We start from the raw sequence: 136,784 nt of genomic DNA, 5'->3' as shown, positions 1-136,784 counted from the left end.
ACTGAGGCAGGAAGCAGGGATTCGGCAATTGGCAGGTGTGGGAAGGTGACGGGAGAGGAAGGAGACAGGCCAGTCATGGGTCTTAAAGCCCTCCCTCGGGGCCTCGGACTTCTTGTGGACAACGGGAGGTTTTGAGCAGAGCAGGGTTTTGACCCCTTTTTGTGTAGGCTTGGAGAGGAGGACCCTGAGGACAGTGACCAAGCTGCTGACCCTGGTCCATGACAGTGATGGAATGGCTAGACCCCTCCTGGAGCTGAGGGACTTTGGTTCCAGATGGCTGAGAGGAAGCCTGCCCTTGGCTCTAAGCATCCTGAGTGGACTTAGCACCCCATGGACACAAGGGGCCTGCCCAGCATGGGTGGTTATGGCTAGAACTGCCTTCTCTCACCCAAGGGTGTGGGTGTGGGTGGTCCCCAGGAGGGAGCCTGTAGAGAGACCCAGAGTGTTTGAGGCAGAAGATCTGGACATGGGGACACGGTGGGGCTGGGCCCCTAGGAGGTCACACAGGTGGACTCCAGGGTGAAAGGCACTGGTTGAGAAGGGAGGGGATGAGTCCAGAAAGAAGAGACCTTGGTCAGGACAGGGCCCATTTTCTCAGCCAGAGAGGGGTAAGCCTGGGGTCTCCATCCACTCAGGGAGGCCACTGAGTCGGGGTTGGGGTAAGGACAGCCCCTGAGCCTGAAGTGGGCACCAAAGAGCATTCTTGAAGGTGGGGGAGGGCAGAGCAGGAGGTGGAGGAGGAGGGACCTGGGGAGGGTTGGGCCATGTATCCCAGACAGGGGACACCCAAGGACAAAGACACTGGCAGTGCCCTGCAGTGAGGGCTTCCAGAAGACTTAAGTTAGAGACTAGTTGCAAAGGTCCTAGGTTGCGAATGTCCTAGAATGCCAGGTTAAGAAGTTGAAGCCTTGTCCTGTGGGCAGTGGGAGCCCCTGAGGGTTGTTGAACAAGGGAGGACGCTGCTCTGTGGCTAGGAGACCCTGAGGAGCAGAGGAGGCCTGAGCTGGAGGAGTGGACTGGGGACGAGGGGACAGTCAGCAGGGCCCAGTCTGGAGAGGCCCCTGCTCAGCTTCCCAGTGGCTCTAGAGAAGTTCCTGCTCTGCCGGGAGAGGGGGTGCGGCCTTCAGGCCGTCTTCTAGGAACCCCCTTGCTGGCTGGAGTTGTGGGAAGGCGACTTGGGGCAGCATGGGACCAGCCTGGGGGTGGAGGGTGACACAAGGCAGCCCTTCTCAACCGTCTGTGGAGTCCGGGACCTCGTTTCTTGGCTGGGCGCAACGCCAGGGGTAATGGAGAGGTGGGATGTGCAGACCTCGAAGCCCTCAAGGGGTGGTGGCCCCAGTGACCCGGCCCCGCCTCGCAGGCGCTTCGCGCTTCTGCGCATTGTGAACGTGGAGAAGCGCCGCGACTCCGCGCGCGGGAGTCGCTTCCTGCTGGAGTTGGAGCTGCAGGAACGCGGAGGCAGCCGCTTGCGCCTGTCTGAGTACGTCTTCCTGCGGCTGCCCGGGGCCCATGCCGGGGACTCGGACGGGGATGCAGGGAGCCCCGAGCCCGTGCCCGCCTCCCCGCGTCTCGACAGCCGCCCGGAGCTCTGCCGGCCGCTGCGTCTGGCCTGGCGCCAGGACGTGATGGTGCACTTCATCGTACCAGGTGTGTGGAGAGTGTCCCAGCGGGGCCGGGGGGGGGGTCCAGGGATCCTGTGGGAAGAAGAGGGGGGAGGCCTGTCACCGCTGGCCCAGGACCCTGAACACCAAGGACAAGGTGTTGCTGCGGGGACCAGAGCCTGTGGCAATTGCGTTCACCGGCCCCGCCTCCCCCAGTGAAGAACCAGGCACGCTGGGTGGTGCAGTTCCTGGCGGACATGGCCGCGCTGCACGCCCGCACCGGGGACTCGCGCTTCAGCGTCGTCCTGGTGGACTTCGAGAGCAAGGACATGGACGTGGAGCAGGCCCTGCGCACAGCGCGGCTGCCCCGGTAATGGACCTCTCCAGGCGGTGGGGACCGAGCGCATCTCCCTCTCGCGGGAAGTCGGTTCTCCTGTCCCAGGAATCCCTACCTGTGGCTCTCCCCCCAGGTACCAGTACCTGAGGCGAACTGGGAACTTCGAGCGCTCGGCAGGGCTGCAGGCCGGAGTGGACGCTGTGGAGGTTCGTGGGCTGGGCGACAGAGGTGGGGCTCCAGGAGGAGAGGGTGGGGCTCAGACCTCACGCCCCTCCAGGACGCCAGCAGCATCGTCTTCCTCTGTGACCTGCACATCCACTTCCCCCCTAACATCCTGGACAGCATCCGCAAGCACTGCGTGGAGGGCAAGCTGGCCTTTGCACCAGTGGTCATGCGCCTGCGCTGCGGAAGCTCACCGGGGGACCCCCACGGTAAACCGCGATCCCCCTCCCAGTAATGCCAGCCGCCTCCCTCCACCAGGGTACAGTCGAGGCGCCCCCTGTAGTGCCCAAGATCCTGTAAAGGCTAGGACCCCACAACACCAACCCTCCCCCCAACACCAGGATCCCCTATAATGCCCAGGATCTCCCTGTAAAGCCAAGAGTCTCCTGTAATACCAGGACCCCAGAGTAATACCAGTGCTAGGGGCCTTCTCCAGTACCCCAGCTGTGACCCTAATACAGGAGGGTGACCCCCTAGGGCCCCCAGTGATGAGACCCTGCCAGATCCTCTCCTCAGCTGTTCCTGAGGCTTTCGAGGACCTTGCGGGAGGGAGCCTCCCAGGACCTGGAGTCTGAAGGGTACCCCCACCCCAGGCTACTGGGAGGTGAATGGCTTTGGCCTCTTTGGGATCTACAAGACCGACTTTGAGCGCGTCGGGGGCATGAACACTGAGGAGTTCCGTGACCAGTGGGGGGGCGAGGACTGGGAGCTGCTGGACAGGTGACTGCCTCCCCACCCCTTGTGAAGCCAAAGGAAGCCCCTCAAGTCTTCCTCCTCCAATGTGGAGGGTGGTTACAGGCCCCAGGGGTCCTCTGTCCCTCCTCTCCCCACGTCCCCAGAACCCTGTAGGCCCAAAGAGACCCTTGGGCCCTACTCCGTTCCCCAAAACCCCATCCCCAACACCAGTTCTGCCACTGGATCCTATAGACTTAGGGGTGGCCCCGAACCCCCATCTCCACATGAGGGTCCTTCATGTCCACTGAGCCCTGACCCCGCCTGTCCCCCCTGCCCTGAGATCTGACAGTAATGGCAGCCCTGACACTCTACTCCTGAACGAAGGTCCTGTCCTTAACACCCCCCTAGGGCCTTGCAGGCTCAGCCCTGACACCCCAACCCTCCACCCCCAGGGTCCTGCAGGCAGGGCTGGAGGTGGAGCGGCTCCGTCTTCGGAACTTTTTCCACCACTACCACTCCAAGCGGGGGATGTGGGACACACGGAGTCGGAAGGGCTCCCGAACAGAGTGACCTTGAAGACTGGCTGAGGGACCCTCCCAGCTCCCTGCCAGTCCTCCTGCCCTGGGACGCCTGGCGGGGGCTGGTGTGTGAGGACAGCCACTACCGTGTGCCTGCTCCTCTCTGGCCCCTCCCTAGAGAGGCAGCCTTCGCAGCAGGCCGGCCGGGCTTGGCCCCACACGTGTGATGATTTCTGTGAAATTCTGTAGTGATGACATTGTTTTCAGGATTTCCAAGAGTTCTGTCTGTTCCTTTTTTTATTCAGAATGAAATGAAATATTTTTTTTAGTTCCGACTGGTCCTCTGTGCCTGATTCTCTTGGGGAGGGCAGGGATTGGTCCTTGGCAGTGGCCAGAGAGCCCTGGGCCCACATGTGGCCCTGGACATGCTCCACGTGCTCCTAACATCCCTTCCTGAGCCCCAGCTATGGCAGCCCCCACATGACCCCAGCCCTTCCGCCCACGAGTGACTCACCATCCACCCCCAAGACCACTTGCCCACTCCTGCCCTGAGCCCCTTTTCTGTCACCTTCCGCATGGGGCCCATGCAGTAACTATAGGGTCCATGTGGCCACTGATAATGGGGTCTTCCCATGGCAAGCAGAGAGAGGATGGGGTGTCTCCTCACGTCCCCTGTATTTTTAAAAGAGAATTTGGTGTCAGTCCTACCCATCTTTCCTCTAAGGTGATGGAGCACTCTGCACCCCGGGAGGGGGAAAGGACATATCTGAGGACTGGGATTGTGGGGGTAGTGAATTAGGACTCTGGGTTACCAGCAACAGAAAACCCAACTCAAACTGGTTTAAACTGACCTGGGGAGGTTTGCTTGTTTTTCGTTTTTGCTCAGGTATCTGAAGCTCAGAGTTAGGAGGGCACCAGGGCTGGACAATGCCACCCAGGACCCAGCTCTCCCCAGATCTCCTCTCTGCCTTTGGGGTCTCAGCTGCAGCCTCAGCGAGTCCCTGGTCATGCAGAGAGTCCAGTGCTCTGCCTATCGCTGGGGCCTGTGTGAGTTTCTTATTGCTGCTACGACAAATTGCCACAAACTTCGTGGCTTAAGATTATTGTCTTACAGGGTGGAGAGGAGGAGTGTGCTGACTCATTAGGGAGAAAGTAACTAGGAGTACATAAAAAAAAAAAACATAGCAGGGTGTATATAAGTTTTTGTATGAAAGAACGACTTGGTTTGTAAACTTTCACTTAAAGCACAAAAAAAGATTATTATCCTACAGTTACAAGGGTCAGAAGTCCTAAAGTCAAGGCTTCAGCAGGGCTGGTTCCCTCTGGAGGCTCCAGGGGAGAATCTGTTTTCTTGCCTTTTCCAGCTGCTAAAGGCCACCTGCATCCCTTGGCTCATGGCCCCTTCCCATCTTTTAAAACCAGCATCATAGCGTCTTCATCTCTCTCACCGCTCTTGTTGCATCTCCTTCTCGGACTAGCCCTCTGCCTCTCTTATAAGCGCATGAAATGGAAAAGAACAAGAGGTGCAAGTGATCAGTGAGGGGATGGTAGACAATGGCACAGACAAGAGAGCAGAAAAGGAATGAAAGTTTGGTTTAACATCAAAACTCAATTGTTGTTGTTGTTAGGTGCCGTCGAGTCGGTTCCGACTCATAGCGACCCTGGGCACAACAGAACAAAATGCTACCCGGTCCTGTGCCATCCTTACAATCTTTGTTATGCTTGAGCTCATTGTTGCAGCCACTGTGTCAATCCATCTCGTTGAGGGTCTTCCTCTTTTCCGCTGACCCTGTAGTCTGCCAAGCATGATGTCCTTCTCCATATTAGTGACATTAATAAGGAAGATGGAAAGAATTGATGACTTTGAATCATGGTGTTGGCGAAGAATGATGAGTATACCATGGACTACCAGGATGAACAAGTCTGTCTCGGAAAAATACAGCCTTAGAAGCTAGGATGGTGAGACTTTGTTTCACATACTTGGACACGTTATCAGGAGGGATCAGTCCCTAGAGAAGGTCATCATGCTTGGTAAAGTAGTTGGTCAACGAAAAAGAGGAAGACCCTCACCAGGATGGACTGACACAGTGACTGCGACAATAGGCTCAAACATAGTAATGATTGTGAGGATGGTGCAGGACCAGGTTGTATTTCCTTCTGTTGTACATGGGATCGCTGTGAGTCAGAACTGACTCAATGGTACCTAACAATAACAAGTGACATGTTGTTGGGTGCCGTCGAGTGGATTCCGACTCATAGCGACCCTATAGGACAGAGTAGAACTGCCCCATAGGGTTTCCAAGACTATAATCTTTTTCCCACTTAATTTTTTTGCTGAGTACTTTGTCTTTATATATTATCTTTTCCTATTATTCATTGTTGTTGGTTTTGTTTCTGCTGAGTCTCTATTTTTTTTCTTGTATTTTATTTTGATGAGTAGGATTGTTAATCTCCTTTGTGGTTACCTTAATATTTACCCCTGTTTTTCTAAGTTTAAACCTAACTTTTATTTCTTTATATCACTTTGTCTTCCTCTTCATATAAAAGATCTACGACTACATTTCTTAGTCCCTCTGTATTGTATTAATGTTGTCTTACATAACGACATCACTGTTTCCCTGTTTTGAGCATTTTTTTATCTTGATTTATTTTTGTGATTTCCTTATCTGGGTTGACATCTGATTGCTCTGTCCAGTGTTCTAGTCTTGGGTTGATATCTGATATTATTGATTCTCTAACCAGTGAACTCTCCCTTTAGTATTTCTTGTAGTTTTGGTTTGGTTTTAACAAATTCCCTCAACTTGTGTTTATCTGGAAATGTCCTAATTTCACCTTCCTATTTGAGTGACATATAGGATATATGATTCTTGGCTGGCCATTTTTTTCCTTCAATGTTTTATATAAGTCATCCCATTCCCTTCTTGCCTGCATGGTTTCTGCTGAGTAGTCCGAGCTTATTTTTATTGATTCTCCTTTGTAGGTGACTTTTCGTTTATCCCAAGCTGCTCTTAAAATTCTCTCTTTATCTATGGTTTTGGCAAGTTTGATTATAACATAACTTGGTGACTTTCTTTTGGGATCTACCTTGTGTGGGGTTCGATAAGCATCTTGAACACATATCTTGTCATGTTTCCTGATATTGGGGAAGTTTTCTGCCAACAAGTCTTCAACAATTCTCTCTGTATTTTCTGTTATCCCTCCCTGTTCCGGTACTCCAATCACTGGTAGGTTATTTCCCTTGATAGAGTCCCACATTATTCTTAGAGTCTCTTCATTTTTTCTTTTTAATTCTTTTATCTGCTTTTTCTTCAAACATATTGGTGCCAAGTGCTTTATCTTCAATCTCACCAATTCTTTCTTCCACTTGCTCAATTCTACTCCTCTGACTTTCTATTAAGGTGTCTAATTCTGTAATTTTATTGTTAATCTCCTGGATTTCTGATTGCTGTCTCTCTATGGATTCCTGCAGCTTATTAAATTTTTCATTATGTCCTTGAATAACCTTTTTAATTTCTTCAACTGCTTTTATATGTGTGTTCCTTGGCTTGTTCTGCATATTGCCTGATCTCTTAACTGATCTCATTCCTGATGTCTTGAAGAGTTCTGTATATTAATCTTTTCTATTCTGCCTCTGGTAATTTCAGGAAGGCACCTTCATCCAGAAGATCCCTTGATTCTTTGTTCTGAGAGTTTGTTGAAGAGATTATGGTCTGCTTCTTTGCGTGATTTGATACTGACTGTTCTGTCTGAGCCATCTATAAGTTATTGTATTAGTTTATTTTATGTTTGCTTAGTATATCCTAGCTTCTTGCTTTGTTTTGTTTTGATATGTCCAAATAGGTTGCTTGAGTGAGCTAGCTTGATTATTTTTGCCTTTGAAGCTCTAACGTCCTGTTACCAGATGGCTAGAGCTATTATCAGAAATATGAGCGTAGGAGTCCATTCACTTTTCTTGTATGGATTCAGCTCAGGTGTCCAGGTAGTTGGTCATCAAGTGTGTAGTACAGGCTCTGTCCTACAGTCTTAGAAGGGCAGGAGTGATTGGTGTAGGTATCTGTATCTGGTTGCAGCAGGGGGTCATGCTCTGAACAAGGCAGGGGGCTGACAACCATCCTCTGAGTGTCTGTGAGGAAAGTGCACCCCTATTCCCTGGAGCACACAGGTAGGTTGGTGGGTTCTGCAGACGGACCATGGGCACCCAGTGTTTTGGGTTGTAAGGACTAGGAGGTACCAGCTATCCTTGAACCCCTGTCACAGGTGGCTAGGTGACCTGAGTGGAGCTACCAGTCCTTAGGCCCCTGATGGGGGTAGGTAAAGACCCCGTTTAATAGGCAAAGTGGTGTCAAACGTCAAACACCCCCCTCTCCACCACACAGCTGAAATAGTTGCAATCTGCCTACAAGGGCCTATTCTCCTGAAATAGGCCCACATAGGTCCATGCAGGGGGAAAGGTACTCAAAGTCCACGGACTGTTTATGCCTGGACAGGAGCGGCTTCTGTCCTGACCTCCCCAGGTTAGTGGAGCTGGCAGATTATCTTTTCCCCAATTATGAATTTATTCCTTCTCCAAGGCCGGGAGAATGTCTCAGAACATGCAGCAGAACCTTTCTCAGGCCCAGGGAAATCGACAGCTGAAGCCAGCTTGGGGGCAGGGGACACAGTAAAATATATGCAAGTACTTAGCGTTTGCCAAGACTGCCATTCTTCTCTGGTTCCAGAGGTGTGAGTAGGCTGTGCGGCTGGCTGTTACTTCCTGAGGAAACTGCAGCAGAATGCTACCACCAGCCCACTGCAGCCTAAGGGATCCCAGCGATTCAGGTCTGGCAACTCCGTTCTGCTTCTGAACCATCTCTCCCTCCCCCTGTCACTCAGACCGTTTTCTAACTTTGCATTTGATGTTCAAGGCTCCTAGCTTGTTATAAATATAGTCATTTCACTTGATTTTTTGGGTCTTTGTTTTAAAAGGGTTCACTGGAAGCATCTGACTACTCTGCCATCTTCACCCTGCCTCCTCCTCCAAGACTATTATCTTTACGAAAACAGATTGTCACATCTTTCTCTCTTGGAGAACTGGTGGGTTTGAACTGCCGACATGTAGGTTAGCAGCTGAGCACTTAACCACTATTCCACAACGGCTCCTCATAAATGGCATAGCAGAAAAACATTTTCCTGAACTTTAAACACAGGACAGAAACTAAAGTCTGAAAAATTGATATAAAAAAATTAGCCTGAGGCAGAGCCAAGAGGGCTGAATAGACAGACGTTTCCGTCAAGCCCTCTTTACAACAAAGACCCGAAAAAACAAGTGAAATGAGCATATTTGTGACAAGCTGGGAGCCCTGAGCATCAAAGGCAAGCTTAGACAATGAACTGAGGGGCAGGGGAAAGAAGAGACTGTTCAGAAGCGGAGAGGAGTTACTGGACCTGAATCCCGGGCAGCCTTCAGGCACCATTCCCGGAGCAGCAGCGGAGGCGGTGGGCTGGTCCTAGCGTTCAGCAGCAGTTTCCTCAGGGAGAAGCAGCCAGCCACACAGCCCACTCACACCTCCGGAACCTGACGAGAAGGGCGCTGTCGGCAAAAGCTAAGTACTTGTGTATATTTTACCGTGCCCCCCCCCCCGCCACCCCCAAGCCAGCTTCAGCGGCTGAATCCCTGGGCCTGAGATAGACCCTGGTGAGCACGTGGAGCTGTTCTCCTGGCCTTGGGGAAGGAAAAAATTTGCAAATGGGGGAAAAGAAAATTTGCTAGCTCCATTAACTGGGGGAACTCAGGACACAAGCAGCTCCTGTCCAGGCATAAACCATCCGTGGACTTTGAGCACCTTTCCCTTCTGCATAGACCTGTGTGGGCCTGTTTCTGGAGAATAGGCCCTTGTTGGCAAACTCCAACCATTTCAGTGGTGTGGTGGAGAGGTGGGTGTTTGATGTTTGACATTGCTTTGCCTATTAAACAAGGTCCTCACCTACCCATGTCAGGGACCTATGGACAGGTGGCTCCACTTGGATCATTGCCCAGCCACCCACGACAGGGGTCCAGGGATAACTGGTACCTCCCAGTCCTTACAACAAAAACTTTAGGTGCCCATGGTCCCTCTGCAGAGCCCACCCACCAGCACACTCTAGGGAACAGAGATGCGTTTTCCTCAGAGACCCTTGGGGGTCGGTTTTCAGCCCCCTGCCTTGTTCAGAGCGTGAGCCTCTGCTGCAATCAGATACCGGTATATACGCCAATCACCCCTGCCCTCTAAGACTGTAGGACAGAGCCTGTACCACACACTTGGTATCAGCTACCTGGAAACCTGAGCTGAATTCATACAAGAAAACTGAATGGACTCCTAGACTGATATACCTGAGAACAGCTCTAGCCATCTGGAGACAGGACACCAGAGCTCCAAAGGTGAAAATAATCAAGCTAGCTCAAGCAACCCATAGGGGTATACCAAAACAAAACAAAGCAAGCAGCTATGATACAGTAAACAAGCATAAACTAATACAATAACTTATAGATGGCTCAGAGACAGCAGTCAATATCAAGTCACATAAAGAAACAGGCCATGATCACCTCAACAGGCTCTCAAAACAAAGAATCCAGGGATCTTCTAGATGAAAGTGCATTCCTGGAATTACCAGATGCAGAATACAAAAGTTTAATATACAGAACCCTTCAAGACATCAGGAAGGAAATAAGGCAATATGCAGAACAAGCCAAGGAACACACAGATAAAGCAACTGAAGAAATTAGAAAGATTACTCAGGAACATAATGAAAAGTTTAATAAGCTGGAAAAATCCATAGACAGACAGCAATCAGAAATTCAGAAGATTAACAATAAAATTACAGAATTGGATAACTCAATAGAAAGTCAGGAGCAGAATTGAGCAAGTAGAAGCTAGAATTTCTGAACTTGAAGATAAATCACTTGGCACTAATATATTTGAAGAAAAATCAGATAAAAGAATTAAAAAAAAAAATGAAGAAATCTTAAGAATCATGTGGGACTCTATCAAGAGAAATAACCTATGAGTGATTGGAGTCCAAGAACAGGGAGGGATAACAGAAAATACAGAGAAAACTGTTGAGGATTTGTTGGCAGAAAACTTCCCTGAGGTTGAGCTTAAAAGAAAGTCACCAAGACATATTATAATCAAACTTGCCAAAACCAAAGATAAAGAGACAATTATAAGAGCAGCAAGGGATAAACGAAAAGTCACCTACAAAGGAGAGCCAATAAGAATAAACTCGGACTACTCGGTAGAAACCATGCAGGCAAGAAGGCAATGGGATGACATATTTAAAAAATTGAAGGAAAAAAATTGCCTGCCAAGAATCATATATTCATCAAAACTGTCTCTTAAATATGAAGGTGAAATTAGGACATTTCCAGATAAACACAAGTTGAGGGAATTCATAAAAACCAAACCAAAACTACAAGAAATACTAAAGGGAGTTCTTTGGTTAAAAAATCAATAATGTCAGGTGTCAACCCCAGACTAGAACACTGTGCAGAGCAGCCAGAAGTCAACCCAGACAGGGAAATCCCAAAAAAAAAAAAAAAAAAAAGCCCAACACAGGGTAACAGCTATGTCACTATATAAAATAAGACAATATTAAAATAATAAAAAGGGACTAAGAAATGTAATCATACACCTTCCATATGGAGAGGAAGATACAGTGACACAAAGAAATAAAAGTTAGTTATAAATTTAGAAAAATAGGGATAAATAATAAGGTAACCACAAAGGAGACAAACTATCCTACTCATCAAAATAAAGTACACGGGGAAAATAGAGACTCGGCAGAAACAAAATCAACAACAACAAATATGAGGAAAGGACAATAGATAAAGAAAATCTACTCAGCACATAAAATCAAGTGGGAAAAAGAAGCTGTCAATGCACAAAAAAAGACATCAAAATGATAGCACTAAATTCATACCTATCCATAATTACCTTGAATGTAAATGGACTAAATGCACCAATAAAGAGACAGAGAGTGGCAGAATGGATTAAAAAACAAGATCCGTCTATATGCTGCCTGCAATAGACACACCTTAGACTTAGAGGCACAAACAAACTAACACTCAAAGGATGGAAAAAAATTAATCAAGCAAACAACAATCAAAAAAGAGCAGGAGTGGCGATATTAATTTCTGACAAAATAGACTTTAAAGTTAAATCCATCATAAAGGATAAGGAAGGACACTATATAATGATTAAAGGGACAATACACCAAGAAGATATAACCATATTAAATATTTATGCACCCAGTGACAGGGCTGCAAGATACATAAAACAAACTCTATCAGCATTGATAAGTGAGATAGACAACTCCACAGTAATAGTAGGAGACTTCAACACACCACTTTTGGTGAAGGACAGGACATCCAGAAAGAAGCTCAATAAAGACACGGAAGATCTAAATGCCACAATCAACCAACTTGACCTTGTAGACGTATACAGAACACTCCACCCAACAGCAAGCAACTATACTTTCTTTTCTACTGCGCACGGAACATTCTCTAGAATAGATCACATATTAGGTCATAAAGCAAGCCTTAGCAGAATCCAAAACATTGAAATATTACAAAGCATCTTCTCTGACCATAAGGCCATAAAAGTGGAAATCAATAATGGAAAAAGAAAGCAAACACTTGGAAACTGAACAATACCCTGCTCAAAAAAAACTGGATTATAGAAGACATTAAGGATGGAATAAAGAAATTCAGAGAATCCAATGAGAATGAAAACACTTCCTATCAGAACCTTTGGGACACAGCAAAAGCGATGCTCAGAGGCCAATTCATATCAATAAATGCACACATCCAAAAAGAAGAAAGGGCCGAAATCAAAGAATTATCCCTACAACTTGCACAAACAGACAGAGAGTGACGAAGGAAACCCACAGGCACCAGAAGAAAACGAATAATAACAGTTAGAGCTGAACTAAATGAAATAGAAAACAGAAAAACAATTGAAAGAATTAACAAGACCAAAAGCTGTTTTTTTGAAAAAATCAACAGAACTGATAAACCATTGGCCAAACTGACAAAAGAAAAACAGGAGAGGAAGCAAATAACCTGAATAAGAAATGAGATGGGCGATATTACAACAGACCCAACTGAAATTAAAAGAATCATATCAGATTACTATGAAAAACTATACTCCAACAAATTTGGAAACCTGGAAGAAATGGATGAATTCCTAGAAACACACTACCTACCTAAACTAACACAAACAGAGGTAGAACAACTAAATAGACCCATAACAAAAAAGGAGATTGAAAAGGTAACCAAAACGCTCCCAACAAAAAAAAGCCCTGGCCTGGAGGGATACACTGCAGAGTTCTACCAAACTTTCAGAGAAGAATTAACACCACTACTACTAAAGGTATTTCAGAGCATAGAAAAGGATGGAATCCTACCAAAGTCATTCTATGAAGCCACCATATCCCCAATACCAAAACCAGGTAAAGACGCCACAAAAAAAGAAAATTATAGACCTATATCCTTCATGAACGAGATGCAAAAATCCCCAACAAAATTCTAGCCAGTAGAATGCAACAACATACAAAAAAAAATAATTCACCATGACCAAGTAGAATTCATACCAGGCATGCAGGGACGGTTCAACATTAGAAAAACAATTAATGTAATCCATCATATGAATGAAACAAGAGACAAGAATCACATGATTTTATCAATTGATACAGAAAAGCCATTTGACAAAGTTCAACACCTATTCATGATAAAAACTCTCAGCAAAATAGGAATAGAAGGAAAATTCCTCAATATAATTAAGAGCATTTATACAAAGCCAACGGCCAACATGATTCTAAATGAAGAGAGTCTGAAAGCATCCCCCTTGAGATCGGGGACCAGACAAGGATGCCCTTTATCACCAGTCTTATTCAACATTGTGTTGGAGGTCCTAGCCAGAGCAATTAGGCTAGATAAAGAAATAAAGGGCATCCAGATTGGTAAGGAAGAAGTAAAAGTATCTCTATTTGCAGATGACATGATCTTATACACAGAAAACCCTAAAGAATCCTCCAGAAAACTACTGAAACTAATAGAAGAGTTCAGCAGAGCATCAGGATATAAGATAAACACAAAAATCAGTTGGATTCCTCTACACCAACAAAAAGAACATCGAAGAGGAAATCACCAAATCAATACCATTTACAGTAGCCCCCAAGAAGATAAAACACTTAGGAATAAATCTTACCAGAGACATAAAAGATCTATACAAAGAAAACTATAAGACACTACTGCAAGAAACCAAAAGAGACCTATATAAGTGGAAAAACATACCTTGCTCATGGATAGGAAAATTTAACATTGTAAAAATGTCTATTCTACCAAAAGCCATCTATACATTTAATACAATTCTGATCCAAATCCCAAGGACATTCTTTAATGAGATGGAGAAACAAATCACCAATTTCATATGGAAGGGAAAGAGGCCCCTTATAAATAAGGCATTACTGAAAAAGAAGAACAAAGTGGGAGGTCTTACTTTACCTGACTTTAGAACCTATTATACCGCCACAGTAGTCAACAGCCTGGTACTGGTACAACAACAGATACATGGACCAATGGAATAGAATTGAGAATCCAGACATAAATCCATCCACATATGAGCAGTTGATATTTGACAAAGGCCCCAAAACAGTTAAATGGAGAAAAGACAGTCTTTTTAACAAATGGTGCTGGCCGAACTGGATATCCATCTGCAAAAAAATGAAACAAGACCCATACCTCACTCCACGCACAAAAACTAACTCAAAATGGATCAAAGACCTAAATATAAAATCTAAAACAATAAAGATCATGGAAGAAAAAATAGGGACAACATTAGGAGCCCTAATTCGTGGCATAAACAGTATAGAAAACATTATAAAGAACACAGAAGAAAAACTAGATAACTGGGAAAAAACTGGGAGCTCCTAAAAATCAAACACTTATGCTCATCCAAAGACTTTACCAAAAGAGTAAAAAGATGACCTACAGACTGGGAAAAAGTTTTTAGCTATGACGTTTCTGATCAGCGCCTGATCTCTAAAATCTACACGATACTGCAAAAACTCAACTGCAAAAAGACAAGTAACCCAATTAAAAAATGGGCAAAAGATATGAACAGACACTTCACTAAAGAAGACATTCACGTAGCTAACAGATAGATGAGGAAATGTTCACGATCATTAGCCATTAGAGAAATGCAGATCAAAACTACAATGAGATTTCATCTCACTCCAACAAGGCTGGCATTAATCCAAAAAACACAAAGTAATAAATGTTGGAGAGGCTGTGGAGAGATTGGAACACTTATACACTTCTGGTGGGAATGTCAAATGGTACAAGCACTTTGGCAATCGATTTGGCACTTCCTTAAAAAAAAAAAAAATTTTTTTTTTTTTTTTTAAAAAGCTAGAAATAGAACTACCATACGATCCAGCAATCCCACTCCTTGGAATATATCCTAGAGAAATAAGAGCCTTTACACGAACAGATATATGCACACCCATGTTTATTGCAGCACTGTTTACAATAGTAAAAAGATGGAAGCAACCAAGGTGCCCATCGATGGATGAACAGATAAATAATTCACACAATGGAATACTAAAATACTCATCGATAAAGAACAGTGATGACTCTGTGAAACATTTCATAACATGGAGGAACCTGGAAGGCATTATGCTGAGTGAGATTAGTCAGTTGCAAAAGGACAAATATTGTATAAGACCACTATTATAAGAACTTGAGAAATAGTTTAAACTGAGAAGAAAACATTCTTTTATGATTATGGGGGGGGAGGTAGGGAGGGTGGGAGAGGGGCATTCACTAATTAGATAGTAGGTAAGAACTACTTTAGGTGAAGGGAAAGATGGCACACAATACAGGGGAGGTCAGCACAACTGGACTAAACCAAAAGCAGTTTCCTGAATAAACTGAATGCTTCGAAGGCCAGCGTAGCAGGGGCAGGGGTCTTGGGACCATGGTTTCAGCGGACATCTAAGTCAATTGGCATAATAAAATCTATTAACAAAACATTCTGCATCACACTTTGAAGAGTGGCGTCTGGGGTCTTAAACGCTAGCAAACAGCCATCTAAGATGTATCAATTGGTCTCAACCCACCTAGATTAAAGGAGAATGAAGAACACCAAGGACACAAGGTGATTACGAGGCCAAGAGACAGAAAGAGCCACATGAACCAGTGACTACATCATCCTGAGACCAGAAGAACTAGATGGTGCCCGGCTACACCCAACGACTGCCCTGACACGGAACACAACAGAGAACCCCTGAGGGAGCAGGAGAGCAGTGGGATGCAGACCCCAAATTCTCATAAAAAGTCCAGACTTAATGGTCTGACTGAGACTGGAAGGACCCCAATGGTCATGGCCCCCAGACCTTCTGTTGGCCCAGGACAGGAACCATTCCCAAAGCAAACTCTTCAGACATGGATTGGACTGGACAATGGGTTGGAGAGAGATGCTGGTGAGGAGTGAGCTTCTTGGATCAGGTGGACACTTGAGACTATGTTGGCATCTCCTGCCTGGAGGGTAGATGAGAGGGTGGAGCGGGTTAGAAGATGGCAAAAAGGACATGAAAAGAGAGAGTGGAGGGAGAGAGCAGACTGTCTCATCAGGGGGAGAGTAATTGGGAGTGTGTAGCAAGGTGTATAAGGGTTTTGTGTGAGAGACTAACTTGATTTGTAAACTTTCACTTAAAGCACAATAAAAATTATTTTTAAAAAAAATTAGCCTATGCTCACGGAGTCCCCTGGGCTTCAGAGATAAGGATCTGGGGCAGAGGGGCAGTGTGAGTGAGTGACCCTTCTCCAGGGGACTCACCCTTCTAATGGCGAGTCAGCCAGCTCTGACCTCCCCCACGGTGTACCGTGGAAGTCCGGGAAACAATGTGCCAAGTCACAAGGGAAAGTTAGCACCCAGCTGTGATGTCATCCAAGGAAAAAGGCAGCTGACATTCTCAAAACACTCAAGAACTTGAAGCCTACCTACAGTGTCCAGGAGCCAACCATGAGATGGATAAAAGCAAATGTAGGAAAAGGTTTGCAGAAGCAGGAAATTCATCCTAAAACAAGAAAGCTAGGCAGCAGGGAATAGGTCACGGCATAAATCACCCCCCTCCCCAGGCCTCTGGCCGGATGTGTGGATGCACGGGTGGGTGGTGGATGGAAGGATGGGGTGTCCCAGACCCAGCTAGTGGCCTTTCCAAGACCCTCATCCCACTAGGGCTGGCCCCCAGAGTCCTCCTGTCCTGTTGTCCCACGAGGTAAGGAATTTCTCTACATAACTGGCTTGTTTGTAACTTGTGGAAACTTGTTTGGGCTTACGGGCATCAGTTTCCTATATGTAAGATGGCGGTCGCCGCAGCGCCACCCCCTGGGGTTCCCATGAACAACCATGCCTCATTCCTGCTCAGCCCTCAGCAAAGGGTACCTGTGAATCTGTTTTATTGTTTCTCCCCAGGACCCCAGCGCAGGCTCGCATTCCTCCAGTGACAGGGTGCTCACTGCCAGGAAGGCGGCAGCCTGTTCTCTCCACACGCCGCCAGCCAAGGCCTCCCACCTTTCTCTCTGCCTCCACTGCCGGGTGGATGGAGAGAAGGTAGGTAGATGGATGGATGGTGGGTGAGGGGGTGAACGGATGGGTGGATAAACAGTGCCACTCCACTCTCTGGCACTGACTGGGGTTATCCCTCAGCTGTCTGCTGCACCAAAGGCCCAAGGCAGGAGGTGGGGGCCCAGAGGACACCCAGACTCCCATCTCTACCTCACGTCCCAACCGTGGATCCCTGGGGGGGCGAAGCGGCGCCCATGGGTCAATCTAGCTTGGCTCTGTGCTGGAGGCAGCCAGCCCTTGAGCTGGATCGGCAGGTTTGCAAGCGTGGGTGCCACGTCTGGCTGGTTTGCTGACAGGAAGTGCCCGAGGACCTGTGGGGCTGCAGCAAAATGACAACAGGATGGCGCCTCCTGGGGCACCCAAGTCTGGGGGGTCCATCAATGCCCCCACTTGGTGTGAGGGTGGCACTGAGACCACCCCTCCCCCCCCCCGCAGGCTATGACTGCAGGCAACCAAGCTCCTCGATGTCACAGTTGTTTTGATGTTACCATGACAGACCCTTGGTACTTCCCTCCCTTAGTGTCTACCTCCCCACACCCCCACAAGCTCAGAAACCCTGGGGGTTTGCTCTCTGTGCCCTGCCCCTCCCCCAGCCACACACACACCCACACTCACACACACACAGGCACCCTGCCCCCAATGCTCAGCATCCCACCTCTTCACTGAGATTCCCCCTCACCAGGTCACCAAATACAGACCAGCTGTCCTCCTCCCATCCCTTGCCCCTCCACTCCGAGCTCACTGCCCACTGCGCCCCCTGAAGGCTGTCCCATCCCCAACCTCCTCCTTATCTCCAACACCCCTCAGGAGACTTACAAGAGCTGCCAGAGGTCCGCACCTCCATTAGGGTCACCCGAGCCACAGGGAGGCTGTAAACGCTGACCTGATCTCTCCCCTCCCCGACAAAGCCTTTCTCCTGGGCTCCCCAGGCAGAGTTCTCCTCAACAGTGGCACCCCTCCCCCATCCCATAAGAGCAACCCTCACTCACCCCTGCGAGGCTCCCCCCCCAGTCCAGGCCCTCAAACCTGATCCTGCACTAAAGCCGCCTGCAAAGTGTTGAATGCAGATCCCTAGGCCTGCCCAATCAGGCCTGCCCTACCCCCTTTGCCAAGAAATCACACAGACTTTGTCTCCCATGGTCCCTGCTCCCCACTCCCCAGTGAAGCCTTAACCCTTGCCTCTGACTCGCCTCCTCCAGGAAGCTACCATCAATCCTGGGCTGTGTCCCCCTCCTCAGAGCATCCGGGGAAGAAATACGCAGGAGCTGTCTTGGGGGGCCTAGGTGGAGAGTGTGAAGACACGTCTCCCCACCCCAGGAGTCTCTCATCACTGGTCCAAGACCCCAGGATGCAGCGGCCACAGAGGCGGGCCTAGAGTGGCTGGGGGGGTACATTGCCCTCAGTGGGCTCCTCACGGGCCTGGGGACCACGAAGACTGCAGGGCACTGGGCCATGTGTATCCCCCACCACACCACCCTGCCCAGTGCCCCTCCCTCCCTGTGCTGATCTGCACACCCCCCCCAGCCCCCTGGCCTTCAGGGCCAGTTCCCCTTCAAGCTGCCAGCAGCCTCCGCAGGCCCTGAGGACCCAGGGGACCCAGGAGGGGGGGTGGCCGGGGAGGGCAGGCCCAGGCCCAGCCAGGTACTTGGCTCCGCAGGAACTTGTCTCCCAGGGTTTTTCCACACGAAACACATCTCCAAGGAAAGCAACCGGTCTGATGAGCTGGGGCGGGCGTTCCCAACCCGCCTGCTGGTCCCCCACAGCCTGTCCTGCAGCCAGAAGCCAACCCGAATGCGCTGGCCCAAATGGAGCCCAACATACCTCGGCCGGTGGGCTTCGGGATGGGCCAGGGGCCTGGCGGGATCCAGACCACTCGCGGGGTAAGTCTCCCACCTCCACCCCACCCAGCAGCCCCCACCCCAAACCTCACCCCACCCCCCCAGGGCTCCTCCCAGCCTAACCTCCACACTGACCTTGACCCCCACCCCTTCTTCTCAGCAATGACCCTGATCCCCTGGCTCACCCCTAGTCCTCTGCTCCCTAGCTGCTACCCCAGCAGCAACCTGCCCCCCCATCCCTGACTCTTGTCCCATCACGTCACTGGAGATTGCAGATTGGGGCAGACATTTTCAGGGCACCAAGGGCCAGAGTGCGGCCTCCCAAGGAGCAGACCCGAGTCTCAAGAGGGAGCTATTGGGGTTGGTGCCCCATGTTGAGCTTGTTTGGGGGGCCCAGGACATGTGTTTGAGGCCGCTCAGGTCAGCCTCCCCCACCTTGGGCTAACACCCCCCACCCCAGTCCTGGACACTGGGCCTAACCTAGAGGGTCTCGGAAGGAACACACTGGTCTAACTAGCTGAGGCGGTGCAAGCCCTGGGGTGTAAGCCCTGCGGGGCCCCTCCCTCTCTCCACCTCTCCGTTCCTCCTTCCCACTCCCAGACTCAATCTTCCCAGGCTCCCTAACCCAGTAGCTACAGCTCCCAGACTTCCAGGTTCTTCCCTGGCAGACCCCTACTCCTGCCCCCCCAAGCCGGGCCAGCACTGACATGAGGCCCCTGAGTCAGCCCCCCGGGGCGGCCCCGCCTGCCCTGCATAACACAGCCTTGTGCGTCCTGACTCATGTGCTGGGAACAGCCTCCCACCCCTACAGCCTGCTGGCTGGAGGCCAGGAGGGGTGCCAGGGTCCCCGACCCAGTGCGGGCAGCCACCCTGACGAGGCCTCTGCAGAGGAGAGGGCTAGGGGCCTGATCTACAAAATGGAGGCCTAGAGGGGTGTGAGCCAGGGGAGGGGCAGTCCATTCACATGTTTCTGGGGTCTCTCTGGGGCCAAGGGCCAGCAAGAGCCTCCTTTATGGGGCCCCCAGCCCCTAATACTCAGCCCTGACCTGGAGCATTGACCCCAGACCCCTAACAATGTGATGTGACCCTTGACGTGATCCCTGCCTAAGCCTCACCCCAGCCTCACAGTGGGCTGTTGTGGAGGCAGCCCCATCCTCAGAGCTACCTAGAGACCCGTTGGCCCCCAGGGGGCAGGAAGCACCTGCTCAGGCTCAGGGGCAGGGGCAGGGCAGGTTCGAGGGGTCTAGCTTGGAGACAGGTGCTGTCTGTGTCTCCAGTGCCCTGACCTGGCCATGGGCTCCGCCCCACCTCCCCAGGCCCTTGCCTAGCACTTAGGACATGCAGGAGCTGATAAGCCCCCCACACCCTCCTGGGCCCTATTCCCAGTCTGGCCCTTACAGGATGGGAATGAGAAGGGCCCAAACCCCTGTCCCTTGTCCTGGGATGAGCTGAGAGGAGTGCCAGGACCTGGAGCCATCCAGGGCCGGTTCTTCCGCCCAAATTCCACCTTAAGCAGCAGGCGGCCTCTCCCTCCCACCTGGCCCAGGTGTCCCCGCCCCCAGCTGAGCTCAGGGCTGGGCGGGAGTCTATCTCCAGGCCGGCTCTGGGCGCGGCCAGCAGGGAGGGGACTTCGGGGACAGGGCTGCGCCGGACGAGACGTTGGAGACAGTTTGGGTTGGAGGCGGCCGCCGAGGCCCAGGCCAGGCGGACCCAGCCCCCTACCACCATGCAGGACGGTAACTTCCTGCTGTCGGCCCTGCAGCCTGAGGCCGGCGTGTGCTCCCTGGCCCTGCCCTCGGACATGCAGCTGGACCGCCGCGGCGCTGAGGGGCCGGAGGCCGAGCGGCTTCGGGCGGCCCGCGTCCAGGAGCAGGTCCGCGCCCGCCTCCTACAGCTAGGCCAGCAGCCGAGGCACAATGGGGCAGCTGAGCCTGAGAGGACCACTGAGGCCACGAGAGGTAGGCAGTGGGTGGGGGTGGTGGGTGGTGGGCAGAGAGAGGGTGGCCCCTTGGCCATGGGGTGTGTGAGGGCCTCGGCGGGCTCCCGAGTTCACTCCCTGACTCATGGAGGCCTCCACTGAGTCACTCGTCTCCGCCCGCCCCGCCCAGGCATGGGGAGAAGCCATGGGTGGGGCCACACTGCCACCCTGGCCTGGACCCCGAGTCCTCCTGGGCTGGGCCCTACCTGCTCCCTCGCCCTGAGCAGCAGCCCTCCCTGGGGAATGATGGCAGGGAGGACCCAGTACCTGGCAGCCAGGCCAGGCCCAGGAACATGTTTGTCCTCTGTCAGCAAACCTGGAACACACACTCATCCAGGCCCATGCCACAGACTCACGCCCAGTCCCAGGGACACTCTTAGACACATACAGGCATACACACAGACACATGTATGCAGACACACAGAGCCACACAGACACACACATACATACACTCATGGACATGCACACACAGATATACACACACACACAGACATATGTATGCAAACACATGGGCACACATACATACAGCACATGGACACTCAGACACACAGATGCACACAGACACATGGACACAGACTAATAGATACATTCACATTACAGACACACACACACACGAACATGTATGTATAGTCACACGCCTCCACAGACACACTCAACGCAGACTCCCAGGCTCCAGCGTCCCTTCAACATCACCCCCCATGCCCCATGGGAATAAAAGGAACAGAAATGTGGGGACAGGGGGTCTGGGAAATCCTGGACAAGAGCCACTGCCTGTCTGGACCAGGGGCTCCTGCGGGAATTGCAGGGGGAAGGCCAGCTGGAGTGACCCAGATATTCTCCGTGAGAACAGCAGGTGGGGGAGTGCCACTCGGTGCCAGCCAGACCCACCAGTGCAGGAATCTGAGCTCCTTTGCTCTGTGTGTGTAAGCACAGGTGTATGTGTGCGCACACATGTGCCTGTCGGTGCTTGTGTGTACACTTGCATGTGTGGCATACATGTGTGTGCGTTGTGAGAGCATGAGTGCATATGGGTGCAAGTATGTGAGTGTATGTGTGTATACTGTGCCTGTGTGCACATGTATGAGTGTATGTACGTGTGTGTACTGTGCCTGTGTGTGCACGTGTGTGTGTGCATGTATGTGTACTTTGCCTGTGTGTGTACGTGTGTATGTGTATGTGGACGTGTGTGTACTGTGCCTGTGTGTGCACATGTGTGTATGTGCATGTCTGTGTACTGTGCCTGTGTGTATACGTGTGTGTATGTGTATGTGGACGCGTGTGTACTGTGCCTGTGAGCATGTGTATGTGCATGTCCCACAAATGCAACGAGCTCAGGGAAGTAGCTCTAAAAAAGTCCGTTTTCCTCCTTTGTCAGGCTACAGCAACAAGGGTTAAGGTTAGACAGTAAGCAAACCTCCCAGAATGTCGATCCACAGCGGGTCCCTCCCAGTACTACCACTTCCAGCGGCAGGGGGAAGAGGGCCCGACAGAAAGCATTGGGCAGCCTGGATTCCTGAGCTCATCCTTGCTGGATGCCAAGTAGGGTGCCCAGGGGTCACAGGGTGGAGGAGGGAGTGGGGAGGGTTAATTACCATCCTGGCTATTCTGACAATTAGGGGAAGGAGGATTATAATTTGGGGTTGGGGGCGTGCCCACCCAGGCTGAGCCTCACTGGCGTCAAAGGGTTAATAGCCCCTGTACAGAAGCCTCATTAACCAGGGTGGGTCTGGGGGAGCACACTGGGTGTAGGGGAGTCTTCCAGACCACCAGTTGGGGAGGTCCAAGAGCCCCCATTCCCCTGTGCTCCTACCCTGAGCCCGTTTAGCCCTAGTCACTCTGCCCAGGGAGGTTTTCCGCACAGCAAGGACCCTGGAAGAGGTCAACCCCCTAGTCACCCCTGCCCCATCCGGAGGCCCTGCCCTGGTATCAACTCCAGTCCCCCACCCCGTTTTCCCCCCTTCCCCTGCTCTGGTCTCAGTTTTGGCTTTTTCCCAGTTGCTTCTTTGGATGATCTGTTTTCTAGCTCTTCCTACACACCTATCCATCTGTCCATCCACCCATCCATGTACCCCTCCGTCCGTCTGTCCACTTTGCCATCCACCCAGGTGTTGGTCCATCTCTCCTTCCATCCACCCACTCACCCCTCCACTCATTCACCTCCCAGCCCCCCTTCTCTATCCATCCATCCTCCCATCCTTCCAAATGTCCAGCCATCCCTCCCTCCTTTCATCCAACAGACTCCCCACCCACTCACCCACCCACCCCTCTGGCCCTTCCTCCACCCACCCACCCACTGGACTAGAAGCCCCTACTCAGCCAACTGTCTGTTTGTCTACCCACACTGTGTCAGCTGACACCTCTGTCCTCAGCTGGTAGGTGGCTGTACAGGAGAGATGTGGTCCAGGCCTCAGGCTATGCAGGTGGGAGAGGGGACTACCGATCAGGGCAGACTGGTCCAGGGAGTTGGGTGCCCTTGGTGAGCGTGAGTCACTTGCAGGTGTACCATGGCACAGATGGGGTCTGGGCAGCGGAGGAGCCTAGTGTGGACAGGAGGTCAGTGTGGGCTGGGGTAGGCAGTGCAGTTCCCCGTACGGGCAGGAGGGCTGGTAGAACGCTGAGGCCAGGCTGTGGCAGGGTGGAGGTGGTCCAGCCAAGCTTCCACTGTCCCTGTGCCCAGGCGTGTCCAGGGGTCAGTACCACACCCTGCAGACTGGCTTCAGCTCCCGCTCCCAGGGCCTGAGTGCAGATAAGACTTTGGTGAGTGATGCCGTCTCGAGCCCCAGCCCAGAGCGAGGGAGGGTCTGGGCCCATGGTCATTTGGGGACTCCACGGGTCATCTGGGAGGTTCTGGGGTAGGAGAACAGACAGCTGCACCAGGTGACTGCCCTCTCCGCCCCCCCTCCCCAGACCTCCCGACCGGTCGCCAAGCCCATCTACAGTCCTGCATCCTGGTCTTCCCGCTCGGCTGTGGACCTAAGCTCCAGCCAGAGGCTTAGCTCTGCCCACAATGGGGGCAGCGCCTTTGGGGCTGTGGGGTACAGGGCAATGCCACCCGCAGCACCCATGCCCACCCGGCCTGTGTCCTTCCATGAGCGCAGCATGCTGGGTGGCCGGGCTGACTATGACACGCTGTCCCTGCGCTCCCTTCGGCTGGGGTCTGGAGGCCTGGATGACCGATACAGTGTGGTATCAGAGCAGCTGGACCCCGCAGCCACCTCCGCCTACAGGGCCTTCGCCTACGAGCGCCAGGCCAGCTCCAGTTCAAGCCGGGCAGGGGCACTGGACTGGCCGGAGGCTGCCGAGGGCCCCCCAAGCCGGACCATCCGTGCCCCTGCCATGAGGACCCTGCAGCGGTTCCAGAGTGGCCACCGCAGCCGCGGGGGAACTGGGGGGACACCAGGGGCCATGCTGGAGCCCATGGCCCGGGCACCCTCTGTGCGCAGCCTCAGCCTCAGCCTGGCTGATTCCGGCCACCTGCCAGACGTGCGCGGGCTGGACAGCTATGGGGGCCACCGCACCCTGCAGAGGCTCAGCAGCGGGTGAGTGAGTGGCCAGCTGGTATGGGAGCAGGCGGGCTCCCGTCGTGGACCCTGAGGTCTGGCTGAAACCTGACCCCTGGCCTGCAGCTTTGACGACATTGATCTGCACTCAGCTGTCAAGTACCTCATGGCTTCAGACCCCAACCTGCAGGTGCTGGGAGCTGCCTACATCCAGCACAGGTGCTACAGCGATGCAGCTGCCAAGAAGCAGGTAACCACCCCACAGCCCAGTCCACTGCCCCTTGCTGGTCCTGAGCCACCTGCTGACCACCCTCTTTGACCCACTCCTTGTTGACCTCTGTTCCCTGACCACCTCTCATTGCTCTCTAAGCTGACTGGAGAGGTCCGATCCTGCCCAGGGCTTCCACAGTGGAAGAGGGACAGGAAGGTGCAATTTGCACATCTGTGTATTTGTGTACCTTTGCATACAACTGCATATATCCGTACACATCTCCATACACCTGGTTATGTCTGCACCCATCTGCACATACCTGCATACACCTGTACACATCTCCATACACCCGGTTATGTCTGTACACATCTGCACATACCTGCGTACACCTGTACACATCTCCATACACCCGGTTATGTCTGTACACATCTGCACATACCTGCGTACACCTGTACACATCTCCATACACCCGGTTATGTCTGTACACATCTGCACATACCCGCACACACCTGTATACATCTCCATACACCCGGTTATGTCTGCGCCCATCTGCACATACCCGCATACACCTGTACACATCTCCATACACCTGGTTATGTCTGCACCCATTCGCACATACCTGCATACACCTGTGCACATCTCCATACACCTGGTTATGTCTGCACACATCCGCACATACCCACATACACCTGTACACATCTCCATGCACCTGGTTATGTCTGTACACATCTGCACACACCTGCATACACCTGTACACATCTCTGTGCACCTGGTTATGTCTGCACCCATCCGCACATACCCACATACACCTGTACACATCTCCATACACCCGGTTATGTCTGTACACATCTGCATATACCCGCACACACCTGTATACATCTCCATACACCTGGTTATGTCTGCACCCATCCGCACATACCTGCATACACCTGTACACACCTCCATACACCCAGTTATGTCTGCGCACATCTGCACATACCTGCATACACCTGTACACATCTCCATGCACCTGAGTGTATTTGCATACATCTGCACTGTTTGCATAAACCTGCACATCTCCATACTCTGGGATATCTACATATACCTGGATATGTCTGCACTCATCTGCACACATCTGCATACACCTGGGCACACCTGCACACACTGGCATGCCTGTGCCCACAGGCCCGCAGCCTTCAGGCTGTGCCGAGGCTGGTGAAGCTCTTCAACCATGCCAACCAGGAGGTGCAGCGCCACGCCACGGGCGCCATGCGCAACCTCATCTACGACAACGCCGATAACAAGCTTGCGCTGGTGGAGGAGAATGGCATCTTTGAGCTGTTGCGGACTCTGCGCGAGCAGGATGATGAGCTTCGCAAGAACGTCACAGGTGCCCCTGCCCTGTTGTCCTCCGCCTGTCCCCCACTCTGCCCCCTTGTCCTCCACCTGTCCCCTACACTGTCCCCACCTGTCCCCATCTGACCCCCACAATGTCCCTGCCTGTACCACCTGTCCTCTACTCTGTCCCCATCTGTCCCCCACGCTGTCCCCACCTGTCCCCCACACTGTCCCCATGCTGTCCCCATCTGACCCCACAATGTCCCTGCCTGTACCACCTGTCCTCTACTCTGTCCCCATCTGTCCCCCACACTGTCCCCATGCTGTCCCCATCTGACCCCCACAATGTCCCTGCCTGTACCACCTGTTCTCTACTCTGTCCCCATCTGTCCCCCACACTGTCCCCACCTGTCCCCCACGCTGTCCCCATGATGTCCCCACTTATCCTCTGTGCTGCTCTCCCGTTGTCCCTGCCTGCCCTCCACTTGTCTGCTCTGTATCTGTCTCTCCCTTACATTGCCTTCTGTCCCTCTCTCTGCCCAGCCATTTCCATTCCTGCCCCTTTTCCCATCCCATCCCTTTCCTTGGTCCCTGATTCCTTTCACTGGCTGTGTCCTGTTGGAGCCAGCCTCCCTGCCCCCCCAAGGCCTATGTGTTCCCAAGCATTGTCCTCTCTTGCTCAGCCCCAGCCTGTGACCCTGCAGGTCACGCTGTGCAAGTTCACGATCTTCCAGTGGGGCTCTATAAGTGGTACACATACACCAGGCCTGGCCACTGGGCAGAGGCTGGGAGCCAAGCCTTGGGGGCCTTCCTCTCCCCCACCCATCCTGACCCCCAGCCTTTGGTGCTGCCTGCCCAGGAATCCTTTGGAACCTCTCATCTAGCGACCATCTGAAAGACCGCCTGGCTCGCGACACGCTGGAGCAGCTCACTGACCTGGTGCTGAGCCCTCTCTCGGGGGCTGGGGGGCCACCCCTCATCCAGCAGAATGCTTCCGAGGCTGAGATCTTCTATAACGCCACCGGCTTCCTAAGGTGCACAGGACTCACAGTTGGCCGGGAGGGTCACGGGCTGGGCCGAGGGCTGTGGGGAAGAGCCAGGGGCTGGGATAATGGGGCAAGGCAGAGGAGACCTCTAAGAAGAGGTGTTTGAGACTTAAACAATGAAGAGGAGCAGCCATAAGTCTGGCAGAAGGAGAATGGAGAGAAGTGGGCAGACAGGCAGGGGTGGCTAAGGCAAGGACTGGGGGATGGGCTGCCAGCTGTGGCTGCACAGGTATAAGCAGGATGACTCTCAGAGCCACGGGCTTAGGTGTCATAAAATTAGGGATGCGACGTGATCTGATGTACATAAGCCCCCACCTCCAACTGTGAGGTGTGGGCCCGGAGATGGGAACAGTGTTGCAGGGGCCAGCAGTGTCCTGTAGGGCAGGCTCTGTCAGGGGGCCCCTGTGGCGTGGGCTCTGCTTTGGGAGGGAGAGTCCCTGAAGGGCCCTCATCTGCCTATGTCCACAGGAACCTCAGCTCAGCCTCCCAGGCTACTCGCCAGAAGATGCGGGAGTGCCACGGGCTGGTGGACGCCTTGGTCACCTACATCAACCACGCCCTGGACGTGGGCAAGTGCGAAGACAAGGTGAGGGGTGACCATGCCCGGGGTTCTGGGGGGTCTCCAGCCTACTCTGACCACCAGTCACCCCCTGCAGAGTGTGGAGAACGCTGTGTGTGTGCTGAGGAACCTGTCCTACCGCCTGTATGACGAGATGCCGCCATCTGCGCTGCAGCGGCTTGAGGGCCGGGGCCGCAGGGATGCTGCAGGGGCACCACCCGGCGAGGTGGTGGGCTGCTTCACACCGCAGAGCCGGCGGCTGCGTGAGGTGGGCCTGGGCGGAAGACTCTAGCCCAACCCCAGCCTGAACCCACTTGATACCTGCCTTACCCCACCTGACCTCAGTGAGGCCACCCAACCCCACCTGACCTGGCTGACCCTTGGTGCTCTCCCTCCCTCCTACCCAGCTGCCCCTCACAGCAGATGCGCTCACCTTTGCGGAGGTGTCTAAGGACCCCAAGGGCCTGGAGTGGCTGTGGAGTCCCCAGATCGTGGGGCTGTACAACCGGCTGCTGCAGCGCTGTGAGCTGAACCGGCACACGACTGAGGCTGCGGCTGGGGCACTGCAGAACATCACCGCGGGCGACCGAAGGGTGGGCAGGCCGTGGACCTGCTTCCTGCTGGGGTGGACAGACAGGCTGGGGCGAGGCAGTGGCAGGGCTGGAGGGGGCCGAGGGCCTGGATGGGGCCAGGCGCCAGGGCTGGGCCTCTCCTCACAGCACTGCCTTACACCCCCACAGTGGGCTGGCGTGCTGAGCCGCCTGGCCCTGGAGCAGGAGCGCATCCTGAACCCCCTGCTGGACCGCGTCCGGACTGCTGACCACCACCAGCTGCGCTCACTGACCGGACTCATCCGAAACTTGTCCCGAAATGCCAGGAACAAGGATGAGATGTGTGAGTCAGACTGTCCCGAAGCCTGGATTTTCCCCTGACCTGTGTCTGGCCTTCATTTGCCCTGGCCCCTGCCCAGTTCATAGCCCCATGTCTCCCCAGTGGGGCTGGCTTCTGGCAAGATGCCGCCCAGGGGTGTGGACCCCATTCCAGTCCCCTGGGGGAGGCAGGGACCTGCAGGCGGGGTGGACACTGATCTGGACTATCCTCCAGCCACCAAGGTAGTGAGCCACCTGATTGAGAAGCTCCCAGGCAGCGTGGGGGAGAAGTGCCCCCCAGCCGACGTGCTGGTCAACATCATAGCCGTGCTCAACAACCTGGTGGTGGCCAGTCCCATCGCTGCCCGAGACTTAATCTACTTCGACGGGCTACGCAAGCTGGTCTTCATCAAGAAGAAGCTGGACGGGTGAGGGTCCGCCCCCGCCCCGCCCTCCTCTCAGACCCCGCCCCAGCCCCGCGGGCCCACCCGCCTCTCAGAGCGGGGACCCTTCCTCGGGAAGCTCGACCCCCGCCCCCTGGAGCCCCACCCCTCGGCCCCTCCCTCCCTGTCCCCTCACCGCTCTCCTGACCCCTGCCCGCCCCAGCCCCGACAGTGAGAAGTCCGCGCGGGCGGCCTCCAGCCTCCTGGCCAACCTGTGGCAGTACAGCAAGCTCCACCGCGACTTCCGGGCGGTAGGTCCTGGCGAGGCGAGGCGGGCTCCTGGGGTGTGGGACACAGCGCGGGGCGTCGGGGTTCTGAGGGGCGAGCTAGGGCTCCGAGAGGCGGGGACGGGCGTGGGAAGCGGGACCCAGGACAGAGCGGTACGGCCGCGCCCTACCCTAGGGGATGCCAGGGGCCGGGGATGCAGGGTCAGCGGCAGACGAGCGTCTGAGCTGGCCCCTCTCTGGCTACAGAAGGGCTATCGGAAAGAGGACTTCCTGGGTCCGTAGGCGAGGCCTCCTGGACAAGGGGCAGGCGGTGTGGCCGGCTCCGAGGGACAATCCAGTAGGAGCTGCATCGCAGGCCGGGCTGGGAGAGGGCTGTGGCTCAGGGGCCTCTCTGGACGCGTGTGTGCACCTGCGAGGGGCCTGGGCCACCAGGAAGGGGACGGGGCTTGTGGCTGGGGACTTGGTTTCTGCAGGGCGGGGGAGGGGCAGGGCTTGAGTCTGCTTTGGTGCTTAGGGAGACGACCAGGTCACATTGGCAAAAAGGGGGGGGGGGCGGCCATGCTGAGGAGGGTCTGAGCACAGCCCGACAGTGCCTCACGGCCAACACTGGGCAATAAAAGTGGCCGAGGACGCAGCAGCCACAGCCCTGTGTGCTTCTTTGACTGCCTGACCTGGGAGCATCTAATTCAGGGAGGCCTTTAATAAAGGGGGAGGTGCACACCCACACCTGCACACACACACACACAGGCTCACACACTGGCTTCTGAGGTCACCCGACCCAGGACAGGGAGGAGGGGATGCCCAGAGTGGGGAGAGCTGGCAAGGCTGAGACAAGGGGCAGTGGGTGCAGGAGAGCTGGAGACCTTGTAAGCAGACACGAGGCTGGGGCTGTGACCAGTGCAGGCTTTCATGCTGCCCCCACACACCACCTTCAAACGTGCCCAACACCCCTCTGCCTGCCCCACTGGGCCAGGGTGCCAAGCAGGCCTCTCACTATCCACCTGAGGTTTGGGGTCCGGTAGGCTGGTTCTGGGTCCCCATCGCACCCAGGGCCAGGCTGTTGGATGTGAGGCTATGGTGGATGTTTTCACAACAGGAGGTTCTGCTGCTGAAAAATGTTTGCAAAGCTTGGAACCTGAGGTCTCTAAGAGCCGGTCCCACCCTAAGGATCGGGGGGCTGGGGACAGTCATGCCAGCAGCAGCAGGGAGGACCCAGAGGGAGACCTGAGAACCCCCAGTATGGGGAGAAGGGAGGGAGGGCAGGGCGAAGGAGCTTTATTTGGTGATCCAGTGAACATGGAGGAAAGAAGGGAAAAGTCAAGGGCCCCAGGGAGCCTGATATTGGAGTGAGGGGGAGGAGGCCAAGGGGATGCTCTGTCCAGGACACTGTGGACGCCCCCACCCACCCTTCCTGCTGCAGGAGAGGAGGGGTTGTGGTCCAGGCAGGATCCAAAAAGACTTTATTTTTCTGGCACTTGAATGGGCCCTGAGGCCTCACTCCCCTGAGAGGTCCCAGAACCCGGGGCAGGGCAAGGGTCCTCCCGCTGAGCAGCCCTCCCCCCAGCTGTCCCTGGTGAGCCTGCTGCTCTGGGGGCAGCCTGGGGCCGGCTACACGTCATCCTCCGACACCAGGCAGTAGAAGTCAGTGCGGGCGCTGTAGTTCCGGGAGCCAAGGTCCGAGACGTCCATGTCGTTGCCCAGGCCCTCGCCCAGCGTGACCACACTTACACGCGGTGGAGCTGAGGGCTCCCCAAAGATAGGCCCTCGGACACCTGTGGGGGGGCAGGGGGCAGGGGGGAGAGCCGCGAGGCCTGAGTCTGAGCTGCCCATAGCCTGCCTTCTGCCCAGGGTCACCCTCCCTGCTCATCCCCACCCCTCCCCTTGCCACACTGGCACATGAGGTCCATGAATTTCCCACCTGGCCGTGGGCCTGAGCACCCCCAGGGAGAGGGGCAGTGAGGGGGTGCAGGGGCCCTCAATGCAGGGAAGAGTTCACAGCTGGGCCCTTTTCTGTCCCCCAGGCTACACCTCTCAGGGTCAGGGGGGCTGAGGTGGGGCATACCCAGGTCTCCCTCAGGATCCGGGTCCAGCTCAGGATCCAGGGTCCGAGCCTCCGGGACGCTGCCTTGGACTATCAGCATGGGGTCCTTGTCGTCCTGCAGCTGGGTCTGAGGGTCCCCCTCCATTGCCCTGTACCGCACCTTCCGTGGCAGCGCCAGCCGCAGCTCTTTCCAAAAATCAGAAGAAGGTGTCTGGGGGATCAGGGTGGGAGTGTCAGGGGTGTCAATGAGCGTGGCCCCCCATCCAGGGTTAGCATGTGTGGCCGAGGCGAGGGGGCTACAAACGCTGGAAACCCCCCGGCCACTTTGGTCCCAAAGAGTGCTTCCTGCAGCGTGTTTGCACAAGTCCAACGCGGCTCCGGGGACCTCGAAGGCGGCTCACTCCTTCCAGGCTATGGAATCCCCAACCACAGGGCCCCATGTCGCAACTCCCCGTACCGACAGAGGGTCCCTATCTGGAGCCCCCCAGGCCCCATCTCCACTGCCATCTCCCAGGGCCACTAGGACGGCCCCCTCCCCACACCTCCCGCTCGCTCACGCACCACCGAGCCGGGCTTCCAGAGCAGCAAGGTCACCAGGTGGCGGTGCTGGCGCAGCAGGCGAAGTGCTGGGTGCGCGGGGTCGCGCCTCTGGCCCTCGAAAGTGATGAAGATGGGTCTGCGCGTGAGCTCCAGCAGCCGGCACAGGCCCTCCCTGCGGGGGCGGGACCGTCAGGGCGGGCGGGGATGGGGGCCTCCCGCCCCCCGTGGGACCCACCGGAAGCTGTGGCTGCACCAGGCCCGGCCCAGGAAGGCGTCCGACAGGACCACGATGAGGCGCCGGCAGCGGCTCAGGTTCACCAGGAGGTCGGCCGAGGGCTCTGCGGGGACCGCGACGTCGGGAGGGACCCGGGACAGAGATGCGGGGGCGGGGGCTGTTGTGGGCGGGGCGGTGCAGGGGCGGGGCCCGTCGGGGCGGGACTGCTGTGGGCGGGGCCTCCAGGGGCTGTTGTGGGCGTGGCCCATTGGGGGCTGTAGTGGTGCCTGGGGCGGGGCCTCTAGGAGTGGGGCTGTCGGGGCGGGGCCCTAGTAGGGGCGGGGCTTCCTGGGCGGGGCCCTAGTGGGGGCGGGGCTGCCCTCCCGGGACCAGACCCCTCGGACCACGCAGACCGGCCCTGGGGGGCGGGCAGGGGGCGAGGAGAGTGGCAGGTGGGCGGGCCCGGGAGGCGGTACCCGCGCGGGGCAGGAGGTCACGGTCGTCCAGGAAGAGCTTGTAGCCCCGACGCCGCTCGAGCTGCGGCTTCAGGATGAAGTTGACGAACTTGCGGTCCTCGGGGCAGTCGCTGTAGGAGACGTAGGCGTCGTAGAGCTTCCCGTCTGCGGACGGCGGCCGGTCAGCGCGGCGGCTTCCAGGCCTCGGCCGGCTCCCGGCTTCCCCAGGCCCCTGCCCCGCGCGCACAGGCCACCCGCGTCCCCGGGCGCCCACCCAGCAGATGCCGGCACAGCCGCCCACGGCCCCCAGCCGCAGGACTTCCCCCCGGCCCCGTGCGCCCCCTTCCCTGGGCCGGTGCGCGCCAGAGTTCTCCGGGGCATAGCCTCTCCGGCCTCCGGGCCGCCACGCACCGTTCACCTCCACCTCGCCGTAGGCGTCCTGGTACCAGAGCAGCACGCTGAGACGGCACCTGACGTAGAGCAGTGCGGCCAGGAGCAGCGCCAGCAGGACGAGGAGCGAGGCCAGCACTGCGGCCACATGGCCGGGCGGACCTGGGGACCGACCAAGGGCAGCCTGAGCTGCTGCGCCCCGCACTCTCCATGCCCCGCGGCCCCCGGGCTCCCCTCCACCCGGTGTACACCCTCACCTGCTCTCCAGAGCATGAAGGAGGAGGAGCTGATGTTGTGGACCGAGCAGGTGAAGACTCCATAGTCCTCCGCAGTGGTCAGGTTGACTCCCAGGACTCTGGACACAAGCACCTTTGACAAGTTGGCCCCGACCCTGGAGAGACCAAGCCCCAACCTCTCACCTGGGGCCACGAGTGTCAGTAATTGCACCAGAGCCATACCTGTCTGACCTCACCGGGGAGGTTGCAGATTTGGGCTTTCTGGGCAGTCCTTGGGTGCTAAGCTAAGAGAAGTGGCCAGAACCAGGGAGGAGGTGGGGGAGGCAGAGGGGTAGATCAGTTTTGGGACAGTCACCCTAACTTAGGGTCTGGGTCCTGTGGAGTCATCTGATCACAGGCTTGACCCAGTGGTCAGTGACCTTGCTCCAGCCCTAGGACTGTTAGCATCAATGGCTTGGGCAGTCACACTGACTCTGGACCAGTGTCTGCAGGAGCCACTCAGACGCCAAGATGTGTCTCTCTGGTCACTAACCCTTGGCCTGTGTCTAGGGTGACACTCCACTACACAAGCCCATATCCAGGTGGTTACAGACCAAGGTGTGGGTCAGGGACAGCTGCAGCCCAGGGTATATCCATGGTAGTCACTCCCTTACCAGAAGCCCTCCTGGAAGCTGTAGTTGCTTCCGTTGCCCAGTGGCAGCCCATCTTTCAGCCACTGCACTGAGGGCAGAGGACAGTGGAGCCCAGAGACCACCCAGGCCGTGCAGTTCAGAGTGACTACACTGCCCAGAGCAGGCCCCAGGACCTGGTCTCCAGCCGGGGAGATGAAGTCAGGGTTCCCGTCACAGACACCTGCAGAGAGGACACAGTGGGGCCCATCGTGCCTGGGATGCCCATTCCCACCACCTGCACTGTGGCCTGGTGTCCAAGGAAGACCCAGTGGCGGAGGTGGGTGTGCCTGGTGGTCATGCCTCCTCCATCCACGGGACCCATATGGGATAAAGCCCACAGCGGCAGCCTGTTTGGGTGTTCTGCCTGCACTATACGTGGCAGGCCCTCTTCTAGGAGGTGACATCAGCAGGGAGGGCAGTGGCCAGAGCCTGAGTCCCGGGGCAGGGCCTGGGTCACAGCAAGCTACCACCCCAGCCTAGCAGGGCCATCCAGCAGCTGCTTATCCACTCAGGACCTGAGCCCGGCCCCCAGGTATCCTGTGTGTACCTGTGGCCCACCTGCCGCCGAGGGTGAGAAGCCGGGTGCAGCCCCCTCAGCCCATCTGCCCCTGCTGTAGGGGTCTGTAGGGAGCATGAGCACTGGTGGGTTGGGGGAGTCAGGTGCTGCCCTGCCACGACCTTCCACCCTGGACCGCACATCTGGGAACCTGGGGTTCCAGAACTCTCTGCTCCAGTCCACCAACCTGAGACCCGAAGGCTCTCATCTCTATGGATCAGTGAGCCCCAGAGGGAGAATCAGAGAAGACCACCATCATCGTGGTAGAGTGGCCTCCCCCCAGCCCACATCTACTTGCCCTTTCCCAGGACCACCTACCACCCGTATTCCCGGACTTCACTGACAGCCCTCCCCTCCCAGCCCGGCCTGGAAGCCTTGGGCTCAGGGCCCTCCTAAAGGCCCCTGTGGGGGAACTGCCAGCCAGAGGCAAGGGTGTCCCTTGTCCTCCAACAAAGCCATGGGGGAGGGAGCAGAGGCCTTTGTACTCCATCACAAGGCCCAGCTGCGAGCCAAGTGAGAGCAGCCTGAGGGGCAGGAGGTGGGGAGGGGGAGCCCTCTCTAACCCGCCTACCTGCCATAGCTCTGGCTGGGCCTCCAGGGCAGGCTGGGCCCAGGGCTACCCCTAGCCACGGGCTGTCTGGCCCGAGTGTACTGGGGTCAGGGCTCGCTCTGTCCTTGTGGCTGGTTGGTCAGGGCGCCCAGAGGGGTCAGAGGCTGCTGCCATCACAGGGAACAAGTTAAACAGGATGAGTTAACAAGTAACCGCACTGGCCACAGATGGCCTGGCCCCAGCATCAATCCCATCCAGACCCGCACAGCCTGGGGTTGGGAGGGGCTCTCAGACCAGCTTCCCCCTCCTCAGGCCTTTCCACCTTGAGGGTACCAGCTGGGCCGAGGTCCCAAGGAGAGCAGGGGTTTGTCTCACTCCCAGCTCTGTCCCCCAGAATGAGGGCTGGCCTACACAGGTGGGGGCTGAGGTGCCATTACTGAGTGAAGACCCGGGGACTGGGGCCACGAGTGACATGTCCACTGCCACACGGTGGGTCCCAGACCCCACACACCCGACAGCCAGGGTTTTGTTCTAGATCTATTCACATGTGTACACACATGTGTAGACACAGCCAGGCCTGTCAGCCCCTGAAGGCAGAGCAGAGCCCTGAGGTATCCAAGGCAAGAGAGGCAGATGGGCCAGGCTGGGGCTGAGGCTGTTCTGATGGGTCTCACTGTGCACCCCATCTTCTGGGTCCCACACTGCTGCACCCCACCCCGTGACCTGATTTGTCATTTCCAGACCTTGAGACTTTTGTCTAAATTGTTTTCCAAGGGAAGCCCTCACCCCATCCATAGGTGACCTCCTGCAGGTGACCTTTGTCTCCTAACGTGGTCAGGAACCATCCCTAACCCGAGGCTGGCTGCCCACACCCAGCTCTCCAGACAAAAAACTCCCAAGTGATGTGAACTGGGAGCAGTCTTCGGGTCACCTCCTGCCCCAGGTCACCTTGTTTACTCAATGACGGTTTACTGAACACCCACTCCCCTCCCTACTGAGTGTACACCTCAAGGCTGGGGTAGGGCCCTGCACCCCAACTCCCTCAGGCCCCCCTCTGCCCCTGAGCCCTGGCTCCCGGGTCTTCTGTGCAAGTCAGCCTGGGCTCCTCCCCAGCCCCCGGTCCCATCTTAGCCCAGCCTGGCCTCTTCACAGCTAGAGCCCCAGGTTTGTCTGGGCAGAACTTCCATGGGAACTGGTGGTGAATCACACTTCACACATGTAGCCATTAAAGCTGGCAAGGAGGGTCCTTCCAGAAGCCTCGTGGGGTGGGGGGAGTCCTGGGGAGTTCCCTGGAGCAGAAGAGCCCACTAAGGGGGGACTGTGAAGACAGAATGGCTGGCACTCCCTCCTGCAGCCCAGAGTGCTGACTCCTAACAGCGTATCCAGAAGGACACATACCACCTGTAGCCCAGTGGGTTCCCCAGCACCTCCCTAGAGGTCTGGCCCCTCAGCCCCTCGGCCCCTGCAGAGGCCACCTCTGGCCCTCCTGGAAGTCAAGGCTAAACTGCCTCGGTGAACCCCAGGAGGCAGCAGGTGCCTCTGCACTGCACTTGGTATATATACATGCACACACCTACTGGTGCACACAGGACCCTGTCCACATGCTCACCTGCACTGAGCTCCTGTCCTGTAGACTGCATGCACACACAAGCACACCTCCAGCACTCGAGGCCCACAAGCCTGGCACCCAGTGTGCACACACAGCACCCTTCCCACTACATCTCGAACGCCTCCTGGGCGCACACACACCTGCAGCGCCTGCAGAGCACACTGCCACACCTGCACACACACAAGCCATGCACACACACCACGCACACTGCCCCCTCCCCACAGTCAGGCCCGCTCTGAGACAGGCCACAGCCCCAAAAGGCCCACCAGCCACAGGCTCACTCGGAGGCCGCTGGAGGGCAAGGAGTCACCTGGTTCCGGCTCTTTCCTTCTGGGGGGTGGTGTTGGTCATGTGTGTGCGAATGGGCCACAAACTCCTCACACAGCTGGTCCCCCCACACCTTCTTCAGCACAGCTGGGCCCCCCACACCTTCTTCATCACTGTGTCTCCTGGAGAAGCACCAGCAGACACAGCAGGACCTGGTTCTGTTTGTCTGTGTGTATTTTAATCAAAACTTTCTCCGTAGTTTCCTGGCGTTGCAGTCACATCCTCTCCTGACCCTAAGCCCCACCCAGGCCCCCCCACCTGCCTGCCCGCCCAGCTCTTCCTGTAGCTCTGAGTCAGGCAGCTCCTTCCTCTGGACGCACCCACCATGCACCGCACTTCCCTCGGCAGGCTGCCTGGTGGGGGTGTGGGGGGGCAGAGGTGCAGTGGGCCTGGGCCCAGGGTGATGTGGGGCAGTATGGGTGACGTGGCCTGTCCCCTGGACACCCTGAGGTGCTACTTGGGAGGAGGAGTCGCTTCAGCTCAGGGCTTCTCTGACCCCTGACCTGCCTTTAGCTCAAGAGAAAGGACCCCATGGTGGGCGGGGGGGGGGGGAGGGGCTCAAGGAAACTCCCGACCAAAAACAGGCATCAAGCTGGGTTTTGCGGGCCCTGCCCATCTACCTCCCAGGCATGGCCCCCCAAGCAGGTGAGTGCTTACAAGGAAGCAGGCACAGGGGGCAGAGACTCCCTGGTCTGAGACTGGATGGGGGGGGGGGGAGTGGGCATCTCTTATTGTTACCACCTCCCCCCCATCGAGCTGGTAGTCAAAGCCCAGCAATAGGTGACTGGGTCGCTACCTGCAGAACCAGACAAGGGTGCCCTCACTCCCTGGGGGCCAGGGGTCCTAAGAGGTAATTCCCTCCTGTCTCCCTGACCCGGGCGGAGCCTTGCTGGTCCAGGTCTTTATCCCACATCCTAGCAGGCCCACCCCTGCTCCACCTCTCCAGGGCCCCTCTCCCAGGGCCCATGCTCAAGACCCTTGGGTAATAGGGTACCTCGGGCTGGGGTCCCACAGAGCTAGATGGACCCCTGACTTGGCTGCGTGCCTCGCTGAGCCTCCTTTCCAACGCTGGACACTACAGGCACCACTGGCGCCTCCTCGCAGGGGCCACAGCCAGCGTCCAGGCTCCTTAGCTCATCCCCACACTGTAGGTCCGGAAAAGGAGGCGGTCTCCCTCGGGCACCAGAGCCCGCCTCCCAGCCGGCCTCACCACCAAACTGCCCTCTGTGCACATCCCGTTCATATTACCATTACCCCGGACCCCCTGCCTCCTTCTACCAACCCCAGTACCCCCAAGCGACCGTAAGGTCCCAAATCGCCCCTGGCCACTCCCGGACATTTTCTCCCGCGGCCATCTGCGCCCCTCCCCGTTCCTAGAAAGCCGCTGCCACTGCCTTCTCGGTCCCCGCGCCTCTAGGACTCGCCGGCCGGCCCCTCCCGCCAGCTCCCAGTCCTCCGCTGTCTCCGAACCTCCTCCCCCTCCCGGATCTCAGACACGCAGTCCCCCTGACCCTCGCACGCTGCGCCCTCGCGTTGTCTCTCCTTAGGAGGGGACGTGCTTAAACGGTCGCGGGGCCGAGGAGCAACGGCGCACCCACGCTGCTCCCCACCCCGCCCTCCGCCTTCCCTGGGGGGAGGCCTTGGCCGCTACCCAGCACCTGGCAGGCGTGGGAACTAGGTAGGTCGGAGAGCGCGCACGGCAGGTGAGGGCGCGGACGGCCGGGCGGGGCGCGTGCGGCGGGGGCGGGGGTGCGGATGGTGGAAGCTCCGCCCTGAGCCTCCGCACCTGACGTTTCCGGGTAGATTCTTGGCGACCATAGAGGCCGCAGGCCTCGGGTCTGGGTTTGGGGCGTAGAGAGGGCCCCTCGCCCCGCGGAGCAAGGTCACTGGAAGCCCCCGCGCACGTCGCGGGGCGCGGGAAAGGCGGCCTTGCCTCGGGCCCCTGCTTCGGCCTCAAAGGTCCAAGGGGCCGCGACGCAGACCGCTGGCGCTCCGAGCCAATTCCTGCGGGACCCATCCGCCACGCCCCCAGAGGGTCTTCGGGACGACAAGCGCCCCGTTCTCCGGTCTTAGGTCTGGGTCCTAGCCCCAGAGGGACGGCGGCCTCCGCTCCCCACCCCCCCCCCCAGCGGTTTGAGCCCCGACAGCAACTCACCTGCTGCCAAAACCCGGGGCTTGCGCGGCCGTGGGGGCGGGGCGGCTCACCTGGGCCAGGTGCGCAGCGGCGATGGCCCCGGCGGCGGCGGCAGGTGCAGCCCCGCCCCGCAGCCAGCAGGGAGGGCGGACTCAGGTGTTACCGCTTTAGGCCGGAGGCTGGGGCTCGGCTCAGGACTGTCCTGGGCGCCACCCCCCGGACTGCGGCCGCCCGGGCCTGGGGCAGAGGTCAAATGGGCTCAACCAGCCCGAGTGTCTCACGGAGACCAAGACTCCGTGGAGATCCCACCTTTTTGCAAGTGCGCCTTTGCCGTTCTGCCCCTCCTCCCCAGCTCCTCCTCTTCCTCCAGGTAGCCTTCTTTGACCCCTCACCTACCCTGTACCTGACGTCTTCCCTCGCCACCCCTAAACCTCAGGGGCAGGGAGGGTGGGACCTCAATAAGGCCCCCTCCCTTGGAACCCCACTGAAAACCAGGGGCCCCCAGGAGGCTACCACAGTCCAGACCCTCCTCCTCGGCCTCTGTTTCCCATCTAGCCCTGAGGGCCAACATAATCTGCCCAAGACCCTGCCTTTACACCACTAAAAAAAAAAAAAAATAGAGTCTAAAAATTGGCACAAACAGGTTTTATTATAGAATCTTTGGCTGGCTGTGGGGAGGACCAGGGCCACCGACCAGCCAGCACGGGGAGGGGGCAGGATAAGCACCCAGGGAAGCCCCAAAGAATTCTTTGCTAGGAAAGCTTGTCCAGTTTTCCTGCGTCATCACTGCATGAGAAGCACCCCCCCCCCCCAGTTTTATGGGGTCACTGCCAGTCCCAGGTCCTGGAGGAAGACGTTCAAGCCAGGACTGCACCCAGCCTGAGCTCTAACACATGGAACAGGCCACCCGGACTCACAGAGTCCCCAAAATACACTCGGGTCTCCCAGGACCCCCCAGGTGCACAGGCCTTCTCACAGCCCCGCCCCCGCCCCCGCCATGCACACACACAGCCTAGGGCTGGAGCTCTGAGTCTCAGCTCCTGGGCACCGGCTTCTTGCAAACCAGTCGGGGTCCCCTACACGGCAGTGCTCTTGGAACTGGAGGCTGTGGGGGGACTGTGGGAGTCAGGGCTGGCAGGCCTCCCCCCAGGCCTCTGCAGCTTCTGCCTCTCGTACTTCATCTTCTTCTGGACCCTCCCGAACTTGTTACTCAGAACATCATTGTTCACTTTCCGAGGGACATCAGGCACAAACCAGGCAGCAATGAGCTTGATGCACAAGGCCACATGCTGGGGGTCAGGGGTCAGGGGTCAAGACAGGCCTAGCATGGGGTCAGGGCTGAGCAAGGGTTTTAGGGTATGGAATCAGGTAGGACTCTAGGGAGATCTCCCCACCCCCAGAGGCCCCACCCCCGAACCTGGCCCACCTCAAAGAGGATGAGGAAGGCCAGGCGGATGGCCAGGAGGAACCAGAACTGCTCTGAGAGGTTGTAGTCTTGGGCATTGCGGTAGTCCCGGTACCTGGAGGTGGGGAAGGACTGGGGTCAGTAGTCAGAAGTTCAAAGTGCAGGTGTTGGGGGGAAGGGGTTCCAACCTGCACTCGGTCACTGTCTCCCAGCCCTCTTTCTGCAGAGGGTCCTCGAAGTCCTTGATGTAGAACACGGACAGGCTGTGGTTGACGTAGCCGGTGAGGCAGCTGGCGGGGGCATGAGGCAAGTGTGGGCTGCAGGGCACTGGGCAGGGGGGCCCCTCCCAGAAGCACCAGCCCCTTTGGGCCCCTGGGTTGCTTTTGTGAGTCTTGAGGGTACAATCAGGGTGGGGCACACCTCAGACACCCCCCATTCCATACACGGAAGACAGCGCACTGGGCCGAGCACTGTCGCATGCCTGGTGCAACTTGGGCACGCCGCAGGCTGCCTCCCCTGCCAGGGGCTGAAGGGAGTATTCCTGGGGTGACCCTGGTGGGTGGGGCCTCCCCCTGGAGACTTGAATTGCAGGTGCAGGGGCCCTCGAGGTCAGAGAAGGCCAGCTGAGGACCTCACAAAGGGTATAACTTGGAATTGCCTGGTCAGGAAGCCCTGGATCTGGGACCTGAATACCCATTGCCCGGATCCCAGGCAGCCTCCCCCAGGTTCCAGCCTCACTAGGCTCCAGCCTCACTAACAGCACCAGGTAACCCAGACACCACTGAGGACTCCCAGAGAGAGGACCGGGGATCCCCCGGGCAGGCTGTGGTTGGGCCATGGGGCAGGTTTCTTACTCGACTGCAGGGTGGGCTCCCTGCCGGCACGGGCCATAGCGGTACTTGTAGACCACTCGGGGGATAAACTCCGATGTGAAAGCGATGACCAGCCCATTGCCAATGACTGCCAGCACACCAATGGTCTCAAGTACCTGCAGCCAAGTCCCTGGGCCAGAGTGGTGCGGTGAGGGGCTCTGGCTCCCCTTCCCTCCCTGGGCCACCCCTCCTCCCCAGCTGGAGCCTGAGGCACCCCTCAGGCCAAGCCCAGCGCTGGACACGTAGGGCCAGGGTTGGAAGCCCCCAGCCAAGCTCAGCTGGCTCTGCTGTACCCCCACCCTCACCATCACCCCTGGTTCCTTCTCCCTGACATGGACGGGGGGTCTCCTCCTCCCCCCATCTTCTGTGGGAACTCCTCAGTCACCCCTGAGCCTGCTCCAACTCCTGGTCCCCACTACATGGCAGGAACTCCTTCACCTGGGCCCAAGCCCAGGGGCCTCCCTCACCTCCCTGTGCTCTCCCCATATCCAGCACCCCAACCCCTCTGCTCAACGCTAACAGCTGCCTGCGTCAGCCAGCTCCTGCCCCCAGCGGCTGGACATCCCTTCCCCAGAGTCCAGCCCTTTCCCCTGAACCCTCCTTGGGCCGGTAAGGACTTCAGCCCCTTCCTGGTGGTAGGTGGGAGGAGCCTGCTAGGTCCCCCCAGCCCTGCCTGTTCCTGAGGACAGCTCACCCCAGGCTCAGTCTCAATCATAGGCAGACCCTGGGGAAGAGCTGGGGGGACCCTCTGTGGAAAGAAGGGTGCTTGGAGAGTGATTATTCAAGGGGGGCTGGCCCTAGCAGAGCGGGAGGCCCCAGGTGTGAACTCCCCCATCCCATACCCTACCTGGTCCCTGGGGTCCCCTTGTCCCCCCACCTCTCACCAATGTCCTTGGCCTTGCGTGGCACAAGGCGCTGCTGTAGCCAGGTCATCTTGATCGCGTCCAGGCGGATCTCCACAAGGTTACTAAAGAGTGCGAGCAGCGGGGCAAGTGGGAAGGCGGCCACGAAGATGGTGGTGAAGCCATACTGCATCACTGGGGGGATGGAGGGGGTGTCACCCCGGCCAGGCAGGGTGCCCCCTCCCTGGCCTCCCACCCTACCCACGCACTCATTTCCATGAATTCATCAAACAGGCTGAAGACGTTGACAGTGCCCAGGAGGTAGTTGTGCTGCCAGTCCCTCAGCTCAGGGTCCTGGGACACTCTGCCATGCTGGCACCTGCGACACTTGTTACGCAGCCACCTGGTGGTGACAGGGTGGGGTGGGGGGTGGGAGGGGAGCTGGGGGCCCAGGGGCCCCTGGGACTGCTGCTGGGGAGATGGGGAGAAGGCTGGGGATGAGAAGGGGGTCCTTGGGTACAGATGCTCCCATGGTGGCTGAGAGGGGGTTGAGAGGGTAGTAGGGGGGAGTAGGTGGGGGGAGGGTCCTCACGGGCCCAGGTACTCCACACAGTTGCTGAGCGTTTGTTTCAGACCCATGATAATGGCCATCTGCACAAATAGGTCCATCATACAGCCGCTGAGATGGCACTAGGGGGAAGGGGGGGGAGTCAGGGAGTGGGGGGCGATTTGGCGGGGGAGACAGAGGTCAGGGAGGAGGGGAGTTCAGGAATGGCAGGTCGGGGGGGGAGGTCAAGGATTCTGAGGGAGGTGGGGGTATCTGGTGGAGGTGTGTTCCCCAGCACAGCTGTAGTCCAGCAATCATGTACCGGCAAAGTCCTGCCTTGGCTCCTGGTCCCCCTCCCCTGATTCCTCTCAAGTCTCCGCCTGGGGCTGAGTGTGGCCACAGCAGCCTGTGCTCTGTTACCCCTTCTTCCCCACACACACACTGGGCTGGGCGCAGTCAGGGAGCCACTGAAATGGCCCTGGGGGGCTGAGGCCCTGGGGTGGGGGGATGCACAGTGAGGCCTCAAGGACAGACTGACCTCCTCCAGCTTCCACAAACCCGCAAGGCGCACAGACTTCCCAGGGTGGCCGTTGATCCTGGGAGGAAAGGGAGGCATGGGAAGAGGGGGGTCAGGACCTTCTGATGGAATGGGGGAGGGGGAAAGCAGGGGCACCACAGGATGGAGGGGAGGAGAGGACAGGGCAGATGTGTGGCCGACACCCTTACCCCACACGCCCTGCTCCACACATCTTCACGTGCATTCATAGGCATGCACCACTCAGCCCCACACACCGACATGTTCATGTGCTCAGACGCACGACCCAGACAAGGCTGCTACTCTCCCCGTGGAAGCGTGCATGCAGGGTTACCTTGTATTAAAAGCCATCTGCTTCCCATAACGTGGTAAAAACACATAAACTATCTGAAAGCAAACGTTGGGCTTACGCTCAATGGTGGAATCCTGGAGGAGCTGCCATTACAGTTCATGACAACTACTATTGGACGCTGTTGTGGAATTACTCAAAAATAGGCAAGAGAAATGTAACGTATAAGTTTGCAAAGGAAAAACCGTTATTTTAGGAAATATGATTATATATCTGGAAAACCAAAATAAATCTTCTCAGGGTGGATATAAAATTGATATCAAGTCAAACTCACTTTCCTGAATGCAACAAAAACTACTGAGGAAATATCTCAGTCATAGACAACAGCAAAAGTTACAAAACAACTAGAGTGAAGTTCACAAGAAATCAGCAGGACCTATATGAAGAAAACCATAAAACTCCTAAAGAACTTAAAAGAAGAGTTGAATAAAGGAACTGCACTGATGGAGAGTAAACTCAGGCTTGTATCTGTGACTGGCAAAATGGCCCCCCAAAGATGTGCAGGTCCTAATCCCTGGAACCTGTGAATTTGTTACCTTACATAGCAAGGGGGAATTAAGGCTGCAGCTGGGATTAAGGTGAAAGTTATTAATCAGCTGACCTTGAGAGGTGCAGATTATCCTGGGTTACCCAGGTGGGCCCAGTGTCATCACAGGGGTCCTTAAAAGTGCAGAGGGAAGCAGAAGAGGGAGAACCAGAGAGATGGCATTGTAAGAAAGATTTGGCCAGCTGTTGCTGGCTTTGATGATGGAGGGGCCATGAGGCAAGGAATGTGGGTGGTCTCTAGGAGCTGGGGAAGGCAGGGGAGCAGATTCTCCCCTAAAGCCTCCAGAAGGAAAACAACCCTGCTGATGGCTTGATTTTAGTCCAGCGGGACCTGTTCTGGACTTCTGACCTCCAGAGCTGCAAAATTAAACATTTATGTTACCACTAAATATGTGGTAGTTTGTTGCAGCAGCAAAAGAAAACTAATACAGTATCCATGTCGATTCTCCCTGAAATAATGTGCAATTTTACTGCAATCTTAAACTAAATGCCACAGAATTTAGGGGTAATTTGACAAAATGATTTCATTTAGAAGAATAAAGCCAAATAAATAAATAAAACCCAAATTTGTTGCCATCGAGTCAATTCCAACTCATAGCGACCCTATAGGACAGAGTAGCACTCCCCCATAGGGTTTCCAAGAAGCGGCTGGTAGATTTGAACTGCTGACCTTTTGGTTAGCAGCTGAGCTCTTAACCACTATGCCACCAGGGCTCAGTTTAGAAAAATAATTGTGCGTAAATAACCACTAAAAAAAAAAAGTGAAAACAGTAATACACAGCTGTCATTACTGGGGGCTGCTGAGTCTATCCCGACTCACAGAGACCCTATAGGACAGAGTTGAACTGCCCCATAGGGTTCCCAAGGCTGTAATCATTATAGAAAGAGACTGCCACGTCTTTCTCCTGTGGGTTTGAACTGCCAACTTTTCGGCTAGCAGCTGAGCGCTTAACCACTATGCCACCAGGTCTCCTTAATGAATAGTAGCTAGCCCTATTTGACAGCAAAACATAAAGTCATAATAACTGATAGCCAGGTACCAGCCCTGGAATTATTAGAATCTGTGAAAAAGCCAAACGACTGGAACGAACAATGGAAATTAGTTTATGACAAAGAAGGTATTTCCTCCTAAGAGGGGAGGGTTAGGGTTAGTCAGTGAAGGGTTTGGGGATGACTGGCTTCCAGCTGAGAAACAACAGAGCAGCCCTCCCTTCTTCGCCCCTTGCAACAAAATGAATTCCTTATGATTCGAAGATTTGAACGTTTAAAACTCTGAAACCACGGCTGTGTGTAAGTGTCCGAGTGTGTGTCCGAGTGTGTGTGACTGTGTGAAGCTCCTAAGTGGACAGGACCCAAACACCCACCAACTGACACAGCAAGGTGAGCCACGGTACCTCCCGCCCACGTAGGCTGATGGTGTAGTTTTAAAAACAAGACGTCATCCCCATGCAGACATGGCTGATGTCCTCAGTGCATTTTCAATGTAAAAAGCAGATACAGTTACTTACGGGGAAAAACCACTTAAGTCAGTAAGGTGTGTGTGCATATGAATGCATGGAAAAGTCTGGAAAGACCCCACCAAACTGCTATGACTGTCACCTCTGGGAACTGGGTTTAGAGAGTTAGAGGTTCACACGTACTTGTTCTCAGGGTGAATTGTTTTAAAAATTAAAAAGAACAGGTATTTCCATCTTGGAAAGGGAAGGCTGAGTTACAGGGGAGGTGGTGGGCTGGCCTCAGCCCCGCCCGAGGCCTACCTGCCCAGGATGAAGGCAATGTAGATGAGGGAAGAAAAATGGGCAAAAAACTGGAGGGTGAAGAACTTGACAGTGAACTTGCTCTCTCGCTCCGAGAAGGTCCTGGGCTTCTCTGGAAAGAGACATGAGGTGATCCCAAGCCCGGCCAGTCCTTCTGCCCTTCACCCTGGGAGAGACTGTCCCGTCTGCCAACTGGGTACACCAGTGCCCCTCACCGCTCTCCCACGTGTGACCCTCCAGCCCTGCACTGAGTGTCGGGCTGGAGCAGGGACCAGGTGACCAAGTGGAGTGGGAAGAACACTGGAGACAGCAGGAAAGGCCAGCCTCCCCCGCCCCAGCGCCCCCAACCTCCAGAAGGATCACGGCTCTGGGACTCTAGCCCTGAAACCTCCAGGAAGCCAGAGAGGAGCTGGGGACCAGGGCGCAGGCAGCCCCTTTCTCTTACCGTAGTCACAAAGCTTCAGTGCCACGTATCTGTTGACCTGCAGGGGGTGCAGAGGACAGGACTTATCCCAAGCCTGAATGGAGCCCCCACCCCGCCCTCGCCCTCCCCGCCCCCACCTTGGTCATGATCACGATGGTCACGTAGTGCACGAGGGCCCCGGAGACCACCACAGCCGTGGTCACCTGCTCCTTCAGGGAGGGCGAGGCCCAATGGCTGAACAGGGCAGCAACCAGGACACGGTAGATGACCAGGACGTGCGCCATGCCAATCATGAGGCAGATCTGGGGCGGTGGGGGAGGTGGGGAGGGCAGGAGGTGAGGGAGGCAGGCAGGCGGCAGGGCACGCAGTAGGGGTACAGGCTGAGGGCAGGGAGAGGGGCTCTGAGGAGGGGCCTGTCCGTAGCCCAGGTCTCAGCGCACTGTGCGTTCCCCACAAGTACCATGAGCAGAGACAGGACGAGGATGACGGTGCTGCGCAGGTATGAGTGCTCATACCGCTTGGGCTGGTACTGGGGACAATTAATCAGCTCCAGCATCATCTCCTCCTGTGGACACCAGGCACGCCTCAGATGTGGCACACACGCCTCAGACAACGGCACACACACCTCAGATGTGGCACACACGCCTCAGACGTGGCACACACGCCTCAGATGTGGCACACACGCCTCAGACAACGGCACACACACCTCAGATGTGGCACACACGCCTCAGACGTGGCACACACGCCTCAGATGTGGCACACACGCCTCAGACACGGCACACACACCTCAGATGTGGCACACACGCCTCAGACACGGCACACACACCTCAGATGTGGCACACACACCTCAGATGTGGCACACATGCCTCAGATGTGGCACACACACCTCAGACATGGCACACACACCTCAGATGTGGCACACACGCTTCGGACATGGCACACACGCCTCAGACATGGCACACACACCTCGGACGTGGCACACACGCCTCAGACACGGCACACACGCCTCAGACACGGCACACACGCCTCAGACACGGCACACACGCCTCAGATGTGGCACACACACCTCAGATGTGGCACACACCTCAGATGTGGCACACACGCCTCGGACCTGGCACACATGCCTCAGACACGGCACACACGCCTCAGACACAGTGCGCACGCCTCAGAAACAGCCTACACAGCTCAGACACAGTGCACATGCCTCAGACGTGGCAGGCACAGGTGGTGGCCTGCAGCACTGGCCTCAGGCACAGCCCACTGGGCACCCCCCTCACCTCATCCTCATCCCAGCCGTACAGGTGCCAGTCCTGGACCACACGTGCACGCTGCCGCTTCCAGACCTCCAGGAACACCGTGGCTACCACCCAGGAGCAAGGAAGGGTGTCATGATTGTCCGTGTGGGTCTGGGGGTGGTGGCCTAGAGCACTCAAGCAGGAGGAGTCTTGGAGCTCAGGCTGGACAGGGGCCCACACTCCCAAGAGCCCCGAAGGCCCCGACGGCCACAGTGACTCACCCCACAGAGCCATGAAGATGGCAAATAGCACCGTGCCCTCGTTGTCAAAGAGGTGGGTGAGCTGGGGAGAGGGATCGGTGGGCTGAGCAGCTTTTCCTGCTTACCACACCCCAGGCGGGTAGGGGCCCCTGGACACTCTGGCTAGCTCTGTGGACTCCCTGCCTCAGTGTCCCCATCTTGGTGGAGTGAACCCCAGTGGTGGCAAACCTTGGCAAAAGTACAGGTGTCTGAGAGTCGATGGTTCCCCTGGTGATGGTCCCCACGAGGACACATGAAGATGTCATGGGCTTCACAGATCTCCTTGCTGGGTAGGGGTGCAAAGGGAGGGCTGGTGCCAGGCTTCCCTGATATAGGGCTCCCCCAGACCTCCAGCTCCCCACCCCCAGGTCATCAACCCCCACCTGGCGCCCTAACCCTTGGCCCTCTTCCCCCAGCTTCTTACTTCCACCTCCCTGGTTCCCCACTCCCCGGGTTCCCAGCCCCCCAGCCCCTGCCCCTGGCCCCTACCCAGCCACAGACCCCAGAACCCCACCTCCCAGCCCCAGCCCACCTGATCTGGCTGGCATCAAAGAGCGCTAAGCCAGTCAGGAAGAGGATGAGGCCGGCCACAGCGGCAGGCACCAGCATGTAGGTGTACCAGCCAAGCCAGGCGAAGTACAGTGCTACCTTCTCGCCAAAGTAGTTCCTGAAGTACAGGTGCCACCTGTCAGGGCCCACCTCCACCAGGGTGCCCACCACAGGGGAGAGGTGAGTCTACCTGTGGGTGGTCAGGGAGTGTCTGCACCTAAGGCAGAATTGTGTCTAAATGGGGGCACAAGTATGTCAACGCGGGCACAGGTGTGTCTGTGCGGGCACAGGTGTGTCTGTGGGGCACAGGTGAGTCTGTTGGGCACAGGTATGTCTGTGGGGACACAGGCGTACCTGTGGAGGCACAGGCGTGTCTGTGGGGGCACAGGCGTGTCTGTGGGGCACAGGCGTGTCTGTGGAGGCACAGGCGTGTCTGTGGGGGCACAGGCGTGTCTGTGGGGGCACAGGCGTGTCTGTGGGGGCACAGGCGTGTCTGTGGGGCACAGGCGTGTCTGTGGGGCACAGGCGTGTCTGTGGGGCATAGGTGTGTCTGTGGGGCACAGGAGATCTGTAGGTACAGTATTACCTGATGGCATCAATCGGCTGCTCGCAAAACACATTTCTCCACTGGGCCCATTTCTTCAGTTTTTCCTCCTTCTCAGCCAACAGAGAGTGCTTCCTTTCTCCGGGTCCTGCTCCAGGCCCGTCCCAGCAGCCAACCCTCACCGTGTGCAGGAAAAACCCAGTCTCAAAGACCTGGTCCTTCTTCAAGTCATCGAAGGTCTCTGGGGGTCACAGGAAGTCGATGAGTCAGAGTGGAGGGCCCCCGTGCCCCTGCCTCCACAGGCAGCTACAGTCACTGCCCCTGGTTGGAGAGGCCCCTCCTCACCCCCGTCTGCCGTCTTGTTGTTCTGGATGAAGGTGTGGATGATGCGGATTCTGAAACACAGGGGCCCCAGCTTAGGTCCCAGGCACCCGCCCTGTCCTGGAGGGAGCCTCCACCCGCCAGCCCCGTGCTCTGGTCTGCCCTGTGCCCCTGCTTGGACCAGCACCCAGAAGCCAGGGCTCATCTCAAGCACATCCTCTCAGCCTTCCCTGGTCCAGCCCCACCCCCAAAAGAGGCCTGGGGTTCTCTCAGCCCTCTCCCTGACATCCAGTCACACTGCTCCCCACCCCCACTCCTGTGGAGCCCTGTGTCCAGGGAGGGAGGCTGGCATGAGGGGTGTCTGGGGACCAGGCTTCTCAGCCCCTCGGAATCCTGCCCACCAATGAAGGCTGCCCTCCTGCTATGCCCCAGGGACCTCATCATATCTGACCTGCAGAACCACCCCCAGAGGCAGGACTCCCACTGTCCTCCATCAAGAATGTGGAGACACAGGATGGGATTCGACCTTCTGCCTTGAGACCACCAGGGAGTCTGGCCTCTGGGAGCCTGGGCTGTGTCCCTGTGCTCTGCCTGGACCAGGCACAGGGTGGGCCAGGGGTGCCTCTCACCGTGTGGTATCTAGGGTGGGATCCTTCTCAGCTGGAAGGGATCTGGGTACAGGACCCTCGGGCTCCATGAGAAGTTTGCAGTATGGTAGAAAGATCTCATTCTCGGCTAGAATCCCAAAGTACTTCTTATGCTGGTCTTCCATCTCCTGGGAGTTGGTGGCCACCGGAGAACCTTGAGTTACCTCAGGACTCTCCCTCCCTGCATCCCTGGCTGCCGGCCCATCCACTCCACCAGGCACAAGGCCATGCAGCCTCTCCAGACCCCTCCGTCCCCAGCCCCTGCCTCAGCCACCCCTCAGGCAGCCCACCTTGTAACGGAAGCCCTTTCTCTTCAGCTCCTCCAGGAACTGCTGCTGCCGGCTGCACTGCTCTGAGCTCTGGTCACGGCTGGCCACAAAGACATAGTCCCAGGGCTCAGTGGCCTTGGTCTGGGGGGAGGAGGGGTGCTGGGGTCCAGCAGCAGGGCCAGGGTGGTTCAGCAGGGGACAGGGCGTGTGAGGGATGGCTGGTTCCTGAGCCCAAGGCGGGCAGGGGAGGTGGAGCATGGAGGGCCCTGCCCTGGTGCAGGTGAGACTCCCCTCACAAGGGTGGATGGCTATCAGCGGGATGCTGTCCTCCTCTGAGGCTGCCAGCCTGTCTTCACCCTGGATGGGGACAGACAGAGCCTTGAGGAACCCTGCAGATGGGTGGGAGAGCCGGCTCCCTCATTGCTTCTTCTTGAGATAGGCAATTGGGGTTGAGACACACCGTACATCCCACCACAGAACTGGGGGAGGGGTATCTGGGGAAAACCGAGTGAACAAGCACTGAGGTTGTTCTACGCAGAGGGGGGTGCTGTGAGGGCAATAAGCAGGGTGATCTGGGTTGCAACACAAACAACCTATAGAGGTCTGCATCTTAAAACGTACAAAGAGCTCCTGAAATCCACAAGAGAACACAAGCAGCCCAATTTACAAACAGGGAAGGTGCAGAGGGGTCTCACAGAAGGGGAGGACCGAGGGGCATAGGCATTGAGCGGAGGGTCCTCCTGAGCGACCAAGACCGAAATCAGGAGAGAAGGAGCTGCGCCCATATACTGCTGTCCGAGGTGCCCAGGACTGGGAGGATCAATAGTCGCTGATGTCGCTGGTGGTATGTTGGTGAATGAGCTTGGAGCTCGCTGGGCGTGACGTTTAGAATGGAATCCCCCTCCCCCTGGGCCTTGCCTGCCCACCCTGGCCACCAGGAAGCACAGACAAGCGTGCTGATCAACCCAAAAGTCCAGAAATAACCCGCATTCACAGGGCGGGCGAAGGAGTAAAGACGCAGTGCTCAGTCAGCGCGCATAGGCACCGTCCACCACAGGCGCCAAGCTTAGCAAGAGTCCACCGAGGACCCCACGGGTAACCGCTGCCAGAGGGCCAGGATGAGGCCAAATCAGGGTGGAACCACAAGGAGGGACGGGTCACTGGCCTAGCCCAGAGCTCCCCACAACGAGCTTGTGGGTTACCATAAATCCTTCCCACCTCCCCATCCAGGGGTGGAGCCTAATCCCCTCCTTGGGGCTGGGCTGGGCTCAGTGACTCCTCACAAGAAGGGCCGCTTTCCAGAAGCAACGCCAGCAGACTCCCCTGGGCCCAAGTAATGAAGCTCAGCGTCACCAGGAACGTGGTGTGGGTGTCTGGCCCGACAAAAGGCGAAGAGATTCCTCCCACAGCACACGCCTGACTGGGAGGAGAACGTCAGATAAAACCAGGGGACGGGCCTTCCACAGAGGAGCTGACCAGAGGTCCTCCATAGTGTCCTTAAGGTCGAGGAAAGACACAGGGACCGTCAGAGCCAATGCGGGGTCTGTAGGGTCCTGTGTGGGTCTGTGTGGGTCTCGGAGCAGAAAAGGACATCAGCGGGAAAGCTGGAGACACCACTCAACGGCTGTGGCTGGGTTAAAGGGGTAGTCCCATGGGCGACCTCTTCCCTTCGACCCATACCACGTGGGGTGAGGAGCCTGGGAGCTGCCTTTACAACTCTCTGTGAGTCTGAAATTGCTTCTAAACCAAGCACTTTTTAAAAACACAAGTCCCAGATGTTTACTTGTAGCCCAATACCCCTTTTGTGAAGTGAAAAGTAACAAAAGTAAAAATACATTTTTTTTTTACGAAAACTTACAGATATGGCAAAACTGCATTGCAAGAAAAGGAGTTGGGGCAGGTGTCGTGGTCAGTGTCCCTATGTTCCTGAGGCACATGGGGGATTCACAGGGGCTTCTTCAGTGGGGAGGTGGGGATCAGAGAGTTCTGAGGCCCAAGGGGTGAGGAGGGGCTGCTCTGGGAACCTCAGGATATGGGGACAGGGGTGGGCCAGGGACAGGCAAGACACACGGCTGAGGGAGGGACAGGGCCCCTCCAGCATGGGTGAGGGCAAGGGCACAGGGGTACTCTGGGGGCTGTGCCCAGCAGAGCACCCCGCCACCCCTACCCCAGCACCCCCAGCCAAAGTGGAGCTGCCTCCTGCGCTGGACCAGCAGGTTTGGATGCCTGCCACCTCCCACCCACCCACTGCGGCCCTGCTGGCCCTGGCCTCTTTTCGACAGCCTCCTGCCAGCCCAGCACCACCACTTCCCAGGGTCCTCCAGTCCTCTCTCTGCTCAGGAACCTCCAGTCTAGCTGGAGGTTGTCTCTGGCTGCCTCACACCCTTCTCAGTCACCCCATCTTTGCCCTGCTAGTCCCTCCACCCCATGGGGATTCCTCCTCCTTCCCCAACCACACTCTGCTGAGCTCAAGACCGCCTCCTCCAGGAAGCCTCACTTGATGGCTCTGCCAGTCTGACCTCTGCCCTCGAAGGATGCCAGGGAAAATGCAACCCACCCAGTCTCACTTTAATTTCAGATAAAAAACAGACACTTCTTAATGTAAGTATGTCTCTGTGATTACGTAGGACAGACTTACCCTAAACACATTTTTTCACTGTTTATCTGAAATTCAGTTTACCTGGGTGTTTCTGTGGGGGTTTTTGTTTTTGTTTCTAAATCCAGCAGCCTTACTCCACCTCTCTCCTAGCTTCATGCACCAGGATCTAATCGCTCCAGGCCAGGGCCTGGGTCCTCCCTGCTCTCTGACCCCCAGCACAGCCTGGCAGGAGGCTCAACCACAGAAGTCAGGAAACGGAATCTATCCAGAGAAAAGTCGTCTGGAAGGCATCACACATCCAGCCACAGCAGAAACTGGGTAAATGTGGTAATTCCCTCCCTGCTCCCAGCCTACGCTGCAGCTCCCAACCTGCTCTTTGAGTTCCTCCCCAAGTCCCTGGGACACCCCAGGCCCCTCTGCACCCCATCCCTTGTGAGAGTGCCAGCTCTCTTCCCGCAATCAGGCACCCTTCCACAACAATGCTGTCCTTCTTCCGGCCCCAGACATCCTGACATTCCACGGCCTCCCACTGACAGCCCACAGACACCTGCACTCAGGTGTGGTGGTTGGTACCTGAAACTTCTCCCCCATCTTGGGTCCGGAAGGGGCCCACTCAGGGACGGATCCTTAGTGAGACCCAAGGCAGGGAGGGCCACTTGTACCTGACTCAGCCCAGCACCGCTATGGAGACCCCAGAGGGAACATCTGAATCGCCTGCACCCAGTCCCAAGGCCTGCCTCCCAAGGAGCTTAGGAGATGCGAGGTGACATCCTGCTGGTAAGATGTCCGCGACCTCAGACTCTGTGCTGCAGAAACTGGGAGGGGAGAGACCCCCCCGAACAGTGAACACAGGCAGAGGCTGGAGACAAGCAGGGGTGGAGGCCGGGAGCCTGGGCAGGAAGGGGCAGGTGGGCAGGGGCCAAGACTGTGCAGGCCTTGGGATGACGGGGACAGAGAAGGGGGCTTGGGAAGAAGGGGCCGTCCCCAGGACACCCCAAGGGTGGAGATAGGGCCATCTCTTAGTCAGATGCAGAGAGAGACTCCTCTCCCACCAATGATACGATGCTGCTTTGGGACAATCACCCAGCCCATCAGACCTCCCCAGGCCCGGCTTATATTCTGGGCCAGGGAGGTGACACCCAGGTGTCCAGCAGGCACTAGCCCACACCATAAGCATGGGCATCTGGGCACGGACTCCCCCCTCCCCAGTGAAACTACAAGCACCCACCTGGGGGCTGTCTGGCCAACACCTGTCCTCTGCTGCCCCTTTGGTGATGGCCCAGCACCACATGAGTGCTGGGTCAAAGCGTCCACATCCAGTGACCCCTTACGCCTCTCAGCCACTCAGGCACCAGCTTCAAAGGACCCCTCTGGACTCTGCCACCCCCTGTCCCTTTGGCCCCTTCCTGGGCTATAGCCACAGCCTCCCTGCCTCCAAGGTCAGGTTGTCCATCTGTCCTCCAGAGTGAGCATGCATAGCCCCACACCTTGGCTGGTCCTGGCCTGCTACCCATGGGACCTATCCTCTGGGTGTGACCCTCGGTGTCTTCACAGGGGAGGGGGCCTCACCCAAGAAGACTGCACCCAAAATTGGTGTCTGGGCCCCTGTTCATCCCCTTCCCCTGACCCCCCTCTGCCCAGATGCCCCACATCACCTCCCTCATTCCAGCCCACTGATCTTCGACCGAGTGGCTAAGGGCCCGGTGCCCCGCCCCACCCCCTCCAGGAAGTCCTGTGTGCTGACCAGGTTCCCCATACACCCAGGGCAGGGACAGGGCTGTCTCCACACATCATGGCCTCAGGGGCCCTAGAAGCTTAGTCCCAGCTCTGCCAGGACCTGAGGAAAGTCTTGTCAGCCATGGGCCAAGTTGCTCTGTGCCTGTTTCCCCACCCATGGAATAGGGGTGACAAACACACCTGCCTTGTGAAGTCATCCTGGGGTTAGGTGAGGACAAGAGCAGAAAGGGATTGATGGAGCCACTTGGCCACTGCAGTCCCCCACAGACCAGACCCCATGCATCCAGTTGTCCACCTATCCACCCCTCCTTCCACCTCTCTGTCTGTTCACCCCTTCAGGCATCCATCCATCCCCTGACAGTCACTGATGATGATGCGACCTGCTCCATGCCTGGGCCTCACAGGGCAGTGCTGGGGATGCTGAGCTCCTGGACCAGTGTCCAGGTGGGGACGACGAGATGGGCACTGTGATAACCATGCCTGGTAAGAGGACCAGGTGGCTGGAGGGACAGGCATCTACCTGGCAGGGGAGATGGCCTGGAGCTCATCCTTCTGGGGCAAGTTGCCAGGAGGTGAATAAGTGGGGGTGACAATCCTGGAAAGGGTGCAATCTGCATCCAGGGACTCAGTACTCAGCACCTCCTAGGATGTAGCAGTGACTATTCCCGGCAACTTGGCATTCAGCACCTCCAAAGACCCGGTAGTTACTCCTTCCAGGGACTCAGCACTTCAGCTCCGCAGAACATAAAGGGCAAGGACAAGGGAGCTGCCAGGAGGTGAGACTGAGAGATTGGCAGAAGCCAGATAACTGAAGGCTGCTCAGGCTGGCTGGGAAGCTTGGACTTCACCCACAGACAGTGAGGAGCTATGGAAGGCATCTAAGAAGGGAAGGAGCATGCTCAGATCCAGCCAGGAGCTGGGGCCACCAAGTCTGTCCCACTGCATCTGTCCTTGTCTAAGGACCGACTCTCACCTTGGTCAACCCCATGCCATCCTGGAGCCTCTCCACGCCCAGCACAGGGCTGGCATGGATGGAAGGGGCTGGCAGGAGGAGCCTGGGGGTCAGGCAGAGGGGTCTCCCCACATGCTGACCTGACTGCAGAGCTGGCTCTGGAGGGCCCCGAGCCCTGGGCAGAATGGGGTGAGGCCAACCCTCTCGGCCCACACTCTGGGAGGTGAGTGGGAGGCTGGTTTCACTCTTCCTCCCCGTAGGCCTCCTCCCTGGCCCCAGCTCCAGGTGGACTCTTCCCTGGCAGAGGACATCACCAGGGAAGAAATGATGTCATCTCAGGGGTTATCCTGCCCACCCACTAGGGTCCCCCATAGCCTCCTGCTCTGCTCCCACAATCAGGGTCCAACAGCACCCAGTGCCCTCTGGCTGCACAGGACCCTGAGGAAGCATAGGGCCCAAAGCCAGCTGGCCACCCTAGGTCCCCCAAACCCAGGGGAGCCCGCCATGGAGCCCTCGGCCCCTCCCTCTCAAGTGCACTGCAGGACAAAGTTGCAAGGTGAGAGGGACCTTGGTAGTGAGGGTCAGAGGTTGGGCACACCCTCTCTCTCCATACTGAGGAGCTTGGCAGAGCGGCCCCAGAACCTCCTCAGTGAGAGGCCGGCCTTTGGGTACCCAGAATACCCGCTGGAGGATGAGAAGGAGGCCCTCCTCCCTCCTGGTCCCCATCCCCTAGCCTGCATGGCCCCAGGCGGGTGACGGCAGCTTGGTTCTGCGGAGCCTCTGGACACCCTCGGCTCGGCCTGGGGAGCTGCAGGGCACTCCACCGCACTTTCAGAAGAGGCTGGCAGGGCGCGCTGAGGGGCCGCAGGCGGGGCCGGCGTGGGTGGGCGCGGCCGGTGAAACCTGGCGGCGAGGGACGCGGGGCTCCGGCCGGGGCGCAGATGTGGACCCCCCGCGTCGCCGGACTCACCTGCATGCCGGCGGGTCGCGCAGCGCGGGCGGGACTCGCAGTGTGGCTGGCCGGCAGCCGGCGTCCTACCTGACTTCCGCGTGGGACTCACCCCTCCCACCTCCTCCTAGTCCGTCCCTACCTCTGCCGCCTGGGCGCAGCCGCAGCCGGGGAGGATCCAGCAGCTCGCGGGCGGGAAAGCTCCCCAGCCTCCTATGCAAGTCCCTGAGCGCCTGGGGACCCCACCTGGGGCCCGGCGAGAGGGAGCTCAGTATATCCTGGGGCGCGGGAGGGTCTGTCCCCTCCCCTGCGGATCCCCCCTCCCCCGCGCGGCCTTGAGTGGGTCCCTCACCTGTGAATAAGGTGCATGGCACACTTGTGGGGGTGGGACCATGCAAATAAGGTGTATGGAACGCTCACAAGAGGATTGGTCAGTTTTGCCAATCCTTAAAAGGAGCCATCCCAGAGGCAGAAAGGGAGGACCTCACTACCACCAAGAAGAGATGGGGGTTGAGCGCATCTTGCAGACCAGGGGTCCCTGCACTGAGAACCTTCTAGATCCTGGAGAGAGAGAGAGAGAGAGAAAGCTGTAACACTAGAGGTGGCCAAAGACTGTGAGAAGCAGTGGCAGAAAAATGGGGGCAGCAGAATCAGGGGCCTGGCAAGAGATGGCAAGGTGGGCTTCCTGGCACACAAAGTGAGGCAGCTGCACTGGGTGTGCTGACCCACAGAGCAGGAGCACTGAGAGCCATCAGGCCAAGGCTTACTGGTGGAGCACTTACTGGTGAACTGAAGAGCTTTGTAACGCTTGCCCGAGCAGAGCAGGGGCCAACGGACCAAGGGGCCAAGGGCCAGAGAGACACCTGCCTGCCGGACAACTGAGAAAAAGCTATCCTGAGCAAAGAACTGTATCCTAAGTATTCCTGAACCTGACTTGTAACCTGTTACTTCCGTAATAAAGCCAGTAATTTTGAGTATGGTCTGAGAGTTCCGTGTGGCCGTTGCGACGAATTACCCAACCCAGGAGAGAAGTAGAGAGTGCCATGGGAGGGACAGTGGGTGTGAGAATTGGTAAAAGGCTGGCAGGTGGAGGCATGTTTCACCTCCACCTTGTAGGAATCAGCTTTGGGCTGATGCCCATAAGGACCCTTTCTCCTTCGCCTCGTGAAGTTAAATAAGGAGGTCTGATGATGCTGCCAGGCCGTTTTTACAGTTGGGCACTGAGGGTTGAGGATGAGACCCAAACCGACTGCCATCGAGTCAATCCTGACTCATAGCAACCCCACAGGGTTTCCGAGGCTGTAAATCTCTATGGAGGCAAACCCCCACGTCTTTCCCCAGCAGAGCTGCTGGTGATTTTGAGCTGCCGATCTTTCCGTTAGCAGCTGATTGTTTTAGCCACTGCACCACCAGGGCTCCTGAGGGTTGAGGATGAGACAGACCCCAAAAAGAAATGTTGGGGTCTTCTTCCACCCGTAGCCCAACAGGGGGTGGGGAGCCTTGGGATTCCTAGGGGACATCCGGCTTCCCCAGGGTTGCAGTGGCCACTATGAAGGAGGCAGCTCTGGGTAGTATGAGTGCCATCTGTACAGCTCCAGGGGTAGAGAGCAGCTGCAGGAGAAGGTTGTGGTCCACGTCAGGTGCACAGCACACAGGGAGCTGGGGGGAACCACAGGCGAGGGGCAGACAGCATTCATGGCATTGAGGAATCAGGAGCACCCATGACATCGGGGGGGGGGGGTCAGGGAGCACCTGCAGCATCCTAGGAGGTTCAGGGAGCACCCAAAGCATCTTGGGATCAGAGAGCACCCACAGCATCCTGACAGGTTTGGGGAGCACCTATGGCATCACAGGGGGTTCAAGGAGCACCCATAGCATCCTCAGGGGCAGGGAGCATGGCATCCTGGGGCCAGGGACCATCCATGGCACCCCATGGGAGTGGGGAGCACCCACAGCATCCTGGGGGCACAGTGCACCCAAGGCATAAGGGAGGCATCACTCTGCCTCGGTTCAGACCAAGGTTGATATGTTTGCTCTGGGTTCCTGGTGGATAAGGAGGCCACCCACATTTCTGTCTGGGCTATCCCATTGCTGGCTCTGACTGTGGCAGGGACAGGACTGAACCATGAGGTGGTGGAGACAGTGGAGGGACTTGTGGCACGGAATCTGGGCAGCTCTAATGGAACCCAGCCCACGTGGGAGGGGAGGCTGCAACAGGTGCCTGTAAAGCTGGGTTCAGACTGGTGGTGGTACAGAAAACCCCAAAGGGTGGCAGTTTAAACAAGCTCATGCATTTCCCTCTCCTATAAATGAAGTCTGGCTCCATCACCAAGGACCCGGAACCCCTTGAACTCATTACTCTGCGCCCTTAAGCACATGGCCTCACCACATGGTCCAAGATGGCTGTTCTGGGCATCACATCCACTTTCCAGCAGGAAGAGGGACGACTGAAGTGAAAGAGGGGAGCCCCACCCTTGAAGGACACCGGCTAGAACTTTCACGTGACCCTTACACTCTCTTGCCACTGGCCACGACTTAATCATGTGGCCATACCTTACTGCAAAGATGGCTGGGAACTGTGGTGTCCTTTCCAAGGAGCCTCATGTCCAGGTGCATACTGGGATTCTGATTTAAACAAGGGGGATGACGGACACTGGGGCACCCAGCAGCCTTGGCTACAGACCAGAGGGGAGTTCAGGGAACAGTCAAGAAGAGGGCTTAAGAACAGGAGCAAGCCCAGCTGGAAACGCAGGTCTCACCAAGACCCCGGGCCCTCCCTGACAGGCGCCTCCCCCAGTCTCAAAGGCAACCTGCCCAGAATGTTTTCCATCTACGTTTCCATCATGTTGAAACAATTCCATCGCACGCAGTGGATTTTATCTGACTCGGGTGTCACCTCACGTGCTTATGCACCTGCACTTTTCTTCAATGTCTTTATTCTGCATTTCCAACTTGATTGCAAAAGAAACACTGCACTGTGTTACGTTTGCGGAACCTCAGTTATACCCAGAGTCCTTCCTGAGAAAGAGCCCTGACACGCACCCTTTGGAGAAATGACAGGATTTCAAAGCGCATGGGGAAGCTTCGACAGACCCAGGCCTCACTGCACTTGGAAATTTCCAGAAAAAAAAAAAATTTTTTTTTTTTTTTAGGGGCCGATCGAAAGTAAGGGCAGGTCTCATTTACGCCTACCTGGAGAGAAAATGAGAACAGCTCTATTGAAAAGTAACCCTGCAATAAGTATCAAAAGACTAAAAATTGTTTGTTCTTTATGCCATTAACTTCTCTTTATGGAAACTATCCTAAGGAAAAAAGCCAAAATAATGAAAGTTTGTATAAATATGTCCTTTGCAACAGCAATAATTGTGAACAACCTGGAAGTTCAACAATAGGAAAATGTCTGAATGAATATAGTATTTTTATATGTTGATTATGTAGCTACGAAAAATTATGCTTCAAGAAGAGCTTGTGTGAACATGGGAAAATGCTTGTTACTGTTAAATGAAATAAGGCGAGATTAAAAAATGTATAAAGATTTTTTCCAAATAAGTTAAAACATTAAAATACGGAAAGAGCACATTTAATATTTGATATTATATTTACTTAATGGGAACTGTGGATGGTGGAATGGTGGGGTTATGCTTCTCTTCCTTGTTTTATTTTGAGTTTTTCAAATGCCTACACCAAACACAGAATTCCTGGGTGGCCCGACACTAGCTGAAAGGTTGTCAATTCAAACCCACCCAGAGGCACCTTGGAGGACAGGCCTGGAGATATGCTCCTGAAAGATCACAGCCTTGAAAACCCAAGAAGCAGTTCTACTGTGCTGTCATGTGGTCATCGTGGGTTGGAATCAACTCGACGACAACAACAACAAACACATATCAGTGGTATGAACTTACTTTATTGTACTGAAGCTGATTATTAGAAATGTTATTTCCCCCAGGCTCAGCCTTACTCCTGACCTTCAGGATCTCATGTATCAGGGAGTGCAGCTGGTGCCCTGACTGGTGACCAGCTGCCACGTCTCATGCAGAGAACTTTGGCCGAACCCCACGTGGGCCTCCTGCTCTTCTCTGTGGACCATGGACCCCGCTGCCCCCTTCCTTCCTCCTCCAGCTCCAGGAGACTCTGCATACCTCACACCTGACACCCTCTCCCCGAAGGTCAAAGTGCAGCAAGAGGCAGGTCCCCCATCCCTCTGCCTCTAGGGCACAGCACCACTTTTAATTGGGCGGTCTGCTGGCCACTCTGAGGGGGAGGCAACCAGAGCTGGAGAGTACCACCAGGCGGTCTTCCGCAGGTGCCACGTGCCTCCTCTCCCCTTTGCTCTTCAGGAGCCTGTCCTCCCACCCCTGATGGAGGGGTGTGGTGCAGGGGCATTCCAAGGTCTGTCTCGGGCTTCCCAGAGCGGCACCATGGGTTGCTGGGGTTGGTGCCTCCAAGAAACTGTGTCCTGTCTTCCCTGGGGTTGGTCCCAGGCCCCTGGGACTCCAGTTTCCTGGCTGTGCGCACCTGCCTGGGGTAGACCATCTTCCCTGGCCCCGCCCCTGCAGCAGAGGCCCCCCTCTGCCCTGCTGGACCTCTGCCTGAAGCTGGGATGTCAGGCACCTGCTGCTCCCACAACCCCTCCCCACAAAGCCCTCCTGCAGAGCTGTCAACCCCTTGCTCAGCAGGCTCAACATTTCCATGGAGTTCCTTTTTCCTGTGGAAAGAGCTGAGAGCTCCAGTTCCTGGCTGGGCTCACAGCTCTGTGCACCCTGACTCCCTTTGGCCAACTCTGAGAACAATCCCAGATGGCAGGTGTAGTGGGGGTGGGGGCTCTGTAATCCACTCACCTTTATAGGTTTACCCCCTTAGCGGAAAAAAGTCATTGTTTCTAGAGAAAAAGAGGGTTGCTGTCTTAAAAACTCATTTTCTCCCTCTTCCTGGCAAGGGTATTTTTAGAAAGCACTTAGGCCATAATTGTTCCTGATTTCACTGTTTACCACCCTGAAAGTGACTCCCGGAGGCTCGCTGAAGCCTTACTCCGAGGCAAGACCACGCCCAGGTGAGCTTTGACCGGCCCTGTGCAGTGGCTGCCCTGCACTCTAGCTGTCCCTTTGCCACCAGCTTTCCCGGGGTAAGGCCGGAATTGGCCATTTCCTTTAAGGACCCCACCTTGTTCCAGTGCTGTGGTGATTCTGGCGGGCAACTGGGCAGTGGAGGATGGTCACGGAATTCGGTTCTGCTCCATGCACCCTTCCCCAGGCAGGAGACCCTCAGGTCCAGGTGCCCTCAGGCACCTCCCTTATGCCCTGGCCCACCAATGGACCAAGTTCCTGTCTTGATGGGCTGTGTTTCTCTCTCCATGGACCAGGTTCCTCCCTCAGGGAAGCGCTCACCTACTACTTGGACACCGGAGACAAAGACCCCTCATCTTCCTAGACACCCTCACGCCTCCCCTTCGGCCAGTCTCCACGTCCTGCCACGGACTGTGCCAGTGCTGAGAGTGAGGGGTGGGCAGGGCTGCAGCCAGGGTGTGGGGTAGTTGGTTCAGTCAGGGACTGGGCCAAGAGGAGACTCAGATATTAGGCATCAGGAGCAAAGTGTGGGGTTCAGAGGAGAGAGGCCCGGAGCTGTAGCAGAGAAGAGAGAGCTGGCACAGGGCTCCTCAACCTTTCTCTGCCTGGGTTCATCATCTCTAACAAGAGATAAGAATAGAACTTATGGGATGTGGGGACCACAACAGTTACCACTTATAAAGAGTTTGGAACTCTTGCTGGCACTTGGCCATAGCTCTGTAGGGATTGTTACCCAACACGGTCTGTGTGCCATGAGAAGGGAGTGGTCCTGCTGTACCCAGCCCCACCCACTAATTGCAGGGCCTGGTCTTTTACCTGCCCAGCCCTCCCCTGGTCCCCTTTCCCACCCCCAGTGCCCTGCCAAGGCAGCCTGGTGCTGAGTCCCACAGGGCCAACGCCCCTCCGCCCCTTGGTTGGCCTCTACACCCTGGAGAGGTGGCAGCTCCTGGCCCTGCCTTGGGAAGAAGGCTTTCAGTGCAGTCCGAGAAAAACACCCATAGCCAGGAAACATCCCAACACCACCAAGACAGTCCAGAACGTGAGCGTCACAGACTGGGATGGGAGAAGAGGGTGGGAGAGGTTGGAACCAGGCCTGCAGGGCTGCTTGGTGGAAAGTCAGGGTGGTGGGAGCTGGCCTTCTCTGGGAGCCACTTCCTGCTCCTTAATCCAACATCGCCTCTCCCAGGCAAGGCAGGTTCCAGTGTCACTGTGTGCCAGCCCCTGCCAGGGCCCTCATAAGACATAGTGCTTTATGAAAAATCGTATTTTCTTTGTTTGGCTTCCTCCCCCACAGCGTTGTATTAAAAATCCTGTTTTCTTTGCCCTCCAGCTTTGCATTTGACTTCTGTTTTGGCTTGGAGGAAATGTGTAAACCCCCCTGCACCTGTGTAGTATGATTAAAAATGTTGCTGACATAACTTGTATGAACTTCCCTTTAAAAGTAACCTGCCCGCCTGCCATTGGGTAGCAGTCTTGGCAGCAACAGCTCTGACCAACTCCTTTTCCTTGTACAACGAAATAAAGGCACCTTTCTTGTTCGCCCTACTCGGCCTCTCATTTGTTGGCCAATACGAGTCATGCCAAGCAAGAACCTGGGGTTTCCTCCCCGTAACACTCATGCCCAGCTCCCCCACATGGTGCAGCCAAGGTTACGCCAACCTCTCTCATAAGAAGTGGCTCCCTGCTGCCTTCAGGATGGAGACCAAGGTCCTACCTCATCTCCACCCACTCACGGACTTGCTCACTCCAGGATGACGACAGAGGACTGAGGCAGCAGCTGGGCCAAGGGGCAGACGGAGGGCAGCGGCCAGGCTCGGAACGGCCAGCTGGCAGCGCACCTGCACAGGTTGTCCTGGCGTATTGGGAGACTACATCTGAGGCCGGGATTAGGGCCCTGGGCAAATATATTTACATCAAAAACACCTTTACTGAGGTAATGGGGAGCCCTCATGGCACAGCAGTTAAAGCACTCAGCTGCTAATGGAAACGTGCTGGATCGAACTCCCTCTCTGCCACGAGCAGCTCTTCAGGAGAAAGTTGTAGCAGTGGCGGTCTGCTTTCAAATCGACTGGGAGGCAACGGGTTTGGATTTGGCTTTTTATTGAGGTAAAATTCATACACCACGCAATTCACCCATTTAGAGTGTACAGTTCAAGGATTTTAAGAAATATCCACAGATACATTTAACCAATAGTACAGTCAATTTTAGAACATTTTCATCGCCTCAAAAGAGCAGCTGGTACCCATTACCAGTCAGTCCTCATGCCCCCTTTCCTCCATCCCCGGCAACGCCCTGTCTGCGCATTTGCCTGTTCTGGGTATTTCCCACAAATGGAATCACACACCACGCAGCCCGCTGTATCTGCCTCGTTCCGCTCAGCGTGTTGTCAAGGTTCCTCCGCGCAGTGGCGTGGCCCGGTGCCCCGTCCTTCTTCAGGGCTGTGTAATACCCCGCCGTGTGCGCAGGCCACATCTGCCTCCTTCCGCTCAGCGTGCTGTCAAGGTTCCTCCGCACAGTGGCGTGGCCCGGTGCCCCGTCCTTCTTCAGGGCTGTGTAATACCCCGCCGTGTGCGCAGGCCACATCTGCCTCCTTCCGCTCAGCGTGTCGTCAAGGTTCCTCCGCGCAGTGGCGTGGCCCGGTGTCCCGTCCTTCTTCAGGGCTGTGTAATACCCCGCCGTGTGCGCAGGCCACATCTGCCTCCTTCCGCTCAGCGTGCTGTCAAGGTTCCTCCGCGCAGTGGCGTGGCCCGGTGCCCCGTCCTTCTTCAGGGCTGTGTAATACCCCGCCGTGTGCGCAGGCCACATCTGCCTCCTTCCGCTCAGCGTGCTGTCAAGGTTCCTCCGCGCAGTGGCGTGGCCCGGTGCCCCGTCCTTCTTCAGGGCTGTGTAATACCCCGCCGTGTGCGCAGGCCACATCTGCCTCCTTCCGCTCAGCGTGTCGTCAAGGTTCCTCCGCGCAGTGGCATGGGCCGGTGTCCGTCCTTCTTCAGGGCTGTGTAATACCCCGCCGTGTGCGCAGGCCACATCTGCCTCCTTCCGCTCAGCGTGCTGTCAAGGTTCCTCCGCGCAGTGGCGTGGCCCGGTGCCCCGTCCTTCTTCAGGGCTGTGTAATACCCCGCCGTGTGCGCAGGCCACATCTGCCTCCTTCCGCTCAGCGTGTCGTCAAGGTTCCTCCGCGCAGTGGCGTGGCCCGGTGCCCCGTCCTTCTTCAGGGCTGTGTAATACCCCGCCGTGTGCGCAGGCCACATCTGCCTCCTTCCGCTCAGCGTGCTGTCAAGGTTCCTCCGCACAGTGGCGTGGCCCGGTGCCCCGTCCTTCTTCAGGGCTGTGTAATACCCCGCCGTGTGCGCAGGCCACATCTGCCTCCTTCCGCTCAGCGTGTCGTCAAGGTTCCTCCGCGCAGTGGCGTGGCCCGGTGCCCCGTCCTTCTTCAGGGCTGTGTAATACCCCGCCGTGTGCGCAGGCCACATCTGCCTCCTTCCGCTCAGCGTGTCGTCAAGGTTCCTCCGCGCAGTGGCGTGGCCCGGTGCCCCGACCTTCTTCAGGGCTGTGTAATACTCCCCCGTGTGCGCAGGGCACACTGCCGTTATCCACCCCACTGACGGACTACTGCGAACCAGGCGGCTGCGGAGCCTGGCGAACGAGTCTCCGTGTGGGCGCACGCGCTCGCTTCCCCTGGGCACAGCCTGGGGTGAACCGCCGGCTCCCACGAGAGCTCGGTTTGAGCGCCTGTACTGAGTCAGCCAAGGTCGGCATGCCCGCTGCCCCGCGTCTGGCGCCCCGGTCCGGCGGGACCCCCCCAGGAACTACGGCTGCCCGGCGGGACTCGCTGGAGGCCCGAGGCCGGGAGCTGCCGGTGCATCTGGCCCACCCGCGTAGCACGGAGGGTCGGCACGCGCCCCCAGGGGGACCCGGCCAGGGCCTCCGTCCCGACGAGGAGAGCGCGCGGCCCACGGGCTGAGGGCGGTCGGGGTCGCCGCCCCCACCCACGGCGTCGCGCTGTCAGCCTCGCCCGCCCGCCCGCTGGCTCCTGTTACGTAGCAACCAGAGGCGTCCTTCCCAGCAAGCGCTGCGACCAGCCCGTGGCGTCGGAGACTACGAGACCCAGGATGCCCCGCGGCACCGGGGGTGGCCGCTCGCAGCCGCCGTTCCGGGGACTACAAGTCCCACAATGCTCTGGCCACCCTTTCCTCACCGTCCCTCGCCCCAGCTCTCCGGAGACCCCGCCGAGCGAGCGCCACGACCCCTTCCCGGCGATCCCCGCGCCGCGTGCTCCCCGGTGACCCGGCGTGCGTGGGGTCAGAGCGCCAGGCGCCGCAGCTCGGGGCGGGGGCGCCATGTGGAGGGGCGAGCGCAGGGCGGCCGGGGGGCCGCGGCCGGGGTCCCCTGTGCCCGCCGGCAAGGCCTCGCTGGAGGAGCCGCCCGACGGCCCGTGCGCTGGGCGAGCGGCGGGGGAGCGCGCTGGGCCGGGCCGCCGGAGCACCGAGTCCGAGGTCTACGACGACGGCACCAACACGTTCTTCTGGTGAGGGCGGGGGGCGTCCTGCGCAGAGCCTGTCCCCGGACCGAGCCCCCGGCCCCGAGCCCGCCCGCCCCCCGAGCCCCCGGCCCCGAGCCCGCCCGCCCCCCGAGCCCCCGGCCCCGAGCCCGCCCGCCCCCCGAGCCCCCGGCCCCGAGCCCGCCTGGCCCCGAGCCTGCCCGCCGGGGCCCGAGCCCCCTGAGCCCCCGGCCCCGAGCGCAGCGGGCGGCAGGCCCCCGAGGCGCGTCTTGCGGTGGGTGGTGGGCGGCGCGCCCGAGGCGGGGGTCCCCGGGGCACATCCCTGCCCCGCCCGGCCCGCGCAGGGTCTGTGGTGCTGCACGCCCGCCTGGCGTTCGCCTCTGCGTCTCCCCGAGACGCCTTCCCTGCCTCCGGGCGGAGCGGACCCCGGGTGCCGCGCACGCCCCTCCGGCGGCAGGTGGACCCAGGCCCCCGTTCCCTGTGGTTTCCGGAAAGGCCACCTGGCTCGTTCTTTGCTGGTGGGGTGGGGAGGTCCCAGCTTAGCTCCCACTGCCCTGGTTCCCCTCCAGCAGCTCCCTTCCTTCTCCCACCCCCTAGCCCAGGGAGGACTGGGGTGAAGAACCATCTAGAGGGGCTTTGTCTGATCTTCCATGGCTTTATCTTGGATTCCTGAACAGCACTTGAGGCTTTGTGAACTTATCGCGTTTGTTGTTGTGATAATCTTAACTAGCAGGAATGGCCTTCTTAGTCTGTGCCGTTTGTTGAGTAAAGATTGCACTTTTCTCTTCGTTTGCCCCTTGCGGGGCCACCTCTGCCACCCTGGGCGACTCAGTACCGGCTCTGCTTTTGGAGACGGCGCGGGCAGCTCAGGCCTTCCAGAGCTCACGCTCCACTGCAGGGAGAACCACCCTGGCCTGCTGGGCTCCCAGGGTGGCTCCACCTGATGGCTCTGTGACCTTGGGCTGGTCCCTCTGCCCTCCAAGCTCTTTCAGGCCCTGCCGATCTCATAGCAGTTCTGGACTTTTTTCTCCTGTTGGATGTCCTGTTCCACACAGTTGAACAACAGGTGACAGACGTCACTGAGTCTTGTGGTGGGCCCTGGGGAAAGGTGGTTAAGTGTGGTGTACGTCTTGAGAGAGCTGGGGGACACAGTGAACATAATGCAGGGGGCCTGGTGGGGGGCTGCTGTGAACGGACCTTTCCAGGAAGGTGCCAGCTTCCAGGTGGAGACTACAGAGGGAGGTGCTCACAGTACCACACCTCCAGATAGAGCCTAAGTGGCAGGAAGCAAAGCTCACGTGCAAGCTGGGGGTTGTGTCCGGACCAGAGGTATGCACGTTCCCTGCTGAGATGGATGGGTGGTTGGCAGACATCCTGAACCCTGCTGTGGGCAGATAATCCCCTATGGCGTCTTGAGTGAGCCAGGAGAAGGGCTTCCACCCTACGGTCTCTGAAGTCCTTGAACTCAGGGTGGGCTTGCTTCCCTTATTTACATTTGTTCACTCATTCACTCAGCCAACACTTCATCGTGGCTCTGCGGGGTGCCAGTGACTGCTCTGGGGGTACAGCAGAGAACTAGACCAGGTGCTAGATTCTGCAGGCACACCTTCCCCTGGCCATGAGCCTCTGCCCAAAGGCACCGCTTTGCCTTCTGCTGCCTCCACTTCTCACTGTTTTCAGGGTTACAGTTCTCTCTTTTCTGTCTCTGTCTTGGTCTCCTGCTTCCAGGAGCTTCTCAGCACAGGGATTCTGGGTCCAAAGGACTTGCTAGCTCTTGGCTCTTCTTTCTTGGTGGTGCTGCCTCTGGGGTGGCTCATTGCAAATCCAGTGGGATGGGAAAACTGACCAAGCCCCTTGGTGGCCTGAAATTACCCTATCCGCATAGTCCTGCCAAATTACCTGGGTGGGAGTTATAAGGCCATAGCTAGAAAGGCTACACAAAAGTAATCAGTTGAACTGCAGGGGGATGTGGGCAAGTGGGTCCTTGGACCAGTGGGAATGTATCTGTGTGGGCCCCTCATCCAGGGGGGACATGAGCATGCAGGTTCCTGACTCGGGGGACATATGGGCACATGGGTCCCTGGTATAAGGGGGAGATGAACACGCAGACCCCCAGTTGGGGGGCTGGGGAGAGGACATTGGCAGGTGGGTCCCCGGTCCAAGGGTGACATGAGCATGCGAGTCCCTGGTCCAGGGGGGGATTTGAGCACCTGGGTCCCCAGTCTGGGGTGGATGTGGCAAGTAGGTCCCTGGCTATAGCAGGACTTACCTGTGACAGTGACTCTTGGGGTCAGGAGGCTTTCGGGGGGTGCATTGTGGCTGGCTGGTGTTATCCCCTCCCCCCTTGTGAGTTTCTTGGCGGTGGCTCTGGCTTTCCTGTAACAGGAGTGTGTGTGCACTGGCAGGGCTGGTGAGTCTGGGGTACAGCAGAGAGGGCGTGGGGGCTCCCCTCCACTCCCCTTCTGTACGGAGGCAGCTTCATGTTTCTTCAGGGCAGGTAATCAGTGCTGCTTGGCGAGGATGACTTTTCATCTTCTAAAACCCCTCACTGACTTCCTGTGTGAAGGCTTAAAGCCGATTTTGAATCTCGGAGAATTTTAATAACAATCGTTTGAAAAGAAGGAATAATATAGATGAAGACTGATCCAAATAGTATGTAACCATGAAGGCGATTGCATGTCTCCGAATTACCGAAAGGAACTTTTATATGATTGAACCTTGTTTTGGGGGTGCTCACTTCCAGAGACCGCGTCCCAGGCCCATGTGACACTACTGGAGCATGTGTGAGGATTTGTGTTTCTCTGCTGTGACTTGTCAGTTACGGTCATGAGGTGGAGCTCCATTTACAGTGACCAGGTGGCCTCTCCTGTCCTGGGCCTGGAAGTGAGGGGCACTGGAGCTCCTGGCCCATGACTGCCAGATCGCAGCATTCTCCAGGGGAACCCCCAGGGGCGTTGGCTCAGGGAAATGTTTGAAGCTACTGACGTTGGCAGAGTCCCTGGGAGATACCTTCATCTGGTGTGGTCTAAAATGGTCTGGAGGAAGCGGCCAGCTCTGACCTCTGGAGCTGCCAGGGAACACTGCCTGGCTTCGGTGCTTTCCGGGGACGCCAAGCCAGGCATGAGACCGCAGCACGTTGAGTGTGTTTTGCACTTGTCCTTCAAGTCACCTAGCCGAGGGTGGATGTTCCCAGCGACTCAGCAGTGCGTCTTACAGCAGCTCTTCGCCCTGTGCTGCGAGCTGGGGTGATCCTGGGCAGTCTGGAGCAGGGACAGCCTTTTGGGTCAGTGGCTTTCCAGTGTTACTGAGACCTGGGAAGCACAAGTTGTCAGTGAAGCCATTTTGCCCTGGTGATCGGCCAGGTGGTGTCCTTGTCTTGCTGAGGCCGGCTCCTCTGTGTGCCCACCTGCTCACCTCAGCATAGCAAGTGTGGCTATCTCTAGGGGGTGATGGTAAGGGCATTTTGCACTTATGGGGAGAGTTGGCTGGCCCGAGACCCTCACCCTGTTGAGTGACCAGACTCAGGATTTATGCCAGTTTGTCCTGTGCCTGGGTCTGAGAGCACGTCTGTCTGCCCTTAAATTTTTTCTGTGACATCCATGTGGCCCTGTGAGTTCATTTATGTGTGGGAACAGCACTAGGAGCCAGGCGCGGGAGCCTGTTTTAAACTTAATTGTGTAGATCTTACTTTCAAAGAGCCTTTGGTTTTGGCAGTTCTGAAGTCTTTCCTGCTCAGAGGGCCCCCTGGGTCCTTCCTGCCTCAGGTGGGGTAGGGGAGCTGGGTCCCCTTATTTCTTACTCCACTTCTTGGGTCTGGGGGTGCGGCCTGTGGATGGCTGGGCAGGCCCTCAGTGATGCTCAGCGCAGGGCAGGTTATGTTTTCTAGGCAGCCCTGTGTCTTTGGCAGGTGGTGGGTGCTCCACCAGGGCCAACTGGATGCCTGTGGGACTGAGTCCTGATTGAGCCACTGAAAAAATGACAGAAAGATTGTTTGTGGAAAGTAATGTCAAAGAAGCTGAAGTCGGAGGAAAAGGTTTCTCGTTTTCACTTTGACTTGCGTTCGTAAGAGCGCGTCTTCCTATGCCACAGAGACCCAGAGCTGCTGGGATTCGGAGCCTGTCTGTGATGCTGCACAGGGCGGGAGGAGCCACAGGGTCGTCGGGCTCCGGGCCAAGGTGTGTTTGGAGGGTCCTCCTCATCCCCTCACCCCCCCACCGCCCGGGTCATGGCCATGCTACAGGGTTGCCTCCTCCTGGTGAGGGGTCCCTCCTGTAAGCCGCTCCTGCAGGCTCCTTGATGTTCCAGATCTGCCACACCTTTGTGTTGGCTTGCCTTGTTCCCTGAGGGTCTCATGCTGTGTGATGGCTAGTTCTCTGTGTCACATCACTTCTCCCTCAGACAGGCTACATCACCTGTTTTCTTACAGGCCCTGCCGCCCTCCAGGCCCCTCGCCCAAGTGAGAGCCTCCAGGTGGGAAGAGAAGGTCCTGTCTCTCTCCCGTCAGGTGACCTCTCCCATGTGACTAGCTCTTCAGAGCACTCGAGAGCCACGGGCCACTTCCAAGTGCCCAGGGCCACCCAGCTCCCCCAACCTCTGTAGCAGCCTCCCAGGGACACGTGTCTGTCTTATCAGTCTGCTGGGGTCCTCTGCTCTGTCCTGGGTGTCAAGGCCCTCAGAACCCTCCTGGTCAGGAAAATGTCTGTTTAACTTTCTCAGAAGCTTTTCTGGGGTGGCTGTGCCATTTTACATTCTCATCTGCAATGCGCAAGGGTCCCAGTTGCTGCACATGCTCACCAGCTCTGAGTCCCATCAGTCTTCTGAATTTTAGCCGCACTGGTGGGTGCGTAATGGTGTCTTACTGGGGCTTTAATTTGCTTCTGTTATAACTAATGATGTAACACGTTTTTTCACGTGCTCGTTGGCATTTTGTATTTCTTCTCTTGTGACATGTCCATTCAAATCTTTTGTTTGGCTTTTATTGGGTTGTTCTTTTGTTGTTGAGTTCTGAGAGTTTTTTATATGTACTGGATAGACGCTTTATCAGATATATGTGTTGTTACTATTTTCTCTCAGTTTGTGGCTTGCCTTTTCATTTTTATTACAGTATAACTCTTGTTTTTTAAACATTTACGTTTTATGGAATTCTGCGAGGAGGCCGGGACCAGCACTGTGCGAGATGCTTCACGTGCGTAAATCATTTTCCGTACTGTCCTCGGGGTCAGAAGCACTGTCCACAGAGGGAGCTGGGGCTCAGAGAAGTCCAGTGAGCCATTCCAGGACACGCTCTCCTGGTTTGGGATCAAGAACCAGGTCTTTTGACATGAGGGCCATGCTCTTCCTTGTGGAGGGCAGTCACTGTGAGGCAGAGGGTGCCAGACAGTGTCCACAGCCAGGCCACGTGCATGCCTGGTCTCCTTGGTCAGGTGGCACGTCCGGCCCCTGGGTGCGCAGCGCCGGCCTCACTTTACGACAAGCACAGCCTATGCCCACTGCCCTACCTGGAGGCAGTGGTGGGAAGCACCGTTTTGCCCCCTTCATAGCCCCTCAGCATGGGGCGTCAGCTCAACTGGGCACAGGGCTGTCCTCTTCCAGCCTCCATGGGGTCTCAGCCCTGACTCCCTCAGATGTACACATCGTCTGGTAATTACCCAGCTGACAGCGCCCAGTGGTACGTGTTTTGTGAGTTGAAAATTAAGGTCACACTGTCCTTTGTGTAGACACGGTTGCGTGTGGCATGCACACTGTTGCCCCCTCCCTGCCTCTGACACGTCTGTGCTTGTATGTTGGATTACAGGCGAGCCCACACCCTCACCGTGCTGTTCATCCTCACCTGTGCACTTGGCTACGTGACCCTGCTGGAGGAGACGCCTCAGGACACAGCCTACAACACCAAGAGGTGACAGTCCCGCCGGCGGTGTGTGGGGCGGGCGCGTCTGGTGCTCAGGCTGGCCACCGGACCTCCTCCTCGAGTTTCTGAGGCCCCGCTTGGAGGGGCAGCATTTCCTAAGTGGAACCAGTCAGTCCCAGTCTGGCCATGGGCCTAGGTTTCGGGCACATTGTCTCCTACTGTGACTGGCCAGGGTGTGACGTCTCCTGGGACAGCCCCTGAACTTGGGCATCTCTGGTGTGGGTTTGCGGCCCCAAGTGGTGGCCCCTGGCTGACGTGGGTCTGTCAGTGGTGTGGACTCCAAGCACTTGCTGTCAACGAAGCTGGCTTTAAGACGTGAGGCGAGTGTCAGATTGACAAGCTCTGGCCTCGTTTCAGGAAAGGGGCAAGCTGTATTTCAGGTTCCCTGCAAAGGTTGTATCCAGTGCTAGAACCCATGTGGGCAATCAGCCGTCCTATCCCATGCCTCTGCCGTCCTTGCATGGTGTCTGCCCAGGGCTGCTTCCTGGCGAGGGCTCTGCGAGGATGGCCGGAGGGCAGAGGAGGGACTAGAGGCCACCACGGGGTGGGACAGGCCTGGTGTGTGGGGTCAGGTGAGGTTTGACTGGTGGGCAAGTCCTGCAGTTCTGCTGCTGAAACACATTCCCTGGCTCCGGACACACCTCCCCCAGTGCCAGCCCTCCCGCCAGCACCGCCAGCCCCGCCTGGGTACCCCCAGTGGTGAGAAGCCTCCCTGGATCCTGCCTTTCTGTTGTGCAGCCTTCTGTACATTGTCAGATAAAGCCCCTGTCCTTGATCCAGCACTTCCGGACACCTGTCACTGCCCAGGCTCAGCATCTTACCTGGGCCTCTAGGCCCCAGCTGGGCTGGACCCTCCCACACACTGCCCCTGCCACCTCCCCACCCCAGCCCTGCCGTACTGGCCTCTCCACCTATGCAGGTGCCTTCCTGCTTCTCATCCCTCAGGCTAGTGGCTGCCTTCCTGTCTCTGGGTCTCTGTTGAGCTCGCTGTCTGCCTCTTCCTTCCTCCTTCCTCCTCTCTTTCTCTGTGTGTCTGTGTGTATCTCTGTCTGTTTGCTCCCTCTCTCTGTATCTATGTCTGTCTGCTCCCTCTCTGTCTCTCTGTTCTATCTCTGTCTGTCTGTTCCTCCCTGCCCCCGTGCTCTCTGCTTGGGTCTCAGTCAGATCTACAGGCACAGGGAACTCGTGAGTAAGTAGAGTCTAGACGTAGATGAGGATTGTGCTGGTCCTGGGCACCCAGGGCTGGGGCCTCCTGGGTCTGCTGTTGCTGCCTCTGGTCCCTGCGGATGTCACCCTGGGGATGCTGAGCCTGTGGCATGTTGGAAAACAGTGAGGCATTGACAGGGTGCCGGTGTTTGCCTAGAGGAAATTTCCAAAGAACGTGGTCTTCTTACCTTGTCTGTCAGCACCTGGGTACGAGGGTCTGCATATCACCTGGTGTGCGGGATGGGGCACTGAGGGCATGGGATTCGCTGTGCCTTGAGAGACACTCTCACATGGAAAGAGAAATTGGGTCACAGATGAGCGGTTCTCATGGGGCTGGGCATGGGCTGCCATAAGGATGAGTCTGACCCCAAAGGCAGGCCAGCCAGTCGCCCCCTGAGGGTGGGGCGGCTTCCTTCACAGGACGCCTGCTGGGTGAGAGGTCAGAAAACAGCTGTGTCTGTATGAGGCTCAGAGCCCTCTTCTGGGGCCCTTCTCATTGGGCCTGGGCCCATACTGGGTGGTCAGACCCAGAGGGCCAGGAGCTCCACACCCCAAGGAGGGGCTTATCAGCCTTGTTGGAACAACAGCCAAGAACCCTGTGAACATGCCCCCATGCTTCTAGCAGTGGCGCTACCCCTGGGCTGCCCCCATGTCACGGAATCTGAGCAACAGTGCCAGCCTGGGGATGGGGCACCAGGCCTCCTCCAGCCCGTGCTGTCTGATGCACAGGAATTCCAGGGTCTCGGGGGCACTCTTTACTCCGGAGGTCTGTTTGGGGGCACCGGACATCTTCCCAGCTCACGTTCTCTGGCCCCTTGGCCCCTGTAGGAATGCAAAAGAGCACCCCGTCCCCAGCTCACCAGGCCGCGGTTGCTGCCTAGCATCTGGTGCTCGTCTGTGCAGGGGCTTGTAGAAACGGCGTAAGGGCCGTGTCTGACCTCACCTAACCTCCCAAGGGGGAAGGAGCATCAGGACGAACAGCCCAAGGCTGATTCCTGTGAGCCGGAGGTCAGACACGCCTCCTCTCTCCACCATCTTTACCGACTCTGACACCAGCGGTCCCTCCGACGGCACTCTCTACTTCTCTGCCGAGTTCAGTCATTCATCGCAGTGGCCACACACAGCTCACAGACAGTACTCACAAGTATGGGGATTATTAGGGAAGTAAGTTATAATTCAGGCTTAGGAACTCTCAAGGGTATGATTCTTCCTTCAGGACAGCCTCTTCCCATCTGTGCTTGCAGGCAAACCTCTCCCTGGCCCTCAGCCTCTGCCCCATGGCACTCAGTTTTCTTGTTCTGTGAGCTGGGAAGCTCACTGCACCGTCTCCTGCGGGTCTTTCATGGTGGTTTGTCCTTCCTTGGTGATAGAGGGCTCTTCTCCTGCCTCTGGGCTAGCTCACCTCAAGCCCAGCAGGACAAGTCCCTTTGGTGGTCCACAGTTACCATACCTGCACAGTCTTGCCCAGTCACTTGGGTGGGAGTTACAAGATAATGGGAAGAAGGGCCACACAAAAGTGATCCGTGGCACTGCAGGGCTCCTCTGTCTGAGCCCACCCGGACCCCCACTGTGCCCACCAGAACCCACTGGCAGCATTCCTTTTCCCTCCTGCCCAGTGTGTCCGCCTAGCACCCCCCATGCACATCTGTGTGTCCCCCCAGCGCGTGCCCAGTGCATTCCCAACGCATCCTCCACGTGTCCCCCTAGCGCCTCCCCGCATGTGTTTTTGTGCCTCCCCCAGTGTGTCACCAACATGTCCCCCTAGGGTCCTCCGTGCATCCCCAGTGCATCCCAAGGCCTAGGTGCTGGTGTGTCTTTATTCCGTGAGAGCTCCTCAGTGCCCCTGAGGGCAGTTTTTGTGCATAGAAAAGACTTCCTAAAGGATATTCTTATTCTAGAAAGTTAATGTTTAGAGTGTAGTTTTCCATAAGCTGTGAAATTAAGGCTACGCATCATTATTCTAACAGGTCCTGTCACTTAGCAGGGCTTCGTTTTGGTTTTTTTCTTAAATCAGCTTTCTTGAGGTTTAATTTTCATTTACTAAAATTAATCTAAGTGTCCAGTTCTGGAAACCCTGGTGGCGTAGTGGTTAAGAGCTACATCTGCTAACCAAAAGGTCGGTAGTTCACATCCACCAGGCACTCCTTGGAAACCCTATGGGGCAGTTCTGTTCTACCCTTTATGGTCACTATGAATTGGAATCGACTCGATGGCAACGGGTTTTTTTTTTTTTTCCCAAGTGGTCAGCTCAGCGAGTTTTGACAAGTACACACCTGTGTGCCCTCTGCCCTGTAGCCTTCCCCCATCCTGTTCTGCCTGAAGGCAGCTGTGTGTTGGTGCCCTTGTGCCCTGCCGTCACGCACACAGTAGCTCTGTGCCACCACGTGGCCGGGTCCATCGGCAGCTGCATCTTCACTGTAAGGGGCGTCTGCTGCCCGTCTTTTCTTCATTTGTGACATTTGGGCGGTTTCCAGTTTTTCTGACCATCACATTTAAGGGGACTTTGATTCATGTTTTATTTCATTAACAAATTTAGTGAATTAAATTTGTTCATGTTTTAGGCTACATTAAAAAACATATTCATAGTACTAAAGAATAAAACTGGAAGACCCACACTACCTGACTTCAGGACTTACTATGAGGCTGCAGCGATCAAGATGGCCTGGTACCGAAGAAGAACAGAGATGTACATCAGTGAGTCAGAGTACTGAGGCCAGAGATGGACCCATAAGTACTGACAGATTGTCTTTGACAAAGGAGCAAAGGCAGTCAATGGAGGAAGGATAGTTTTTTCAACAAATGAACAATTGAACATCCATATGGAAAAAACAAGACAAAACAAAAATCAACCTATACACAACTCACACACTGGAGTTTTAAAAAACTGAGAATATGTTATGGACAGACTTAGCTGTAGCCTGCAGAACTCCCTGAAGAATGAACACGTTAATGGAAACCTGGGCGATCTTGGGTTGGTGGTGGGTTTTAAATATAGTACCAGCAGCACTCCCCATGAAAGAAAAAATTCAGAGTTGGACTCCATTTAATTAAAAATTGCTCTGTGAAAGACACTGTTAAGAAAATGAGAAGACAAGGTACAGACAGGGAGAAAATATTTGGAAAACACCTACCTGATAAAAAGACTTGTATTTGAACTAGACAAAGAGCTCTGAAAACTCAACAATAGTAAAGCAAACAACACAGTTAAAAACTGGGCAAATTGAGGGGGACAGAAGCTGGCTGAATGGACATGGAGACACGGTGGAGAGAAGGAGTGTGCTGTCTCTTTAGGGGGAGAGCAACTAGGAGTGTATAGCAAGGTGTATATAAGGTTTTATGTGAGAGACTGACTTGATGGGTAAACTTGCACTTAAAGCACAAAAAAAAAAAAAACCAGACTTACTGGCCAGACAGAGACTGGAGGAACCCCCGAGACTATGGCCCCAGACACCGTGCTAACTCAGAACTGAAGCCACCCCCCGAAGCCCACTTTTCAGTCAAAGATTAGAGAGGCCTATAAAACAAACTTGTGAGGGACATACTTCTTGGTTCAGCCAAGTATATGAGACCAAATGGGCAACACCTGCTCAAAAGCAAAGATAAGGAGGCAGGAAGGGACAGGAAAACTGGACGAATAGACACAGGAAGCCCAAGAAGGAAAGGGGAACAGTGCTGATGCAGTGCAGGGATTGCAGCCAACGTGACAGAACAACTAGTGTATACATTTTTGAATGAGAAACTAATTTGCTCTGTAAATTTTCACTTAAAGCACAATACTTTTTTTTAAGTGGTGAAAAAAAGAAACTGGTCAAAAGCCTGGGACGTAAAACCAAACCCGTTGCCGTCGAGTCTATTCTGACTCATAGCGACCCTCTAGGACAGAGTATAGAACTGCCCTGTAGGTTTTCCAAGGAGCAGCTTGATGGATTCAAACTGCCAACCTTTTGGTAGCAGCCTGAGCTCTTAACCACTGTCCACCAGGGCTCCTGATCTAAAGATAGATGGCAGATAAGCACATGAAAACATGTTCAGTATCATATATCATTTTAAAAAATGATATCATTAGGGAATTGTAAATTAAAATAACGAAGAACCACTACATACCTGTCAAAATGGCTAAAATCCAAAACGCTGACAACACCAAATGGTGACAAGGACGCGGAGCAACAGGCTCCCATTCACTGCTGGTGGGGATGCAGAATGGCCTAGAGGACGGTGTAGTAGTCTCTTACACGCCAAACGTGGTCTCACCATAAGACTCAGCAGTCGTGTGCCCAAGTGAGGTAGAAAATCACGTCCACACAGATGTCCGCATGTGAATATTTGTAGCAGCTTTCTGCATCTTAGTCCCTGAGTTACAGCATACTCAGGTTAAGACAAACTGCACTTAGGACCGTCCTTTCTTATTTTGAACAGCATATGCAGTGTTACAGCTTGTAATTTGCTAATGTCGTCATTGTTAGGTGTTCAACTCTGACTTACTCTTCAAAACATTGCCCTGTAGATTTAGTTTTCTAAACTAAATCAGGGGCTTCAGTTGCTTGAAAACATGGACCCAAATGCTGAAAACTTTGCTAATGTCAACAGGCAGATTAAGGAAGCTGTGAGGTGTTACCACAAAATACATGAAGAGACAAAAGGAATGTTCAGACAGCTTTCACTGATTTTCTGACTAGAAACTCCATCTGCATTCCCAAGGGTAGTCCACATGATCCAGAACCTTCCACAGGTGGCTGTTACCGCAGCTGACCAAATGCCAAAGTCATCAAACCCTTCTGCGTCGTGAGAGTAAATTTTTGTGTTTTTTAATATACGTGTTTATTAAAACGTATCTGTAAGTTTATATGTGATGTTTCCAATCCCAAAGACAAATAAAATGGGGTTTATAAAAATGCTGATAATAAAAGGCAGTAATAATGAAAACTAAAAAAAAAACAAGATACTCTACGTGAGAAATGACTTACAATAAAGTCGTCAGAACGGAACCTTAGGGTGGGGACTACCTGTACTTGCCGGAAGTTGGAAGCAATCAGAAGGTCCTTTAATAGGTGAATAGATAAACAAACTCCTACATTCGTGTGGTGTCGTGCTACTCAGTGATTACAAAGAAGCTGTCAAGCCACAAAAAGGCATACTGGTTGCCCTCCAGCCCCACAGTCGACTCTGACTCATGACGACCCCGTGTGTGTCTGTGTACAGCTGTGATCTATAGGGTTTTCAGAAGTATTGCCGGGTCTTCTGAGGAGCCTCTGGGTGGACTCAAACCTTCAATGTTTTGGATAGCAGCAGAGTGTATTAACTGTTCGCACCACCTGTATCTTTTATAATTGCTCTGTGTGTGTGTGTGCGCGCGTGTAACTTTAGGTGAAAATTTACAGCTCAAGTTAATTTCTCATGCAAAAATTTATACACATACCGTTGTGTGACCCTAGCTACAATCCCTGTAAAGTGACAGCACATTACCCCCTTCCCATCCCATTGTTTCCCATGTCCGTTCAACCAGCTCCTGTCCCTTTCTGCCTTCTCATCCTGCCTCTGGACAGGAGCTGTCCTGTATCTACTTGAACTAAGAAGCACACTCTTCACGAGTATTAGTACGTTTTATAGACCAGTCTAATCTTTGTCTAAAGAGTTGGCTTCGGGAATAGTTTTAGTTCTGGGTTAACAGTCCAGGGGCCATGCCTCCTGGGGCTCCTCTAGTCTCAGTCAGACCATTAAGTCTGGTCTTTTAGGTGAATTTGAGTTCTGTGCCACACTTTCCTCCTGCTCCATCAGGGACTCTGTTGTGTTCTCTGTCAGGGTGGTCACTGGTGGTAGCTGGGCACCATCTAGTTCTTCTGTTCTCAGGCTGATGGAGTTTCTGGTTTATGTGGCCCTTTCTGTCTCTTGAGTTAATATTTTCTTGTGTCTTTTGGTGTTCTTCATTCTCCTTTGCCCCAGGTGGGTTGGGGTCAATTGATGCATCTTAGATGGCTGCTTGAAAGCTTTTAAGACCCCATTCACCAAAGTAGGATGCAGAACGTTTTCTTAATAAACTTTGTTCTGCCAGTTGACCTAGATGTCTGCGTCACCTGAGTCTTAGATGCGTATTGCTAAGTGAAAGAAGCCAGTGTGAAAAGGCTGCATACTCCGTGATTTCAATCATACGACATTCTAGAAAAGGCAAAACTGTAAGGACAGTAAAAAGATCAGTACTTTCTAGGGGTTCAGGGGTGGGAAGGGGAGAATTGAGGAAGTGAAGCCCAGAAGATTTTTTTTGGGCAGTGAAACTATTCTGCGTGATCCTGTAATGGTGAGCACGAGACATTAATAATTTTTCAAAACCTGTAGGGCTTTACAGCACAAAAAGTAAGCTTTAATGTATGCAAATCAAAAAGAAAAAACTATTTGGGAGGTCAAGGCCAGGGCCTCCCAGAATGGAATGCAGACCGTGACTAGAGAATCTGGCTGTATTGCAAACGTGGGAAACCACCTCACTGAAGGGGGTCGGGGAGTGGGGTGGTGATGGAAATGAATGGCATCTCCAAGCCTAAGGCAAAAGGAGCTGCACGGAGGCTCTGTAGTCTGGTAGAGAAAGCCGTTTCCCACCCGGGTTATCCAGGTCCCGAAAACTTGTTTCTGACCCGTGGCAACCCCGTATGTGCAGAGTGGAATGGCTCCGCACGTTTTCATGGCTTTTTAGAAGCAGGTTGCTAGGCCTTTCTTCTTAGGCACCTCCAGGTGGGTTCGAACTGCCAACTTTTCGGTTAACAGTTGCTCAACCATGTGTGCCACCCAGGGACTCACAGCCACGAGGGTACAAGTCAATTCTAAACCGCTGTGCATGTATACGGGAATTGAACAGTTAAGTCAGCAGATGGATAGTGAGAGCCAGGTCTCGGCGTAGTCCTGGGAGTCACATTTAGCTTGATACCTATACAGACGGTTACACACGGAAAGATTTACAGACATGTATATGCACAGGTTAGTGCTGTTGTTAGGTGCCGTCAAGTTGGTTCTGACTCAAAAAGAACTAAATAATGTCCAGTCCTGCGCCACTGTCACAATTGTGTACTTGAGCCCATTGTTGTGGCCAATGTGTCAGTCCATCTCGTTGAGGGTCTTCCTCTTTTTCATTGACCCTCTATTTTACCAAGCATCATGTCCTTCTCCAGGGACTGATCCCTCCTGATAAGATGTCCAAAGTATGTGAGACATAGTCTTGGTATCCTTGCTTATAAGGACGATTCCATGTTCTGATTATTAACGGATGTCTGTAGCTACTGCTTCTCATTTTGAGTCATGCCACATCAGCAAATGAAGGTCCGGAGAGCTTGACTCCATCCACGTTGTAAAGGTCAACTCTACTTTGAGGAGGCAGCTCTTCCCCAGTCGTCTTTTCAGTGCCTTCCAACCTGGGGGGCTCATCTTCCAGCACTATATCAGACAATATTCCACTGCTGTTCATAAGGTTTTCACTGGCTAATGCTTTTCAGAAGTAGACTGCCGGGTCCTTCTTCCTAGTCTGTCTTAGTCTGGAAGCTCAGCTGAAACCTGTCCTCCATGGGTGACCCTGCTGGTATCTGAATACCGGTGGCTTAGCTTCCAGCATCCCAACAGTGTGCAAACCCCCAGGGTACGACAAACTGACAGACACGTGGGGGACAGTTAGCGTACGCACATGTATCTCCTTCCTCTGTTCTCTGAGACGGCCAAGGGGCAATGATACCCCAGTAGCAGCTAGCACCCAGATCTTGGTCTCTACACTGTTCTCCAGTGAAGGAACCAGGGCTCCTTGGAGACACGTCTGAGTAGAGGCTGGGGCAGGAAGTGCACAAGATGAGCTTGGGGTGTCTTCAGAGTAAGGACAAGCTCAGAAACAAAGTACGCCCATATCAGAAGGACACAGGAGTCGAAGAGTGAAGAACAGATGTCATTCAGCCCCAGTCAGCCTAAGTAGACATGAGGACTGAATTTGGCATGGTGTCCTGGAGAGATCCTGGAGGAAAAGAAGTACATTTGGGGAAAACTAAGGAAATCCAAGTAAAGTATGGATTTTAGTTAATAGTAATGTATCAGCACTGCTTACTTGTGACAAACATGCCAGACCGACGGAGGATGTAGAAACTGGGTATGGGGTGTAAGGGACCCTGTGCTATCTTTGCGATAATTCTGTAAATCTAACACTGTCCTAGAATAAAAAAGATTATTTGAAACGTAACATGTTTCTTTTCTTTTAAAAGTGCTGTTGCTCGACTGACAGGCCCTAGCGCTCCAGGCCCCAAGGCCAGCTGCGGCGTCCCGACTTGCGCAGGCTGAAGGATGTGCTGGGCACGCCCACCCACCTGACGTGGACCACAGACCTCCCTGAGGAAGTTTGTGGGGTGGGCGGGTGATATTCTCATGTGTCCCCACTTCCCAAGAGCCTTCCACGGGTGGCTGGCCTGAGCCAGGTGCCCAGGGCAGAGGCGAGCGGCCCAGCCTGAGAGCTTTCTGGGGGTGACAGACCCCGTGGACATGCAGAGGCAAGGTGGTCATAGGCATCAGGCAGGAGGGTTTGAGGACAAACCAGATGGCATGTTAAGTAAAGAGAGGAGTGATGCTGGGCCTACTTAATATTTTTCACCAGTATTCTATTTTGAGAAATGTCAACTCTTGGAAAGGTTGAGAGAATAAAGGACGCTGAGCCCCTTCTCAGTTTACTGCTGGGCCGTGTGCGTTGTTGCCTCATGTCTCATAACTTGCTTTTGTGCAGAACCTCTTGAAGTTAAGTTGTAGACATGATAACATTTCACCCTGGTACCTCCTAAGAGTGCCGGCCCATGATGTGGAGAGGGCTCCTGGGCAGAGGGGTCAGACAGGTGTTTTGGGGGGATAGACTGAGGGGTCTCCAAGGGCCCAGTGTGAGCAGTTGGACAGGGAGTGTGGCCGCTGCAAGCAGGGGAGACCCAGTACACCAGCTGGTAAGGCTTGTGCAGGGCGGACACCAGGAGAGGAAGGGCAGGAATGCAGCTGTCAGGACGACGGGGTGCAGGAGTGTTGGGAACTGGCAGCTGGGGGACCACAGAGGTTGGCGATGCCAGGTGTTAGAAAGTCCTCACTTGAGCTATGGTCCTGGCATGGATCCCGCCTCATTGGACACAGTGTAGCGGGACCTTTTCTCCTCTACTCTGGTCAGGTCCCCTGCAGTGGTGAGCTGAATGGCTGCCCTCCGGGTGGAGTGGGCTGGGATTGCCAGTGGGAGGGAGTGAAGGGAGGTGGTGGCATCTTGGTGAACCCTGAGACCCACAGTGAAGGGCCCCAGAGAACACTGAGGACACCCAGCCCAGGGACCAGTGGGAACTTGCCAGCCCTGCATCTCGGCCCAGTGGCTTGTGTGTGGAGGATGCAGGCCTCTGCATGCTCAGAAGTGGGGGCATGGGAGACGTGTGGTCTGTGGTCTGGCACCAAACAGGGACGCCACCCGCATCCCCCAGGATGCATGAGGACGGTCGCTGTGAACGGTGGCGCGATGGTGCCGTTGTCAATGGAAGTGAGTCACTGGAGTGCGGAAAAACCAGTTCGGCACAGCCTGGACAGGCCAGGGACCGCACAGGCTGTGCAGAGCAGTGAGGCCGCACGTGGCCAGGAGGTGGAGCACACGTGCCTGAGGGACATCTGCTCAGCTACACGTGGCCAGAGTGGCCAGAGTTCTGCTGCCTGCACAACAGCCCATGGGGGTGGGAGCTGCTGGTCAGGCTGCCGAGCCTGCAGGCCACAGCGCGCTGTCTTCCTAGGCCCCGCTTGGGGGGACGTCTTGGCACTGGAGCTACACTCCGTCACATGAAGCTTTGCTGATGTCGGTGGCACCTAGTTTCCTTCTGACCTAAGGGTCCACCCCATCGACGTGATCTGCCCTCCACCCTGTCCATGCCACATTCCCCCCGACCCCATCCACAGGACCTGCCTCCGACTCCATTTGCATGGTGCTTCTTCCCCCTCTCTGCCCCGAAACCCTGGTGGTGTAGTTAGTGGTTAAGAGCTATGGGTGCTAACCAAAACGCTGGCAGTTCAAATCCACCAGGCGCTCCTTGGGAATTCTGTGGGGCAGTTCTGTTATGTCCTATAGGTTCGCTATGAGTCGGAATCGACTCAATGGCAGCAGGTTTGGTTTTGGCTTCCCCCAACCCCCCCACCCCATTCACGCATCCTGCTCCCAACCCTGTCTGCATAGTGCTGAACCCCAACCCTGTCCACGTGACCTGCCCCCGACCCTGTCTGCACGGTGCTGCCCCAGCACAGCGCTCCTTCTGTGTGTCTGGCTCCTCTCTTCCTGCACGTGCCTTCTGTCTTTTGTACAGTGTGGTCACTTCACTTCATTTTCTTGTGAATTACAGGAGTCCCATGGTGTTGAACAAGGCCCCACAGGATATAAATTTGTGTAGACATTCCCTGTGGGCCCAGCCCATTTGACCCTCCTCCTGTGATGCCATTAAGGGTGCCCTGGGTGTTGTGTGCAGAGCTCTGTGGCAGGCGTGGGCTCAGCCGGGCCCAGTGCCTTCCTATTCTCGTTTTAGGGGGATGTCCCCACCCTGGGTGTCCCCATGGGTCCCCACCCTGCCCGAGGGAAGCAGACCCAGCTGCACATACTGACGCACACTGAGGGGTGTCTGTTCTTTATTTGCAGAGGTATTGTGGCCAGTATTTTGGTTTTCTTATGTTTTGGAGTCACCCAAGCTAAAGACGGGCCATTTTCCAGACCTCACCCAGGTAACCTGTCATCTTTCTCATTTGCCGCGCGGCCATCTGTCCTGGGAGGTCGCTGTGTCTGTGCTGCCGTGTGAGTGTCCGTGTCCCTCTTCCCGGCCCCCTCTCCCAGGGTGGCCAGGACCCTGCAGTTACAGAGCAGCCGAGGGTCCTCCAGGACCTCCCCGTGAGCTCCCACCACCCCCTTCCCAGATCTGAGAGTGGGTGAGGGACCTCTAGAACTGCCCCCAAGGGCCCTCGCCACCCCCTTCCCAGACCTGAGAGCAGGTGAGGGGCCTCCCAAACCACCCCGCAGGCTGCCACATGGGCGGGGGTCTGTGGACTCAGGTCCCCCCAGGATGTCGTGCAGTCCCACTGCACCAGACTTTGCTATCTCTTCAGCCCACCACCCCCTCAGCAAAGCCATGGCAAGTTCTGACAAACACCTGGTGACAACGTGCCCCCCACACCCCAGGGCCGCAGAACTCAGAGCTGAAGAGCAGCGGGTGCTGCCTGGGCTCCCCCGCCAGATCTCATCCCCCTTGGGGTCTTGCCACTCCCCCATCGGGTCTCGTCCCCTCCGCCCCCCCCCACCCTCCCCAGGTCCCACCCCCTCGCACCCCCAGGTCCACCCTCTCACTCCCCCGTACCCTCCATCATTCTTGCCTGACCCACACCCCCAGGACTGGCTCCTTCACTGTCTAGGCCTCCAGCCTGTCAGACTGGCTGCAGGAGGGTGGCTTGGTTTTCCTGAAGTTGACAATAGTTTTTAAAATGTGTTTCTTCTCTGCCTCCTAATGGGGATAAATATTGATTGTAGAAAATATAAGCAATACTTAAAAATTAAAATAAGAACCGTGCAGGAAGGACAACCCTGTTAAACCTCAGGGTGTGTGCCACACGGGTTTTAGTGGCCGCTGGTGCCCTTGACTGCGCTGTGCTTTGCTAACGGGTCCCCACTGCATGTTCAGAGTTGTGTGATTTCTGGTGACTTGTCAGGCTGTGCTGAGTTTCACCCGTGCCTCTGTGGGTGCTTCTGGTGACACGTTTAATGCAAGAGTCCCAGGGTCAGAGGGCATGAGCCTTCCGGGTCCTTGGTTACATCCAGTATAGAAACGTCAGCCCTTGGGGGCTCCGTGGGCTCAGACTGGGTGGGCTGACTGGGCCTGGACGCCTAGGGGGTGTTACTGCTGGATGACACCTGTGGGGGGTGGTGTGCGGGGGGCGCCTGTGGGGGGTGGTGTGTTGGGGGTCATGTGGGTGGGCACCTGTGGGAGGTGGTGTGGGGGGGCCACCTGTGTGCAGGCCCGAGTTCCGGCTCTGCCCCCCTTAGTTTACACTAGATGAATGCTGCACACATGGCCAGGCCTTGATTGGCTGACACGGTTAAGTGGGAGGCCTGGCCTGGACCCACGGCCATCTTCCAGGTGTCTTCTTAGCTTGGCAGTTGGCAGGAAGTTCTCAAACTTCTCCAGTTGTATAGGTTTCGAGTGAATAAGTGGCAGGGTGAGAACCTGTCTTGTGCCATGTAGTGCTGTGGGAGGGAAAGTGAGAAGAGTTTTCTTGCTCCAAAAGGTGATCCCTGAGGGGCTCTGCCAACCTCCTGTGGCCCCCTCCTCCCAATTCTGAAAATGCCCTTATCCCCCTAGCAATGCAGCCTACTCCAAGCCAAGGAGGAGCCCAGCTGAGCTCGCTGGGGAGGTGCTTTATTTGGAAAACCAGTAAGACTGGGTATCTAGAACCAGGGTTGGGCCATTGAAGAAGGCACCCCCTTCATGATTTTGCACAGAAAGATGCTTTATTGCCTTCTGTGGCTCCCTCAGAAAGCTGGAGTGCCTCTGAGCATTACCGGGGATCTGGCTACCCAGATGCCCTTTCCCCATCAGCCGTGGTTTTGTAGGACGAGTGAGTGTTAATACTGGAGTCAGGGCCAGCTTGCGGCGCCAGAGCTGCTCACGGGAGCTGAGGGGCGCACACTGGTAGTGGGATACAGGAGGAAGGACTACTGGATATTGTGAATGGGTGGGCAGGTTGGGGCCTTGCTGGAGGTCAGGTAGAGTGGCGAGGAGCCTGATACTTCCCCATAGCTCAGAGGTGGATGGTGTGAGGTCATGAGCAGCCGCAAGGAGACAGCTAGGTATCGGCTGCGGTGGATCCAAGAGTGCCCAGGCTGGTGGGCCCGGCAGTGGGCCGGACCCCCTCAAAGGTGCCCCATACTGGATGTGCAGCGAGCCCCCGGGATAAAGGCTGCAGTCTTGATTCACCTCTAGCTGCTATTGCGGCCGAGCTACTGAGAACCTTCCGTACAGACTTGTTACACCCACAAGAGCATGAAGAACAAGTTTGTAGCTCAGCTTCAGTAAACTTCCCTAAGAACTTGCCACGTTTGTATTTCCGTCATTCTCCCAGGTAGGTTAGGCAGAAGCCCCAAAGTAGCCCTAACGCTTCTGCAGGCCACGTACCTTTGCAGGGAGTCGCTGTCAAGGGAGCTGTTCCCCAGCCACACTGGGCACTCTGAATGCCACCTGCAGCCCAGCCACATCCCTCTACGGCCCCCTGAAGCCGGGCCTGCAAGTCGTGGGTACAAGAGCGCATGGCATTGTCCTGAAAGGTCCTCCACTTTAGGATTTCCCTAGAGCAGGCTGACCTGGTCTCCCAGCCCAGGTCTCTGAAATCCTTGTGAGCCCTGCCTTTTCTATGCAAGGTGAATTCTCTTTTAAAAAGTAGGATAAGCAAAGGGAGACGAGATACTTTAGACCTTTCTTAAACAGTGTCTCTGACGTTCTTGGAAGGTGAAGGTTGTCGCTTGCGCTTTAAAACAGCCGTGGACTCCCCGTTCCTGTTACCCTCCATGAAAAGTTTAACTCTTCATTTGAGAGTATGAAAGGCAGCTGGTTGGGGAGAGGGGCTGTGGCTGATACAGGGAACTGGGAGGGGCACCAAGGTCTGACCCGAAGAGTTTCCTGGAACAGTTCATCCTGACCAGATGGGGTTTGTCCCAGGCGTTAGGGAATGGCTTAACAGTAGAAAAATCTGTCAGGGTAACACGACTCACTAACAGAGGAAGAATAATGAACCCTCAGATGCAGAACAATGGAAGTTCACACTTATTCATGATAAAACTAAGCATGTTGTTGTTAGGTGCCATCGAGTGATTCCGACTCACAGCGACCCTGCGCACAACAGCACGGAACACTGCCCGGTCCTGCGCCGTCCTCACAATCGTTACTATGCCTGCGCCCATTGTTGCAGCCACTGTGTCGGTCCATCTCGTTGAGGGTCTTCCTCTTTTTCGTTGACCCTGTAATTTACTAAGATTGATGTCCTTTTCCCGGGACTGATCCTTCCTGACAACACGTCCAAAGTATGTAAGATGTAGTCTTGCCGTCCTTTTAAAGCATTCTGGTTGTACTTTGGTCCGTACAGACTTGTTCGTTGTTTTGGCAGTCCACAGTATGTTCAATATTCTTCTCCAGCACCACAATTCAAAGGCATCAATTCTTCCGTCTTCCTTATTCATTGTCGAGTTTTCACAGGCATATGATGCGATTGAAAATACCATGGCTTGGATCAGGCACACCTTAGTCTTCAAGATGACATCTTTGCTCTTCAACACTTTAAAGAGGTCTTTTGCAGCAGATTTGCCCAATGCAATGTGTCTTTTGATTTCTTGACTGCTGCTTCCATGGCTGTTGATTGTGGATCCAAGTAAAATGAAGTCCCTGACAAATTGAATCTTTTGTTGCTTATTGGCCCCGTTGTGAGGATTTTTGTTTTCTTTATGTTGAGGTGTAGTCCATACTGAAGGCTGTGGTCTTTGATCTTCATCGGTAAATGTTTCGAGTCCTCTTCACTTTCAGCCTGCAAGGTTGTGTCATCTGCATAACGCAGGTCGTTAATGAGTCTTCTCCAATCCTGATGCCCCGTTCTTCTTCATATAGTCCAGCTTCTTGGATTATTTGCTCAGCATACAGATTGAATAGGTATGGTGAAAGGATACAACCCTGACGCACACCATTCCTGACTTTAAACCAATCAGTATCCCCTTGTTTCATCTGAACAACTGCCTATTGATCTATGTAAAGGTTCCTCATGAGCATATTTAAGTGTTCTGGAATTCCCATTCTTCACAGTGTTATCCATAACATGTTATGATCCACACAGTCGAATGCCTTTGCACAGTCAGTAAAATACAGGTAACCATCCTTCTGGTATTCTCTGCTTTCAGCCAGGATCCATCTGACATCAGCAATGATATTCCTGGTTCCACGTCCTCTTCTGAAACCGGCCTGAATTTCTGGCAGTTCCCTGTCGATATACTGCTGCAGCTGTTTTTGAATGATCTTCAGCAAAATTTTGCTTGCATGTGATATTAATGGTATTGTTCTATAGTTTCCACATTTGGTTGGATCACCTTTCTTGGGAATAGGCATAAATATAGATCTCTTCCAGTCAGCTGGCCAGGTAGCTGTCGTCCAGATCTCTTGGCATAGATAAGTGAGCACCTCCAGTGCTGCATCGGTTTGTTGAAACATTTCAGTTGATATTCTGTCAATTCCTGGAGCCTTATTTTTTGCCACTGCCTTCAGAGCAGCTTGGACTTCTTCCTTCAGTATTGTCGGTTCCTGATCGTATGCCACCTCTTGAAATGGTTGAACATCGACCAGGTCTTTTTGATATAATGACTGTGAATTCCTTCCATCTTCTTTTGATGCTTCCTGCGTCGTTTAATATTTCCCCTGTAGAATCCTTCACTGTTGCAACTCAAGGCTTGAATTTTTTCTTCAGTTCTTTCAGCTTCAGAAATGCTGAGCATGTTCTTTCCGTTTGGTTTTCTATCTCCAGGGGTTTGTACATGTCATCGTGATACTTTATCTTCTCGAGCTGCCCTTTGGAATCTTTTCTTGAGCTCTTTGACTTCATCATTTCTTCCTTTTGCTTTAGCACAGTGGAATTAAAGGAGATTTTCTTAATGTGGTAAGAAGTATCTTGAAACCTACAAACATAACTACTGGGGAGGAGTTAGGAGTATTGCCTCTGAAGACAAGACAAAGGTGCTTGCTGTCAGTGCTATTGCCTCGTGTAGGCTTTCTGAGCCACTGCAGTAAGACAAGAAAAAGAGGTAAAAGATTTAAGGACTGGGGCAGAAAAAAATGAAGGAAAAACATTCGAGAGAGAGACTGTGCAGTCCACTGAGTTAGACCTTGCTCCATAAATGCTCTACTGGGGCGAGGAGGACTCCTTAGTGGTGTAATCGGTCAAGTAGCTGCTCAGCTGCTAACTGAAAGGTCGAAGGTTCATGTCCATCCAGAGGCACCTCAGAAGAAAGGCCTGGCAAACTTCCAAAAAACCAACATTGAGAGCCCTGTGGAGCCCAGTTCTACTCTGACAGACATGGGGTTGCCATGAGCTGAGGCGACTCCAGGCACTGGTTTTTTCACTGGGGCACGGGAGGGACCTGTGGGAGGCTGGGGGGCTCTGCCAGCGTGGGGTGGGCCACTGGGGACACAGGCCTGGCCCTCTGACGTGTCCTCCTTGTCTTTGTCTTTATAGCTTACTGGCGGTTCTGGCTCTGCGTGAGTGTGCTCTACGAGCTGCTTCTCATCTTCATCCTCTTCCAGGTAAGATGAGTGGTGGGAAGTTCCATGGCACATGCCCTAGGCACATGGACGGAGCTGCTTTCCTTGGTCAGATGAGCGGTGGGAAGTTCTATGGCACGTGCTCTAGGCACGTGGACGGAGCGGCTTTTCTTGGTCAGATGAGTGGTGGGAAGTTCTATGGCACATGCTCTAGGCACATGGACGGAGCCGCTTTCCTTGGTCAGATGAGCGGTGGGAAGTTCTATGGCACGTGCTCTAGGCACGTGGACGGAGCGGCTTTTCTTGGTCAGATGAGCGGTGGGAAGTTCCATGGCACATGCCCTAGGCACATGGACGGAGCCGCTTTCCTTGGTCAGATGAGCGGTGGGAAGTTCTATGGCACGTGCTCTAGGCACGTGGACGGAGCGGCTTTTCTTGGTCAGATGAGTGGTGGGAAGTTCCATGGCACATGTCCTAGGCACGTGGACGGAGTGGCTTTTCTTGGTCAGATGAGCGGTGGGAAGTTCCATGGCACGTGGATGGAGCGGCTTTTTCTTGGCCAGATGAGCGGTGGGAAGTTCCATGGCACATGCCCTAGGCACGTGGACGGAGCAGCTTTTCTTGGTCAGATGAGCGGTGGGAAGTTCCATGGCACGTGAACAGTGACGTCGCACACCCATCCCCACAGTAACTGTGGTTGGCAGCCAGCCTGGACCCCAGTGAAGATGGGCAGAGGTCCCAAAGGGAAGTCCCAGAAGTCCCAGTTGTGGGAAGATAAAGCTGCTCTGTTTGAGCAGAGCCCTGTCCCTAGTGTGCAAGTGGAAGCTGGCCCCCCAGGTGGGGTGGGGCGTCTGGCCCCCCAGGAGGGGTGGGGCATGGCTGGACGGGGCTGGGTAAGAGGTCCAGCAGGGGCTGCTCGCCTTGGGGGACAGTTTTCTTCTCAGCTGCACATGACCAAGTCTGAGAGGCACTTAAGGCTCTATGTGTTAATGTGGCCCCACGTGAGGCACTCCTGTTGTGCGTGGTTGACCAGTTGTGGCTTCACGTGCCTGTCTCCCCCCAACTCACCCACTGCCCAGAGCTAGGTGAGGAGGGTGCCATCTCCTCATGACCTTCGATCTTGGATCTGTGGGTCACAGAGCCTGTTTCATTTGGCTCATTCATTGAGCCAGCAGCCACCCTGACGGAGCCAACACCCTGACGGGCTGCACCCTGACGGGGCCTACACCCTGACGGGCTGCACCCTGAAAGGGCCAACACCCTGACGGGCTACACCCTGACGGGGCCAACACCCTGACGGGCTGCACCCTGATGGGGCCAACACCCTGACAGGGTCTACACCCTGATGGGGTCTACACCCTGATGGGGTCTATGCCCTGATGTTCCCAACACCCTAATGGGGGCTACACCCTAATGGGGGTCATCCACTTACAGAGCCCTTCCCTACTCAGAATCTCAGGACTTGGTCAATGTGTGGCTTGTTTTTAATTATCATAGGTAAAATTGACTTTTTGGATAGGTGTGCAGTTCTATGTATTCAACACATGTGTAGATTCATGTAAACACACCATAGTCAGGACACAGAATGGCCCATCACCCCTTTATCAGTGCAGCCTCCCCTCAACCCAGGCAACCTCCAGCCTGTGGGTCTCTCTTCAAGGATGTCTTAGGACTGGAATCATACAGAATGTAACTTCTGAGCCTGGCTTCTTCCACTGGGCACCGTGCCTTAAGGATGGGTCCACGTTGTATGTTACCAGTCCTCTGTTCCCTTTCTCTGCTTAGTAGCATTCCCTTGTACAGTGAACCACAGCTCACTCTTAACCCATTGGAGGACACCAGGTTGTTTCCAGAAGGGGTGATTCTGAGTAGAGCTGCCCTGAACGTTCTGTACAGATGTTTGCGTGAACACGAGCTTTTATTTCTCCAGGGTGCACACCCAGGAGTGGGGTGGCCGAATCATATGTCAGGTGTGTCCTTAACCTTCTAAGAAATTGCCAAGCTTTTTTCCATAGTGACTGGGACATTTTGTGTCCCACCACCAGCAAGTGAGGGTTTCAGTTCTGCACCCTTGTCAGCACTTGGAATTGTCAGTATTTTTTATTCTAGTCATTCTAATAGGTATGTTGTAAGAGTTTTAATTTGAATTTCCCTGATGGGGCAGTTCTACTCACATAGGGTCGCTACGAGTCAGAATCGACTCAAGAGCACACAGCAGCAGCAGTGGCTAGTGATGTTGAACAACTTTTTCCGTGTGTGTTTGTAATGCGTATACCCTCTTCTGTGAAGTATCTGTTTGTAATGCATATACCCTCTTCTGTGAAGTGTCTGTTCTGAGTCTTTTGCCCCTTTTCATGTTGGGTTGTTTGTTTTCTCAGTTGAGTTCTGAGAGTACTTTATGTTGCCTTGACACAAGGTTTTAGGTGACAAATCTGTGGCCGTCTTTGTACTCGCTTAGCAGCGTCTTTCATTTTTCTTTTATCACTTGTGCTTTTGCTGTGATATTTAAGAATTCTTTGTCTAACCCCAGGTTATTAACGTTTTCTTCTAAAGGCTACCGCTTTATATTTTATATTTAGACTATCACCCGTGTGGAGTTTGTTTTTCTAAGTATTTTGTGTTAGAATAATGATAGATTCTCAAGAAGTTGCAAAAAATTGTACCGGGAGGTTCTTTGTACCTTTCAGCTGGGTTCCCCGAATGGTTACATCTTGCATGACTGTAGTCCAATGTCAAATCCAGGAAGCTAACATTGCTGCCATCCACAGATTTCAAATTTCACAGAGTTTTACGTTCACTCATGTGTGTGTGTTTCTGTGCATTTCTATCACATGTGCAGATTGGTGTAACCACCACCACAGACAAGAACAAGAACTGTTCCACACCACAGGGCTCTCCATGTTATGAGTTTATTTTTGGGTAAATTGAGCTTTAGGTTCAAGGTTCGTGGCTGTGTTTATGTGGGTGTCTTTCTAGACACTGTTCTGTTCAGCTGATCCGTGTCTGTCTTTTTGACAGTATCACACTGTCTTAATTACCGCAGCTTTAAAGTCAGTAATAAAATCAGGTGATGTGAGTCCTCTAGTCGTACGCTTCCTTGTCAGAATTGTTCTAGCTATTCTAGTTTATTTGTATCAGTGAGATCGCATGGAAATTTAGTTTATACTTTGGGTTATGACCCAGTGCCACCTTATTTATTTTCTATTTCCAGCTTGGGCCATTGGGATTCTTTCACTTAGCTTCTGTGCCCCTCTGACACATCTCATCCTTTTATTTTTTGAGCACATCCTTACTTTCTGGCACCACACGAAGTTCCAGGCGCATCTTGTGCATTTCCTGCCCCAGTCCCTGACTCAGACATGTCCCTGAGGAGCCCTGGTTCCTTTACTGGAGAGCAGTGTAGAGACCACGATCCGGGCTCTGGGTGTGCTCATTGCTACTGGGGTGTCACTGCTTCTAGGTCCTTTCCACAGATAGCAAGGAAATGTACGTAAATCTTTGTTGTTGTTGTTAGGTGCCATCAAGTCTCTTCCAATGCATGCATGCCTTTCTACAACAGAATAAAACACTGTTGGGTCCTGCACCATCCTCACACCATTGCTATGCTTGAACCCGTCATTGTAGCCACTGTGTCAGTCCATCTTGTTGAGAATCTTCCTCTCCTTCACTGACCCTGTACTTTACTAAGTACGATGCCCTTCCTGAGGGACTGGTCCCTCCTGATAACATGTCCACAGTATGTGAGGCGAAATCTAACCATATTCACTTATAACGAGCATTCTGGCTGTGCTTCTTATGTATACACGTACTATCTATCTATAAATGTTTACATATGTAACCATCTGCGACTGTATTAAGCTACACACGAGTTCCTACTCATATTTCACACAGAGCACCACGACAGGGGTCATCCCAGCCTCCTCCTGTGACTATATTAAGCTAAACAGGAGTTCATACTGGCATTTCACACAAGCACCACCACAGGGGTCATGCCAGCCTCCTCCTGTGACTGTATTAGGCTAAACGCGAGTTCATACTGGCATTTCACACAGACCACCACCACAGGGGTCGTCCCAGCCTCCTCCTGCGACTGTATTAGGCTGAACGCAACTTCATACTGGCATTTACCACAGAGCACCATCACAAGGGTCCTCGCAACCTCCTCATGCAACTGTATTAAGCTAAACAGGAGTTCATACTGGCATTTCACACAGAGCACCACCACAGGGGTCGTCCCAGCCTCCTCCTGCGACTGTATTAGGCTAAACAGGAGGTCATGAGGAATTTCACACAGAGCACCACCACAGAGTTCGTCCCAGCCTCCTCCTGCGACTGTATTAGGCTAAACAGGAGGTCATAAGGCATTTCACACAGAGCGCCACCGCAGGGATCGTCCCAGCCTCCTCCTGCGACTGTATTAGGCTAAACAGGAGTTCATACTAGCATTTCACACATAGCACCACCACAGGCTCATCCCAGCCTCCTCCTGCGACTCTAATAAGCTGAACAGGAGTTCATACTGGCATTTCACACCGAGCACCACCACAGGGGTCGTCCCAGCCTCCTCAGGCGAATTATTAAGCTAAACACGAGTTCATACAGGCATTTCACAGAGAGCACCACCACAGGGGTCGTCCCAGCCTCCTCCTGCGACTCTATTAAGCTAAACAGGAGTTCATACTGGCATTTCACACAGAGCACCACCACAGGGATTGTCCCAGCCTCCTCCTGCGACTGTATTAGGCTAAACAGGAGTTCATACTGGCATTTCACACAGAGCACCACCACAGGAGTCGTCCCAGCCTCCTCCTGCGACTGTATTAGGCTAAACAGGAGTTCATACTGGCATTTCACACAGAGCACCACCACAGGGGTCGTCCCAGCCTCCTCCTGCAACTGTAGTAAGCTAAACAGGAGTTCATACTGGCATTTCACACAAAGCACCACCACAGGGGTCATCCCAGCCTCTTCCTGCGACTGTATTAGGCTAAACACAAGTTCATACAGGCATTTCACCCAGAACACCACCACAGTGGTCATCCCAGCCTCCTCCTGTGCCTTACTAAGCTGAATACGAGTTCATACAGGTCTTTTATAGAGAGCACCACCACAGGGGTCGTCCCAGCCTGCTCCTGAGACTGTATTACGCTAAACAGGAGTTCATACTGGCATTTCACACAGAGTACCACCACAGGGGTCATCCCAGCCTCCTCCTGCGCCTGTATTAAGCTAAACAGGACTTCATACTGGCATTTCACACAGAGCACCACCACAGGGGTCATCCCAGCCTCCTCCTGCGACTGTATTAAGCTAAACAGAACTTCATACTGGCATTTTACACAGAGCACCACCACAGGGGTGGTCCCAGCCTGCTCCTCGGAGTGTATTAGGCTAAAGGCGAGATCATACTGGCATTTCACACAGAGCACCACCACAGGGGTCATTCCACCCTCGTCCTGCAACTGTATTAGGCTAAATGCAAGTTCATACTGGTATTTCACACAGAGCACTACCACAGGGGTTGTCCCAGCCTCTTCCTGCGACTGTATGAGGCTAAATGCAAGTTCATACTGGCATTTCACACAGACCACCACCACAGGGGTCATTCCAGCCTTGTCCTGTGACTGTATTAGGCTAAATGCAAGTTCATACTGGCATTTCACACAGAGCACCACCACAAGGGTCGCCCCAGCCTGCTCCTCGGAGTGTATTAGGCTAAAGGCGAGATCATACTGGCATTTCACACAGAGCACCGCCACAGGGGTCATTCCAGCCTCGTCCTGTGAGTGTATTAGGCTAAACAGGAGTTCATTCCGGCCTTTCACACAGAGCACCACCACAGGGGTCGTCCCAGCCTCTTCCTGCGACTGTATTAGGCTATACGGGAGTTCATACACGCATTTCACACAGAGCACCAGCACCGGGGTCGTCCCAGCCTCCTCCTGTGGACTGTATTAAGCTCAACAGGAGTTCATACTGGCAATTCACACAGAGCACCGCCACAGGGGTCATCCCAGCCTCTTCCTGTGACTGTATTAAGCTAAACAGAAGTTCATTGTGGCATTTCACACAGAGCTCCACCACAGGGGTCTTCCCTCCTCCTCCTGCAACTGTATTAATCTAAACAGGAGTTTATACTGGCATTTCACACAGAGCACCACCACAGGGGTCTTCCCAGGCTCCTCCTGCACGTGTATTAGGCTAAACACGAGTTTGTACAGGCATTTCACACAGAGCACCACACAGGGGTCTTCCCAGGCTCCTCCTGCACGTGTATTAGGCTAAACACGAGTTTGTACAGGCATTTCACACAGAGCACCACACAGGGGTCGTCCCAGCCTCCTCCTGTGACTGTATTAGGCTAAACAGGAGTTCATACAGGCCTTTCACACAGAGCACCACCACTGTGGTCGTCCCAGCCTCTTCCTGCGACTGTATTAGGCTAAATGCAAGTTCATAGTGGCATTTCACACAGAGCACTACCACAGGGGTCGTCCCAGCCACCTCCTGCGACTGTAGTAAGCTAAACAGGAGTTCATACTGATGTTTCACACAGCACCACCACAGGGGTCATTCCAGCCTCGTCATTCCAGCCTCGTCCTGCGACTGTATTAGGCTAAATGCAAGTTCATCCTGGCATTTCACACAGAGCACTACCACAGGGGTCGTCCCAGCCACCTCCTGCGACTGTAGTAAGCTAAACAGGAGTTCATACTGACGTTCCACACAGCACCACCACAGGGGTCATCCCAGCCTTCTCCTGCGACTGTATTAGGCTAAACAGGAGTTCATACTGGCATTTCACACAGAGCACCAGCACAGGGGTCGTCCCAGCCTCTTCCTGGGACTGTATTAGGCTAAATGCAAATTCATACTGGCATTTCACACAGAGCACCACCATAGGCGTCATTCCAGTCTCGTCCTGCGACTGTATTAGGCTCAATGCAAGTTCATACTGGCATTTCACACACAGGACCACCACAGGGGTCATCCCAGCCTCCTCCTCGGACTGTATTAAGCTAAACAGGAGTTCATACTGGCGTTTCACACAGAGCACCACCACAGGGTTCGTCCCAGCCTCTTCCTGCGAGTGTATTCGGCTAAATGTAAGTTCATACTGGCATTTCACACAGACCACCACCACAGGGGTCATTCCATCCTCTTCTGCAACTGTATTAGTCTAAATGGAAGTTCATAGTGGCATTTCACACAGAGCACCACCACAGGGTTCATTCCAGCCTCCTCCTCCGACTGTATTAGGCTAAACAGGAGTTCATTCCAGCCTTTCACACAGGGCACCACCACAGAGGTCATCCCAGCCTCCTCCTGCGACTGTATTAGCATAAATTCAAGTTCATACTGGCATTTCACACAGATCACCACCACAGGGGTCATCCCAGCCTCTTCCTGCGACTGCATTAGGCTAAACAGGAATTCATTCAAGCATTTCACACAGAGCACCACCACAGGGGTCATCCCAGCCTCCTCCTGTGACTGTATTAAGCTAAACAGGAGTTCATACAGGCGTTTCACACAGAGCACCACCACAGGGGTCATCCCAGCCTCCTCCTGTGATTGTATTAGGCTTAATTGGAGTTCATACTGGGATTTGTCACAGAGCACCACCACAGGGGTGTTCCCAGCCTCCTCCTGTGAGTGTATTAGGCTAAACAGGAGTTCATACTGGCAATTCACACAGAGCACCAGCACAGGGGTCGTCCCAGCCTCCTCCTGCGCCTGTATTAGGCTGAACAGGAGTTCATACTGGCAATTCACACAGAGCACCAGCACAGGGGTCGTCCCAGCCTCCTCCTGCGCCTGTATTAGGCTGAACAGGAGTTCATACTGGCAATTCACACAGAGCACCAGCACAGGGGTCGTCCCAGCCTCCTCCTGCGCCTGTATTAGGCTGAACAGGAGTTCATACTGGCAATTCACACAGAGCACCAGCACAGGGGTCGTCCCAGCCTCCTCCTGCGCCTGTATTAGGCTGAACAGGAGTTCATACTGGCAATTCACACAGAGCACCAGCACAGGGGTCGTCCCAGCCTCCTCCTGCGCCTGTATTAGGCTGAACAGGAGTTCATACTGGCAATTCACACAGAGCACCACCGCAGGGGGTCTTCCCAGCCTCTTCCTTTGAGTGTAATAGGCTAAACAGGAGTTCATACTGGCAATTCACACAGAGCACCACCAGAGGGGTGGTCCCAGCCCCCTCGGTAAACTGCCACAGCAACAGTGAGCACCGGTCATCCACCATCCGTTTATTTAATTGCTCAGTCCCAGCACGCATGTATAGCAGTGGAAGAGTTATTAGCCCTTACCTGTGGCTGGACGACTTTATCAACTAGGGTACAGTCCTTACGTTCAATTCCTTTTGCCTTAATTGTCACAGATGCCACTAGTTTCTGAAATTTCTTAGATCAGCACCTTACTCCCCCACCCCTTCACTGAGAATGTGTCATATATTTGTATGACAATTTAAGTCTCTTGTCACGTTCTTCTTCCTTCTTGGGATCCCCCAACCTCCTAAATAATGTTTTTAAAACGTGTACATTAAGGTTCACTCTTTATGCTGAACGTTCTTTGGGTTTTGACAAATGCAGAATGTCACGTATCCATCACTTCAGTATCGTGCCGGATAGTTTCACTGCCCTAAAAGTTCCCTGTGCTCCACCTGTTCGTTCCTTCCCCTTCTCCCCCCAGCCCGTGGCAACCACTGATGTGTCCACTGACTGTGTAATTTTGCCTTTTCCACAATATCCTATAGTTGGAATCATACAGCATGTAGCTTTTTCAGACTGCCTTGTCTCACTTGGCAATATGCAGTTAAGGTTCTTCCATGACTCTGTGGCTGGATAGGTCATTTCTTTGTATTGCTGACTAATGCTCCATCGTACACATGTATCAGAGTTTATCCATTCACTTCTAAAGGACCTCTTGATGGTTCCCACTCTTCTGGAAAATATGCATAAACCTGCTGTGTACACTCACACACATACCACCAGTAACCGCCCTGACAGGGAACACAACAGAGAGTCCCTGACAGAGGAGGAAAAAAGCGTGGTGCAGAACTCAAATTCACGTAAAAAGACCTGACTGAGACTAGAGGAACCCCAGAGGACATGGCCCCCGGACTCTCTGTTAACCCAGAACTAAAACCATTCCTGAAGCCAACTCTTCAAAGAATAGACTGGCCTATAAGACATAAAATGATACTCCTGAAGAGTGTGCCTCTTAGTTCAAGTAGATACACGAGACTAAATGGGAAGTTCCTGTCCGGAGGTGAGATGAGAAAGCAGAAAGGGACAGGAGCTGGTTGAATGGACACGGGAAATCCAGGGTGGGAAGGAGGAGTGTGCTGTCACATTATAGGGAGAGCAACTAGGGTCACGTAAGGATGTGTGTATACATTTTCGTATGAGAAACTTAGTTGAGCTGTAAACTTTCACCTAAAGCACAATTAAAAAAATTTTTTTGCATGCACGTGTTTGTGAGACATATGTTTTCAAATCAGCTGGGTGAATACCTAGGAGCACAATTGCTGGATCAAATGGTAAGGCCAAGTTTAGCTTGTAAGAGACTACCAGACGTCTTCCACAGTGGCTGTGGCATTTTGCATCCCCACCAGCAGTGACTGAGAGCGCCCGTTGCGCCACGTCCTTGTCAGCGTTTGGTGTTGTCAGTGTTCTGGATTTTAGCCATTCTAACAGCCATTCTTAATGGCACCAATAATATAATAGGTAAGTAGTGTTAGTTCATTGTTGTTTTAATTTGCAGTTCCCTAATGACATATGATGTTGAGCATCTTGTGTTTATTTGCCATCGTCTGTCTTTGATGAAGTGTTTGTTCGGATCTCTTGTCCAGTTTGTATTTGGGTTTTGTTTTTTTTCTTGAGTTTTAGGAGCTCTTTGTGTATCTTGGAGACCCTGGTGCTTAAGTGCTACAGGTGCTTCTCGGAAACTCTCTGGGGCAGCTCTGCTATGCCCTGTAGGGTCGCCATGAGTCGCAATCGACTCGATGGCACTGGGTTTGGTTTTGGTTTGGTTTGTGTATCTTGGATACAAGCCCTTTATCAGATATGTGTTTACAAATATTTTCTCCCAGCCCATGGTTTGACTTTTCATTCTCTTAACAGTGGTATTCACAGAGCAGAAGTTTTTTGTTTTAATGAACTCCAACTTAACAAGGTTTCCTTCATGGTTCATGCTTTCGATATTGCATTTTAAAACTTATCACCAACCTGAGGTCACTAGATTTATTTCCTATGTTTTCCAGGTGTTCTGTAGTCTACATCTTACATAAGGTCAGTGATCCATTTTGAGTTAATTTCTGTGTAAGGTGTAAAGTTGGTGTCTAGGTTGTTTTTTTGCATGTGAACATCCAGTTGTTCACCACCATTGCTTGGAAAGGCTTCTCCTTTCTCCAGTGTTGTTCCTTTGTCAAAGGTCAGTTGACTACACAGGGGTGGGTCATACCTGGGGCGCTCTGTGCTCTTGCATTGATCCTTGTCGGTTCTTTCACCAATACCACCCTGTCTTAATTTATAGTAGCTTTTTTTTATTGTGGTAACTCTTGGTATTGGGCTAATAAGCCCTCCAACTTGTACTTCCTCAGTACTGTTTTGGCTCTTCTAGATATTCTGCCTTTTCCATATAAACTTTAGAACCATTTTGCCCGTAAAATAGCTTGCCAGGGTCCTGATTGGATTGTGTTAGTATGTGGATCAAGTTGAGAAGAATTGACATTTTAACAATATTGAGTTTTCCAGTACTTGAACATGGAGTATCTCTCCATTTACTTAGATCTTTCATTTATTCCACGAGAGTTTTGCTACTTTTCCATGTATAGATCATGCATATATTTTGTTAGATTTGTACCTGAGTATTTCATTTTTTGGCATGCTACTGTAAATGGTAATTGTTTTCAATCTCAAAGTTCGATTCAAGGATTTATCAGTGGGAATCTGCAACAGGCCTTAAAGGGAAACCTTGCTCTCTTACTAATGAACAAAGAGGGCTTGATTACACTTGCGATAAGACATGGCCATTTGTTGAGTTCCTAATTAGTCAACTAGGTAAGAAGAGGGAAGCGAACCCTAGGTCATGGTCAAGGTCAAGTAGCTCCACGGTTCCAACAAGTGAATCTTGAGTTCGTTCTCGAAGTACCAAGCTGTAGTGAAATGCGGAGGCAGCCTTGTGGATGGAAAAGTCCCACGGCTGGCTGGGTGCAAGTTCTGTCAGCAGCTGACAAGGCCCACGCAAAGCTCGTGGAGACTCCAGGGTGTGATCCATGTATTTGACTCAAAAAAACATTCAGTTGCTTGTATAGGAAAGCAGTTAACTTTTGTTCATTACATGATCTTGTATCCTGTGACCTTGCTATACTCACTTATTGGTTCAAGATTTTTTTGTTGATCCTGTGAGATATTCTGAGAAGACAATTACGTCATTTGGGAACAAAGACAATTTTATCTTTTCCTTCCCACTGTTATTATACCTTTCATTTCCTTTTCTTGTCTTGTTGAAGAAACTAGGCTTCCAGGACTATGTTGAATAGGAGTGGTGAGAGAGGACATCTTTGCCTTGTGCCTGATCTTGGGGGGAAGTGTCCAGTCTCTCACCATTAAGTGTGATGCTAGCTCTGAGCTTTTGTAGGTGCTCTTTTCTTTTTTGCTATTGTGGTAAAAATACACACAACAAAACGTGCGCCATCTCAGCAGTTTCTGTGTGTATAACTCAGCGACATTGGTTACATTCTTCAAATTGTGCAACCATTCTCGCCATCCTTTTCCAATTTATTCCAACACCATTGACATACACTCAGTGTCCGCTAAGCAGAAACTCCCTCTTTCTCCTTCCCTCCTGTCCCAGGTAACCACTCATGATCTTTCTGCATATTTGCCTGTGTCACGGAAGTGCAGCCATAACCCTATTTGCCCTTTTGCCAACTAATTTTGTGCAGCGTAATGTTTTCAGGGTTCATTTCATGTGGTAGCATGCGTCAGGACTTATAGCTGGGTAATATTCCATTGTGTGTGTATACCACATTTCGTTTATCCCTTCCTCTGTCGATGGACATTTCTGTTGTTTCCACGTTTTGTGAAAAGTGCTGCAGTGAACACTGGTGTACAGTTTTATGTTTGCATTCCTGCCTTCACTCCTGGTTATAGATCTAGGATTGGGATTGCTGGATCATATAGTAGTTCTGTGTCTAACTTTTTGAGGAACCACCAAACTGTTTTCCACAGTGGCTGTACCCTTTCACATTCCCACCATTGACGGATGAGGGTTCCGGTTTCTCCACAACCTCTCCATACCTGTTGTTTTCCTTTTTTTTTTTAATCATTGCCATTCTGATAGGGATGAGGTGGTATTTCATCGTAGCTTTGATTTGCATCTCTGAGTCAGAATCGACTAAAAGGCAATGGGTTTGGTTTCTTTTGGTTTAATGGCTAATGACATTGAGTGTTCTCATGTGCTTGTTAGCCATTTGAATATTCTTTTTGGTGAAATGTCTGTTAAAGTCCTTTGTCCATTTTTGATTGAGCTGTTTGTCTTTTTGTTGTAGGTTGTTTAAGGAGCGTTGGTGGCACAGTAGTTAAGCACTTGGCTGCTAACCAGAAGGTCACTGGTTCAAAGCCACCTGCAGCTCAGTGGGAGAAAGATATGGCAGTCTGCTTACATAAAGATTACAGCCTTGGAAAACTTTGGGGCAGTTCTCCTCTGCCCTGTAGGGTCTCTATGAGTTGGAATCTACTCTACCTCAGTGGGTTTGAATTTGATTTGGTGGCTTGTTTGTCTTTTTGTTGTTAAGTTGTTTTTATATATTTTGAATAGATCCTTGTTAGATACATGGTTCCCAAAAATTTTCTCCCAATCGGTAAATTGTCTTTTTACTTTTTTGATAAAGTCCTTTGATGAATGAAAGTATTTAATTTTTATGGGGCCCCGTAGATCAGTTTTGTCTTTTGCTGTTTTTGCTTTTGTTGTCATATCTGATAATCCATTGTTAAAAACTAGGCCCTGCAGCCACGCCCATATGTTTTCTTCTAAGGATTTTATGGTTTTAGTTTTCATACTTAGGTTCCTGTTTCACTTTGAGGAGCCCTTGCAGTGCCGTGGTTCAAAGCACCCTGCTGCCAACTGAAAGGTGGGTGCTTCGAACCCACTAGCTGTTCCATGGAAGAAAGATGTGGCTGCCTGCTTCCATGAAGAGGTGCAGCCTTGGAAACCCAGAGGGACAGTTCTGCTTTGTCCTATGAGGTCGCCGTAAGGCAGACTTGACGGCAGCGGGCTTTGGTTTGGATCCGTTTTGAATTGGTTGTTAAGTATGGTGTGCAGCGTGCATCTTCCTGCATGTGAATAGATGGTCTTTTATTAAAGAAGTTCCCTCCAATCCAAGTTGGCTGAGAGGTTTTATCGTGAATGGGTATTGGAATTTGTCACATGCTTTTTCTGCATCAAATGACAGGACCATGTGATTTTTTCTTCTTTAGCCTGTTGATGTAGTGGGTTACATCGTTTGATTTTTGAATGTTGAACCGGACTTTGCTTACCTGAAATAAATCCCATTTGGTTGGGAAATTCGATTGTTAGTATTTTGTTAAAGAGTTTTGCATCTGTGTCCCTGAGAGATCCCGGTCTGTAGTTTTCTTTCTCGTAATGTCCTTGTCTGGCTTTGGGGTTAGGGTGGTGCTAGCCTCACTGAATGGGGTTAAGACGTGCTCCCTGTGCTGGTTTTTTCTGGAAGAGCTCGTGGAGTGATTTTTTTTTTTTTCCCCAGTTTCATTGATTTCAGCTCTTTATTTTTCCTTTCTTCTGCCTGCTTTATTTTGCTCTTTTCTTTCTAGTTTCTTAAGCAGTACGCTTACATGATGGATTTGAGATTTTCCTCTTTTCTAATGTATGCGTTTATTGCTATAAATTTCCCTCTAAGCACCGTTTTAGCAGTGGCCCTCAGATTTTGCTGTGTTGTGTTTTATTTTTTGTTCCATTCAAAATACTCTCAAGTTTCCTTTGAAAATACCTCATAGATCCATGGATTATTTAGAAGTGTACTGCGTAATTTCTAAGTGTTTGGAGATTTACCTGTCACGTCTCTTTATTAATTTTTGTTTAATTCCATTGTGGTCTAATTCTATTAGGTTTTATTCCTTTAGGATTTTAGTTCACTTGAGTGTGTTCAGGCTTGTTTTTATGACCAGATTGGGGTCTGTTTTGGTGAATACACGCTCACATTTTTGTACTTGAAATGTGAAGCACAGATGACTCCAGGGATCTGAGTCTGCCTTCTCCCCCAGGGGCTCAGAGCACCCAAGGCCACGTGCAGGAGCCGATGTGGTGACGTCTGGGGCAGGGAGGGTGGAGTGGGGCTGCTGTCTGGTCCAGGACTTAGGACCCCCAGACACAGACACGGGGCTCACCATCCCCAGTGTCCCAGCCAGGCCCACTGACAGGCTGTGCTGGCTTCCAGACTGTCCACGATGGCCGGCAGTTTCTGAAGTACATCGACCCCAGGCTAGGGGTCCCACTGCCAGAGAGGGACTATGGGGGAAACTGCCTCATCTATGATCCGGACAACAAGACCGACCCCTTCCACAACGTCTGGGTGAGAAGCCAGGAGCCCTTGTCCTGGGGAAGGTGGAGTGCCCCCATGTGTGGTCCCTCTGGGGATCTGCCACTCCACATGGGGACAGTGTTCTTAGCAAGCTCCCAAATGCTTCCTGCCGATGGTGGGTGTTTCTGGAATGTCCTGGACAGGATGGGGTGTGGGGGGCTTGTGGCAGCACCATCCTCCCTCCTGCTTGCCCCAGGGCCCCCGCTGGCTGCAGCTTCCACATCGTAGGGCGTCCTGGGCGCTGACCCTTCCTACAGACTCAGGGTAACGGAGGATGAGGGCCATGGTGGGGTGTGGAGTGGAGCGGGGGGCGCAGAGACACACAGGATGCACTGTTGCCCCCAGGACAAGCTGGACGGCTTTGTTCCTGCGCATTTCCTTGGCTGGTACCTGAAGGTACGGTGACCACCGTGTTGGATCAGCACACCCTCGTGCTCACTGGCGCCTACGCTCTCGGGCATGGAGACAGCGGCCTGTGACCTCAGGGGTTGGGCCCCAGGCCCGGGGAGGGGCGCCCAGCGAGATCTGAGGGTGGGGGGACCCCCTGGGAGGGAGCACCACCCTCAGACAACACTGCTGCCCGGCCCGCGGTGTCCCGGGCTGTGGTGTGCGCGGGGTCCCTGAGGCCTGGGCGGGGTCCCGGGCTGTGGTGTGCATGGGGGAGGGGGGGTGTCCCTGAGGCCTGGGCGGGGTCCCTGGTGACCGTGTGGGTCCCGCAGACACTGATGATCCGGGACTGGTGGATGTGCATGATCATCAGCGTGATGTTCGAGTTCCTAGAGTACAGCCTGGAGCACCAGCTGCCCAACTTCAGCGAGTGCTGGTGGGACCACGTAGGTGCCTCGCGTCCTGGGGTCGGGCCCAGTCCTTAGTCCCCTGGGGTACAGCCTGGAGCACCAGCTGCCCAACTTCAGCAAGTGCTGGTGGGACCACGTAGGTGCCCCACACCCCACAGGGTCCGTCCCAGTTGTTAGTCACTTGAGCGGTAGGCGGCTGGCCGGGACATGGGGGGTGGAGGGTAATGTGGGAAGGTGTGTGCTCCATGTGGCCCCCAGGCGGGTGGGCAGAGCCCAGTCAGGCAGGGGCTCCCGGGGTTCGCCAACGCCTTGGCCCTCACCTGCCCCCCAGTGGATCATGGACGTGCTTGTGTGCAACGGGCTGGGCATCTACTGCGGTATGAAGACGCTCGAGTGGCTGTCCCTGAAGACATACAAGTGGCAGGGTCTCTGGAACATTCCCACCTACAAGTATGTCTCAAGAGCTGCCCCACTCTCAGGGCTAGGGGTGGGGGCTACAGGTGAGCCCAAGGTCCAGGCCCTGCTCCCACCAAGAACCAGACCTTCCTCTCAAGTCCTTGTGTTCATTGCCTGGCAACGCCCGCAGCGGGACCCTGACCTCCAGGCCCTGGTCTGGGGCCACCCTGCCAAAAACCCCGTGGTGGCAGGGATGTCTGGGGCCATGTTCTGTGCCATCAGGCCGAACCTGAACCTGTTCCCCACACCCATCCTCCTTGAGAGTCCCTGGGATCATCTCCCTTGCTGCTCGTGTCTCCTAGGGCTTTACAAGAGCTCTGCCATCTTAAGTGGGAATGAAACAACAAGCAGAGCCAAGAAGGGCCTTGGGCTGAGGCCAGACTGGTGCTGGAGCCCGTGGGTGGACAGCACTGGGCTTGGGATCTCCCAGCATCGATGGGTGACAGGGCTCTTCCTGACGCTGAGGGGGTGGAAGGAGAGGACTGGCATCAGGGGTCGGGAAGGAGGGCTCAGACCAGCAGGTGTGGGAGGAGGACTTGGGACAGCCAGCCTGCCCGTGCATTTCTGCCCTCGGGGGCTTCACAGGGGTCCCAGGCAGTGCTCCCTCCCAAAGGGAAGGGCTCATGGTGCCATGCGATCTCCAGGGGCAAGATGAAGAGAATAGCCTTCCAGTTCACGCCCTACAGCTGGGTCCGCTTCGAGTGGAAGCCCGCCTCCAACCTGCGCCGCTGGCTGGCCGTGTGCGGCATCATCCTGGTGGTGAGGCCCCACCTGTGCTGGGCCAGACCCGGCCTTCGCCCTGACCCAGCCCGGCCCGAGCCCCAGCTGTCCCCTAGGCCTCCAGGCCCACCTCAAGCGCCGCCCCTCCCTGGGTGCCGCCCCCAGGCCCACCTCAAGCGCCGCCCCCTCCCTGGGTGCCGCCTCCAGGCCCACCTCCAGCTCCGCCCCTCCCTGGGTGCCGCCTCCAGGCCCACCTCCAGCCCCGCCCCTCCCTGGGTGCCGCCTCCAGGCCCACCTCCAGCTCCGCCCCTCCCTGGGTGCCGCCCCCAGGCCCACCTCCAGCCCCGCCCCTCCCTGGGTGCCGCCTCCAGGCCCACCTCCAGCTCCGCCCCTCCCTGGGTGCCGCCCCCAGGCCCACCTCCAGCCCCGCCCCTCCCTGGGTGCCGCCTCCAGGCCCACCTCCAGCCCTGCCCCTTAGCCCCGCTCCCAGGCCCACCTCCAGCCCCGCCCCTTAGCCCCGCCCCCGGGTCTCCAGCTCCGCCCCTCCCTGGGTGCCACCCCAGGCCCACCTCCAGCCCCGCCCCTTAGCCCCGCCCCCAGGCCCGCCTCCAGCCCCGCCCCTTAGCCCCACCCCCGGGTCTCCAGCTCCGCCCCTCCCTGGGTGCCGCGTCCAGGCCCACCTCCAGCTCCGCCCCTCCCTGGGTGCCGCCTCCAGGCCCACCTCCAGCTCCGCCCCTCCCTGGGTGCCGCCCCCAGGCCCACCTCAAGCGCCGCCCCCTCCCTGGGTGCCGCCTCCAGGCCCACCTCCAGCCCCGCCCCTCCCTGGGTGCCACCTCCAGGCCCACCTCCAGCCCCGCCCCTCCCTGGGTGCCACCTCCAGGCCCACCTCCAGCTCCGCCCCTCCCTGGGTGCCGCCTCCAGGCCCACCTCCAGCTCCGCCCCTCCCTGGGTGCCGCCTCCAGGCCCACCTCCAGCTCCGCCCCTCCCTGGGTGCCGCCTCCAGGCCCACCTCCAGCCCCGCCCCTTAGCCCCGCCCCCGGGTCTCCAGCCCCGCCCCCTTCCCGAGCCTGCCCGTCCTGGGCCCTGGTCATCGGGTGACCGGGGCTCACCGTCCTCTGCCCCCCAGTTCCTGCTGGCGGAACTGAACACGTTCTACCTGAAGTTTGTGCTGTGGATGCCCCCAGAGCACTACCTGGTCCTCCTCCGGCTGGTCTTCTTCGTGAACGTGGGTGGCGTGGCCATGCGTGAGATCTACGACTTCATGGACGACCCGTGAGTGGGGGGCCGGAACCCGTACCCCCCAAGGCTCTCGTGTGGCTCAGGCGGGGAACCTGACCGTGACCATCTCCCTGCAGGAGGTTCCACAAGAAGCTGGGCCAGCAGGCCTGGCTGGTGGCGGCCATCACTGTCACGGAGCTGCTGATCGTGGTCAAGTACGACCCACACACGCTCACCCTGTCGCTGCCTTTCTATATCTCCCAGTGCTGGACGCTCGGCTCCGTGCTGGTGCTCACCTGGACCGTGTGGCGCTTCTTCCTAAGGTGGGGGGGCTTGGCCTGCGTGTCGGGGGGACGGGGCGTGCTCAGCTCGGTGCGCCACCAACACACAACTCCAGGGCCGTAGTTTCAGCTGCTGTTCACCCAGCATGTGGGGGACCTTCTCACCTCCCTGACACACCCCCCCGAGCATCCCTCCCCACTTGATGGCACTCGTGACTCCAGGTGACCCCAGGACCCACACTGAGGCTGCTGCAGGGACAGGCGGTGGCACGGCCTTTGCCGTCCGTGTGACGCTCCCTTCCCTCCCAGGGACATCACCCTGCGGTATAAAGAGATCCGGCGGCAGAAGCAGGAGAGCCAGAGCAACAAGGGCAAGGCTGTCAGCAATGGGGACGGCCATTCGCCGGGGCTGGAGGATGACCTGCCGGAGCCCGAGGGGGTGGGAGAGCCAGCTCCGAACTGATGCTGCCACCTGGCCAGCACCCACGGCTGCCTACCCGTCTTCCTCACCCGGCCTCCTCATGTGTGGCCCCAGAGCCAAAACATGCCTTCGGCCGTCCAGTCTCTCATTACCTTCTTCCCAGCAGAAACCCCTGCTCCCTGAGGCGGCTCTGAGAGGTGGGGTCAGAGAGGCCCCCATCCTGGGCTTTGGCTGTGTGTGGGCGTGCCAGTGTGTGTTCAACTGTGTGTGTGTGTACTTCTGTGTCTGCATGTGTGCTTGCGTGTACCTGTGTGTGTGTACACATACATGTGTGTGCACACACCTGTGTGTTCTTTGTCCATGAGTGTCTGGGGCTGTGAGCTGGGTGGTGGGCTCGGGTTGCTTGAGGGGCAGAGTCCTGTGGCGCCACTCCTACATCCCTCCTACACCCCTTGCACAGGGGCCGCCATTCCTGTGGCCCCCCAGTTAGCTCTGAGACTGCGCGGCCGTGTGGTGGGGGACAGAGGCCCCTGGGTGTCCACACAGGCTCTGCCGGCCCCAAGGCTCCAAGTGCACCTCCAACGGACTCCTGGCAGCACGGTGTGAGGGGGGTGGCTATGACATCCTAAGATCCCTAGAATCGGGTGGGTCCAAGGGGGACACCAAGTCGTTTTCTATAGAGCGTTTATGTAGCAGGCTCTGAGTGGGGGCCAGAGGACAGGTGGGCTGTCTCTCTCGGGCACCCCCCCACCGTGAGCAAAGAGAACAAATAAAGCAGTGACGACTTTTGTGGCTCTGAGTCACTCGCTGTCAGGGCCTTGGGGGTCCAGCCGTGGTTACTGCTCCAACCAGAGGCTTTGTCCCGACCCCCAGGGCTGCCAACCTCATCACATCGCCCCCTGCCGCCCCCCCCACCCCCACCCCGTGAGGAGGGAGCTGGGAGAGGAAGGAGCTGGTGCTGGTTGCAGGGCAGTTGGGCAGGGGGTGTGGGCAGCTCTGCGTGGCTGCAGGTGGTGGTGGACGAGGCCGGGCTGTGGAGGGTGGGAGTGGGATCCTGCGGGGCAGCCAGCTCCCGGGGGCTGTTGTTTCCAAGCTTCACTGCAGACACTTTCAAGTATAGGGGAAAGTGCCCTGAATTCCTGCATCCCCTGTAGCTACTGGATCCTCCATCCACAGCCTTTGGTCTCCTCGCTTGCCCCCTGCCCCCACTCCCTTGGACACGGGCACCCCAGTGCAGTTCTGAGGTGCAGCCCAGTGGGCCTGGGACCTTTTCGCCCTGTTGCTGTCACAGAATCCCTGGCTTCATGGTGCTGTGTCTGTAGGTTTCCCTCAACTTTTTATTTTGGAAAATAGCAAACCTAGATAAAGGTTCAGGAAGACTGGGGCATCCCTTCACAGACCTGCCGTGCTCCCACTCCTGCCCGAGCTGCCTGTGTTGGATTGTCAGTCTGGCTGGTGGACACAGATGCCCCCCCACCAGTGCCCCAGCATAGCAGTCCCTGCCGTGGTCCCACAGGGACTGTGATTCTGGGCGCAGGATTGTGTCTCCCGCTCCTTTAATGCGGTTCTCCCCCTTGACACCAGGATGCTGGGTCTCTTTGAGGCAAGGGGAGGGTCTGTGACACCCCTTACTGGGGCTGCTCCATCGCAGGCTGTGCAGACGAGGCCAGGTGCCCGCATCCTGCCTGCAGACGCTCCCCGCGAGGACTGCCATCATGGGCCCACCCCCCGCAAGGCCTGTCTGGAGTAGGCACTGCTACGGCTCCACCTCCCGCCCGGTCCACTTGTCTGTCACCAGGATGTACACGCGTGGATGCCTGTGTTGCCCAGGTGTGGCCAGTGAGACCCGAGTGAGTTCTTGGTTTCAGATGAGGAGCCCTAGACCCAGATCACCCCTTCAAGGAGCCCTGATGCCTTTTCCTGGGGAGGTAGCACTTAGAAACCAAGACCTCAGGGCACTGCTCAGACATGGCATGCTGAGAACTCAGGGGAAGTGGGGCAGTGGGTCTGGGCCAGTCACCCGTGCAGTGTTTCACGCTCAGGATGGGCCTGGGTGGCCAGGTCCAGGGTGCTGTGCCACCCGTAGGGATGCCAGGAGGAGCCAGCAGGAGGCCATCGGAGCAGACTGCTGGCTGAGCAAGTGCTCCCACAACCCACAGTGCTAAGCTGACCCCAGGCCAGGGCAGGGAGGTGCCCACTGCCCACAGGGCAGAGACGACAGCAGGCAGGGGCACGGCATTGTGTGCAGACCCGCAGGGTGCCCAGGTGTGGGCAGGGCCCCGACTGGCCCCTAACAGCAGTGTACAGCACAGGGGTGGGGTGTCGTCATGGTGAGGTCGACTTGAGTGAGAGGGGTCTGTGGCTGGACTGGAGTCAGTTAAAGCCCATGGGGAGGGTGGCCCCAGGAGCCATGGGCCCAACCAAGACACTGAGTCAGCCTGAATGATGACCAGGCCTCAGAGGAGAACTGCAGCAGCCACACTGGACTGCAGCCATGAGGCCTGAGCAAGGGACACACCTGACCAAGCCCGGGTTCTGGGCCCAGGGGAAGCACGAGCTGTCTGGGCTCTGTGGAGCTGCTGAGTCTGGGGGGACGCAGTCTCAGGAGACCGACATAGAGAATCAGCACAGGGCCACGCAGGGCTCCGTGAGGAAGGACAGGACTCCTGCCAAAAAGCGCTTTAATTAGTATAAAGTGTCTAAGATTTTCCCACGGAAATAAGTCAGTTAGGAAGTTTCCTTTAGTCAAACCGAGGAAGGACACTCAGAGCTGAGAGCGTGCCCTGGGGCGAGCGGCAGCGCAAGCGGCCAAGATACCATCCTGGACAGCGTGTTTGCGGGGGCCGCAGTGGGAGCCCCTCCTCAGGAGATGATCCTCAGGGAAGGCTTGCTCTCCTCTAGGGCCTGCAGGGAGTCGTCCACCGCCTCGCTCAGGTAGGTGTCATACAGGCTGCACACAGACAAGGACAGGCATGGGCCAAGACCTCAGTGCTACCTGTCCAACCCCACTCCCCATCTGCCTGGCCCCTGGGCCACCCTGGCCACACACACACCACAGCCAGGGCCACACAGTGATGGGAGGACCTGTACCCCCACCCCACACACTGACCACCCCGCACTCACACCACAGCCACGGCCACACAATGATGGGAGGACCTGTACCTCCCCACCCCACACACTCCCCACCCCGCACTCACACCACAGCCAAGGCCACTCAGTGATGGGAGGACCTGTACCTCCACACCCCACACACTCACACCAGCTGCTGCAGAGCACAGCCCGGCTGCCTGAGGCTCTCTACCAGCTGCAGGACGCCCGCATCACCCATGCAGTTGTTGCTGAGGTCTAGCTCACGCAGGCTGCGGCTGGAGAGCAGGAGCGAGGCGAGGGCGGTACAGCCGCTGTCTGTCACATCACAGTCACCCAGGCTGGGCAGCAGAGTAGATCAGAGGTCAAGACAGGTGTGTGTCTACCCCGAGCTAGCTTAGTGCCCCTGGGTCTCCGCCTCCCCACCTGTGTCTAGGATGGGTGTGGGCCCCACACACAGGACTCGAGGCCACCAGCGATGCCACAGAGCCCTGAATACCCCTGGTCCCGCAGCAGGGTAGGCTGCTGCCCCAGATCGCAGCCCTCTGTGGTGTTTGCCAGAGACCCTCTGTGGCCCTGGACAGACCACTGGCCCCAGGAGGGCAGGATGACATCCCCACCCACATAGGGTAGGCACAGAGTCTCCCTCAGCGGGCACAGCCTGGTGTGCACTCGCCTGAGGCCAGGACACCCTGGACTGCATCCCAGCTTCCTCTAGTGGAGGTGCCACCAGAGGCCTTTCTGGAAGAAGAGCGTCAGTGACAGGATGCGACAACAGGAGGAAACCGCAGATTCCGGAGGCTGTCCCTGCAGAAGCCTCAGACCTCCACACTTAGGTGTGTGATAAATACCTGAAGATGTGGAAGGAGCCGTGGACTGGATTATGGGTAGAAGCTGGAGGAATTTTTGGAACATGACAGAAAGAGCATAGACTGCCTGGAAGAAACTTGGTACAAACACGACGTCAAAGGGACGTCTGGTGAGGGCTCAGAAGGACACGGGGAGCGTGGTAGAGATGACGTGAGCCTGTGTCATCTGAGGATACGTTTGTTGCCATAAACAGACTGTGGGTGGGAATATGAGCATCAAAGGCCTCGGTTCAGGAAAAAATGAAGGACATGTTACTGGAAATAAAGGCGAAACTCTGATAATGGCAGAAAACTTGGTTGAATTCAGCCCTACCGTTGCATAGAAAGAACTTATGAGCAGTGAACTTGGATGTTTAGCTGAATTTCCAAGCAAAGTATTAAAGGTGCAGCCTCGGAGGCGGAGCCAAGATGGCGGACTAGGCAGACGCTACCTCGGATCCCTCTTACAACAAAGACACGGAAAAACAAGTGAATCGATCACATACATAACAATCTACGAACCCTGAACAACAAACACAGATTTAGAGACGGAGAACGAACTAATACGGGGAAGCAGCGATTGTTTCCAGAGCCTGGAGCCAGCATACCAGTCAGGTACGGCACAAGCACAGAGACCTGCTCCACCCCCCTGAACTAACCCCGGGAGGGGGACTAGCCGGTTCCACGGGCGGCGTGGGACGCAGCCGTTAGGAGAAGTCCCCGGGAGGCAGTGACTGATCTTGGAGCAGAAAGAGCAGCACCCGAGCCGGGGAACCGTCCCACAGGGATTTGGACTGCACGCAGGCGGCTTCATTAACATCTGAATAGCCTGAGCCAGAGGGAGAACTCTGATAGGGATCTGACTGCAGTTTTTTTTTTAGCGGATTTTCTGGAAAAACTAGTTTCCCAGTGATGGCTCGGAGACAACAATCCATATCAAACCACTTAAAGAAGCAGACCGTGACAGCTTCTCCAACTCCCCAAACAAAAGAATCAAAATCTTTCCCAAATGAAGATACAATTTTGGAATTATCAGATACAGAATATAAAAAACTAATTTACAGAATGCTTAATGATATCACAAATGAAATTAGGATATCTGCAGAAAAAGCCAAGGAACACACTGATAAAACTGTTGAAGAACTCAAAAAGATTATTCAAGAACATACTGGAAAAATTAATAAGTTGCAAGAATCCATAGAGAGACAACATGTAGAAATCCAAAAGATTAACAATAAAATAACAGAATTAGACAACACACTAGGAAGTCAGAGGAGCAGACTCGAGCAATTAGAATGCAGACTGGGACATCTGGAGGACCAGGGAATCAACACCAACATAGCTGAAAAAAAATCAGATAAAAGAATTAAAAAAAATGAAGAAACCCTAAGAATTATGTGGGACTCTATCAAGAAGGATAACCTGCGGGTGATTGGAGTCCCAGAACAGGGAGGGGGGACAGAAAACACAGAGAAAATAGTTGAAGAACTTCTGACAGAAAACTTCCCTGACATCATGAAAGACGAAAGGATATCTATCCAAGATGCTCATCGAACCCCATTTAAGATTGATCCAAAAAGAAAAACACCAAGACATATTATCATCAAACTCACCAAAACCAAAGATAAACAGAAAATTTTAAAAGCAGCCAGGGAGAAAAGAAAGGTTTCCTTCAAGGGAGAATCAATAAGAATATGTTCTGACTACTCAGCAGAAACCATGCAGGCAAGAAGGGAATGGGACGACATATACAGAACACTGAAGGAGAAGAACTGCCAACCAAGGATCATATATCCAGCAAAACTCTCTCTGAAATATGAAGGCGAAATTAAGATATTTACAGACAAACACAAGTTTAGAGAATTTGCAAAAACCAAACCAAAGCTACAAGAAATACTAAAGGATATTGTTTGGTCAGGGAACCAATAATATCAGATATCAGCACAACACAAGGTCACAAAACAGAACGTCCTGATATCAACTCAAATAGGGAAATCACAAAAACAAACAAATTAAGATTAATTAAAAAAAAATACACATAACAGGGAATCATGGAAGTCAATAGGTAAAAGATCACAATAATCAAAAAGAGGGACTAAATACAGGAGGCATTGAACTGCCATATGGAGAGTGATACAAGGCGATATAGAACAATACAAGTTAGGTTTTTACTTAGAAAAATAGGGGTATATAATGAGGTAACCACAAAAAGGTATAACAACTCTATAACTCAAGACAAAAACCAAGAAAAACGTAACGACTCAACTAACATAAAGTCAAACACTATGAAAGTGAGGATCTCACAATTTACTAAGAAAAACGCCTCAGCACAAAAAAGTATGTGGAAAAATGAAATTGTCAACAACACACATAAAAAGGCATCAAAATGACAGCACTAAAAACTTATTTATCTATAATTACCCTGAATGTAAATGGACTAAATGCACCAATAAAGAGACAGAGAGTCACAGACTGGATAAAGAAACACGATCCATCTATATGCTGCCTACAAGAGACACACCTTAGACTTAGAGACACAAACAAACTAAAACTCAAAGGATGGAAAAAAGTATATCAAGCAAACAATAAGCAAAAAAGAAGAGGAGTAGCAATATTAATTTCTGACAAAATAGACTTTAGACTTAAATCCACCACAAAGGATAAAGAAGGACACTATATAATGATAAAAGGGACAATTGATCAGGAAGACATAACCATATTAAATATTTACGCACCCAATGACAGGGCTGCAAGATATATAAATCAAATTTTAACAGAACTGAAAAGCGAGATAGATACCTCCACAATTATAGTAGGAGACTTCAACACACCCCTTTCGGAGAAGGACAGGACATCCAGTAAGAAGCTCAACAGAGACACGGAAGATCTAATTACAACAATCAACCAACTTGACCTCATTGACTTATACAGAACTCTCCACCCAACTGCTGCAAAATATACTTTTTTTTCTAGCGCACATGGAACATTCTCTAGAATAGACCACATATTAGGTCATAAAACAAACCTTTGCAGAGTCCAAAACATCGAAATATTACAAAGCATCTTCTCAGACCACAAGGCAATAAAACTAGAGATCAATAACAGAAGAACGAGGGAAAAGAAATCAAATACTTGGAAAATGAACAATACCCTCCTGAAAAAAGACTGGGTTATAGAAGACATCAAGGAGGGAATAAGGAAATTCATAGACAGCAACGAGAATGAAAATACTTCCTATCAAAACCTCTGGGACACAGCAAAAGCAGTGCTCAGAGGTCAATTTATATCAATAAATGCACACATACAAAAAGAAGAAAGAGCCAAAATCAGAGAACTGTCCCTACAACCTGAACAAATAGAAAGTGAGCAACAAAAGAATCCATCAGGCACCAGAAGAAAACAAATAATAAAAATTAGAGCTGAACTAAATGAATTAGAGAACAGAAAAACAATTGAAAGAATTAACAAAGCCAAAAGCTGGTTCTTTGAAAAAATTAACAAAATTGATAAACCATTGGCTAGACTGACTAAAGAAATACAGGAAAGGAAACAAATAACCCGAATAAGAAATGAGAAGGACCACATCACAACAGAACCAAATGAAATTAAAAGAATCATTTCAGATTATTATGAAAAATTGTACTCTAACAAATTTGAAAACCTAGAAGAAATGGATGAATTCCTTGAAAAACACTACCTACCTAAACTAACACATTCAGAAGCAGAACAACTAAATAGACCCATAACAAAAAAAGAGATTGAAACGGTAATCAAAAAACTCCCAACAAAAAAAAGTCCTGGCCCGGACGGCTTCACTGCAGAGTTCTACCAAATTTTCAGAGAAGAGTTAACACCACTACTACTAAAGGTATTCCAAAGCATAGAAAATGACGGAATACTACCCAACTCATTCTATGAAGCCACCATCTCCCTGATACCAAAACCAGGTAAAGACATTACAAAAAAAGAAAATTATAGACCTATATCCCTCATGAACATTGATGCAAAAATCCTCAACAAAATTCTAGCCAATAGAATCCAACAACACATCAAAAAAATAATTCACCCTGATCAAGTGGGATTTATACCAGGTATGCAAGGCTGGTTTAATATCAGAAAAACCATTAATGTAATCCATCACATAAATAAAACAAAAGACAAAAACCACATGATCTTATCAATTGATGCAGAAAAGGCATTTGACAAAGTCCAACACCCATTTATGATAAAAACTCTTACCAAAATAGGAATTGAAGGAAAATTCCTCAACATAATAAAGGGCATCTATGCAAAGCCAACAGCCAATATCACTCTAAATGGAGAGAACCTGAAAGCATTTCCCTTGAGAACGGGAACCAGACAAGGATGCCCTTTATCACCGCTCTTATTCAACATCGTGTTGGAAGTCTTAGCCAGGGCAATCAGGCTAGACAAAGAAATAAAAGGTATCCGGATTGGCAAGGAAGAAGTAAAGTTATCACTATTTGCAGATGACATGATTATATACACAGAAAACCCTAAGGAATCCTCCAGAAAACTACTGAAACTAATAGAAGAGTTTGGCAGAGTCTCAGGTTATAAAATAAACATACAAAAATCACTTGGATTCCTCTACATCAACAAAAAGAACACCGAAGAGGAAATAACCAAATCAATACCATTCACGGTAGCCCCCAAGAAGATAAGATACTTAGGAATAAATCTTACCAAGGATGTAAAAGACCTATACAAAGAAAACTACAAAGCTCTACTACAAGAAATTCAAAAGGACATACTTAAGTGGAAAAACATACCTTGCTCATGGATAGGAAGACTTAACATAGTAAAAATGTCTATACTACCAAAAGCCATCTATACATTTAACGCACTTCCGATCCAAATTCCAATGTCATATTTTACGGGGATAGAGAAACAAATCACCAATTTCATATGGAAGGGAAAAAAGCCCCGGATAAGCAAAGCACTACTGAAAAAGAAGAAGAAAGTGGGAGGCCTCACCTTACCTGACTTCAGAACCTATTATACAGCCACAGTAGTCAAAACAGCCTGGTATTGGTACAACAACAGACACATAGACCAATGGAACAGAATTGAGAACCCAGACATAGATCCATCCACGTATGAGCAGCTGATATTTGACAAAGGACCAGTGTCAATTAACTGGGGAAAAGACAGCCTTTTTAACAAATGGTGCTGGCATAACTGGATATCCATTTGCAAAAAAATGAAACAGGACCCATACCTCACACCATGCACAAAAACTAACTCCAAGTGGATCAAAGACCTAAACATAAAGACTAAAACGATAAAGATCATGGAAGAAAAAATTGGGACAACCCTAGGAGCCCTAATACAAGGTATAAACAGAATACAAAACATTACCAAAAATGATGAAGAGAAACCCGATAACTGGGAGCTCCTAAAAATCAAACACCTATGCTCATCTAAAGACTTCACCAAAAGAGTAAAAAGACCACCTACAGATTGGGAAAGAATTTTCAGCTATGACATCTCCGACCAGCGCCTGATCTCTAAAATCTACATGATTCTGTCAAAACTCAACCACAAAAAGACAAACAACCCAATCAAGAAGTGGGCAAAGGATATGAACACACATTTCTCTAAAGAAGATATTCAGGCAGCCAACAGATACATGAGAAAATGCTCTCGATCATTAGCCATTAGAGAAATGCAAATTAAAACTACGATGAGATTCCATCTCACACCAGCAAGGCTGGCATTAATCCAAAAAACACAAAATAATAAATGTTGGAGAGGCTGCGGAGAGATTGGAACTCTCATACACTGCTGGTGGGAATGTAAAATGGTACAACCACTTTGGAAATCTATCTGGCGTTATCTTAAACAGTTAGAAATAGAACTACCATACATCCCAGAAATCCCACTCCTCGGAATATACCCTAGAGATACAAGAGCCTTCATACAAACAGATATATGCACACCCATGTTTATTGCAGCTCTGTTTACAATAGCAAAAAGTTGGAAGCAACCAAGGTGTCCATCAACGGATGAATGGGTAAATAAATTGTGGTATATTCACACAATGGAATACTACGCATCGATAAAGAACAGTGACGAATCTCTGAAACATTTCATAACATGGAGGAACCTGGAAGGCATTATGCTGAGCGAAATGAGTCAGAGGCAAAAGGACAAATACTGTATAAGACCACTATTATAAGATCTTGAGAAATAGTAAACCTGAGAAGAACACATACTTTTGTGGTTACGAGGGGGGGAGGGAGGGAGGGTGGGAGAGGGTTTTTTATTGATTAATCAGTAGATAAGAACTGCTTTAGGTGAAGGGAAAGACAACACTCAATACATGGAAGGTCAGCTCAATTGGACTGGACCAAAAGCAAAGAAGTTTCCGGGATAAAATGAATGCTTCAAAGCTCAGCGGAGCAAGCGCGGGGGTCTGGGGAACATGGTTTGCGGGGACTTCTAAGTCAATTGGCAAAATAATTCTATTATGAAATCATTCTGCATCCCACTTTGAAATGTGGCGTCTGGGGTCTTAAATGCTAACAAGCAGCCATCTAAGATGCAGCAATTGGTCTCAACCCACCTGGAGCAAAGGAAAATGAAGAACACCAAGTCCACATGACAACTAAGAGCCCAAGAGACAGAAAGGGCCACATGAACCAGAGACCTACATCATCCTGAGACCAGAAGAACTAGTTGGTGCCCGGCCACAATCGATGACTGCCCTGACAGGGAGCTCAGCAGAGGACCCCTGAGGGAGCAGGAGAGCAGTGGGATGCAGACCCCAAATTCTCATAAGAAGACCAAACTTAATGGTCTGACTGAGACTGGAGGAATCCCGGCGGTCATGCTCTCCAGACCTCCTGTTGACACAGGACAGGAACCATCCCTGAAGACAACTCATCAGACATGAAAGGGACTGGTCAGCGGGTGGGAGAGAGACGCTGATGAAGAGTGAGCTAATTATATCAGGTGTACACTTGAGATTGTGTTGGCAACTCTTGTCTGGAGGGGGGATGGGAGGATAGAGAGAGAGGGAAGCCGGCAAAATTGTCAAGAAAGGAGAGACTGAAAGGGCTGACTCAAGACGGGGAGAGTAAGTGGGAGTAGGGAGTGAGATGTATGTAAACTTATATGTGACAGACTGATTGGATTTGTAAACGTTCACTTGAAGCTTAATAAAAGTTATTATAAAAAAAAAAAAAAAAAGGTGCAGCCTCGTTTCTCTGTGCTGCTTACAGTAAAATGCAAAAAGAAAGAGATAAATTCAGGAAAGAACTGTTAAGCCAGAAGGAACCAGCACTTGATGACTGGGGAAATTCTCGGTCTACTAAGACTGCAAATAATGCCAAAATTAGATGAGCTGTCAGCAAAGTGTGCTCTGGAGAGAGGACGAAGGGTGTGGCTGGACAACCTTATGCTAGTGTGAGTAATCAGGTATGTGACTCAAGAACTCAACGACAGAGTAGCAGCGGTGGGGGTCTGGGGACCATGGTTTCAGGGGACATCTAGGTCAACTAACATAACAAAGTTCATTAAAATGTGCATCCCACTTTGGTGAGTGGCATCTGGGGTCTTAAAAAAGCTTGCAAGTGGCCATCTAAGATGCATCAATTGGTCCCAACCCACCTGGAGCAAAGGAGAATGAAGAATACCAAAGACACAAGGAAGACATTAGCCCAAAAACAGAAGGGCCACGTAAACCAGACTCCATCAGCCTTAGACCAGAAGAACTAGATGGTGCCCAGCTATCACCAGTGACCACCCTGACAGGGAACACAGCAGAGAGGTCCTGATGGAGCAGGAGAAAAGTATGGTGCAGAACTCAAATTCATATGAAAAGGCGATACTTACTGGTGTGACTGATAATAGAGGAACCCCAGAAAACATGGCCCCTGGACTCTGTTAACCCAGAACTAAATCCATTCCCAATGTCAACTAAACCAGACTATAAAACATAAAATAATACTCGAGAAGAGTGTGCTTCTTAGTTCAAGTAGATAAACGAGACTAAATGGGCAGCTCCTGTCCAGAGGTAAGATGAGAGGGCAGAAAGGATAGGAGCTGGATAAATGGACACAGAAAATCTGGGGTAGAAAGGAGAAATGTGCAGTCACATTACAGGGATAGCAAATAGGATCGCATGACAATATATGTATAAATTTTTATATGAGAAATTGAGCTGTAAACTTTCACTTAAAACACACACACACAAAAAAAGAATTCCCTCAACCATCTCAGCAGCTGTCAAGAACAGAGATGAGGTTACCCAGGAAAGACCTGTGGCAGACTCTCTTGTCTAATGGCATGAGTCATAATATACACAGGAGACCCACAAGGTTTTTGATAAGTTTATACTGCAGAAACAATGCCAGCGTGGCCAGGAGGGGTTAGAGACAGGATGAAATAAGACTGTTAGACTCCCAAAATTCTTCAAGTAGGAAACAGGCTAACAGAACTACTCAGCTGCAAACCTGGCTTCAAGAAAAAGGGAGGACCACTCCGAGGGCAGACCATGAGGCCACAGAGGAATATTCTCAGGCCTTGAAACCTAAAGGAATTTTACCTGCTGGATTTTGAAATTGTTTGGGACCAGTGATTCCTTTCTTCCCTCCATTTACCCCCCTTTGGAACGGAGTGTCTATAACCCTTACCCTAACTCTGCCCCACCACTGTATTTTGGGAACAGATAACCTGTTCTCTAGTTTCATGTGTCTAGACATGTAAAGGAGTTTTGCCTCAGGATGGCCCTTACCTACAGTCTCATTCATGGCTGACTTGGATGATGAGATCTGGAACTCCTGAGCTGATAATTTAGATGACATTCTTGAGTTGATGCTCTAATGGTTTGACATTCTAGGGGATGTCAGGATGGGGTGAATGTATTTGCATGGGGGATGGACATGAATCTTTGGGGCCAGAGGGCAGATTGTAGTAGGCTGAATAATGGCCGCTAAAGATATCAGGTCCTCATTCCTAGAACTGTTGTTATAATAATGAAAAGGGATCTTTGCAAATGTGATGAAGGATGTTGAGATGAGAAGATTATCCAGGATTATCCCTGTGGGCCCTAAATTCAATCAGAAGAGTCCTTATAGGAGAGAGGCAGAAAGAGATTTGACATGAACAGAGGAGAAGGTGATGTGCAGGCAGGAATCAGACACAGGAGCGATGCTGCCACAAGCCAAGGGACACCTGGAGCCAGCAGAAGCTGGGAAGAAGCAAAAAGGGAATGTGGCCCTGCCAACACCTCCATTTGGACTCAATGATGATTTTGCACTTCTGATCTCCAGAACTATAAAAGAATAAATTCCTGTTGAATTAAACCAACAAATTTGTGGTAATTTGTCTCAGCAACCACGGGAAACTAACACAGATTTTGGATGTGCTTCCCCCACCACTCCAGTGCTGTGAGCCTGGCCGGCAGGCTCAGGAAGCCACCAGTGCAGTGCCAGGTGCTGGGGAGACCAAGGAGCGCTGAGGTCCTGAGCCCTCATGTCCTGAGCCTGGCCGTGAGGAGGAGGAGGAGGAGGATGGCCAGAGGGCACACAGTGGATGGACAGAAGCTTCTAGGCGCAAGAGAAAGATCATGGCGTACAGGCCAAAGGAAGGAGGATGGGGAAGGGCAGATGCAGCACCCACTCCTGACGGGGGGAGGAGCCACCTGCCTCGGTGAGGCGCTGTGCCTCCCCTCAGCTCCAGCAGTTGGCAACAGGACTGCCGAGGTCCAGCTGGAACAGCAGACTAGGGACTGGACTGGAGAGCAAAGGGGCAGTGTCAGGTCCCATGTGGCTGGCTGACAGCCCATGCCCTCTCAACCTAAGACGGGGTTACTCCTTGAAAAGTTTGTACTCCAGACTCTGGTCTTGGGGACACCAGGCATCACAAGAGGATGGAGTGGAATCAGGGCTTCCTTTGAACAGAGTCAAGTCTACACAATGACCAGGATCCAGTGTTCTTTCCACCACCTGGCTCCCAGAATGCCTCCAAGGACGCTGGCAGCCAGGATGAGCCCCCCCCCACCCCCCCACTGAGCCAGGAGGCGGGAGGATTCCTCTCTGGGAGGAAGGCCTTTAGAAACTGCTGGTGACAGGCACCACCCTTGAGCTCAGCTGCAGGCCCAGCTCCGCGGGGCTTCTTAGCACCCACCCAAGGATGGCCAGGTATCCAATTCTCCAATGCAGACCGCAGACCAAGACAGAGAACACACGATAAAAGAGGATATGAGAGCAGAAACAAAAGACTCAGCAGATAGGTTGGAAAATACGGTTGATAATGTCTCCCAAAAATAACAAAAATTTGAAGAGGAACAAAACAGGACAGAGCAGAAAATAAGAGGGCTGGTCCACAAAACCTAATAAGAGTCCCGGGTGCTCCAGAGAAAAAGGAAAAGATGTGCAACATCATCAGAGAAACCCTGCTTCTAGCAGATCATGGGTTTCAGGAACCAGGGCCTCCCAGATGTCTAGCACGGTAATGAAAAAAGACCCCCATCAGGGCGAGGAACATCAAGCGCCAAAGCACAGTGAACAGAGGGAAAAAACAGACTGCACACAAAGGATCACAAGGGAGTAAGAACCAGAAAGCAGTCCTCACGGGAGCTAGCAAATGACGCAGCAGTGCCTTCCACGTGTGAGGGGAACACTACATCCAGCAAACAATTAGAGGAGAGGGAGGAGTGAAGGCCTCCAAAGATCTTCTTCACAGCCCTCTCTTAGGAAGCTGCCAGAGAACACATGTCAGCAGAAGCAGGGAGGAAACCAGGAAACGGGGGGTCCAGAGACAGGCCCCTATGTCGAGGAGGTAGAGAGCTACCAGGGAGAGCACGTGCTGCCAGGCCAGATGCACGTGAGAGGGCGTCACCAAGAAAGAAGACACGCAGAGGTGCCTGATGTCACTGGAGGTGCTGTGAGGGAGATCCATGCCTGTCGGCCGGCCTGAGGAACAAGTCGTGAGCCAAGGAAAACAGGGAGCGGACAAAGCGCAAGGGCCACGCTCACAGGAGCATGGCTGTGACCAGGTGACGGTGCAGAGACGTCGGGAGGATGGCAGCTGTGGAAATTTTGTGTGTGCACGCTGGGGGTGTGAGCCAGCGTGCGCCGGCTGCCCTGGCCTCACCCTGCCTGCCTGCACATGCACACACGTGCACATGGGCACCCACCAGAGCATCTGCAGAGTGGCCCCGGGCTGGCTCAGGCCCTGGCAGAGCTGCTGTACACCCGCGTCCCCCAGCTTGTTATTACTCAGCTGCAGCTCCAGGAGGAACTTGTTCTGGGCCAGCATCGTGCTGAAGTCTGGGCAGCAGGCGTCCGTGAAGCCACAGGCCTTCACCCTATGAGGACAAACGGGATTGTGGTCCTGGGTGGGCCACACCTCCTATCCCGGGGCCCCATGCAGACCTGGGCAGGAATGTCTCCAAGAACTCACCTGTCTGCACGGCTCAGCCTGGAGCTCCCAGGGGCTTCAGCCTCCTCCTCTTCCTCCCCCACCTTCCCCCTTGATCTGGCTCCTGGCCTCCAGAATTGTCCCCCTGGGCCATGCCCCTTACTCGGGTCCCCATGACAGGATACCCAGTGCCCACCACACTCACCACAGTGACTCCAGCCGACAGCCCGGCTCCCGCAGGGCCTCACACAGCAGCCGTGCACCCTGGTCCCCCAGCTCATTGCCCATCAGGCTGAGCTCCTTCAGGCTCTCCTTAGCCCGCAGGACCTGGCTGATCTCCCTGCAGCCCTCGGAAGAGATGTCACACTCCCAGAGCCTACAGGGGTGGGGGTAGGGAGTCACTTCCGCGTGTCTGTGCCACCTGGCTGCTCCACCAGACACATCCCCTCCCTGACTCCCCTCTCAGGCCGGTGAAGCAGACCATGCCCAGTCAGGACCCCTCCGAGACAGACTCACCACAGGGTCTTGAGCTTGGAGCTGGGGCTGAGAAGCCCGGGACACAGTGCAGCCATGCCCGCGTCACCCAGCTTGCTCTCGCCCAGGTCCAGCTCCTGCAGCGAGTCCTTGGTGGCCACGATGCTGCACAGGTCCTTGCAGTTGGCCGCCGTGACGCCACAGCTTGCCAGCCTGGGGAGACAGGATGGGGGGTGCTCAGGGCAGGACGTGGAGGGGGGCAGCATCAGGCGCAGGGGGAGGGTGTGGGGTGACACAGCGAGGGTGTCAGTGTGGGGAGAAGGGCCAGTGGTCCACAGTCCCCTCGCCCAGGTCCTGCTCTGCAGCTCCACCCCAGCTGGAGACATGTCTTTCTCCCGATCTCCACACCCAAATGCTTTCTAGTCTCCAAAACTGCTCAGACATCGCATCTAAGTTCCACTTCTGCTCCTTCCACTTTCCTCAGTCTTGGGACTTGTTATTCCTGCACTATTGCTAAAGGACGTGACCTTCCATGGACAGCCACACTGCCCCCCATCCAGTCTGTGGTGCTGACTGCAGCGTGGGGGGGAGACAGGGTAAAGGGCTTTGACCTTCCAGGGAACAGTGGCTTTAGGAAGTTAACCACAGAAAAAGGGGAGCATCCCACATGTGGGCCCCGAGAGTCCGGGAATTCGAGGTGACAGCCAGGGGAAAGAGGGTCTCCGTTTATGTGGAGCACTATCTGCATCTTCGTACCCAAGGGGGCTAGTCTCTCCCCTCAGTCTACTGAGCACAGAATTCAAGATGCAGTAAGAGCTGGGGAGTTGTTGCCGAATCAGAATGCTGGACCGGGGGTCACCCCACCGCAACGCCCACCCACCCTCACGTCCCCCCGCATACTTCAGCGTCTCCAGTGGGCAGGTGGCACCCAGCAGGCCGCGGCACAGCACCTGGACACCCGCCTCACCGAGGTCGTTGTTGCTCAGCACGAGCTCCCTGAGGCCCAGCTTGGCCGGCAGCACCGCAGCCAGTGGCTCGCAGCTGGCAGCAGTCAGGTTGCAGTACTCCAGCCTGTGGGAAGGGGGCGCAGGAAAGTTCGGGCCTCCCCACAGGGCGAGGAGACAGTAGTGGGGGCGGAGTGCCACCTCCACCAGGAGGCCCAGAACCTCCGCCCTGTGTGTTGCTGCCGGCACTGCCCCAAATACCAGAGCCAAGTCACAGCTGATTCAGCTCCACTTCCGCCCAGCCCCTCCCGGGGGCGACACGAGGGAGGACGGGAGGACAGCTGGTCCCCGAGCACATAGCCCACCCCTCGCAGCCTCGGCGCAGAGAGGGGCTTGCTAACGGAGGAGGGGAGCATTTGGGTGGAGTGGGGGGCTCACCCACTGAGGGAGGGGGCACGACCCAAATCTGAGGGGCAAGCGTGTGGGGAGCAGGACTGCCATCTGATGCGCAGGGCTTTGGGTGCAGCAGGGACCCCCCACCCCCGGCGGGTTCAGGCACCAGGGACCCTGTATACAGCACACACATAGGGGCCGGACTCACTGCACCCTCTCCAGGTGGCATTGGGGGTCCCGGAGCCCCTCGCAGAGCAGCTGCAACCCCTCGTCACCCAGGGGGTTGTCGCTTAGACGCAGCTCTAGCAGGGTGGGCAGCCAGCGCAGCGTCCCGGGCAGCACCGTGCAGCAGGCCGCCGTCAGGGAGCAGTTCTGGAGGCTGGGGGTTGCGGTTGAGTCCAGCCCCTGCAGCAAGCCCCTGTCCCTGCCCCCCACTGCCATCTAGACTCTCCACTGTGGGAGCTCTGGGGTCTCCAGCCTTAGGCAGGAGGAGGCACGCAGAGGGGACTGGACAGTGCAATGAGCCCCGAGTGATAAGAGAGCAGCTGGGAGGGCTTCCTGCCCGTGGGTGAGCGCTGGCCCTGGCCGCTCACCTCAGCTTGCAGATCTTGCAGGCAGGGCCCTGCAGGGCCTGCAGCACCTGGCAGACTCCAGCATCACCCAGCTCGCTGTTGTGCAGGCTGAGCTCTGTCAGCGATGGGTTGGCCTGGAGGGCGGAACTGATGTCCTTGCACCGGGCCTCCGTGAGGCCGCAGTCATCCAGCCTGCGGACAGAACGCTCACTTAGGGTGGGCCAGGGCCCGCGGGGTGTCCAGGCCACACGCCACAGCCCACTAGTGCCAAGACATCAACAAAGTGGGCGAGAGCCAGGGTATTTTAAAAAATGAAACAGGAAACAGTGAGAATGGTTCCTGACAGTTCTGTTGGAGATCTTTCTCCGTGTGTCCTCTGGGCCACAGCTCACTGTGGTCACGCAGTCTAGATGCTTCTGGCCTCCCTGCAGGAGAAAAGCACACCTGCAAAGATAGTGACCAAGCACTTGAGAGGGAAGAGGGGCTGTCGGACAACACAGGCCTGGTGGAGGGCAGCCTGAGCACCAGACGCACGATGCCGAGAGCCCTCGGCCAGTAAGGTTGAAGAAACCCATCAGTAAACTGAGTGAAACAGCAGCGCCTGCAGAAGAATGGCCACCAGGCAGCGCAGGAGGAGCGTGCGGCTAGGGACCCCACCAGGCAGACCCCTGATGGCACGGAACGGGGAGGCAGAGAAGATGGGGTGTCAGAGCCTCCTGCAGCATCCTCCCTGACACTGGTCCGTCACCAGGAAGAACAGTGACGACAGTGGTGATGCTGGGCAGCCATGGACACACCATGTGATTAGGGAGGTCCTGACCACTGTGTGAGTCGAGCTGTGAGGGGCCAGCCAGTCTGCAGGCTCGAGGAGTCACTCTACAACCCTCTGTGTGTCTGAAACTACTTCTAAACAGACGCTGAAATGTGAGACCAGGACCAGGCCAGCCCACGTTCCTCTGTCCCTGAGGAGATGCAAGGAGAGGAAGCCAGTCCTGCAGGGACACGATGGTATGCCAGAAGTTTCCACAACCACGCAGGGCTGAGCAAGCAGCCCCCTGCCCCGCACCCTCCCGGGAGGGGCGTGCCTACCTGATAACCTCGACCTGCTGGATCCGGGGCAGGAGCTCCTTCCACTGCGTGTCACTCAGGTGCTCACACTGGATATCAAGGTTCATGGTGACAGAAGACGGGTTCTCTGCATGTGGAGGGGGGATATCTCAGTCAAGCCCTCAGCGTACGACAGGCTGGGATCCAGCAAACAGGACCCAGAAGGCTGGTGTTGCACGAAAAACTTCAGTCCTTCCTTGGTGAGCACCTGTGTCATTTCTGCCCCTCAGGACCTCTGGCTGCCAGGAGGTATGGCTCTCCAGGAGAACTTGGGGGACCCAGCATGCCAGCCCAGCCCAGGGGGAGACCCATAGTGCCCGAGATGCCAGGGCTGCACTCTCCTCCCAGCCTCCCCACCCAAAAGGGCACTCCAGGGAACCCCAAATCTGTTCGCCACCCAGCGCCCTGCCTCTCATTTGCCCGGGCAAGGACAGGAACCAGTGCAAGGCTGCGGGAGGCCCACAGCCTGAATATCTGCAGAGACCCCAGCCTGGGGTCAGTACAGAGCTGGGGGATACCCTCTTCCTGCCTGCTCTGGCCTGTGTTTCCAGGAATGGGAGTGCTGGGCTGGGCTGGGTCCCACCACGCCATCTGCAAAGCTGGGCCTGTGCCGGTCCTGAGGCTGAAGGCCCCATGGGACACAAAGAGCGTGGACCTGGGACCTCACCAGCTGGAGCAGTGAGTGGGTGGTCAGATGGCTCCTGTGGGCACCAGCCACAGGCCCTGGACAGGACAGGGCAGGCAAGGCAAAGCCCAGAAGAGTCTGGCCCCTGGGCCTCACAGGGGACAAACATGGAGCCCAAAGAAACCCATCTCCTGACACCAAAGTCCCAGGGTACCAGTCTGCCAGGGCCAGTCTCCCAAGGCCTCAGAGTACAGGGGCCAGGAGCTCAGGGACCACCAGCCTGGGGGGCCTACCTGCTCAGCGGGAAAGTCATATATCTGGCACCACCCCACCCTTGGGTTAGTCATCAGATGTCTGTGCCAGACCTCGGTGGTCACACTTCCTGAGCACCTGCCACACCCCGGCCATCAAGGATGGGGGGAAGAGGTGGGAGATGGGGGCGGGGACCAGGCAGGAAGTTGACCCTCATTCAAGAACAGCAGCAGCAAGCCGAGGATGGAGCTCTGCCATCAGAGCTGCCCTCTAGAAGGGTCAGGCCAGGCAGGACCTGTGCCAGGTGGGCTGCAAGGGAGGGCCGAAGCCTCGGGCAAACACTGAAAACCTAGGTGGTAAGAGTGACGCCGTGCCATGGTGGCCCCACAACATCCCCCCCATTCCCATGGTGGTCTCACAACATCCCCCCCCATTCCCATGGTGGTCTCACAACATCCCCCCGCATCCCCACAACAGCCCCCCCACAAGCCCACGGTGACCCCACAACATCCCCCCCACATTCCCATGGTGGTCCTACAACATCCCCCCGCATCCCCACAACATCCCCCTGCATTCCCACGGTGGCCCCACAACATCCCTCCCGCATTCCCATGGTGGTCCCACAGCATCCCCCCACATCCGAACATCCCCTCTCATCCCCACGGTGGCCCCACAACATCTCCCTGCATCCCCGTTTTGGTCCCACAACGTCCCCCCTCCCCGGCATCCCCACAACATCCCCTCTCATCCCCATGATGGTCCCACAACATCCCCCCCGCCGCATCCCCACAACATCCTCTCTCATCCCCATGGTGGTCCCACAACATCCCCCCACATCCCCACAACGGCCCCACAACTTCCCCCACCCCCTTTATCCCCACAGTCGCCCCACATCCCCCCGGTCCCACAACATCCCCTCATCGTCCCCACGGTGTCCCTGTCCCCCTGTTCTCGCCTCATCCGCACCCCCAAGGCATTCCCCACATTCCCTCACCATCCCCACAGCATCCCCTTGTCCACAGTGTCCCCTCAGCAGGTCCCACGTGCCATCAACTGGGGCAGTACACAGGCCCTTCCGTGAGGCCTGAGGGGGCATAGAGTTGAGTGCCCACCCTGTTCACTTACAGCCACTTGGGCTGTGATGTGGAACAGAGGCCTCAGGACGTGGGTCAGCACGTCCCAAGGAGGGGCTTCAGGAAAGGGTCCCAGAGAGGGGTCTCAGGTAGGGGTTTCCAGGGAAGGGCCTGAGAGGAGGTACCACAGCTTGGCAGAACACACTTCCTGAAACCACAGGCCACACCTGAGCCGGGGCAGGGGAAGTGGCCCAGTGGTCAAGAGGGACCCACAGAGACCCCCGCATGTCCAGCAGGTGCCAGAGAGCAGAGAATGGTGGGGTCAGTGAAGGGAGGCCTGGGAGGCAGCTGGCCACCACCCCACCCTGAGGACGAGCCTTGCTGCCTACTTCCTTTGAGGGAGCCTGAGCCGTCAGGAGGGGAAGCCGCCCACGGGGCTAGGCCAGCTCACGAGAGGGTGCTGCCACAGTAGGGACCTTGACAGAGGGAAACTGCCAAGGGGAAGTGGCGCTTTCTACCTCAAACACCCTGGTAGGTGCACATAGCCCTAGGGAGGAAGGACTCCCGGCACCTCCACTGCCAGCCTCAGTGCTCAGAGCTCATCACTCAGGAAGACTTTGTAACTGCGGGAGGCAGCCAGATGACCCCGGCCCCCACCAGGCCCTGCTCAGCCAGAACTTGGCTCCCAGCTCAAATTCAGTGCCACGTATACCTGGGGAACAAGCACACCCAGGACAGGCAGCCCTCACGCCCAAGACTGGTGTGAGGGCAGACACGGAGCCCACCAAGCCCCACCATGGCCGCCTGGGCCCCTCCCCCCAGCTGCCTTTCTACACATCCCACTGTGTTGGCAGTCAGAGCTCCCAGGTCTCCCCTCTCTCAGCTGGCCTACAAGACCCTTCCCAATGGCCCATCCCATCTTCTGGCCCCCAAGAACCCAAGACCTAAGCTCACCTTCCCCACATCACCTCCATCTTCTCACCTCTGGTTTGTACCTGCTGACCCTCTGCTCCAACATCCCCTCCTCCCCACGGCCCCTCGGGTCACCAGCCCTACCAGGCACAGTTCAAATCCCTGACACAGTCCTTCCATCCCACTGCACTGTGAGAACACTGAATCCATCTTCGCTGTGCCATGTCTGGCATGGCCTGGCCCTGCTGGGGTGCGATGCTACCCACCCAGGGGCTGCTGAAAGGAGTACCCACTTCCAGCCCGGAGACCACATTCACTGTTCACCTCTTAGCTCACGTGTCTGCTGAGGAAACTGAAGCGGGGTGTCCGTAACTCACCAGGGTCACACAACTGTCCCATGGAGGAACTGGAGTCTGCCCAGCCACCACCCCAGCCACACTCTCCCAGGAGCCCTGGGTGTGATCACCACTCCCCCAACCCTGGGACTCCCAAGAGCTCAGGGGCTGCAGAGCCCAACATCCCCCAAAGGGGAGAGGGGCTGCCCCGACACCCCACACACACCACAGCCCCAGTGTTGCTCTCACCCAAGGTGGTGCCTCCACCCTGAACCCAGGCTGACATTCCTGCTCCTCTGTTCCCCAAAAAAGGGAGGGGCTCAGTGAGAAATCACACCCCCTCATGGTACAACAGCTCCTCATGTCTCCTTGGGGTTGGGGGTTCGGCAGGTGGATACTGGTAAAGCACGTGGCTGGGCTCGGGGTCTGCCCTTCTGGGGTGATCTGGGGGTGGGGACAAGGACACTGGGCAGCTGGGTAGACCCTCCCCCCCCCCCAGAGTTGAACAGAACCCGTCGCGAGTACACAGGAGACCACTTCTCGGCCGCTGGGTCACTGCCCTCTGGGAGTCCCCTGAAAGCCACGCACAAGTATCACCTTCCACATACAACCTGTCCCCCCACCACCCCGCCCCAGCTAAGGGCTCTGATCTAGATGGTGATAAAGCCCATTGGGGCCCTGGGCGTACACTGAATCAGGACCCCACACACAGCCGGGAGCAGCCCCATCTGACCACTGGGGCTGTTAACCTGGTTGGTTCTCTGACATGTGAGAACAGGCCCAGGAGTTGAGAGGACAGAAGCTGGACTCTCTCCAACCTTAAGAACCCCAAGACTTCAGGTCTGAATAGGTGTCTGGGGGCAAACTAAACTCAATAAGTAAAGTGGGAGGGGGCCCCTAGAGGCTAAGGGGCCTGCAGTCAGGGCCTGGGGTAAGAACCCAGCAGTCTGGGGTCTGTTGTTACCCCTCCTCCTCCTCCTCCTGCAGAGAACCAACTCAGAGGAGAGGCAAAGAAGTTAGCCAGGCTGTGGACAGCAGGCGCCGGGAGGGGGCCAGCAGGCACACAGGACCGACCCAGCCTGTGTCTGGGGACCCGACCCGCAGGTGCTGTTACCTCCAGGAGGTGTGGCAGCCCAGCGGGATCCAAAGCGCCCAGGCTGGGCCCCTGACAGAGCCTGCGCGGAAAGGGAGCAGGCTGGGGGCCGCCGGGGGCGGGGAGCCAGCCATGGGCCGGGGGCCAGCAGGGGACCGCTGGGGCTGGACAGGGAAGCCGCCGCCCTGCGCACAGGCCCGAGGCTGCGCATGGTCTTCAGGCCCGGTCAGACCCGCGGCCTGGGGGCCCGCGACAGGGGCATTTTCTAGAAAAAAACAGGGCCTTGCTCAGACGAACGGGGCCAGAGAGGCTCGTGGCGAAGGTTCCAAGAGCCAGGAAAGGGGCCTTTGCGGGGAGCCGAGGAGTGGCGCTTTCTGCACCCACCGACCGCGGCTCTCAGGTCGGGTCCACGCGGGTTCCAGACCCTCCGCCGCGTGCTAAAGGGCCGAGAAAAATCCAGAAAAGCACCTTTTCCCACCCAGGCGCGCGGCCCCGCAGGGTCAGCAGGAGGCCGCGCCCGATTTTCGGGTTTGATGGGTCAGACTCGGCCTGCCCGCCGGGCCGGCCGCTCACCTCGCTTTACCGCTGCTGCTCCTTCCGCCTCTGCGGGTTAGCGGGCCCGGTCGGGCTAGACCTCGGAGGGGCGGGGTCCCCGCGGGGTGGGGCCTCTGCGCGGTGGGGCTCCGCTCCTCCGGATCCCTCCAGACCCTCCCCGCTGGGGGCACTCTCCTCCGGAAGGCGTCTGCCCCCTGCCCCTCCCTGCCTTACCCATCGCTGTCCAGTCGATTCCGACTCATAGCGACTCTACAGGACAGAGCAGAACTACCCCACAGGGTTTCAAAGGAGTGGCTGGTGGATTCCAGTTGACAACCCTTTGGTTAGCAGCCAAACACTTTACCATTGCGCCACCAGGGCTCCCTATAGGGTTGGCAGTGTGTAAAGCAATCGACTGCTAACTGAAATGTCAGCGGTTGGAAACCACCAGAGACTCCGCCAGAGAAATATATGGCAGTCGGCTTCCTTAAAGGTTTACGGCCTTGGAAACCCCACGTGGTCACTGAGTTGGAATCCACTGGAAGGCAGCGGGTTTCTCCCTGCCTTAAAGCCCCATAAACTCGGGCCCACCTGCTGCTCAGGGGCTGTTTTTGAGCCATTTCCCCCTAATTAAGTCTGCAGTGCTTGGCCTCAGGGCAAAACCCGACTACCCCTCCAGGTTTCCCACATTCTGGCCTCAAATCTAAGGGCCACCTTGAGTGGACACAAAGAGTCACTTTATCTCCCAGAAAGGGAGGGGCCGGACCACGTGCCCCTAAGCCTCAAAAGCCTGGGGCCTGGCACGGGAGAGGGGAGCAGGGTGCAGGGGTGGGGGCGCCCAGCAGAGCCTCCCTCCCTAGGCCGCCTCCCACCAGCAGGCCCTCAGGAATCTCCCAGAGCACAGAAAAAACTGCGCCCTGACTCACCGCTTTCTGTTAGGAGATGTCCGCAAGATTTCTGTTAGATGTCCGAAAGATTTGTTAGGAGATGTCCGAAAGATGACTCTCAGAAGGGTGTGGTGATTCAGGCTTTGGGAGGTCAGCCCGGCTGTCTCCAAAGGCCTGCAGGCCCTCCCATCCTACACCCTCCCACCCCGACGAACCAACCAGGAGGGGCCTCAGCATGTGACCTTGGATACTTAGTCGGTATGGTTTTGCATCATTCTGGAAGTGCCAACCCGGCAATAACCATCAGTCAGTGGAAATAACTACCGCAAGCCCCTGCTCTGCCAGTTAGAGACCCTCAAGAGTGCGCTGCTAAGTTTCTAAGGCGCAGAACAGGACGTAGCATAGCCTTTGTCTGGAAAAGCACTGCACTGGGCATAAGTGGCCCCTACTGTGTGCGGCAGGCACTGTTCCAGGTACTTGGGCTCCAGCAGTGAGCACAGTCCCTACCATCCAGAGCTTATGTTCCAGGCCGGGGTAAAAAGGAAATTTAATAGTATTTAGAATGTGATGAGCACGATCGAAAAAATTAAGTAGGGGAATCAAGAGTATTAGTGAGGCAGGGAGGGGTCTTGGAGGGGCCAGGAAGGGGGTGAGGCAGGTCCTCACCAAGGAGGTGAGAGTGAGCCCTCAGCTAGGGGCTGGAGGGAAAGGAGTGGAAAGTACCTTCTTATTAAAAACCACCGTTCAGGCACCCTGTCGACCAGCCTAACCATCACTGGAGCCAGGAGGGCAGCTGCCAGACAAGGCCTAGAGCATCTCACCCATACTCTCTAGCACTGTGTCCAGGCTGCTACAGGGGTGGCAGGAGCCATGTTCTCACAGCTGCGGGGTTGAGAATGGGCTGTATGGGGATCAAGGACAGAGACTGCAGGGTGAGGGCTGAAGGCAGGAGAGGGGAGACAGTCAGGGGGCCACTGCAGGAAGTAGGGTGGAGCTGACACCATGGAAGTGGGGGTGGCCCAGCATGGCTCACAGTGCATGGGGGGTGGGTGGGCAGGATGGCTCATGGTGTGTATGGAAGACCAGCATGGCTCACAGTGTGTGGGGGGAGACCAGCATGGCTCATGGTGTGTATGGAAGACCAGCATGGCTCACAGTGCATGGGGGGTGGGTGGGCAGGATGGCTCATGGTGTGTATGGAAGACCAGCATGGCTCACAGTGTGTGTGGGGAAACCAGGATGGCTCACAATTTGGCCCAGGTGATGGAAAGACAGAGCCACCATCACCTGAGAAGGGACCAAGGTGGGGTGGGGGCTTCAGTGTGCTGGTCAGCAAGTGGCTCTTTACTGCGTGGCAGAAACAAAGGGCCACTGATTTGCCCCATAGTGGATTTGCAGTTGGGGTCCTTGCCCAGGTGAACTCATCCGTTTAAAGTAGGCTTGCGTGGAGTGCCTGGAGGGCACTCAGGCAGAGCCTGGTCACTGGGGCTGGGGGTCCAGGGTGTGCCAGGGGTGATTGCAGAGGGCGGGGCCTGAGTGTGTGGGGCTTCCAGCTGTTGGGAAGTAGGTGGTTTGCAGCCCTGCTCCTTTGTCACTGTAGAGAGAGGGCCCTTCTCCCCTCTCAGAGCCCAGCACCCCAAGAGTGCAGGTCTCTCAGCAGGATCAGCGAAAATGCTCCACAGGGAGGGTGGGGAGAGTGGCTGGGATGCAGCCTTCAAGCTGGTGGGCATGACCGAAATTCTTGTTTTACTTCCAGGGGTAGGGTTTGGGTGCAGCAGGAGGCTCCCCAAGTTCCAGCCACTTTCAGTTCCCCACTTCTGAGCTCAGCCATGGCCCAAGGGACTTCCCCGACTTCCCCAGACTGGACTTGGTCCTAGCCTCATGCCTCTTGGGAGGACCTGTCACACTCGAGGCTAACTGACCGGTAGGCTGTATCACATCTGAGTCCCTCCAGCCGATGAGCTCTCCAGGGGCAGGGCAGGTCGGGCTCAGTGCTTGGCACAGGGTGGGCACCCAGGACAAGCTGCAGAGTGAAGACAGCGAGTGGCACCCTCTACCCTGACATAGGGAGGGGGCTGCTAGGTCTCTGAGTAGATGGGGGATGAAGACTAATGGAGGCCGAGGGTGGGCCGGGGAGGAGAGGGGCCTCTCCGTGTACTAGTCTCCCAACAAATTAACCAGAAAACAGAGATAAGCAAAGAGAATGAAACCAAAGGCCCAGAGTCCCCCGCCCCCCCCCCCACAGGTCTGCTGATGCTGTGGTATTTGCCCCCACACCTTCTCTACACACGCATACACTTTAAAAAAAAAAAAAAAAGTCTGATATTAGGTGTGTCAGAGGTGCGAGGACAGAACGAGAGGTGGTGTGATGCACTTCCAAGATGGGGAAGGGACCACAGACCAGCCCAGAAATGAGGGTGGCCTCTAGAAGCTAGAAAAGGCAAGGAAATGGACTCTGCCCTGGGGAGCCTCTAGAAGGAACCATCTCTGCTGACACCTTGATTTTAGCCTGGAAGACTTATTTTGGATTTCTGCCCTCCCAAAGACTGAAATAAAAATATCTGTCTTGTGCAAAACCACTACATCGGCGGTGATTTGCTACAATAGTAGAAAGACATTAGTATGTTACATTATAATCCTTTTCACTCAAGAATCAAGTATACAATGTAATTTTAATGGCCACATCGTGTGAGGTTGTCTGCATGTATTGTTTATTCGGCCAGTCTCCATGGTGGACACTTAAGCTGTTTTAAGGCTCTGCAGCTGATCACTCACTGTTACCCTCCTGGCACACCATCCTAGAGCCAAACACGCCCAAGTGCCCTCCTCAACTGCCCGAGCTGTCCTTAACCCTCCCGGCACCGCGTAGGCACCTCTGCTGGTACCAGACAGTTACCTCCAAGCGCCTGGAAGGACTCGTTTTACACTTCAATCAACCCTGGGACCACCTGGCCCTGGGCCCCTAGGGGCGCTGCCCCAGCCCCCCGGCCGCTCGGGGCTCCAGCAGGGGCTGAGTTGGGAGGCAGGTAACCGCCCCAGGGTCCCCAGGCGGCGAGCGGAGCCGTAGGCGAGGACCTGGGCCAGAGTTCTGGCCCGGTTCTCTCGGTACCGTGGCCCGGCCCGGCTCCGTCCGCACGGTGTCGACGTAGTCGGTGCGCACACCCCGCGCGGGACTTGCTCCGTGGGCTGCACCAGAAAACCAGAGCGCATGCAAAATTCTGGGTGCTCCTCCCCCGGGAAGGGGCCGCCCGTTCGCCGACTCTCGGGGGCCTGGCACCACCGGAGGGTGCCCGAGGGGCCGCCCCTCTCCGATCTGAGGTCACCGAGGTGCCCCGCCCCTCCCGACACCCCTGGGGTGGGACCCAGGCGAGGCCTTTCTGCCAGAGCTTCCCTTCGGGGGCGGCTCTTTGGGAAATAAGGCCAAGGGTTACGCGTTTGGGGAAGAAGCGTGGCTGCGCCGAGCCTCGCTCGCGTGGCCTGCGCGGCGCCAGCCGACGGGGAGACCCAGGCGCCCCCGCGCGCCGGCCGCGAGGGGCGGACCACGCAGGCGCACACCTGCAGCCGCGCCGGGACTCCCAGCATGCCCCGGGAGCGGGCCGAGGCCGGGGGCGGGCGCACTCAGGCGCGATGACGTCCTCAGGGCGCGCCGACGTCCGCTGGGCGGTGCTGCTGCCTCTGCAGGCCCCGCCCCCACGCCCTCGCCGGGCGCCCCTCGCCCCTACCCCGCCCCCGCACATGGCCGCTCCCACCGCCCCTTCAGCCCGGGCTCCGAGGGCCCAGCAGCGCCCGGCACACGTCCACCGGCGGCCGGAGCGAGGCCTGCGCCTGTGAGGGTGGGCCCCGGACTGCCAGCTCTCCGAGGGCCCGCGGCTGAGGGCCGCTGGAGTCACTGACCTCGGACGCGGCGACCGACGATTGCCTGTCACTGGTCTGTGGACAGAGCGGGAGACGGCGGCTCCTGACGGGGCGGGCAGGAAGGGGCGGGGCCGGGAGAGGGGCGGGGCGGTTGAAGGGGCGGGGCCTGCGGGGCGGGGCCTGCGGGGCGGGGCGGGGCCGGTGGTGAGGGGAGGGGCCTGCGGGGCGGGCGGGGCCGCGGTGGGGGCGGGGCCTCGGGGCGGCCGCGCTCGGCATTGGCGGCGGGAGGGCGGGGCCTCGCCGGCGGAGGCGGGGCCTTAGGGCGTCGGGTGGGCGTGGCTGGCGGGGTCCAGAGTCACGCGTGGGCCTGTGCCCGGCTCTGCGTGACCACGACGGGAGTCTCTGGACCCTCTCCCCGCGGGCGCTCGCCGCCTGCCTCATTGGCGAAATCCGCCGGCCGTCGTCTGTCTGTCTGTCTCTGTGAAGCTGCTCATTAAGGCCGCATTTGCCGTCCACGCGTGGGTGACGCCTCGCCTGGGGTCCCGCTGAGGGCTCGCACGCCACGGGCGCTTACTGAGCGGCTGCTCGCACCGGCGGCGTGCTGGCTGGGACGGACGGCGGCCTGATGGGGGAGACACGGCGGAGGGGGGGTGCAAGGCCTGAGGCCAGGGCTGGGGGCTGCTTCGTGGAGAATTGAGACAAGAGCAGGGACAGCAAGAGCCTGCCGGGAGCTGGCGAGGCCAGGTGTCCACCGACGTGGGAGGACACACGGCAAGGCTGGAGCCTTGGGCGAGAAGGGAAGGGTGGTCTGGAAGCAGCAGTGAGGGTGAGGACAGCTGCCC

The 136,784-nt window shown here is 54.9% G+C and overlaps 7 protein-coding genes across 22 annotated transcripts in view; 3 read left to right on the top strand and 4 right to left on the bottom strand.

The window, feature by feature from the left end:
- Positions 1-3,651, top strand: part of B4GALNT4 (beta-1,4-N-acetyl-galactosaminyltransferase 4) — a 12,682-nt gene extending 9,031 nt beyond the window's left edge. Inside the window, exons 15-20 of the mRNA XM_049893009.1 lie at positions 1,361-1,647; positions 1,818-1,971; positions 2,072-2,144; positions 2,216-2,369; positions 2,754-2,880; positions 3,288-3,651. Of these exons, the coding sequence (XP_049748966.1) occupies positions 1,361-1,647; positions 1,818-1,971; positions 2,072-2,144; positions 2,216-2,369; positions 2,754-2,880; positions 3,288-3,405 (913 nt within the window). The 3' untranslated portion in view covers positions 3,406-3,651. The remainder of the gene's footprint in view (positions 1-1,360; positions 1,648-1,817; positions 1,972-2,071; positions 2,145-2,215; positions 2,370-2,753; positions 2,881-3,287) is intronic.
- A 15,090-nt stretch (positions 3,652-18,741) lies between these two features.
- PKP3 (plakophilin 3) lies at positions 18,742-29,424 on the top strand. The gene is made up of 14 exons (XM_049893001.1): positions 18,742-18,879; positions 20,600-20,795; positions 23,493-23,572; positions 23,723-24,354; positions 24,442-24,565; positions 25,691-25,895; positions 26,703-26,877; positions 27,358-27,475; positions 27,546-27,716; positions 27,856-28,041; positions 28,189-28,342; positions 28,553-28,745; positions 28,924-29,011; positions 29,234-29,424. Exons 1-14 carry the CDS (start codon positions 18,805-18,807, stop codon positions 29,267-29,269), a joined length of 2,433 nt encoding a protein of 810 aa, XP_049748958.1. The 5' UTR covers positions 18,742-18,804; the 3' UTR covers positions 29,270-29,424.
- Positions 28,983-38,987, bottom strand: SIGIRR (single Ig and TIR domain containing). 8 transcript variants are annotated; one of them, XR_007518322.1, is made up of 11 exons: positions 36,560-37,117; positions 34,662-34,807; positions 33,517-33,715; positions 32,885-33,018; positions 32,649-32,789; positions 32,259-32,402; positions 31,804-31,906; positions 31,590-31,740; positions 31,050-31,239; positions 29,989-30,759; positions 28,983-29,039 (listed from the first exon to the last, which is right to left on the bottom strand). XR_007518322.1 is itself a non-coding variant. In XM_049893003.1 (11 exons), exons 3-11 carry the CDS (start codon positions 34,666-34,668, stop codon positions 30,596-30,598), a joined length of 1,233 nt encoding a protein of 410 aa, XP_049748960.1. In that variant the 5' UTR covers positions 34,669-34,807; positions 36,560-36,742; positions 38,732-38,987; the 3' UTR covers positions 29,063-30,595. The 8 variants fall into 8 exon arrangements, 6 of the variants coding, with proteins under 6 accessions (XP_049748960.1, XP_049748962.1, XP_049748961.1 ...); XM_049893003.1 differs by lacking the exon at positions 28,983-29,039 and adding an exon at positions 38,732-38,987 and having other exon boundaries at positions 29,063-30,759; positions 36,560-36,742; XM_049893005.1 differs by lacking the exon at positions 28,983-29,039 and adding an exon at positions 38,732-38,987 and having other exon boundaries at positions 29,063-30,759; positions 36,560-36,698.
- A 359-nt stretch (positions 38,988-39,346) lies between these two features.
- Positions 39,347-56,178, bottom strand: ANO9 (anoctamin 9). Of its 2 annotated transcripts, XM_049892998.1 has the most exons (21): positions 56,110-56,178; positions 49,873-50,208; positions 49,565-49,710; positions 48,960-49,009; positions 48,657-48,855; positions 48,054-48,188; positions 47,711-47,807; positions 47,504-47,564; positions 47,265-47,347; positions 46,448-46,552; positions 46,125-46,289; positions 46,009-46,045; positions 45,564-45,675; positions 42,915-42,972; positions 42,422-42,519; positions 42,099-42,232; positions 41,872-42,024; positions 40,970-41,117; positions 40,304-40,405; positions 40,137-40,230; positions 39,347-39,999 (listed from the first exon to the last, which is right to left on the bottom strand). In XM_049892998.1, exons 1-21 carry the CDS (start codon positions 56,113-56,115, stop codon positions 39,787-39,789), a joined length of 2,532 nt encoding a protein of 843 aa, XP_049748955.1. In that variant the 5' UTR covers positions 56,116-56,178; the 3' UTR covers positions 39,347-39,786. The 2 variants fall into 2 exon arrangements, with proteins under 2 accessions (XP_049748955.1, XP_049748957.1); XM_049893000.1 differs by lacking the exon at positions 40,304-40,405.
- Positions 56,179-63,248: 7,070 nt separating this feature from the next.
- On the bottom strand, positions 63,249-64,848 carry LOC126081243 (uncharacterized). Of its 3 annotated transcripts, none has more exons than XM_049892997.1 (3): positions 64,209-64,848; positions 63,766-64,098; positions 63,249-63,654 (listed from the first exon to the last, which is right to left on the bottom strand). In XM_049892997.1, exons 1-3 carry the CDS (start codon positions 64,620-64,622, stop codon positions 63,412-63,414), a joined length of 990 nt encoding a protein of 329 aa, XP_049748954.1. In that variant the 5' UTR covers positions 64,623-64,848; the 3' UTR covers positions 63,249-63,411. The 3 variants fall into 3 exon arrangements, with proteins under 3 accessions (XP_049748954.1, XP_049748953.1, XP_049748952.1); XM_049892996.1 differs by having other exon boundaries at positions 63,249-64,098; positions 64,209-64,430; positions 64,542-64,842; XM_049892995.1 differs by having other exon boundaries at positions 63,249-64,098; positions 64,209-64,840.
- Positions 64,849-65,194: 346 nt separating this feature from the next.
- Positions 65,195-108,339, top strand: PTDSS2 (phosphatidylserine synthase 2). Of its 3 annotated transcripts, none has more exons than XM_049892992.1 (12): positions 65,195-65,677; positions 71,445-71,546; positions 83,410-83,492; positions 89,022-89,089; positions 103,524-103,658; positions 104,013-104,063; positions 104,387-104,500; positions 104,796-104,914; positions 105,565-105,679; positions 106,767-106,912; positions 106,996-107,181; positions 107,449-108,339. In XM_049892992.1, the coding sequence occupies exons 1-12, from the start codon at positions 65,490-65,492 to the stop codon at positions 107,600-107,602; spliced, it is 1,461 nt and encodes a 486-aa protein (XP_049748949.1). In that variant the 5' UTR covers positions 65,195-65,489; the 3' UTR covers positions 107,603-108,339. The 3 variants fall into 3 exon arrangements, with proteins under 3 accessions (XP_049748949.1, XP_049748950.1, XP_049748951.1); XM_049892993.1 differs by lacking the exon at positions 65,195-65,677 and adding an exon at positions 70,845-71,318; XM_049892994.1 differs by lacking the exons at positions 65,195-65,677; positions 83,410-83,492 and having other exon boundaries at positions 71,532-71,546.
- A 1,866-nt stretch (positions 108,340-110,205) lies between these two features.
- RNH1 (ribonuclease/angiogenin inhibitor 1) lies at positions 110,206-136,072 on the bottom strand. Of its 4 annotated transcripts, none has more exons than XM_049892989.1 (10): positions 135,982-136,072; positions 126,359-126,464; positions 125,291-125,461; positions 124,906-125,076; positions 124,261-124,431; positions 123,403-123,573; positions 123,092-123,262; positions 122,663-122,833; positions 110,818-110,988; positions 110,206-110,510 (listed from the first exon to the last, which is right to left on the bottom strand). In XM_049892989.1, exons 2-10 carry the CDS (start codon positions 126,442-126,444, stop codon positions 110,423-110,425), a joined length of 1,371 nt encoding a protein of 456 aa, XP_049748946.1. In that variant the 5' UTR covers positions 126,445-126,464; positions 135,982-136,072; the 3' UTR covers positions 110,206-110,422. The 4 variants fall into 4 exon arrangements, with proteins under 4 accessions (XP_049748946.1, XP_049748947.1, XP_049748945.1 ...); XM_049892990.1 differs by lacking the exon at positions 135,982-136,072 and adding an exon at positions 132,127-134,255; XM_049892988.1 differs by lacking the exon at positions 135,982-136,072 and adding an exon at positions 131,240-132,095.
- Positions 136,073-136,784: the final 712 nt, after the last annotated feature.

The sequence above is a fragment of the Elephas maximus genome, chromosome 7 (assembly GCF_024166365.1).
Source record: "Elephas maximus indicus isolate mEleMax1 chromosome 7, mEleMax1 primary haplotype, whole genome shotgun sequence".
Taxonomy (NCBI): Eukaryota; Metazoa; Chordata; class Mammalia; order Proboscidea; family Elephantidae; genus Elephas; species Elephas maximus.
Note: the sequence above shows the minus strand (reverse complement) of the source record. Positions and strands in the feature narration are given on the sequence as shown.

Coding starts and splice junctions, on each gene's coding strand:
- PKP3 (XM_049893001.1), top strand. CDS start 18,805: ATGGAGCCCAACATACCTCGGCCGGTGGGCTTCGGGATGGGCCAGGGG. Junction 24,355..24,441: donor CTGCAGAGGCTCAGCAGCGG/GTGAGTGAGTGG, acceptor CCTGGCCTGCAG/CTTTGACGACATTGATCTGC. Junction 27,717..27,855: donor AGAGCCGGCGGCTGCGTGAG/GTGGGCCTGGGC, acceptor CCTCCTACCCAG/CTGCCCCTCACAGCAGATGC.
- SIGIRR (XM_049893003.1), bottom strand. Junction 31,907..32,258: donor TGACCTCCTGCCCCGCGCGG/GTACCGCCTCCC, acceptor CGGTCCCCGCAG/AGCCCTCGGCCGACCTCCTG. Junction 31,240..31,589: donor TCTGGAAGCCCGGCTCGGTG/GTGCGTGAGCGA, acceptor CTGATCCCCCAG/ACACCTTCTTCTGATTTTTG.
- ANO9 (XM_049892998.1), bottom strand. Junction 49,711..49,872: donor GAAAGGGCTTCCGTTACAAG/GTGGGCTGCCTG, acceptor ACCAACTCCCAG/GAGATGGAAGACCAGCATAA. Junction 47,808..48,053: donor TTTGATGCCAGCCAGATCAG/GTGGGCTGGGGC, acceptor ACCCCTACCCAG/CAAGGAGATCTGTGAAGCCC.
- LOC126081243 (XM_049892995.1), bottom strand. CDS start 64,622: ATGTGGCCTGCGCACACGGCGGGGTATTACACAGCCCTGAAGAAGGAC. Junction 64,099..64,208: donor ACGCCACTGCGCGGAGGAAC/CTTGACAGCACG, acceptor GCGCGGAGGAAC/CTTGACGACACGCTGAGCGG.
- PTDSS2 (XM_049892992.1), top strand. CDS start 65,490: ATGTGGAGGGGCGAGCGCAGGGCGGCCGGGGGGCCGCGGCCGGGGTCC. Junction 89,090..103,523: donor TCATCTTCATCCTCTTCCAG/GTAAGATGAGTG, acceptor GCTGGCTTCCAG/ACTGTCCACGATGGCCGGCA. Junction 105,680..106,766: donor TGTGCGGCATCATCCTGGTG/GTGAGGCCCCAC, acceptor TCTGCCCCCCAG/TTCCTGCTGGCGGAACTGAA.
- RNH1 (XM_049892989.1), bottom strand. CDS start 126,444: ATGAACCTTGATATCCAGTGTGAGCACCTGAGTGACACGCAGTGGAAG. Junction 125,077..125,290: donor TGCAAGATCTGCAAGCTGAG/GTGAGCGGCCAG, acceptor CGCAACCCCCAG/CCTCCAGAACTGCTCCCTGA. Junction 124,432..124,905: donor TGCCACCTGGAGAGGGTGCA/GTGAGTCCGGCC, acceptor CCCTTCCCACAG/GCTGGAGTACTGCAACCTGA.